Here is a 141885-nt window from a genome sequence, read left to right as displayed (position 1 = left end):
TGTTACATGTTTATCTAGAAGCTACATGAAACTAGCACAATACATAGCCAGGAATCAAGGTTTCAGCACTTGGTTCAGTATGGAACTGAAGGCATTGGCCAGCAAAACCAGTGAAAGGGAAGAGATAAAAGTTACTTTGAGCTTTGCGAGAGGATTTTTTATTCTGAGAACAGGGTTTTTATTCTGAAGACTGAGATTTGAGCCCTGACAGGCTGGAGATTGCTCTCCTTTCTCCCTTCTGATTACACCATTCAACACATCTCCCCTATTTCTGACAAGCTACAAATGCACCTAACAAGGAGAAAGGCAATTTAGGTTTCAAATACCTTTTCGTTTAGAGCAATTCCCCAATAACCCTGGAGCCAGACTGTGCTGCTTTCTTCTCCCTCTAGGGTTGCAAGAGATTTGTCTGCACTAAGGGGGCTTCTGCCTCTCCTCTCCCAAAATTTCTCCCTTTCACTCAGGGACCAACAGATGCAATAATCCACCAACTGCCTGCAGTGCTGGCTCAAATCTTCCACAACTCCTGTAATCCAGAGGTAGCAGCAAGATAGGAAGGTGAGGATTTTATTTATTATTTTTTTTTTTTATGTAGGCAGCTCCAAAGCAGGAGTTCTTAGACTTCTGCACATTAAGTCTGAACTTCAAACAGTAATATCTGCTACTAAAAAAATCTCTGCTACTGCAGACACTGGGATATTCAGACTCTGTATCAGATACAGGGGGGAGAGAGGGTAAGAGGGACCATACCTGCATCAGGAGGGCATGATTTCATGTTTGTCTTCAAAGCCCAAGTGGGATTTGAAGTCCCAAAGAATTAAAACTATTCAGACAACAGGTTCCACTTACGATAAGACTCCACGGAAACATTCACATCGCTGCTCTTGACCCTGTTAATACAGCTTGAAGCTATTTCTATCTGCAGCTAAGAGTCTAGCAAGGCAAACCACAATAATTTTGGGATGGAGTTTTTTCCTCCCAGAAGACTTGACTGTGGACTTGAAAAGACAGTTTTACAGAAAAAACACACTGAAATCCTTCTCAACTTTAAGTCTAGTTAATTTTTCTACTGGGAAAAAAATAAAGCAACCCCTCAAGAAAAAAAAACACTATTTTTTTTCCCCTGTCTGTATGACCTACTGTTGAGCAAGAAAACTAAGAAAAAACAAACCCTAATGTGCAGGACGAGACGATTTTCTGAGGCAAACAACTTTGTGAGAAGCCTTCCAAGACCAGATGCTCTTCCCACAGTGACGTGCATCTGCAGGAGTGCTGTTAGTCTGGTGGTTAAACCAAGAGACCTTCTGGGCAGCAGCAAGAATCTCCCTGGGAACCTCTCCATCTTCCAAGAGCCCTCAGTCACACAACAGTGCCAGCCAGGGTAAAAACAGTTTTGCCTTTTAGCAAAACCAAGTCGTGACCAGAATAAATACGAGGCAGATTAACACAAATCACGACGACCAACAGAACTGCTTTGAGAGTAGTAATTAAACCAATCTGTTTGCGTGAGAGTGATTTTTTTTCTTCCTGTACTCTTGAACGACAGAGAGATGACAGAGTAGTAAACTTTCAGCTTAAAAGAATGAACAGATTATAAAACACAGACAGCAATTCACAACCTGGCAAAGCAGAAGACATTTCCTAAAGTGGATTTCCTACAGCCCCTGTTTCCAGCATCACCAGAAAGAGCAACTGCAGCAGCTACCGAAGGCTCACGGGCTCGCTTATGAAACACAAGAGTTTCTCTGCAGTCCCAGCTGGGAGAGGGAACAGGCTGCCACTTTCCTCACCCCCTCACAGCAAGGAAAAAAGGGCAAGGAAAGGGATCACCAGGAGGGCTACCAGCCCCGTTTTCTGCGAGGCGGGGGGGGGGGGATCAAGGCATTTTTGCAGCTTCGTCGGCCGAGGTGACCCTGCAGCCACCCGGCAGACACAGCCTGGCTCCGTCCCACCTTCACGTTGGCTGCACAACAACCCTGGGGAGCCGGGGAGGGGGGTGTTTCAAATTCAGCCGTCGCTCCGGGGAGGGGGTTTCCCCCCCCCCCCCCCAGGACCTCCCTGGAAACGGCGGGGACCCCCGGGCAGAGCCGCCGGGTTGGGGGGGGGGGGTCCCCGCAGCCCGCCCCGCTCAGCGCACTGCGGTGCCGCCGTGACTCAGCCCCGGGAGCCCCGGGGCTCAGGACCGAGCATCCCCCCCCTGAAGGCAACAGAACCGTCGTTACCGCCCCAAACCCTTCTTCCCCCGTCGCTCGCCAAGAAGAAGAAGAAAAAAAAACACGAACGACACGATAACTGTTATTACACCACACACACACACACACACTCCTCCTCACGCGTCGCCCTGGAGCCCGCCCGCTCCCGCCGAACCCCTCACACAGCCCCGGCCACCGTTTCCCCCCCTCAGGTCGCGGTCCCTTCCCCGCGGGGACCCCCCCTCGGCACCCCGATGAGGAGGGGCTCACCCCGCGCCTTCCTTCGCCCTCCCCCTTGTGGAAAAAAGCCGGGGCTGGGGTCTCGGCCAGCAGCAGCCCACCCACCCGCCCCTTACCTCCCCTTCCAGCACCTGCTGCCGGCCGGCCCCGCAGCGTCTGCTCGGGGAAGGGGCTGCGGGGGGCGGTGCTGCCTCCTGCGGGCTGTGCCAGCCCCAGGGGCGGAGCAGCGGCCTCGGCACGGCCCGCAGAGCGGCTGGGCCGCCCGCGGGAGGAGGCACCGGGCCCGAGGGATGGGCTGGAGGCCGGTGGCACCGTGACCCACCCCCCCCCCCCCCAGCGCTTCGACAGGCTCCGGGAAAACCGGTACCTGCTCTGCCCGTTTTTGCTGGGGGATAAGAGGAACGATTCCTCTCACGCTTCGTTAAGTGTAGCCGTTGCTGCTCTTTTCATCTCCACCCCCAGCAGCTAAACCTGCGCTTCGTGCCCACCTCTCTTCTCAGAGGATGGTTGCGGTGAAGGGACTCAGTCTAAGGGGGGTTGGATCCAGGTGATCTTTGAGGTCCCTTCCAACCCTAGCGTTCCATGATTCTATCCTATGACCTCAAAGACCATCTAGATCCAACCCCTGCCATGGGCAGGGACACCTCCCACCAGCCCAGGCTGCTCCAAGCCCCATCCAACCTGCCCTTCAACACTGCCAGGGATGGGGCAGCCACAGCTTCCCTGGGCAGCCTGGGCCAGGGTCTCACCACCCTCACAGGGATTAATTTCTTCCTAACATCTAACCTAAATTTCCCCTCTTTTAGTTTGAAATCGTTACCCTTCATCGTGTTAGAAATGAAATGTAGTGGTGTTTTTGCATTCTAATGTTAGAAACAAACTGTTGGGTTTGTTATATATATATATAATATATATATATATAACCTAGTGTTAGGAATATAATTATTTGAGATAAGCAAGATACCTGCACATTCCAAGGACACCAGGAGTGGTTTACGGTCCAAGAAGCTGAGGGAGTGAATTGGGCTCCATCTGGGGAAGAAGGATTTATGGCCAAAAATATTGGAGAGCAACAGAAGTGTTGAGGACACCAAAAGAGATTTTTATTATATTAAGAGATTTAGATCAATGCTATTTAGAAAAAAAAAAGCCTTAACGCTGACTTAAATATGATGTGGAATACCTGTAACTACCACTTGTATTTTAAAAACTATTCTGGATTAATTTTTGTTAGCACAACAGCCAAGTCATCCATTAAACCTAAAGCAAACCCTAAACCACTTTGAATTTAACTCAGATTATTATGTTGGTGTGCTACAGTAGTTGATTATAAGTCAGCTCAGCATATAATCTTACCAATGTATAAGATTTTACCTCTATTTAAGCTATAAATAAAAGCAAAGAGATGTGAAAGTAAGATGCTTGTGTGTTATTATTTGCAACTTATTAGGACTTGATATAAAAGAAAATCCTCAGTTTATTAATTCACTTTCAAAATTTTGCAGTGAGGACCTGGGAACAAGGAATTTACCTGCAGCCATAGCTGAACATCTACCTGTGCTACCCTCCTAAAATCTATTCCCAGTTCCTCCTACAGAGGACCCATCTGTATTGTTACAGATAAACAGTATTTCCTACTGGGCCTGAATTTTCAACCTCAAGTTCTTCACACAGATGACGAGAAATTACTTTAAAACAATTACAGGGGAAAAAAAAAAAAATCACAACAGACCAGCACTGGAACAACTTGCTCGGCAGCTTTTGCGTTCCCCCCCCCCCCCCACTGACTGGCTCACAACTTGTTTTTCTCTTCTGTGATGCAGTCACAGCAAGGAAATAGTGGCCAAAGGTTCTCTCCACTAAGAGACTGTCCAGTCAGCAAGAGCCCACAAAAATGCTGAAGGAATCTTACAGTGCAACTAGAGACTGTTGGCATAGGCCTTGCCCAAAAAAAACCGACTAGCTTAGTTACAGATTTGCATTGGATGTGCTGGGTTTTTAACCCTGTGCTGAATTCATACATGTTCAACAAGGCTTATCTTACCTTGGACAGGAGAAGTCCTAGCCAAGTGTCAGTATCAGTCAGGATCTGAGAGCCAGAAGCTGATAGAAGTTGAGGCTGAACCTGATGGGTGGTGGCCAAAGAGGACTTACATATGTTATAGATCATCATCTGTGCATTCACAGATCCTAACAAGCATAGGGAGCATCCAGCAGTTGGATACAGTGTTGGCAGCTCCCAGTAGCCCTACCCAACACCTGCTGCTGCCCCAGTCACAGCACTGGTGAAGTGCTGTCTTCTGAAGCAGGATCTCAACAGTCAGCTCTCTCCTGCTTTCTCAGGCAAGATTTCTACAGTCCAGCAGTGCTGGCAAACACAATTGATTCCTTGTTTTCCTCAAGGTTACAGCCACTTCACTTTTTGTACCAATCTGGCATAAGCTTCTGGTTTGGGTGGGGCGAGAACCACCAGTGGCACAAGCCCCACTTCAAATGCACATAATGAACACTGCAGCTGGTGCACTCTAGGCAATATGCCATGTGCTAAAATAGCTGCCTGAAGCAATGGAACAACCTTCTTCCTGTTGCAGACACACGAGTTTGGTACAAGAACAGCAACATGTCACCCCCCCACAGGGTCACCTTCTGGCACTTTGCAGGAATCCCGTACCACCAGTTGTGCTTGGATCAGAGGCCTCAACCCATCATATCACAGCGCTCAGAAGTCGTCAGAAGAGCTTTGCCCTCTATCTTGGCTTCTACAGTAAGCAATAATTACAGTTCCTCTAACAACCCAAGAGAGAACCACTCCCTGAGAACAGAGTAAAACCTCCAAGAGTTAGGAATGTTTCTGTAGAGCCTTATGTCCTTCTGGTGCTATCACTTAACTAGAACACCCAGATAGATCCTGGTACAGTATCATGCAAGCCTCGAATCATGAGAGTTATCCATCTTTAAAAACACACAACAGATTTAGAGCATTGGAATAAGTCCTAGATCCACTAAATCTTTTTTCATTGATCCTTTTAACAGAAGATTAAATTTCTGTGAAGACAAAGCATTACGCCACAAACATCACATTTTCCCCTCACAGTTAATGCTGAGGAATCCTCAAAATGGAAAGGGTTTTAAACCACTCCAGCAATTCCCACTGCTGTTCAGACTTCTGTGAGGGACAAGACAAATGTGGCTTTTTTCACCTTGTGCCACTGTGCAAGATCCAGATGCTGTGTGGCACTAGAGAAAGATGAGCACACAGAGAAGCTGATACTGTGACTTGTAAAAAAAAAAGCAGACTTTCTCTATGAGCTGGAACTAGGCACTAATGGAAACATTCAGTTGGAATCACAATACACTGCTTTTCCTCATAGGAGCTACCAATTCTGGATGTCAAAAAGAGGAACTGAGCACAGCCATGCTAGTCACACAACTATTGCTCAGGTCTTGGCAGAAAGAGTCTCATGTAAGCACTTCAAAGCAAAGGAGGCAGTAAGGTTGTTTACTAATGACAATGGAAACAAAATAAAAGTGATAAAGTAAACATACGTCTTTAAATATAAAGTTTCTAGTCATCTGGTGTTCTGTCAGGCTCTTCTCTTTTTCTTCTTTCTCTTCAGGTGTTGTTACAAAACTCCATAGAGGATTTCAGGGGATGTGATACTTCAACATAAAATTTGTCACTTATGTCAAAATCTGAACAGCAAACATCTTACAAAGAAAACCTCAAAACATATTTACAAATTTGCATTTTGTAGTGATTTGAGAAATTTCTTGGTTACCAAGTGGCAGAGTATGCATGTACACTACATTCCAAAAGGCATTATGCAATCAAGAGTCACCTCGCCAAAATAAAATTAAGCTGAAAGACAGATTGTCTACAAACAAGGCCAGTTTCATTCCTAATTTATGCATCTGATGACCAGAATTTTCTGGTACTTCTATGTTAGTAAAAAACAGAGCATAAGAGCACCTGATCTCACCCAAATGGGATACAGAGGCCAAACTGCAAGTTTCATTCTTAGCAGGAGTTGTAGAAACTCATGAGAAAGGACAATAGTATACACTTTTTTTTGCCACCTTGTCTATTGCTAATTTTAAATGCTTGTATAAAAACAATTCCCCACACCGTATTTGCAATATGATCATAAATAGGCAAGAGTTAAAAAATGTAAGATATGATTACCTTGGCCTATCAAGCTGTTTTGCACTTCAGAAAAAAAGCCCAAACACCTTTCTCTTCTTCCCTCTGCTCCCTCCCTGACCCACCCCTTCACTTCCAAACCAGAAAAAAAAAGTTATACTCCGATGAATATTAGACCTGGCACCAACATCCATGCTAGTTGCCCTGATGTGCAACAGAAAATTCATTTACAACAGTCAGAAACAGTCTTATGCACTAGCCCCAAAGAGTTCAGCTTCTGCAAACAGTTTATTTTGTTTTGCAAAAAGAAATAAATCCCATCAGGTGTGACGTGGGCAGCGTCCAGAAGGCGCAGGAATGTCCAGCACTCGGCGTCGATCTTCATACTCATCAGTGTCTGTGGAATCTTCGTCTTCATCCACTGCGTATTCATTATGATTTGTTTCCTAATGCAAAACACATCCATATTGAGTTAACATCTTCTATTCCAGCTATAAGAAAGCACTAACAACTGCCTTGAAAAATCTGCAGTCTACCTCATGGCCTCCGTTAGCTGAAGCAGACGTTGTTTGTGTCCTAAGACCTGCTCCTTACAATTAAAGAGCTTCATTTGCAATAGAGATCATTTTGCCAAACTACTTCACCTTTAACTCAGTAAATATCCATTATTATAAGTGAGGACTTATTAAGAGTCCTCACTGCCTTTAAACAAAAGCAGAGGGGAAAAAAAAAGTGCAAATTATTTTTACAGTCAACTGAATGGAAGGAGGTTACAACTCCTATAACTGTGAACAAGAATTAGGAGGTGCCAGTTCCTGAGAGAAGCATGACATCTGCTGGCACTTGTTAGAGCTACTGGGAATGAGTGTCTCAAATCCCTGGAAATATGAGAGAAAGTGGAGGAGTAGATGTCTACCCCTAAGGGAAGATTCGCTGCTTGCACAAGAACTTTCAATTCCTATCTGAATTAGCCACCAAATAAGGGCTATGCTAGTGTTAAAATAATAGTGTTTTCTCATCAGTAAGTATTCCAGAAACTGCAAATAATTAATATAATGGAAAATTCCCAAAGTCTCAGACTAAGTGATACTTTCAGACCTTTTTTCTTTGATAAATGGTGTTGAAAAGAGAGCAATTTTCAAGAAAACAATCAAAACTGAAAAATTATGATATTGAAGTTTAAAGACACAGTTACCCTGTCCTATTAAAATTAATCCCAGTGTTTTCTGAAAACAGGAGGTCAGAAAAAAACCCCAAACATCTCTGCTTACCATTCGCGCTGTAGACACCTTAAATGTTGGACACACCATATGAAATCTGGGAATTGTGACATTAAAGAATCTATCCTTGTAGTAGAGGCAATGGAAGGTGTAGTACCCCTCCATATATCCAGATGTTGTGGAAAACGTAGTACAGCTGGTATACTCATAGACTCTCCCTGGACTGATAATTGGAAACTCCCCTGTAGGTAAAATATTAGATGGCAATAGTAAGGACTGAAGTAGAATTACAATTTAGCTGTTGGCTGAACCACTTGCACTCCACAACATATTCCGGCAGAGCATTTTCCATTCCAGTGCATGCAAACATGATTCTCAGCAACTGCTGATGTTAAAGAGCTGTCTCAAGAGGGGCTAACTATCAGGACATCCCTTGCAAAGCAGCTTTAAAGACAAAACAGATGGATATGTATCTCTTCCTTTCAAGAAACAGAACTATTTTGATACAAACCACACAACTACTGCCCTGTGTCGCCATGAGGAATGAATGGTTCATAATGTAACTTTCATAACGTGTAGGTTAAGTACAAAAACTCTCTGTTGGGTTCCCAAAACCAATCTTTTACTTACCAACTACTCCAGGACCTTGAACTTCTTCTACATCACCTTTGGCATTTGTTATCCTCCAGTATCGACTGTCCAGCTTACAAGCCTTCTCAGGAAGAGCATCTTTGGACATTTCAATCCTAGAAGCCAAACAGTGTACTTAATGGTTAGGTAACTATTTTAATACATTTTAAGAAATCCTTTCATGTCCTTGGGATCTCTCTCAAAGTTGCCTTGGGAAAAAAACCCTAAGGTAAAGTATACTGAATCAGTTGTTAGGATATACTGAATATATGTATACTGAATCAGGGTGGGATCCATCCCATGCTTCTGCTTCACTATTTGTTATTATTTACACCCTTCTAAATCACAAATTACTCACAACTTCTTCCCCTTCGAGCCCCTTCCCTCCCCCCTCCATTCACTTTACTAATTCCCAACTTGACTGGAGCTTTTCATACCTGACCAGGTAACACTTGAGTAATTTTTAAATTTAAAAGTACACCATGTTTAGTACATCCTATTAATTTGAGTATGCTTACTAAGGCTGTGCAGAAATGTGCAACAACTGATGCTTTCAACATTACACAGGTCTTTCCTGTGCTATAAGAATTAATTCAGTTGTTATTTTTACCTGATTCTGTAAGTGAAGAAATAATGTGGTGGATGTACAGAACTGAGTTCAGGTAGAAAAGAAGTGGACACAGACACAGTAATATCTCCTGTGGTAGCAACACATTCTTTATCGTGCACATACCTACAGAAAGGAAAACATTAACTCTGCAAATAGCTCTGTACAGAAATACAGAAAACTACACATGAAGTGATTAATTAATTACTATGAAGAGCATTTTGGTGCTAGGTTAAAACTACTTCTTAACTCGTAGTTTGGCATTTAAATAAAGGATGGATGCAGTGTCTTCATGATGTATACCTCCCCATCACCTAAACTCACACAGCTATGGACCTTTTTGTACCTCCATTAGTGTTTGTATCAAGCTGGGTGTATAATTTGATCTGAAGTCAATGCAGACACATTTGTTCAATGAGTCATTAAGCTGTTAACAAAACAAAAACTAGCAACTCCTACAGCAAATTAGTTTACAGATCAGGAACTTGGTTCCACAGCATCTCAGTTTGACAGAGCCAAGGGTCTTGATAATAACTAGAAGAAATAAGAAGTGCATGAAGATTCAAACACCAGAAGGTCCTCTTTATTTACATATTCCATAGAGTTATTTTAGAGACAGTTCCCTGAAACAATTGTTTTTTTAACAACTCAGGACAGTCCTGCAGCTGTAGCACACTCATGGCAAGCAGAATAAAAATGGCACTGTTAGCTAAGCTTCACATCAGCAATACTGCAAAACTCCAGTCCCTCTAATGCAAAGTTACAAACTCTGAAGTTGCTGGTTAAAAAAAGTTTTTCTAAGCATTCTGTTTTACAGTTTTATCTGCAGTAAGCTCCACATGCTTTCTCCTCTCATCACCATGAGCTTTTGTATCAGATACCCGTAACTACCTGGAAAGAGGTCAGCATTAAGCATTAAAACCCTGCAGCAAGGTTACAAATCCCAGTCACAATACCTGAAAATCTGGTCTCTGATGATGGGGTAACCACCAGTTACAACTTTGTTTACATAGGATGTAAACCACTCCAAGTAAGATGTGCCTAGATGCCAAAGAAGAAAAGCATTCATAAAGACAGGCAAATTTAGCACTGAATGCATTACAATAAATACTTAAAGGAAACAGTTTGAAGCTTTGAATGTTTTTATAATAAACTCTCAGACTTACTTAAATGAGTCAGTCAATATTCCAGTCCATTCTACCAACAAAGATCATTTGGAGAAACAAACCAAGAACTAAAAGTTAAGAATGCATACTCCAGAAATGACACAGCAAAGAAAGAATTATAACCATGGTCTTCAAATGCTGATGTCTCTCATCATCTGGTTTCCTGCTCCTGACTCTTCTTCTTTCCCAGTCATAGCAGAAAAGTGTAGTGGCCTCTACTACATGTATAGTTATTTCCAGCTATTCTACCTCCAAGAAGCATGCAAGACCACTGGTGGATTTCTGGACTTAGTTTTGATTTCCAGGTTTCCACATAAAACAGAATTTCTCATAAACATGCCAGCAAATTGCAGAATTTCCCTCTCTTTAAAAACTGGAGTAAGTCATAGACATACTCCACACTCCTGCTACAAACCCAGAAGACTAAGGCTCTATGTCAGCCAAAAGAACCTGTAACTTTCATACACCAAGAGACATTGTCTGAGAACAGCTTTTCATACACCTACAGACATCAATTAGGAATAGCTTGATTTCTAAGTAGGCAGTCAAGCTGTCACGTTTAACTCTCAAAGCAGAGAATTTCATACGAGAGACATTGATCTCTGTAAAATAATTTCTTAGTCATAAATCTTCTAAGCACTGCAATTTAAAGTTCAATGGAAAAGTAGAGAGTTCTTCAATTATTTGTCAATATTACTGATACAAAACTGGGTTTAAGCTGAAATACTAGGAAGTCATTATCCTCACCTTCACTGACGTTATCTAGTGCTACCACTCCTGTTAGATTAAGTGTACTTAACACTTCTTCCTTTGAGCAAGAGCTGTGTGCACTGTCCTTTGATCTTCTGAAAGTCTAAGGAACTCCAAGATTATTATCCTCCTTTTTACGACTAATCCACAAAATGCAAACCTTGTAGAAAGTAACTCTGAACGGAGAAACTGGACCCATTTACCCTGCCACGTTGAAAATGACAAGAAAAATGCTGTCTATGAAACTTCCCCTTCACTCCAGTAAGCCAAAATTAACCCTTTCAGCCAAGTGGAATATATTTCAGTATGTTGCCAGATCTCCTCACCACTGACTTAATTCCATGAAAGCAGCTACACTAATTCACCACAGCTCTGAAGTATTTCATCCTCCTCAGGTGGAGAGAAGCAAGTAACCAAACTCTTGAGCTTTTGCTGGATCTTTCCTGTGATTAAAGCACACGACACATTCTGCACTGACCTTTGTAAAATGGGTGACAGGCTGACTACTTCACACTGACATCAATTCATACCATCAACCAGTGCATAGAAAGGTTTCCTGAAATTAGCATGGCTAAGAGTTTGACCATCTACAACCCAAACCAGCAACCACCTACTTTGGTTTTGTACTGTAATATTAATACATATTTCATAAGACATGTGCAGGGCTAAATTTTGGTGCCAATATTGGTGCCAATTATTACACACCTGCCTTCCCACTGAGTGAAAGGAATTAATTTAGATATAGACACAATTACCAGGTTTCAGTGGATTAACAAAAAGAGATATTCAGAACACTATTCCAGTCAATGTACCTGCCAGACAGATGATCACAACAGATTACCACATAACCAAACTGACAGTTTGCCCCTTCCCTCCTCACTCGTTTGAACAAAGCAACCAGACAAATCAGAAATCCAGGTTTCCTTTTGCAGCTATGTTTACACTTTATTAGATTTAATTAATTAGGTTGCAAACACTACTGGGGAAAAAAAAATATTTCTGTCCACTTGTGTGTTGTATTTAATGTCTGCTTACATCATTAACATCATGGCTAACTTAAAGGATTTGCTCCTCTTGTTAGACAGGTTAGTGCACTGAATGATTTGTATACAAGACACACAGAAGGGCAAGCTTTGGTAGAGAAAAACTGCATCTCTTTTCAAGTAGCTGCTGATGTTTTCAAGTAGGTTAGAGCCTTACAAGTAGCATAGAAAATTCTCAACACTCATTTTGTTCAGGTCATACTGACAAGCATTTTCTAGACAGTGCAATTAGAACATTTTGCAGGATATGTAAAGTGTTACCTGTAATGAACATATCAATAGCAGATGGATTGCGAGCCATTTGGTCCTAGAAGGGAAAGCAGGTTATGGATGTATTAGATGGGGAGCATGGGACTTCCAAGGTTCAAATTCAACAGCTGAAATATAACATAGGGAATACTTTCCCTGTACTCACTAAACCTAAAAAATCTGGCTGCTTAGTAAATCATTATACCCCCAGTCTGATATTCAAATATATGAAACACGCATGCCTGTCACAATATAAGAGTGTTAGTAACTTTCCAAGTTCCCAAGCATTATCTGGAAGGCTTAAATACTTGGCATAATACAAAGAGGAATCTTAACATTCTTCAGGTGATTTATTATCAAAGCATTCCCTAGAAATCTCATTGCTACATGCTTTGAAAATAGCCAGGAACCCCATATCAGGATGAACATCCCCCCTTGTTTTACAAAAAACACCCTTTACTCACCCCACTTTCTTTTTAGGGTGGGGAGGTTGCCAGGGCATGGGTAAGGAGAAAGAGGGCTAAAATCTTCTTAGGTATAGTATCCTTAAGCTTCACTAGCAATAATACACCTACCTTAAAATACTGGAAGAATTATGAAAAGCAATTTTGTTCTACATAGGAGCTATTTGAGAGCCATTTGTTCTTTCACCGGAAAGTAAGTTTTGCTTACAAACCAGAGGGTATAATTTACTGTAGTATGTTTACATTTAGCACATCTTGGGGAGGAGACATATAGAGATGCTCATCTTCCATAACGGGGAAGCTTTTCTTCCTTACAGAAACACGGACAAGAGTATATACTTGGCACAATTTGAACAAATTAATATTTTCCAATAAGGATGAATGTTGTCCATTATCACCAACCTATAGAAATCACTACAGCCGTGTACATTTCTTTCACTTATTAACCATTTCACTTGTGGGTTCTGATGAAAACCAGATAGCAATTCAAGGGCAAGTAACAAACTAATATCATCTCTTAGTATTCACTTTCTGCTATATAAAGTATTTCAGGTATCTGAACACGCAGAGGGACCCCACCAACCATCAGAAAGTACATTCACAAATATAAACATATCTTCCTTACTGGACATTGGTAGAAGATCTCATATTTATTTCGTCCCTCCACACTCTCCAGGGCCATGTATTGACTCAGGCCAGTATGAATGCAAAAGGTGAGAGGAAGGCACTGTTTCAGACCCAGCCTCTGCTGAAAACCTCCCGCCGCCGTTTCGATATCCAGCAAGTCTTCCGAGCGGTAGTGGTTCGACAGTGCCATGCTTCCCATCAAACTTCACAGGCAACAGCAAAAAAAGGAAAGAAAAACAGGAGGTACCACTCACAGTGCAAAGCTAGCTTTTAATCTATCCTAAGCATTGATTCTATGAATGCTCTAGATACTTCTTAGACTAACATCCAGGTGCTGAACTAGGTTCTTAGTTCCCAACACCAACCTTCACAAAGGCAGGCTTGATGGTTCCAAGACAAACACTTCCTTGTATGCTTTGTGCATCCCAAAGCTCTTTTTTAAACTATCTCATCACATCTGCAACTACTTCAGAGAAGCTGACAGCTTCCTATAGCATCATACTAATTGCCAGTGCTCTGTATCTCAAGTTTTGTGCAAGCTCATTTCAATACTATCAAAGCATCCATGATTTCTCAGTTAGAATATCATGCTGCTGCAGTAACAGTCATTGATCAAGACAGCAGTGAGTAAAGTGCTCTGTGTTTTGGAGAAATAAACAAGCAAAACAACTATTGAGTCAGAGTGATTATAATATCAGTATAAAAACTAAGGCAGACAGACACGAGCAACCAGACACACATGGAAAGAATGAAACAATATTTATTAGTATGACATGGCAAGGCCATCAACTGTCTTTCTAATATTTTCCTCTAGCTTTTTGTAAGCATCCCAGTAAAGGAAGGGATTTGTTTGGTTTTGACAACAAGGACATTGAAGACAGTAAAAAGAGCCTCTCTACACATGAGAAACAAACATACACACTTGAAAAAAAGTAGGACTAATCTGAAGTAGTAACAGATTAGGAACGCAGGTGAACATCAGAAGCTAGAACAAAAACCCTACACTCAGTGTCATAGGGGACAGACAATGGAAGAATGACAGAAAGGGATCAGATGATCAAAGTAATCAACAACAAGGGCATGTACTACAGGAGTGCACCCAGCAACAGGAGGAGCACACAAAGCTGTGATGCAGACCTCCCCACCCATACACCTCTCTAATCTGCCTTTCACTGCTGCTCCCAGGTGTGAACTCTTGCAGATGCTAAGCTTTTACTGGTGTTAGGAAAGCAGTGACTCAGTTGCAAGCTGCCACACGTCAGCGTGATACAAATTGCTCCCAACCTGGGCAACAGGTTCCATTCCTCTTTTTCCTTACGCAGTCTTGCCTGGAATTAGCATGCTCTTCAGGTTAAAAAGTGATGCTAATATCCAAACACAGAAACCTGAAGCATCTAACAATGACTAGTCCTAACTCACCCCCATTCCTGACCTAACAATCCAACAACTTGCTGCATACGCTTCCATTACCTACACCTGATCTTTCCAGCATTCACCTCCCACAAGAAAGAAAGCCTGTTCCCAACCCCTTCCACTCACAGTGCAGCAGCTCCTCTTGCTCCAGAGTCACGTGTCAGACCTAACTAGCTCCCCAGCCAGTGCTCCACCAACAAGGTTTGTCAACCTGTGTGGTAGGCTCAGACCTTCTTCAAGGCACAGCCATGGACCACAGCCCACTGGGAGCTGTTCAATCTGAAAGATGTGCCCAAAGGCATATATCTGCTCCTGCAGCCCTGCCACAGGCGCATCATCACAGTAGAGGCTTTGTGGTAGTTAAAAAGGAGCAGGAAGAGTAGGAAGGACACAGGCTGCAGAGATCTGTTTAAAGTCTACAGAACTAGGGCACTTATCCCCTCTCTAAATACAAGTCTCTCCTAGAAAAGAAATAGAACTGGAAGTCATCCTTATGGTTGCATAAAACTTTCTTATATCTCTTCTGCCCAGACAACACTAGAATTGGAAGATGCTGCACCTCCTTTACTGGGGAAGTCTTTGGCAAAGCAACATGAATGCATTGCCCCCTACAGACACTGCAATGATTTGTCCTTGCTTTCCACCTTTTGCCAGTGTTTGTGGCACTTCATTAAGTGCTAATGTGCAAATTTTTTCTATAGCTGGAGGACATATGCCTTCTAACCTGGATGTAAAAGGAGTTTTTTAATTGCTGAAATCACACAAAACTTTAAAAACTTTGGATAAGACTTGATTTGCAGAACTGTCATTTTGATTCTACTTAAAGTTGCTCCCTGTTTTGAAAGTTATTCCCTAACCATTTTAAAGAAAGAAAGTGATTTAAATAATGAAACTAGAAGATAACCAGTTCTAGAAGGGTTGCTTAAAACAGTCAGTTACTACACATTTAATGCTTCATCTATCCTGTTCAGCAGACATTTTATCTTTTTAATAAATAAAGTATCCAAGAAATACAAAAGGAATTAATAACTTTCACTCCTTACCCAGGAACAACTAGCTTCTGTCCATTGTGAAGACGAAATGAACATCGATAGTCATCAGGGAGCTTGCAACCTATTTGTGCTTCCACAGCATCTAGATCTTCCTCCTGCACACCATCTGTGCACCAAGAGAAAGAGTATGAGGTAGCAGTTTTGGAGGGGGAATCATGCCCAGTTTGCTGTTCCTGACAAAAGTGAATCTTAAAATTTGTGTCAAGACCCCTCCTTTAACATTTAATTTCACATCGTTTCATCAGAGCTGTATGGCTAGAAATAAGGCAAAAACTACATTCTAGACATAATGGCGTGTCTTCCACTGCCAAAGAGAATTTTAAGTAGCTCCAGAAACCTTACCAATATGGATCTCTTATGTTATTACGAAAGGAATACACCTTTCAAAGTATTTTGTCACTTATAATTCAGAGAAAGTGAACTAACAGACACGCAAAAGCGAGATAAATTCAGTTCAACTTTGGGATGCAGCTGTCCACTAGAATGATCTCAGGAATCCTCCACTGATTGAATTCATATTAGTGGCCAGAATCACTAAATATCAAGTATTTCAGATACAAAGTGTGAAATTTCTAAGTGCCTTGATCAAACAGACATGGACTCAAGTCAGTATTTGGTGACTTTGTTGTGAGCTAGGTGGCACAGAAAGAATACTACATCCATTTGAAAGGAAGCTGATTACATGAACTGGTTACTTCATACAGCACCAATTCCCATCCAACAGAATCTCAATGTGATTGACTTAAGCAGAAAGTATTTATAAAGTGAAATGAGCTACAACCCTTGTAGTCATGGGATTATTAAACTAAATAATAATAATAATAATAATAATAATAATAATAATAATAATAATAATAATAATAATAAAAAATCAGTCACAGCAACCAAAGACAAAAGCAGCAAAAAGTGTATCCATTTCCTGATTATCCAGAGATAAAAGAGGACAGAATAGTGACTAGGAAAAAAAATAATCTTGATCTCTCTGATAAGAAATCTTCAGAGAATCTATGCATCACTAGGAACTGGGCACTAGTTACTTATTTACTGGAGGGGAAGGAAAGCACATCTACCTGTCAGGGCTCCACTACTTGAGGCACACACCTAGCATGACCAGGTCACCTCAGCCAACCCACTGGAGAAAGCAGGCTACCTCATACCTTTCAAAGAGTCAATCATCCGAGGACACTGCTGTCCCAGGTATTTCACCAGGTCACCCCAGGCTTTTTTCAGTGTAGCATAGTACCGGATGTATCTTCCAAAGTCAGAGTAGGTACTGATGAAGATGGCTTTCCAGCTCTGACTTCGCTGCCTTTTTTCCTCGCTAAGTGGGAATTTAGAAAATAAATTTAAATGTCAGCCTAAAAAGCTTGACTTCTTCTCATGCAGCCTAAGCACTAATAGGGCACCACTTCTCTAACCATCCATAAAGCTTTTCAACACTTGTACATTCATGAAGCTTTTTTAGGAAATCAACATTTTGATACCTCTGACCTTTCATCAATTTGAAGCTGGTAAATACCAATTCAAACTCTGAGTTACTAGAAGTAACGTGGACACAGACAGCACAGTAACAAGCCTTATTTTCAGAGAAAAACCCACTTGAAACAACCACACTTACTCTGAAATGAGCCAGTATTTCTTGCAGTGTCTTTTCCACAATGGATCATGGTTTGCTAGCTGATTTAATCTTCGACTTAAACAGCAGCAACTATAAATACAAAATCATCACATTTGATTGCGAAAGAGTAGCAAAATAAACAGGGATAAATACCAACCAGTGCATTGCATTCTCATGAAACAGATGCAGAGTTTTAAAGCCAGCTAGCTCTCCTTTTTAGACTTGAGCTTACAATGGTTAAATGCCATTATGACAGCTGTATGAACTGTGAACTACTTTTCTACAGAGTTTGAGAACTGTCAGCAATTAAGTAATTTTGTAAAGCAGGTCATCCTCTAGACCTGCCCCATGGTAAACACTGTCTTAAAGATTCCAGCATGACTCCACCAGCAGTAAGCATTCCAGTAGCACAGACTAGTTATTATGATTTAAACCACTTTATCTGGATTGTCAGCCTCTGCCTTTTCCACACTACTGAAAGCTGAATCAGTAAGCTACAGAAACTATACAGTTTGAGTATGACAAAGTTACTTTCCACTTTAAGTTGTTTTAAATAGCAATTTCATGACCAGAAACAGACAGAGGAAAAATACAAAGGATGAAAGGTCTGGAAATAAGTACTACAAGCTCGCTCTAATGAAGACCATATATATAAGCTCTTGCCACTGCACTGCAGGTAACATTGCTATTTTGGGAAGTTAAAAGAACCATATCCAGCACTGTGCAGCACTATTCTAAATGCTGTATTAAGACTTGTAGGCTATAGGTCCAAAACTGTCCTGAGAAATCATTTAAGTCAATCCTGGCTTGATGCAAGGAGACAGCAAAAGTTAACCTATATGCCTGCTAACTTGCCCTTTAAAAGCAGTGATGGAGGTGCCACCAAATACCAGCTTTTCCCATATTTACTTTTACAGTCGTAAAGCCTTCCAGGAATGTATAACTGGTATTGACAGCAAGATATTTCAGTATATTTATATGAAAAAGAATGGGTAGCAAAGCACAAGCAATGTGCAGAGCTGAAGAAGCATATAGGGAATGATTGTGTGATTCAAAGATACATAGAATTTAAAAGAAATTATTGCCTCATTTAATGTAACCTGACCACTAGACAATAATCCTTTTCTCTTCTGTGCTTGAGTTGAATTATCAGTTATGCTTTAAAGAAACTTCCCAAAGATGCCACGAATTTAGATGTGGCAACAACTCTTCCTCTGATAGATTGTTCTAAGAGTTAATGTGTGTTTTAATGGCTGAGATTAACATCTAAATACCACAAATGAGGTTACCCAACTTAAACTTCCAGTTACTGCTTTGTGGGGTTTTTTCAGTGTAGTTCAGAAATTGGTAAGTAAGAAAGACCAACAGTGTAAATGGATGTAGTTCCATCCTGAAATAAAGGTCCCAAAGTCAAAGCCCTTGCAGAAATCTATTATATTGGTGTTTTTCAACCAAGCCTGCAATTTCTTTCAGGAAAGAAGTCACCATGGCATCACAGAACATGAGACTTCAAACATGATAAAGATGCAATTAAAGCCTTTCTTATTAATTACATAAATAACTGGTCACCTGTCAGCTTTTTCATTATTTCACAGCCACGAGCAGACTAAGCAGCCTGTGGAATACTGGGGAAACTGCAGTGTTTGTACTGGTCAGGGTATATATATGTCACTAAAACAAATGCAAACAACCTAGAGATGTCAACAATTAACACTTTGAGTATTACAAACAGCCAGTTATGCAAAAACACCATTCCTGACCTTATAAAAAAGAAACGTGCACAGTATTTAACTGTCCTGGCACAGCAAAACCCACCTAATTTTCTTAAATACAGAACAAAAATAGGCAGTGCCTTTACCACACCATCAACTACTACTAAATTATCCAGACTGCACTTTTAACAATTGTTCTAAGTTCTGCTTATGCTTGATCTCTTTTTTTCTGTTATCCCAAAATAATTCCCCTTGATGTTTGTAGTTTTCTTGACTAGTATTTTTTAGGGAGAAAAACACCGAGCAAAAGCCATTTGAATACCTTATTTTATTCACACAGGTTCCTCCCTCTTTGCTTAAATACTGTGATTTCAACCACTGCCAGTGCTTGTACCTCCCTGGTATGGATTTAGCTAGAAACACACTCTGGTGTTTACTGTAGGAGTCTTAACTCTCCAACCATCCCATAAATCATATAAAAGGAGCCTGCAGCTTTCATTCATGCTTTTCTGCCTGAAAAGTCCTACTTCATTTCGCTTGGGTCTCTCTCACACAACAGCTGATCCAAATAACTGAATATATTTACTAGCTACGAGATGGCCCTTTGTTTACCCAAAGATAACGCAAGTTTCAGAGAACTGCTGATTTAATAAACTCAGTTATTGGTTCGTCTCTAAATTGCAATGTAGCTAAAAAAACCCCCAACATACCAAAACAAAAACCAGAACACCCCAACATATAATGGAACAGAGGGGGGGGGGAAAAGGAATATTCCCTTTTGCTTAAAAAGATGAAAACCCCCGCTGTTTCTGGAAGGGAAGGGTGTTTTAGGAGAGGTCCGCCACAGGGAAGGGTGTTTTAGGAGAGGTCCGCCACAGGGAAGGGTGTTTTAGGAGAGGTCCGCCACAGGGAAGGGTGTTTTAGGAGAGGTCCGCCACAGGGAAGGGTGTTTTAGGAGAGGTCCGCCACAGGGAAGGGTGTTTTAGGAGAGGTCCTCCACAGGGAAGGGTGTTTTAGGAGAGGTCCTCCACAGGGAAGGGTGTTTTAGGAGAGGTCCTCCACAGGGAAGGGTGTTTTAGGAGACGTCCTCCACAGGGAAGGGTGTTTTAGGAGACGTCCTCCACAGGGAAGGGTGTTTTAGGAGACGTCCTCCACAGGGAAGGGTGTTTTAGGAGACGTCCTCCACAGGGAAGGGTGTTTTAGGAGACGTCCTCCACAGGGAAGGGTGTTTTAGGAGAGGTCCTCCACAGGGAAGGGTGTTTTAGGAGAGGTCCTCCACAGGGAAGGGTGTTTTAGGAGAGGTCCTCCCCAGGGAAGGGTGTTTTAGGAGAGGTCCTCCCCAGGGAAGAGCGCTTTAGGAGACGTCCCCCACACAGCAGCTCCTCCAAAACAAACCAAACCCTCCTCCTACCCAAGTGGCGAGCGCTCTGGCAGTGCTTTACCCGCCTGTTGCAGCCCTCCCAGCGCGCTGCCCCGACCCTGCCACGGAAAAGTTGTGCAAGCCCGAGCTGCCGGCAGCTCCCTTCCCGGGCAGCCCGCCTCCTCACGGCGCTTCCCCCCCGGCTCCCACAGCCCCAACCGCCGCCTCCTCCCGCCCCTTCCCCGCCGCTCAGCCCGGCCGCGGCCCCGAACCGCCCGCCAGGCCTCCCGCCGGGCCCCTCCGCCCCGGGGGGAGCCGCTCTCCCCCGCCCCGCCTCCGCCACCCCCAACCGAGGCCGGGCTCGGCCCCTCTCCTCCTTCCCTTAGCAGCCGCGGCTCACGGCGGAACCCCGGGTGTGTGTGTGGAGGGGGGGTACCCCGGGCCCCCCGTACCTCATCAGATCCCGGCAGTCGAGGAAGCTGAGGATGAGCAGCAGCGGGTCGGTGGGCAGCAGCTCTAAGCGCAGGGCCGACGGCTCCATGTCCGGGGGAGCCGCCATCTTGCCCGGCCTCCCCGCGGCTCCGCTGCCGGCGACGCGCCCGCCCCTCGCGCCGCGCCGTTGTCAGCCGGGGCGGGGAAGGGAGGGAAGGGACGGGGCGGGAGAGCGGCCCGGAGCGCCCTCTGGTGCCCGCCGGTGCCCGGGAGGCCCGGCTGCTCCGCCCGCCGCGCTCCCCGCCGGGCCTCGGGGCCTGCCGCCGGGCCTCGGGGCCTGCCGCCGGGCCTCGGGGCCTCCCGCCGGGCCTCGGGGCCTGCCTCCGCGCCCCGCAGGCTGCGGAATCCCCCGGAGCAACCGGCGTCTGCGGCCGCCCCCCGGCGCCGTTAAACGGGTGGCGTCAGGGGTGGAGGCGCGGGTGGAGGCCCCGTCGCCTCAGGTCTCTCGCCGCCTCAGGTCTCCGGGCCCTGAGGCTTCGCCGCGGCGCACAGCGCAGGCCTCACCGCGCCGGTGTGTGTGTGTGTGACCCGCCTTCCAATCCCGGGCGGGTGTTCCCGTTATCCTGCAGCATCCCAGGTGGGGTCTCGTTCCTGTGGTGAGGGCACAGGCGGGAGCCCAGCTTGCCGACGTCTCAGGCAGTCTGAGGCACGGACGTGCACGTGGAACTCTGCTTTTAAAGAATATTAAGGCGTCAAGCATCTTGATTTGCTTTCCTGAAGCAGAGGAGTAAGTCATGTTCAGCTGGGGCACTTGAGCCACCAAATCTTCACGTGGCTATGGCCTGTTAGGCCACGGACACCCCTGGAGGATGAGGGTACCATTTCCAGCATCAGATTCCTTGCAGTTGCCTTGTAGTCTTCTGTTTCCCAAAGGAACAAGAGTTCGTGTTGGAGTAGCACTGACAGGACAAACACAAACCTGCTCGTATCATCAGCCCCTATGAGGTGATTCTAATGAATGGTTAGAATCCAGTAGGACTGAGGTCAGAAAGGTAGTGGTACATTGAGGTGGAAAGTAAACAGACTGAGATGAGTACCATTCAAACAAACAAAATGTTTGTTACATCTTATGTTACATCTTAAGGGCAACACCATCTCCTGAGCCACACACCACAGAACCACCAGCTTCCAACCCATCTGCTAGCCCACAGAAACCTTGAGTGAAAGTGTGTCGAGCTCCAGGTGTTGCAGGTGAAACATTTCAAGCTCAACAAAATCTCTTTGTTCAGCAAGAGTGACTGTCAGGTAATAGCTGGTGAAACACTGGCACAGGTTGCCGGTGGAAGCCTCATCCTTGGAAACATTCAAGGTCAGGTTGAGTCGGCCTCTGGCCAACCTGATCCAATTGAAGATGAAGCAGACAAGAAACCACTCCAAATTGCAGCATTTAAATGTTTTACCCGCAGCAGGCTTTGCATTCCCCATTAAATAACTTGACAGGTTGCCCAGAGAGGTGGGATTTCCACACAAGCTGTGGAAATAAGTATGTTATCATGGCATTTGTTCAGCTCAGCCTGGACATGGGAAGTCTTTTCCACTTGAACATTGGAGCCTAATTTTTCTTCAGTTATCACCAGTCTTAGAGCCCAAATGGCTAAATACATCAGAGATATTCCTCAGGCTGAAAATCTCTCAGATTGCTCCACAAACCCCCTGTTGAAGCATTGAAAGATGAAGAGGCTTCTATAATCATTCATTTCTTGTTGCTGAAAATCCGATGAAATGACACAGTAGGGAGCTTTACCAGTGGGTGCTGAGTGTCTCTTGGAATTTACCCAATGCACAGAGATTTTTTGCATCTGCATGGGCAGGGACACCTCCCACCAGCCCAGGTTGCTCCAAGCCCCATCCAACCTGCCCTTCAACACTGCCAGGGATGGGGCAGCCACAGCTTCCCTGGGCAACCTGGGCAAGGGTCTCACCACCCTCATGGTGAAGAATTTCTTCCTAATGTCCAACCTAAATCTACCCTTTTCCAGTGTAAAGCCATGACCCCTTGTCCTATCACTCCATGCCCTTATAAAAAGTCCATCCTCATTTTTCTTCTAGGCCCCCCTCAGGCACTGGCAGGTGCTCTAAGGTCTCCCTGGAGCCTTCTCCTGCCTGAAAAGCCCCAACTCTCTCAGCCTGTCTTCAGAGCAGAGCTGCTCCAGCCTTCAGATCATTTTTGTGGCCTCTGGACTCTCTCCAATATCTCCATGTCCTCATGTTGGGGGCTCCAGAACTGGACACAGTACTGCAGGTGAAGTCTCACAGGAACAGAATACAGGGGGAGAACCACCTCCCTTGACCTGCTGGCCACACTACACTTTCAGTCTTTGATTTCACACACAACATTTTTCATCGTGTGTGATTCATGATGCAGTGACATGATTCATGGCCTAAGGGATGCATGAAAGACCCCTCTGAGAGCAAGGATTGGAGGAATATTTAATGATCTCATGGAAAGTCCTGGTTGGTTTATGTGGGAACTCAAAAGCTCTTTCTTTACCCGAAGAACATGGAGAATCATGAGGCACTCCTAGAGAAAATTCTGCTGCCGTTGAGTCCTTCCTGACCTTAAAAAACCCATCTGTAGGAACCATCCAGCAGCTGGATTTCCAGTTCCACACACTTTCTTTAGGTTATTAGCTGAGGTTGTTAACAAGGCAGCCAGTTAGCCATGGCCACAGCAGTGGGGTTTCCTGGCTAGGGACACCTGTGCAGCAGGACCAGGGCCTGTGGTCATCAGACCATGGCAACAATAAGTGGCTGACATGTTGAGCTGGATTTGAGGAGGTAACACAAAGATAAAAGATTCCAGAAGCCCTTTCCAATTCCCTTAGTCATCCATTCCCACCAAAGGCTTCTCTTTTGAAGTTTCCAGGAGGCTTGGTGTGACTTTTGGTTGTCCTTTTGGTCAGAGCTCTTATCTCTCTACTGCAGCCCCAGCCTCTTTTTTCTTTTTTTTTTTTTTTGCTTGTACTACTCAAGACCAGTTATTACAGGATAAACAAACTGTGTTTGCTGATGCATGTTCTCAGTTTCCTTATCAGCTGGACAACACGCTTCTGGTGCATGTTGGGTCAAATTCACTGCTGGTCCAGCTCCAAGAATTCCAGGGCAACTGCACCATGGCTCGTTCATCCCTCTCTGACACCCACCAACTGCAAAAAAATAGAACCACGTTGTGATGAAGCCTTGTCTTATGGGCCAACCAAGAATTTCCTGGTGATGTAAAGCATCCTTAGGCTGATGATTGCAGGTCTTAGATCCTTTTAAGGAGACCTCAGCATGATGTCTAAGCACTCTTTTGGGTAGCTGTCAAAAGCCTTCAGGTTATTGTCAGGCTGAAAACTGTGTCTTGTTGTAGAATTTCAGTTCTGTTGTGATTGTCTCTTTAAAAAAAAGATGTAAATTGTATCTCAAAACCAGTTTGCAGGGGTTGTGAAATACCCTGGTAAAGTTGTCTGAGCTGAGATGCAAGACACATCCCCGAGGAGAGAAGAAAACCAAACCCCACATCCCAACTCAGAATCAGGGGTCTAAAAAAGCCAGGAGGCTGGAGACTGAAGTCAAGGGCTCAGCTGTCAAGGTTGAAAAGCTACTCCCAGTACGAACAAGGATCCAAATCTACTGCCATAGAGAGGGAAAACACATCTTGTCCCTGACATCTTCTGGTGTGACAGCTGCACACAGAGAGCAGGAGTCATAAGACAGTATTTCACTAATAGGAGGATCAGCAATCACTTGCAAATAAGCTCCTCTAAACTCTCAGCTGTTTTATCCAGCAGGTCGTGCCTCCTGGCTTGCACTTCAGATGCTGGTTTGCTGCTCTGCTGCACCCCTGCTTCCAGATCTTTTTTTGCCATCAGTAGCCTGGCAAACATTTCTGGTCGATTTTTATTGCAAGACAAGTGCTTTTACTTTTTGTCTTCTAGACAGAGGGCTGCAATGATTGATCAAAACAAGAAAACAATAAAAGATGTTTCCTCCTCAGGAAACATCTCAGCAATCATGTGAAAGGTACCTGGCACAGAGCTACTGGATTAAAAAGGAGTTATTTCTCTTCACTCTTGGCTTTAAAAGGTAATTCCTCTCTCAACACTGCAGAGCAACAGCTACTTTTCACTACCCCAGACACTAATGTCACAGCTGCCCTCTTTGCACCCCCAATTCCAGCACCTCCACAGAAATCAAACTTCTCACAGTTGGTTCCAGGCTTTGCTGTGTTACACTGGTATGTAAATATAACCAGAATATGCCAGAGAGAGAGCAGAGATGATCAGGAAGCATTCAGCAAAAAATGTATTCAACCTTTTCATGTAAAATAGCCAATCTATTCCCTGAAAGCCTCAAATGGGATTTTCATGCCTGCTCTGTTTTTCACTCCCCCAAAATTAAATATTTGAAAAATAATTATTTAATAGAGAAACAGTTTAATGGGAGGTTTTTGGTCATCCTTTTGCTGTTGGCAAAGAATGCAGGTAAGGGAGCTTAAAATTCATAGAAAATATCCATATAAAATGCTATTGGAGACTGCTCTCTGGTGTTCAAAGCGTTTGAGATCCCCAGTGTCAGAGAGGTCAGGCCATGAGGTGTCCATGCCTGCCTTGCCAGAGGTTGCCAAGTGGGCCATGGTTGAACAGGCACATGAGCCAAGAGATCCCATTTCTGCTCTCATAGAAGTTTGGCTGAGTTACTGGGTGATTTTTAAGCAGCTTGTGCTCCTTTTATGCCTCAGTTTCCCCACCTATGGACCTGGGCTTGTAGCTTAACAAAGGAAAGAATAATGCATTGATGCTTGCAAGGCACTTGAAAAGTGTTAAACGGAACATGGTTAAATGGAACCTCTGCAAAATATGTGGATTAATTAACCATCAGAGATCTGCTGGTTTATTAGGAACCTTTCAGAGATGTGCCTTCTCATTAGCCTGGTACAGAACAACCCACAGTGGGAGGGAACAAGTTGCTTCAAACAAGGTTCAACTTTCAGCCAATTTAATCTTCATCTCAGTGACAGGCTTCTGAATCTTCATTTAATTGTAGTTCCTTAAATGTTTTCTGATACCGTATCTCAATCTCTCTTTTCCGTGCCTTTTTACGGTTCCTTTTTTGTCATGGACCAGAGGAATAGATACTTTTTTTCCAGTGTCCATTAAAATTCCCTTTGCCTGCAGTGCAGTGTGCTCTATAAAAGAGATCAGCCTGCTGCAGGTGAAATAAGCTGATGCTGCACTGTCTTTTTTAGAGCAACAACAACATTATAGATTATTTTTCCAAGTGTCACCAATCTCCTTCAAAGCCACAAATTACTGTTATCAATTAATATACTTAATAATCTGATTTTCAGTCCATGTTCAGGCCATACAGGGTCTGTGCTTACCCCAGTAGAGGCTTAAAAGCTTTGCCTGTCAGAGAGAAAATGCTACTTTGGGTGTGATGGGGGTGATGAGGGAGGTGATTCAGGAGCAGAAAGATATGTTAAAGTGCAGCACCTGAGTCCTTCTTGTTTTCTGAATTTACAGTCTCAGGCTGGCAGTCGTATAAATGAGTGATGCTCTCTGATGTTCTCTTCCAAGCAGGCTATGGAATTGGCAGGGAGTCTTCAGTTTTGTGCTGATGTGTCCAGAATTCAAATAATTTGATTCTTGGGTATAATGACAATTGGAGGCACAGTATTACCTTGAGAAAAAGGGATGGGAGAGACAGCTTCTGTATCCTGTGTCGAATTAACAACCAATTCCCATTTACTCCCTCTGCTGAAAACTCTATTATGCAGGGTTCTTATTGTCCGTATTCAAGGGCATGGGATTAAAAAAACTGATACTGATGGTAATGCCCTGATCTGCCTGCCCTGACATTGAATAATGGGGACAAAGAAGGGAAATCTTGACTGGTGATAAGCCTTTTAAAATACTGCTGATATTGAAAACATATAAAGGACAAGGCACTGGAATATCAGCTGGTGAAGTCATATTCAGCATTACTGTGCTTTCTGCCTAGGCCTTTAAATGTCTTTGCTTTTATTTTTTCCATTGTTTTTGGAACGTTTTCTTTTCTTGTGATTTCAGGAGAGAGTCCTCACATACTTGAGAGGAGGACAGAGGTGAAGTGTTGGTCGCACAAGTTCCAAGAGGAATCTGTTCTTTCTCCTCCTGGATCCACAGAGCAAGAGTTAGGAATCTGGCAGGGAGAAGTCCACCAACAGACTGGTAGAAATACACAGAATAACACCACTGTTCAAGTGGATGCTCTTCTTCTGGCCCAAGTTGTCATTTTCCAGTTCATCTCATGTCTGAACCTCCCTGCTGGTCTTAAAACAGCAACGTCCACTGTGCACCCTGCACCATCCTGCCTTTACAAATGCATACATTTAGGTTTTAAAATGTGTTTTCCTGTAGAAGTGATACCTTACACTAAAACGTGAGTGCATTTCCACTAGGAAGTTCTAAATGATGCTTTACAGAAGAAGTGGCAGTATCTCCATTTTGCAGGCTGGCAACTTAGTAGATGTTCATGGAGCTGTAAGGGCTGCTCGGCCCTGCTCCTACAATGGTGCTGTTGAGGTGTATTTTTTCAGGCAAAGGAGAAAGGGTGAAAAAAGAGGGACTCTGAGAAAGACACGACAATGATATGGCAGGACAGAATGACCTGGAAAGCTTTAAAGGCATCTGCCATGAAGCTCCTGGTACTGATTCAGAGCTCATTGTGTGTTGTGCACCTCCACTCCGGGTTAGCATCCTGGTTACATCCTGTGGGAATTAACAGGGACAATGAGACTTCATTTCTAGCTGGACCAAATATTTGCGAGGAGCCACTGAGGGGTCAGAGAGATGATAGTGCAGTTTCCTTAGGTACAGAGCATGCTTGCCTGTGCTGGCAGGGATATATTTTATGCTAAGAATGATAATTAACCAGCTGCCTGTGGCCTGCAGAGGTCAGCAGATCACTTGAGAAGAGGTACCTCGCAGAGCCCTGCAGCTCTGCTTTTCAAGCGTGGTCTCATGTAGAAATTCCAACTTGACTGGTACTAAGATGTAAGGGATTTGTCCCCGGTGCTAGAAGTGAGAAAAGAAAAAAGACCTCTCAGAATATCCTTTGTAAAATGCAAACTTGTCACTGGTTGGTGCTGCCACTTGGGTGAGAGAACCCTGAGGTGAGAAGTTTATTGGAAATAATTAAATAGATGTCCATATGCTTAGGTTCTGTGCCTTACATGTGAGTACTGACAGGGTGAATGGACATGCCAAATGAACTCCCAGACTTGTTTATCTGTGGTATGAGCTTCATTTATTCAGTGTGTTTGAAAACAAGGTGCAGTTGTAGTGATACCAACATAGAAGTAGAAAACATACAGAGATGGGAAACAGCCCATCAGAGGTGCAAAACAGCTTTCATGCAAGCAGGAACTTAGACTGTTCATCTCAGAATAAACAAGTTGGAGGAAGAGAAGTCTCCAGGGGGACCTTATTCCCACCTGTCAATACTTAGAGGGGCTTTTAAGAAAGATGATATGACAAGGGGTGATGGTTTTAAACTAAAAGAGGGGAGATCAGACTAGATATAAAGAATAAATGTTTTATGATTAAGCTGGTGAAGCACAGGCTTAAGTTGCCCAGAGAGCTGGTAGATGCCCCATCCCTGAAAACATTCACAGTGAGGTTGGACAGGGCTCTGAGTAACTTGATCTAGTTGAAGATGTCCCTCCTCACTGCAGGGGGTTTGGACTAAATGACCTCTAAAGGTCCCTTCCAACCCGAACTATTTTGTAATTCTATGACATAGGTCTTTAAAGTCAAGAATAGTGGGGAAAAAAAAAGGTGATAGGAAATGACCAGTCGTTATCATAGAATCACAGAGTGGTTTGAGTTTGAAGGGACCTTAAAGATTATCTCTGTCTCACTATGGTGGTCAACCAATGAAGTTACCAGGCAACAGGTTATGAAATAAGCACAGTATAGAATTAACCCTTGAAAATCATTGCTTTGAGACTTTATGAAGCCCAAATAATCAAAAGGACTAGGCAAACTCACAGAGAATGGGTGTAGGGGTCAGTGGGAGGCAGTCACACAAGGTTGGCTGGACCTTTCTGCAAGCTGGAAAGGCCTCATGTGGAGGTCAGTACTTCTTGCCTGAAAAGCCAGTACTTGTCTCTGTGGGAGTATGATACCAAATGTCCACTGCTGGCTGACCAGAGTACTTCTCATGTTCTTAGTGTTACTACAGTGCTAAGAAACATCCTTTTCCTTAAGCAGCAGGTGACAACAGTCAATGCAAGAAAGGCTCAGACCTTAATTCTTTCTAAATACCATCAAGTATTGATTTGCTCTAGTGATATTATACTCCATTCAATAATCCAGAGCAAAATCAGGATGAGCTACTGTTCTAGCAGACCTTAATCTTACATGATCTGATCTCCTCTGAGATCAGATAGGCTCTATCTTTGTTGCCAAGTAGCACCCAGATGTATTTCTCTGTGGGTCACCAGCCTTAAAATTTCCTCATAAACACCAAAGAACCTCAGTGTCACACAACACTATCTAATTATTTGTCCTACGACAATATCTGATGTTTCCTTAGCATGAAGAACTCTAGAAGGCTTCTTGAGACCTCAGTGTTCTCAAACTACTGCTTTGAAACTCAACCTGAAGTGAACCCAGCAGGGAGCAGCTGTAGACCAAGTGCAGAAACAAAAAGATAAAATACAAAATACAAACAAAAAGTCAAAAAAAAAAAGTAACCACACTCAAATCTTCTGTTATTTTTATTAAAGCTGCAGAGTCTTACTACACACAACAAATATTTTATTGATATAATCTAAGTTAATAAAATAGTTGAACAACTCTTTAAATTTATATTTGTATAGAAATGATCTGTGGAACATCTCACCCTTAAACAGCAGTGCCTGAAAATGAGAATTCAGCAGGATTTTTTTAGAGAAGAGTTTGGGACTAGAGGATGCACTGTTCATTCTCAAAGAAAAAAAAAATCCATGCAAAAACAACTCCCACCCTCTTCCCACTTTTTTTCCTACCCAGAGTGTAAGGCCCTTCAGAATGACCACGTGATGGTCCTTTCCTTCCAGTATTCCTCCTCATGTCTACGTTAGGAGCTGTTGTCTAAACTCAGTAACTAAAACAAGACAAAAAGCAAATTCAATTGCACAATCCTAGTCTGCAGGTGACAAAGTCATCACATCTCTTTACAGAAGTCCCTATGTTGTTGTTGTTTTTTCCAGTTGGGAGAACTTGTCATCCCCTTGGGTTTGTTCCCCAGCTCTCGCCTACGTGGCGGACGTCAGTTATTGTCCATACACCTTTGATAAGAGAAGTCAGTCTACCTACTAGTGCTTCCATCTCCCTTCTTCACATAGGTGTAGTTTAGATTCTACATAGCACTGCCTGAAAAGGGCCAACTCCGTGGTGTTTTCCCCCCATTTAGCCAAAGCCCAAAGCTCCAGTGATGGTCTCCTCACTGCACCTATGCAGCGGTGTCACCTGTGAGATGTCTTTTGTAGACCACGGAGTCATGTCTTTGCTAGATCATTCCATTTAACTTAGTCCACTCGTAGATGTCCTGTTCACACACTATGTCCGAGTTGATGAGGAGGTATCTGTCCCCAACGCAGAAATGTTTCTGGCAAGCAGCACATTTGAAGCATTCGAGGTGATACACTTTGTCCTTCACCCTCATGGTCATCTCGTAAGCCCGGATTCGCTTGTCGCAGGAGGCACAGAGGCCATCTTGGCCAAAGAGCCTGAAACAACAACAGCAGAGACATAAGCAGAGTTCCTCTGCTGGGGAGATGGGAAAAAACAAATCAACACAAGAAAAAACATCAGGGCCTCGATCCATTAGTCACAGCATTGCCAGGTTACACCGAGCAGAACTCTAAACTTTGCAATACCAGAAATTGAAGTAGGAAGTCCAAGGTCCTCAACTATTTTCAATATAATCGACTTCTCCGATCAGCAACCTTATTGAGCAGCTTCAGGAGGAGTAAAGGTTCCCCAGACCACAGCATGAAGTGTGCTGTACTAATAATTCCACTGCTGTGACCACTGGAAAGAACCTTTCCACTGGTGAATTTTGCCTGTCCTCAGCTGTTACTCTTGTAGGTTACAGAAAGGAGTTGACACAAGCCATGGTCTCCCCTGTCTCTTGTTGTTGCCTCCACATTGGAGATTCCTTCCAACTCAAAGCATCCATGAGGTCACTCCTGGTGGGTTTCAGATGGATGCATGCTAAGAACTTCTAGATGCTTCTGCTAGTCCAAGCAATTTTATGATCTGGATTGCTCTGTAATATGACCTGGACTTCTCTTTAATCCACATTGACAAACCCTGCGGAGCTCACGATGGTGTTGTCTACAGACTAGACATCTATTTCTTGTACAAAGTAGACATCTATTGAGTTGACTTCTAAGTTTTCATATTAATTCTGGAAAGAGTTTTTCTACCTCCTACACATCTCTTAGCTGTGCTGTGCCTGCTTCATGGCATCTTCTGAACTGCAAAAAAATACCCACTAAATTCAGGTCTTTAAGGGGAAAACACATCGTTTCTTTCATCTACCAGGAGATGTCAGTGTTTACTTCCACCCAGCGAAAGTAATGCTAAGGTTACACAAAGGTTGCCAATTTTTTCATTAATAAGGGAAGATATTCTATTTTGCATTATTACACAAATAAAAACGTTGAAATCCACTGCAAGAAACTGCATTTTAAGATGAAAAGTATTTGGAAAGTATAACTAACACTGGATCACTGCTGGGTGTTACGTATGCAGAGTGGCCCCATTAGCAAAACTCAGTTCCTAGTTTCTGCTTAGCAAAATTCCCACCAGTAATTAGGAACTCCACTGATATTTTGATTTAGTTTTTATTAGCCTAGAAGAAAAAATATCAAATACCACCATTATGGCACCACAGACCTCCTGACATTAGGGATGCACTAGAAGAAATGGCACCCAGGCAGCACAGCACAGGTTAATGCACTTTAATTGTAATAAAAAATGTAAAACTCCTTTGTTATCAATTTTTGTGAAATATCTTCATCTCAGTTTAATCCTTCTGCTTACAAATTTTGACAAAACAGGCCAGCAGATGTTAATGAAAATACCTGTCATGGGGGTAATTGCAGGGGTACATTATTGTCTATTCAGAGCATTAAAAATCCACTGGGTCTCACTCAGTGCAGTCCAACCCCCCTGTGCTGGCTGAGGCTTTGCAGTCAGTGTACAGGACATTGCCTCTTTCTGCTTGAAGTGTCCCAGAGAACTTTACCAGGGATGCAGAAAAAGACAGGGATCAGTGGGTGGATATAGAAGGCAGGGAGTGCAGCCCCAGGCAGGTCCAGCAGCCCTGCTGGCTTCTGGGATGGAGCATCTCTGCCAGACCCCATGGATCTGCATCAGGAAAATGAATTGAGTGCAGTTACCTTGGATACCGTGTCCTGAAATGAGAGAACTAAATGATCCCTCATCAGTCACTGATCTTGGCACTTGGTTTCAGACACCTTCCAGCTCCAAGGCAATGCTTGGAGAAGCACAGAACTTCTTAAAACCATTCAGGGGAACTGGTTCATTGGCAGCTCAGGGGGATCTTGCTGAAATTCACCACCTTTTTTCCCATTTCCACTAGCCAGAATCCCACGCTGACACTGCTTAGCCCAGAGCTATCAGGTAATGTCTGTGCACACCAATGAACACCAACAACCCCAAAGTCCTGGGAGTTCTTACTATATCCTTCACAATCTCAAGTCATTCCTTTTTTGCACAAAAGCATGTAGCAACACTTTCATTTTCATTTAAAATGCCTTTTTTTTTCCCAAAAAGAATCTTCACGTTTTACCTATAAACAATTCTAAGTGACCTAAACAACACAAACAGCCTTTGGATTTACCTATAGCTCAGGAAGCCCAGCAGAACCGTGACACGTGAACCCCACAAAATATATGAGCCCATATTGTGGCTCATTTATTGTATGGGCCACCTTCTTATTTTTGGAGAACAAGTCTTACAAAGAGTGGCTGAGGGAACTGGGGTTGTTTAGTCTGGAAAAAAGGAAGCTGAGGGGAGACCTTCTTGCTGTCTACAACCACCTAAAAGGAGGTTGAAGGGAGGTGGTGGTTTGTCTCTTCTCCCTAGTCACAAGCAACAGTAGAAGAGGAAATGGCCTCAAGTTGCACCAGGGAAGGTCTAGATTGGATATCAGAAGAAACTTTTTCACTGAAAGTGTTGTCAGGCCCTGGCACAGGTTGCCCGGGGAGGTGGTTGAATCACCATCCCTGCAAGTGTTTAAAAGCCATGTAAATGTGGTGCTGAGGGACATGGGTTAAGCATTGGACTTGGTTGGTAGAGTTGGGTTAATGGTTGGACTCGATGGTCTTAGAGGTCTTTTCCAAGCAGAACGATTCTGTGACCGAGAGAGACTGATTCTCTCAGGGAATGAGGGAGAATGATTCCATAAACCTGAGCTAGCAAACAGTGCAGCCTTACAACTGCAGCTGCTGCCGGGCTTCAGGCTGCAGAGCAACCAGAAAGGAATGCTTGCTGGCTCTCTGCTCGCTGGCTCTGCTAATTAAAGGACTAAGCGAAGCTGAAGTGGCGGCAAGAAGGGGAGCGAGGGCAGAACGAGTGTGTCGCGTACCTGAGATAGTCCCTCCTGCAGAGCTTCCTGCCCAGCTTGTAGTACAAGCGCCTTCCCACCTCCCCGAGCCGGCAGCCGCAGAGGTCGCAGCTGAGACAGTCCTCATGCCAGTACTGGTCGATGGCCTTCAGGAAGTAGCGGTCCCCGATGTTCTGCTGGCACCCGCCGCATGTCAGCAGCGAGGGGGGGATCTGCAGCACCTCATCCACCGGCTCCCTGAGGGAATGAAAGAATCATTGGAGAAGGAGCGTGAGCTCTGAAAGCAGCCAAACGAGGAGGAGGAGGAAAAACGAAGCACGAGGCTGGGCAAGGTAGAACAGGGATGACATCCTCATCTATTTATTTTTTTTTCTCCCAGCAGATGGAAAGTGATTGATCCTTCTAAGGTCAGGAGCAGGACTTCACTCTTCCTTTGCTTTAAAAAAAGGAGTTAAGAGTATCTCAATAATTGGCAGCTTTTCGTTGTTACTATTTTTCTTCAAAGAACAGTGCATAAACATGCCAATCTCTGCATCACCCCTGTGTATTCACTACTGGAAAGGTATTACACCTTTGCTAGGATGTTGGTATCTACCTGTGGAGATAGATCATTTTTCTTCTACTGCTCAGCAAGTGAATTGCTCAGTCATGTGTCTCAGCCCATGCTGTTCTTTTATAAGAAAAAACCTTTCCCATAACATGATTCCTAGAATTAAAGACTGTGCTTTTTTTCAAAAGGACAATCAAAAAGCTGCCAGGATTCACCATTTCACAGAAAGGCTGTAGCAAAAAATCCCTCAGAGCTTTGTTATTGTCGTGGTTCTTAGGCTGGTGGGGGCAGAGGAGACCTGCGCTGCTAGAGAAGGATCAGGCTGCTCCTGTTTCTAGCAAGCAACAGGAAAAATTGTATTACTACTGCTTATGCACTACGTCAGCAGTTTTCTGGGAAAAAAAATCCTTTCTTCAGCAGGAAGAAATGACCACTGGTCAAGAACTGTGCTGAGAAACTGATCCTGCAGTTTTCATTTAGGCAAGCTGAGCCCTGGGATATTATCTGATTATATTCAGCTCTGGTTTTCACTCTTCTCAGTTTCAACTGCTGTGCCCTAAAAGTTGTGCTAAGATCCCTCACCTACCAGCTCCCTATCCTGTGGGTTTTCATTAAAATCACAGGGAACTCAGGGTGTGATTAGGCCTTAATTTCTCAAAGTTTATTCTTTTGGGCCCCACGCTGCCTTTCCTAACACGTGGGCTCCGCTCTGACAAGTTCTGAGACCCTTCCAATAGATGGAAATACACATTATTATCCTTTATTACCCTTTATCTGAAACTTCAGGTGTAGCCCAACATAGCCCATCTTATGGGTGTGCAGGAATCCCAAGCCAGGTTTCTCTGAAAGCCCTGAACTCCGGAACAGCCTGGCGGATGTTTATGCAGAACAGAACTGCTGGTTTATGCATTAGCTTTTTGATGTCCATAAATTTCTAAGACAGCAGTTAAGTCACTAGAACACAAGGTAGGTAAATAAAGATTACTAACATTTTGTACCTGAAACCTGGAGATCATATACCTAGGAGACTGGGTGATCGTTTCTAAAAGAACAGAATAAAATAAGAGGAAAGGTAACATATAAAACATGGGACGTGACATGGAATGAATTGATTTAATCCCCTAAAGAAACAGGTCCCATGTGTTCACTCTGGGCTCCAAGCAATGGCATTTTTGGTATCTCACAGGAAACAAGTCACGAATGACTCAAGTTTATTAAGAGTTTGAAGTGTTATCTGAAAATGGAATCTTTAGAATATTTTTTTATCTTCTCTTATCATGATTCCAGAGGAGTAGAACTGCAGTTGTTAGCATGTGCGGGGCTGAAATGACTCTGTTTTGATGCAGAGTGACCGTGGCTCTTGGCAGCAGGCTGCCAGCACGGAGGGCTGAGGAGCAGAGCCCGAAAGCCGGGATCAGGAACATGAGAGCTGGTCCCTTCCCCGAGTGAGAAACCCAGGGAGGGAAATTCTCACCTTCTACATCCCGTCCATCAAGTCTTTCTCCGTGCCCTTTGCAGGACACCCTGCCCCCACCAAAGCAGTTTTTACAAGCCCTTGAAAGTTGCATTATGAAAAAGTGGAAGCTGGGCACCCGCAGATAACAGCCCTGACCTTTCACTACGATGGGCAGCAGCGAGTCGGGCAGATCAAGGATGGGGCAGAGATGGTCCCTCGGAAGGAAAAACCCCTTCAGCTTTGGGAAGCGGAGTGCTCTCCCTCTCCCCGAACCCTTCCCAGCACCACCGGGTGGGACGAGCGGGCGGAAAATGCCCTGCCCGGGGAGCTGGGGAATGTTTTGCCTCCTCTCTGTCCCCGGAGGCTGCTCCCGGCTGGTCTTTCCCACAACTTGGGGAGCTCTCATCAACCTACAGCGCCCACCAACATCCCCCCCGGGGGGCCGGGGCCGCCGCCCGCAGCAGGGGAGGCAGAAGGGGCTGGGGCAGCCCGGCCGCCGGTGAGCGGTGCCCGCTGCCCCCGGTGCTCGGTGCCCCCGGTTTTCGCTGCCCCCGGTGCTCGGTGCCCACTGCCCCCGGTGCGGCTCGGCTCGGCTCGGCTCGGCGCGGCTGGCGGCTCCGGCGGCACGGGCCGGCGGGGCCGGGGTGGGGGGTATGAAGGAGCAGCGGGGGCTGCCACCGAACCCCCTCCCCACCGCCGGGCAGGGTCTGCCGGGCACACAATGCCGGTGGGGAGGGTGAGCGGGCACCGGGAAGGCGCACGGGGAGAGAAGCGAAGGAAGGGAAGAGGTGAGCCGGTGAGAAAAAAAAAGAAAAAGGCCACTCACTCGGAAGGATCGAGGCTTTTCCTCTCGATGGCCGATGACATTGGCAGGGATTGTTCCTTTGTAGCGTGCCTGTGGTGGGATCTGCCCCCGCTGCCCCCGCACAGGCTGTCTGCTCTCGAAGCCTTGTCAGCGGCTGAGTTCCCCCTCCGCCCCCCAATGACATTCACAGGATTTCCTCCTGCAACACCAAAGAGAGAGAGAAAGAGAAATATGGGCTGGGGCTGCTGCTGCTGCTGCTGCTGCTCCCCCGCCGCCGGGCCGGGGCTGCGGGGCTCCCCGCGGGCTCTCACCTCCCATCCCCGCCGCGCTCCTCCTCCTCCTCCTCCCCGGCCGGCCGAGCAGCTCCCGCGGCTCCGGCTGCTGTTCCGGCTGGGAAGCGGCTGCCTCGCCTTCCACCCCTGCCTCAGCCCGGAGCTCCCTGGGCTGGGCTCAGGCTCTCTGCCTGGGCAGCTCTGACCATGCTCTGGAGCCCGCTGGATGTGCTGCAGATGGGGAGAGAGGCAGCATTATTATTATGATTAGCCCGTGGCTCAGCCCCGGGTCTCTGGTTTCATTTCCTTTTTCCTGATCACGATTCAAATACAATAGAAGGAAATCACACTTAAAGAGACAGCTGCCCGTTTCTTAACTGGACTCCTGGGGATTTAGCAATACAAACAGCAGCATCACGACTCGCTGGGTCTCTTAAAGAGACAGAGCTGGGGCTGCCCGGAGCCAGGGCGGGAGCTGACGCTGCATTTTCACATTACAAGGACATTTCATAACGCTTTCTGGGTGGACAGGAGTGCTCGGGTGGGTAGGCAACCTGAAAGCGATCCCAAGGGCTGGAAAATGACAAGTGCCTGGTTCTGTGCTGCTGGCTTCCTCCCAGCTCCACACAGGACCAAAGCGGTCACCACCTCTCTCTCCCTCTCTTTCTCTTACATCCATAGAAGCACTTGCCCCCGCGCACACGCGTTCATGGGCAGTACTTTGAGCCCCACAGGTAAAGAAGCTAAGTATTATTTTTCTATCTAGGATTCCAATCGGTCAACTAAATTGTGTCTCCTGTCCATCCCCTAGTGAACATTTACTGGGGTCTGCTTCTGGACGTGCCCTGGTTCTTGACAAGCCGTATCGCTAATTTATATCTTGACACCTTTTGATGTTAATGAGCTGTAAAAACCGGAGAGTACCAAGTATCGATCTGTAATTAATCACAGAGAAGCTAAAGATGAGAATGTCTTGCCTGAATATCTCTTCTTTCTCCTCCCACCCTTCCTCCTCCTCTCCATCAGCACATCCCGGAAAGGACGGATTTACAGCGCCGGGGTGAAAACTCTTACAGCAATTCCAGCATCTCCCAGTCTCTGTGGCATTAGATACTGGAGGCAGAGTTCTGGTCCTGTTAATTCCTTTTAAAAACAGCAAGAAAATACCTGTAATAAAGCACTAGTGACTACTAGTAGAAATACTTCACTTCTATATTAATTCCCAGAAGAGAAATGTATTTGATGTCTATTTTTATGACTACATTCTCATTTTTATTCTTTTTTTTTAGCCTTTTGGCAGCTGGGGATATAATATCTGCAGTACATTAATGAGCCCGATTCACAGATTAGCAATGTCAGCAGAAGGACTGTTATTCATTTCAAGGGGCTTTGAACCAAGCTCTCTCAGTACTTTAGAGCCATCACTGGTCATTAGGACACATTCTTATTCTTTAAAAACATTATCTCCGGTGTATTTTAAGCTATTACAGAAGGACAGTCGCTCTTGTTAAAGACTCTTTTGTTAGGTTTTGTAGACAGGACTGAATTACATGATGACTAATTCAGTTCTTAGGTATTTACACTGTGATCAGAAAAGGAAAATGTAAACCTTTCTGGCAGACCGAATAATTAAACTACTGCAAGACACCCCATACACCCCCCAAACAACACAACAAATCTACTAGGAACTTGATTATCTTGGCTTGGAAAATTAAAAATTAAATGCAAAGGTGGCTCAAAACCATGTGTAAGAACTTCAAATATGCTAAAAGACATTTCTATGAGCTTGGTTTCTTCTGCCTCTGTGTCTCAAGGTTTAATAAAGTATAAACTGAGTCAAAATGGCCCTGGTGATTGGGGTATTCATGTTCTGAATAGCTCCTGATGGAATAATGTGAATAATTCCATAATGTCAGGTAAAATTTCTGGTTTCAGATGACACAATTGTGCATACACTACATATGTACTGGCATGCTGCCCCCTCCTATTTAAAAATAAATAGGAAAAATCCAAAATTTACAGAAAATCAATATCTTTAAGACCTCCGTCCTTTTGTCTATCTGAAAGAGATCAGCTGGTTCAAGAGTTTCAGTGAGGGACAAAAACATTGACACTGGCACCAAATTGCTTGGGAAAACAACAGGTAAATGAGCATTTATAATATACAGTGACCACTGATTACTGGAAAACATGGGTTTTTTTAAGCTTTTGCAACACTTGTATTCTTGCTTTGGTCAGACTACCTTAGGTCTAGCAGATAACCTCCCTGAAGCTGGAAAGATAGTTCTCATACTCATAGTTGAGTCCATGCATTGTTGTGCTGACCAAGATCCATCCCTTAACCTGCAGAAAGCTTTTCTGGCTTTCATTGGAAAGTTTGTTCTGGATCTGACTGAAGAGGATGACAATAAAGCTGATGCAAATTGTCCTCTTCAGCTTCTTTATTATCTGCTGTCCCACCATGCTGGTGTTTAGTGCCAGTTCCCTCTGGATACACAGCAAAAGGCCCAGCAAGAAGGTCCTCACCAGGCTAACCATGAGCTGCACCTTCTAATACCTTTGAGAAACAAAGAAATATACTTCTCTGGGGCAACTAAATTTACCTTTAATGTGTTTACATATAATAAACTTGCTCTGGACTGTGAAATTTGACATTTCCAGCTGAGAACTCTTGTGTCCCACCAGGACAGATGACCGATCATCACAAGAAACTCCTCTTTTTTTCTTTTTTTCACCTTGAGCAAGTTCCATTAATACCTCTTTGCCTCAGTTTTCCCATCTGCAAATGTTTACTTCTCTCAGCAGAACTGGCTGTTGATTTCCTTCTGCCTCCCGCTGAATCCCGCTCCCAAAGACAAAGAGTTATTCAGCGCTGGAATTGGTGGTGCCGACATTTCCTGCACAGGGACAAAAAGACCAGCACTATTTTTAGTGAGAGCTTTTCTTCCCATTGTCCCTTTCTCTCTGAAGCTGTATTTTCCAGCTCTTTTCATTGTGGCTTTTATTATTATTTTTATTCTTTTATTATTTTTCTTTTTTTGCATTCGTTGATTGAAAATCCCGAGGGATGAGTTTAGGTTTCAATTAACTTTTATTAATAAAGATCATGCTACAGACTCATTGTTGGAGCAGGGCTGAGATCAAACCCACTGTTATTAACTGCATTTACCATTCAGTGCTTGGAACAATGTGCCATGAATAAGTTGGCTGGACTTTTCTAGCTATTTCTCACTAAGAACACTGGATGTAAAACTGCATCATTTCTAGGAGTGGTGCCACCTAAAGAAATAGCTCAACACCCCTGTTTCCAAAGAAACATCCTCTCTTGGACTCATCTTTTCATCTTGGTTTTGGAAGCCACAGGATCATCATCATCATCCTAACCACTAAGTCTCAGGTTGCTCCTACCCTTATTTCTTTAGCATATCCTGGCTTTATTCCCCCTAGAGCTTATGGATACTATTGAACTATTTCAGGTCATCCTCATGTAGAGAAGTCTGTGTTCAGTAAGATCAACTTTGCTGCCCTTTAATAACCACTAATGCTGATTGCCTAAAATGCAGCTTATGAAGATGGAAGTCTCTGTATAGAGACAAGAATTCTGTCTCAGTGACAGTGGCCTAGATTTTCTGTTAACACTTTATGTGGGACAGAAAAGTCAAGACAGTGACTAAAGGTGGATGATTAACATCAGAGGTGGCAAAGAGGAATAAGAATTTCTGTAATTTGGGCTGTGTTCTGCCCCTGAGCAACTGTTTGGTGTTAGGATAATCACTGCTCCACTCCATCCCTCAGTTTTACCTATTTCAAAGTGGAAGAATCCTCCTTCTTCCCACTGCACACTGGACTGAAGGTTTGACATGGCATGAAGCTTTGGATGACACTGTAGTGACAGGGAAAGTTTGGGTTGGTTTGGGTTTCTTGGAACACAGCTTTGACCCAGGAGAACAAGTTGGGCCCTTGGTCTCTGTTAAGGAACACAGCATACTCAAGGAGGACTATCAACCAGCTCCTGCTGAGGACATTTGGTGATGCCACTGGAGAATCAACGCCATGTCAATAGTTACCTAGATCACCACTATGTGATATTATAGACATGAAAGGTAAATAACTGAAAGAAAAAGAAATGTACTTTTGCCTTTTAATGGATCTGGAAATGCCTTTTTTTTTTTTACCCAGTAATTTCTGTTCTGGTCTGTGCAGTCTCCACAAGTGCTGGTTTTGGGATTATTCGTATCACATCATTCTTCTAGCCAGCATATTTCCTAACTTCCCTGAGGATAAAAGAGGTGATATCAAGGACAAGGAGTTTTCCTTAAGTGATGACCACATGCACTAATTTGAGGGTATTTTGGAGGCTTTTGGTAAAGTGTGATTCAGAGGACACAGACTCCTGACCAAGGGCGCACTTCTCTTTCTGGGGGTTAACCTTTCCTTTCAACTTGGAAGAAAAGAAACCAGAACAATAAAAACCACACTCAGGGTGAGGTTTGCCCTGGGACTGGGAGGTCCAGACGTTAGATAAGAAGCCTGGTGCATAAAGAAGTTTCAGCAGTTACAAAATTTTGTTTTGCCTTGTTTTTGTCAACGAGCAACAAAGATGAAAGAAAACACCCAACCCAACTCTGTGTTTATAGCCAGAAGAAAACTCCAACTGCAGGTCGCACCACGGATGGTGAAGAGTAAGTTACAGGCAGATGAAGGGATATGGCACTGCAAAAACGTGAAAGGTTCCCCCTCCCCATTTCCTCTCTCTTTATTGATTTCCTTTTCTCCCATCAAGCCCTTGCTGTCTTGCACACAAGCCAGATCCAATTACCCTGTCATGATTTTCATAAGGCTACTGCTCTACACTAGAGTCCTTTCAAGTAATGTTGCCTTTTTCCATGGGAAGTACTCTCTCCTGTGCTTAGGCATGGGAATATCCCCAGCCAGGCACTGGGGATAGTTTTTATTTTGGTATTGAATATCTTCTCCCAACCCAGATACTCCAGAGAGACACAGAGGAACCTAAATGGGCTTTGAGTCAGAGCCACAAATACTCTTAGTTTAGAAAATAAGTGGTGACTGGGAAAGCAATTCCCTCAGGGACAAGTTCAGAGGGAGTCAGAGACCAACCAGAAACTGCAGCTCAGGCTCCCCTGTTTATATGTACATACACATACATGTGTAGATAGATGTATATGTTTAACTCTCTGTGTATATACACACACACACAATTGTAGGTGCATGTCTGTGCAATGTCTATATAATTATAAATTTGTGTGTGCATTTGTGAGCACACAGGGACACACAAAGACTTGTAAGTCATGTAGTTTCATATTTTGCTGCTTTCCAAGCTGTTTCCCAAACAAAAGTAGCTTTTCAAGATAACAACCAGCTCTAGCCAACACACTGTTTCATCTTATCATCTGAGAGAGACACCAGGCAGATGTTGTAACCTTGGCACTAGCTGGTAGTAGCCCAGAAAGTCCATCATCATTCCAGGAAAACATCAGCCCTCTGGTTCCTCTGTGCAAGGTTGTTATTTCTGCTTTTAATTCCTCTGGGGCTTTAGCACGCAATAAAGCATCTTCCCAAATTAAATGTAATAGGAGGTACTTCTAATGAGGAAGCCTGGCACCACCTCATTCACATTGACCATCCTGGTGCCACCAAGGAGGTGGAGTGGTCTAAAGGGCCGGCAGCAGATAGGAGAGATTAATTTTGCTTCCCACTCTTCCACCAAGAAGAGAACTGTCTTGAGCAAGGCTTTGTGCTTCAGTTTCTCTTTTCCTGGCTGCATCTTCCAGCCTGTGAACTTCAACCAGGTGAATCACCATGTTTTTCTGGCATTGCTGAATGTATTGGCTGTCCACGGAAACAGTGAGACCTCCTGCTGTCCCATCCCAATGCACATGTACACCCTCCAAAACCATACAGCCTGGGGACTGTGTTATGTGCTTACACTTCACGTGCCAGTACCATGGACCTTCAGAAAAAAACACCCAGAAGAAAAACAAACACCTCAATTCCCTATTGTTCCACCAGCTCAAATGAAAAGGGCAGTGCAGAGGAGCCACGCTCACTTCTTCATCTCAGAAGCTGGAGTTCAGCTTCAAATCCCCTCACTCACTTTCTCACGTTCCCTATAGAAATTCATCTAATGTGCTGTGCACTGTGAGTCTGTCCAAGCTTCACCCACAGACCAGCATGCTGGACCACTCCACGCTCCCTCAGAAGTCTCTCTGGCAGGCACACCAGCCACCCAATTATTATCCTTGACCTTAGGAACAAAAAGCAGCTGAGTGCATTTAAAAACAACCCCCGTGAGCTGAGGTGGCTTTACAATTACGTTGCATAATGTAGTCATGAGAAGAAGGTTACCAGGGTGATACTGGTAAACATCAGCCTTAATTCTGTCTGAAACATAATTGGACTGATCTCCCTTTGTGGCTGGGGGTGAGGAGAAAATTGGATGGGTATATTTCCAGTTACCAGAGATGTGAGGGAAACATGCTGCTCTCCACCACTGACAAAATTAGTCACTACCTCTAAATGCCCTGGGTCTGAACTGTCTGACTCCCTCTCCACACACACAAGGCAGTGGGTGAGCATCACTGAAACAAGACAACAACCTCGGCTGCAGCACAGCTGGGACCTTTCCACCCTGTTACTACAGCTCCTTTTTACAGTGGCCCTCAGACTCTTCTATTTGTCAGAGCAGTCATCAGTCCCAACCCATGTTTCCAAAAATATCATCCTTGCAGCCCTTGTGACCTTCTTGCAATTTTCCTGGTGCAATCCTTTTGCCTCCCTTGGGTTGCAGTGTGTGACCCATGGAGGAATCTGCTACTGGCAGCTGCCTATTGTCCTCCCTCCTGGCTCTCTGTCCCAACTAGAGCTCTTAAGTACCAGAGTCATCTCTGGAGTCCCTCCACTACTATTAGTAGTGCCAGCTCCTTGCTCTGGCAGGACATGGAGAAGCCACGTGCATGGCAAAGGAGGAGAACAGGAATGTTGAGAGGCTTGCTGGCAGAGAATTCAGTCCTAGAATCATAGAACCAGTAAGGTCAGAAAAGACCTCCAAGATCACCAAGTCCAACCATCAACCCAGCACCACCATGCCCACTAAAGCATGTCCTGAAGGCTTTTTTAACACATCCAGGGATGGTGAGTCCACCATTTCCCTGGGCACCCTGTTCCAATGCTTGACCACTCTTACAGTAAAGATTTTTTTTCTCAATATCCAATCTAAATCAAATCCTCTCCAGCTCCATCTGGTCACCATCATCTGTTGCTGATTTTCGCTTCTCTTGTTTTACCAACAGAAGCTTTCTATGGACTTGGTGCCACTAGAAGCACCATCAAGGCTGCTCCCAGTTTGGAAATACACCCAGAAGAAGAACAATAGACATTTTGCTGTGGAATGCACCTTTCCCTGGAGCTGTCCTTTCTTAGTTTCTTAGCCCCTTTTGGGACCTTTCTGACTCTGATGTCACCTGCTCAGATTCTCACCACGAAGCTGTGGCTTCTCTTCCTGGTCAGCAGAAGAACAGCAAAGCCTGACAAAGTCTGGGCATGGTTGCCTGCATTTTCTGCTCCAGCCAGAGCCTCCACCTGAGGCCAGGTCTCTCACCCTGCCTGTGCTACAGCTCTCTTCAGATATTTTAGGCAGTGAGTTACTTATCATATTTTAATACAATTTTACATTTTTATTTATGTTTTGAGCAGGCATTTAATGCCACAACCACAGGGGCCAAGTGCTGTCCAATTACACTGTGGTTTCAGTTCCTCACTGACTCAATTCTAGAGTTAGCTCAGCACAGTGTCATGTAGGTGCAGCAACTAAGTGTGTCTCACACACATATCAGTTGGCCTTGATCAACTTGCTCACTCTGATGACTTCTATCAAGGTCTCAAGGTAGAATTATTCAGCATCTCCTGTTAATATCAAAGTGAACACAGTAATACAAAGTTGCCTGTGTTTTCTGGTGTGGTTTCTGCCAGCTCTGCTGCTGCTTTGCAGAGTTTGTGCAGAAGAAGGGGCTGACACAGGGTGTCCTGGTGGATCTAGGTGGCTGGATCCCAGCAATGCAGCAGGTAGCACTAGGAGTGCTGGTGGTGAGGAGGTATGGAGAGAGAGAACTGAAGGATGAGTGGACAAGCCCATGGTGGGCATACACTTCCAGTGCTTGCAGCTCTCCCATCTCCCATCTTCCAGGCAATTTGTGAGCTTCAGTCCCACTGCCAGGAGACAGAAACCTCTTTTTGGCAGAGCAGCCAGCCCATCTGCTTCTGATTGCTTCTGCTTCCAGTCAAACAACGTTTTCTCTGCTGTAGCTTTCCACCAGCTCCAGGTAACCGCAGCAGGATCAAGCTGTGCTGGCTGTGAAGTCCAAGCCCTAGGAGGCTGGGCCAGCATCCAGCACTGCAGTGTGTCTGTGCTCTCCTTCTCTGTTCCTCAACAGATGTCTCTTGGTGTCAAGCCACACTTGTTGGCACAAACACCTCCTTCAGAGCTGCTTTCTGCTCCCCAGTTAGAAGGCTGTCAGCAAGAAGACCATCACTTCTCCTGCAGCTTCTGACAAGCCTGGACATGGCTCTGCTGCTGCAGGAGATGAAAGGAGCCTGGCCTTTGTCTCACCCAGCAGCTTGTGTGCCAGCCAGAAACTAACTCCTCTTCCCACTGCATGTGTGTGGGTAACAGCTCACAGGCTCTGGGAGCCTGTCTTCATTCCTTATTCAAAGGAACACACCCTCTACAGAACAGGGCTGTCTAATACACTTGTTTCCCCTCTCCCCAGGCCTCAAGAGAGCTGCAGTTCCTGAGTTAGAGATTTCAGGGAGTGGAGGTGCTTTCTAGTAGTTACTGCAGGGCTGAGCATCAGGAATCCTAGGTTCTTTTTGATGATTCATTTAGAAGGAATAGGAGGGGATGGGGGTGTGATGCTTTTCCCTCTTGAGCAGGAAGATGCTTTTACCTCTAGATCACCTGCTCTGATCTGCTCTAGGCTGGTAGCAACAGAACCTCCTCGTGCTCTGAGGGCTCCTTGGCAGCAGGTGTGAAATGAGTTGAGTGACAATCCTGTACATTAACTTTACCACTCAGCATAAAGATCATTTGGTAGGACGAAAGAAATGTTGCTTTAATCTCCTGCAGCTGTACAGAGGTGCTGGGTTTTGTCAGGCACTGGCAGGAGTGATGGTTTGGGGGGCGGAAACAAGATCTCAACACCACCCCAGGGTGCATCTGAGTCTGCACTTGGCCCATTAACTTCCAAATTTTGACTGCATTACATGGTACACCTGACTGATGGAAGATGTAGAGTTGAAACCCAGCTGCAATAACTGGTTACCCTATGCATTCCATCTAACTCCCCAAAAAGTGGAACAAACATACCTCTTAAAGCTTGTAAATTCACTTAATGTCAGATAAAATGTACCTGCTTCCAGTGGTGGTGTAAATCTGGAGTAATCCCACTGGAGTCTAGGAAATGTAAGGTCAGTGGGGCTGACTAGCATTAAACCAGCATCGTTAAGAATAATTTTTGAGCTATAAAGAGTGACAGATAAATGTCCTTTGAATTCCTGACCCCACTACAAGAATGAAATACAAGATGTGGAAACTCTTTGAAACAGACAGAAAGGTCCCCGCCTTAGATCTCTCTCCCTTAATCAGAACAAGGCACTGTAATCAGCTCCGATTCTAGGTCTATCTGTAAGGAACAAAGCAAACTTAGAAATTTAAATCATTTAACACATTATTTCCTTCCTCATTTCGGGGCCGACTGAGTTTATTGCACAATTTCTCCCCCCTCCCCCTGCCCTGGGCTGTTCTGCAGCCTGGCAGGGCTGTGGGTGCTGTTGCAGGAAGGCACCCAGTGTTCCTTGGGAATGGCAGCTTTGGAAGATTCCCTTTAGTCTCCTAGATTTCTTCACTGCTTTCCTTATGTCTGATCTCCTGTTTCCTTCACTACCTGCTGAGTAACAAACTTGGGACAGACCTAAATGGGGGAATGTTTGACTATCCTGTAATACCATGACAGCAAAATACTGGGTTTGTAGCCATAACTTAAACCTCAAGCGACTTCTTGGAGGAGTTTCTTCCAGCCTTAATCAGGTGAAATTTTACTAGGATGAAATATGCTGTGCAATTTTGCCAGGAGGAATTATTCTGTGCTAGGAGTTCTTGCCAACACTGCTCTGTTGGTCGGGCATCATCCCTCCCTCCACCCCTGCCTGTGCCAGCCAAGGGTTGTAACGTGGGCTGCAATTGATAAACATTCTTTTATAGAATTTCTTGTAGATTTTAGGTTTATTTTCTAGATTTACTGTTTCCATCCAGGAAGATTTTTATGAAAAGCAATTGCTCAGGGAATATTTTGGTTATTTTACATAATAGGAAATATAAAAATTATATAGCCAGTGGCCTGGGCAAAGGAAAAATATTCCCAGGGTGGGGTAACTCCCATAATATTTCAATGAGGGTTATGAATAGTTTTCAAGATCAGCATAATTTTCTGCATTTTTTCCCAGTGCCCTGTGGGTGTTGTAGAATTAATGGCCATTTCAGTCATTTAAATAATGGAAAAGAGACCATTTTAATTTGGAAGGTGGGATTGGCTTTGCTTTCCTTACAGGTACATTCTGCCCTCTTGCTTTTCCATGACTTGCTTGAAGTTTTTATCAGAGTTTTTTCCACCAATTGATTTATTTTTTTCCTATTCAGCCCTCTGTTTAAGTGAGAATTCCCTGAAACACTGAGCATGAACTTCTGGTGAGACCAAAGTTACTGTTCTCAGGAAAAGTTGGACGGTTGGACTCGATGATCTTAAAGGTCTTTTCCAGCCTCAATGATTCAATGATTTGAAAAGCACCCAGGGTAGGTTTTGAATTATAACCATTTCAAATAAATTTCCTGTGAACTACGCCTACAGGAAATAAATGCAAATCTGTTACCCATGGGTTTCTTAACTAAAGCTCTTTGCATTCCACAGCTAATAATAAGTGATGATTTTCAATTGACAACTTACTTCCTCTCCGGTGTCGTTTAGGGAAAGTGTCAAGGAGAAAAGTGTCAGGGAGAGAAATAATAATAATAAATGGCTGCTGGCCTGGCTGGGTTTCCTGCCAAGGCTGCCTTTGCACAGATGGCTTCCTGTGATAGCTCTGCCTGGGCACTGCAGCTCGCTGGGTACCAGCTCAGATATCTCAGCAGGGAAGGTTTGATGGCTGTAAAACATCTGTGGGATGGAGCTCAGGCCGCAGTTGGGTCATTCTGGGCTTCTTGGACCTGTAGCAGAAAAATGGATGAAATGTTTGCCCCTGTGTTTCTCTGATTTCTGGCAGCAAAGAAGGGTTCATGGGTTAAACCTCCCTGTGTTCTGTATTTGTACAGGAGGGATACAAAGAGTAAAGTGAGGTATGGAGCAACCAAGTGCTTTGTTTCAGGAGCCATAAGAGCAGGGGTGGGTTATGAACTGTGCAGCTTAACATGATGTGGTAGCCAAGAGCTTTTAATTCTTATTTCCACTATGCTTTCTTGGCAAGCCCCCTTTTAGGTGAAGGGAAGTAAGACATAGCACTGTTGTCACAAATTTTTATCTCTTTACTCCCGGAGTTTCTTCCCTCCTCGTGTTCCTCTTAGCCTCAGTCCCACTGGATACAGTTCCAGTGAGGTACGTTTCATTCCTTCTGAAAGCCTCGTTTTTCTTCCTTCTAAAGCTTTTGTTTTGCTTCAGTTTGAATAAGTTTATATGACTGATTGACAGACAAGCAACCAGAGGGATGTTATGAGGGACAACCTCTTCCAAGTTGCCTTGGCCAACATGTATCTGCAGCCTACCACCTCTTGCCTGTACTGGCTCACATCTAACCCAGCCTACCAAAAACTTGGGGGAAATTGAATTACAGGCAGAAATCACTAACTTTGTGTGCTCACATTTATAATAAAGCTTAAAACTCTTCTTTTTCACCTCCTTTCTCTGAAATTATAGTCTTCTAACAAGCTGCCTGTTTTCCTTTAATTACACAGCAACAAACCATTGCCTTCAATAGCCACACTGGACTCTTTCTATCACCTCAATATTTATTGCTAACTGGCCCATGGAACTTATTCAGCATCTAACCCTCTTTTTTTCTACCCTTTTTGACCACAATCCATCTCCCCCGTGTGCATTCCCCCTTGCTCCCTGTATCTCATCCCATCCCATTAGCTCTTGGTGCTGAATAGCCTGTTCCAGGACATCAAACTTTAATTTAAACAGAAGATGATCAATAAGCTTAGCAAATTGCCTATGGCAACATCAGCAGTTTGAATCAAAGGGTTTTATAGGTAATTTAAAGGGCATCCTCGTTCACCCCCATGATGTGGGATATACTCATTGCTTGCTTTGCCAATTACAGCTCAGTTGGCTGAACAAGAGGAATAAGAGGTTTTTTTCTCCACACATGAGCTGGGAAATGCTATACAGCCTCTACTCTGGTGGTTTGGAAACCACAAAAGGCAGGGCATCTCAGGGGGGGGAAAAAATCTAACTCAAAGGACTTGTTAAAAAACCCTCCACATCAGAGCTTAGACTCAGTATCAGTGCTAAAGAAACAGAGATATAAAAGGAATATACACGTGCTCCTCAGTCCAACCCCCTTCTGCTGGTGCTGGGGCCACCATATTTTCATGTAAGGGAGGAGAGACTATATTTTAATCCATTTCCAGAATCTCATCAGTTTGATTTGCAGACATCCTTGGTAAATCCACAATGTTTATGTCAGAGAGTTTACATCTGTCACCCCAGTTTCGAAGACACTTTGTTTGGACCAAGTTTCATGGCCATTGGTCTGGATGATGATCATTTAAAGTTGCAAATATATTTATATTGAACTTCCCTTGAGGACACAAAGAGCTGGTGTGAATACAATTGTGAGGAAAATGAACCAGTGAGTTGGAGCAATGGCTCAATAATGCCAACAGCTGCCTGACACATGGGTGAGGGCTCCCAGCTTCCCTCCATCTTTTATCTTCTTTACCAGCAGCAGATGCATACTGAAGACCTTGAGCTACCAGCTGTCTTTTTTTGGAAGAAGAAACTTGTTAAAGCATATGGGAGGGAGGAAAAGAAATGGCATGAAAACAGGTCAGCCTGAGAGTGAGGCAGGAGGTGGCTGCCCACCAGCCCACAGGAGAAAGCAGAAACTTCTTTAGAAGATGTTCTGCAGCATTTATGAAACCTTGTGTTACAGAAGGAGGTTCTTGGAGCAGGGAGTAGCAGCAGCAAACATCTCTGGCCCATGTTTCAGACTCATAAACATTGTGCCCTGTTATTTAGGAGCACAGGGCCTGATAAGGCCCTGGTAAGAGGGGATATGTGGCTCTAAAGGCACTTAGCTCCTAGCTGGCTCTAGGTCGGAAATTACACAATGGATGTTGAAATGTTGGCTTGCTGAAAAGTTGTCATTCGAGTAATGGATGCATTATTTCCTGTTTTTGCTGAAAGCTAAAGTGAAACATGATTAGCAAGAGAGAAAGCAACCTTGGCAGCCAAACACAAAAGCACATTTTGGGTGCTGGAGCCAGTTAAAATTGTTTATGTAGCCCATGAACAATATTTTTCTCTAAATCATTATAACAGAGAGAATTCATCATAATACAGCCAGGCTTGCTGCTCCCAGACCTGATCCTGTGCTGTGCTGTGTGCCACCAGCTCCCATGGATGAACCAAGGACATGCTGCAACATCCAAGACTCTTGAAGGGATGAAAAAGAGAAGGCCTGTGACTGGAAGGGCTCAACTCCCATTTCTTTTGATTCTGGGTAGATCCTGAGCACACAGGAATTCTTTACTGTGAGGGTGACACTGGAACAGGTTGCCCAGGGAAGCTGTGGCTGCCCCATCCCTGGCAGTGTTGAAGGGCAGGTTGGATGGGGCTTGGAGCAGCCTGGGCTGGTGGGAGGTGTCCCTGCCCATGCAGGGGGGTTGGAACTAGATGATATGTAAGGTCCCTTCCAACCCAAACCATTCTATCATTCTATGTTTCTGTGATACAAGAACTTTAATTTGTCTTCATGAAAGAAATGTATAAGAATTTTAGTTTACAAATTTTCTTTTTTCAGCCTTACCTTGCAGGCAATGAGGTCCTCTCCTTTCAATTCTGCAAACTCACAGTTTAAGAAATTTGCTCTGTCTTTCTTTTGATACTTGAGTCCATACCCTGATTGATTCTCCCATGGATGCTCAGAGATTGAGCTTCTGATGATGTAAGGTCTGGCTTCTTTTCCTGCTATCAGAAAACAGTCCTTTAGGAAAAAAAAAATGGGTGGACAAATATTGCTGCTATTTAGGATGATGCCCATCTGCTCCTCTCATAACAAATTATTGTGCTTTCCATTTGCCTCTGAATTATATGTTTTCATTACTGGATGTGCTGTCATATTTGCAATATTTTAATCTATTTTTATGAATTGGCCTGGTTTAATGTCGTGCTTGTTTCTGAAGCAAAGTTCAATCTGGTTGTGGAAATGTTTACCCCTCTGGTAAAAGTTAGACACCTCCTTACACTGACAAAAGTGAATGGATCAATACAGAAGAGAAACAATTTTTCTACCAAAGCAATAAACATGAAGAGCAAACACATGCAAAATGAATGCTGCCTGTGTCTGGACTTGCCCTACGTTGTGTTTTCTGTAAATGTGTTTTTCTTGCTGCCTATTTCTGTCCTGTTCAGTGTGTGTGTGTTTATGTTAGCAAGCAAAGCTTGTTTTGTTTCAAGACTTCCAGAAAGAAAAATGATTTGGGTGTGACTTACCCTGGGAATGTTCCCAAAACAAAGGTTTGGGTGGGTGTTCAGGCTGTTTTGACTTGCCCTTGGTACAGTCTAGAGCACAAATGGGGCGAGTGGACTGACAGATCACAGCTGCTGGAAGCAGAAATCCTGGGCTCAGGCTCCAATTCCCACTGAACTGAAGTTCTGGTTACATACAGTGCCAGTGAAGCTCTGGGAGAAGCTCGTGTAGGAGCAGTCCCTGCACTTAAGTACAGGCCTGGGAATTTCTATAGCACTGGCTGCTTATTTATTAGCATTCATAGATTAGTAGTTGCACCTTGGCTTGGGTTGGAAGGAACCTTTAGAGGTCATCTAGTTCAATCCCCCTGCAGTGAGCAGGGACATCTTCAACTAGACCAGGTTGCCCAGAGCCCTGTCCAACCTGACCGTGAATGGTTCCAGAGATGAGGCATCTACCACCTCTCTGGGCAACCTGAGCCTGTGCTTCACCATACTTATCATAAAATATATATAAATACACAAACTTGGCTGAAGAGAGGAATTAACCATAGTCTTCCAGGCTGGGCCAGTGTGAGGATTGAGTGACCAGACACAATAAAGGAAAGGTCATCGTGGTGGAAGTAACTGTAGAGGACAACAGGCACAAATGGAGCTGAGAGGATAGTTTTGCAGATACACCAATGTGGGATGATGAGTGAGGAACAGGCATTGCTGGCAGTCACACAGCAACAGGGATGATTGCTCAAGTGTGTGATGAGATGGGACAGTCATCAGGAGGCTCTCAGAAAAGGAGGAGCTTAATGTCATCATTAGAACTGACCTATGGTTCATATGGTTGTTAAGACCTCTGCTGCTGGGTGAGGGTCTCAGCTCAGCTCTGTTCCCACCTCTGTCAGCAAAACTGGAACCAGTCATCTCATCTGGAACAACCAGACCTGAAGTCCTGGCTGACAGATGCACCAACGTGGCCATAACCTCATGTGAATCTCCTTCCCAAAGAAGTCTCCTTGGCATGTTCCTCCAGTTCTCTTCCTTCACTCAGAAACGTGCTCCTGGGTCCTGAAAATGTCTTTACTTTGTTGCTGCTCTGCATAGAAAAAAACCAAAACAACAAACAACTTCTGTTAGCCACAATCTTACACACCAAGAAAAGTTTTGATCCAAAGACTAAGCAGAACTACTTAGTAACAGATGGTGAGTACAAAGTCAGTAATGAGACATGATGTGCATGTTCTTACCTGATCAAACAAGGCATTTTTTTCCATGAAGTGCATTAGCCCCAAGTGGGTCTAACAGTTTTCTTTGCTAAATGTATTTCCCTGAAATAGTCTATGATGGGGTAGAGAAAGGAGCAGCCTGGTAAGCCCACAATAGCCTACAGACCACTTTTAATGAAACAATTGCTTGTCTAAAAGCTAATGATTTGGTCAAATCATTGCTATTGTGAGGTTGTGGGTTTCATGTTGCTGTCATTGTGGCATTAATACACTGAGAAATTCAGATAGTTTATCAGCATCTGTTAGGGAGCGGAAGGAAATTAGGACAAAAGCCTGTTGTTTATTCAAGGTTGTGTTTTATTTATCCTCTGGCTTTTAAAAGCCTCTTGTTTTATGTGCCTTATGGGCACACAGGCTTCAATTTAAAAACATCACCACTAAAACAAACAACCAAACTGACAAAAGTCATCTCAGGGAAGAGCAGCTGAGATGTAAAAGCAACTCAGTACTCCCAATACCCCTTGAGGTAAAAGCCTTCTGCTGAGGTTTGAAGGACAATGACCCCTAGGTCAGACCAGATGGGGAAATCGTGACTCCCTGGCAAAGAGGATGTTCTTCCTTTGCCTCTCTAGGCTTTAGATGTGTGAGCTTTTAGCAATCCAGGCTCCTGAGAGGGAGGTGAAGAGGTTGTGTGGGGGATGCAGGACAGGGGGATGTGATCACATCCCTTTGCATACTGTCACCATGCTAGTACAGGGCTTAATTAAGCCATAAGCAGTTCCATGTATAATAGGTGGAAAAAAACAGACAGGAAAAGTAGAGATAGAAGGGCAAATCTTTCTATTTCTGTGGACAGATGATAAGCACAAAACGTTGTGAGCTTTCTCCCTGACACTATCTGATTTTCCAGCCTCTTCTCTGACAGCTCCAGGCTCACATATTTTCCTTTTTCTTACCCATAGTTAAACCCATCAAACAGCAAAATTTTGGAACAGTCTAAAATGGCCCATTGACAGATATTTTTTTTTGTCTGTTTGTTTTCTGTTTTATTACTTCCATTTCTGATCCATCAGGGATTGTCAGGAGGGCTGTGCTGCAGATAGCCTCAGCTGAGTAGAAACAGCTATTAAAATTCTCCTCCAGGAGACTCTCCTGCATTTGTTGTCACAAATTTCACAAATTCCACAGCTTCTCCGTCACCACCACCTCATGTTCCCAGACCCAACTGGCTGGGGTAAGATCTAGAAGTCCTCACCTGTGTTCCAGCAAGACGGGAAACCCTTTCTGACCTGCTTTCCCTTGACCCCATCCTATGCTCCCTGGCCATCTCTCCAGAACAAAGTGGTGCTTGGGGACCACCTTACCTGTGATGGACACCAACAGAGTCCTGCATGCACTGCTGAGAATCTGGGGACTCCTGCAAGAAGCATTTTGCAGGTCTCATGCAGTGTTCCAGTCCTGGAAAACTACTGTAGCAGGACAACGAACAATTTAAAGCTCACTAAAATAATGCTAATGATGGTAGAGAAAAAATGTAAAAGCATCTATGAACCTCTTCTTTGGAAATCTCAGGTGTCAGTTGCAGCAGATGTTGAGGCCCCTCAGTGAGTCTGAAGTTGTTACCTGCTGTCTTTTTTCAAACATTGTATTTGCGTGGCATTTTGTTGTGATAGGTTCTCTTCATTGCTTTGTCTGCTTCAATTAAAATCCTGACATATTCTCACACAACCAGCCCTGAGGACTGACTTTCTTTTAACCCTGCTGTAAAAATCTATCTATTCCAGCCAGTGAGGGGTTGAGGCTTTGGCGTGGTGTTAGGAAGACCTCCCTTTGTGACTGACCTCAGTGTCACTCTGAGATTGTAATGAATGCTGAACACCTGTCCCTCTTCATCTGTGTCAGGATGGGAACACATTCCACAATGGCCATCAAACCCAATGTCAACAGAGGCAGCAGTTTTTCTGGATTCCTGATCTCTCTGATTCCCACTGCTGGACTAATACATATCGTGGTGGGGTTTTTTTAAAAGAGATCTGATCTGAAAGCACAGTGAGAAAACTGGACAGTTCAACAGCAGATCTCATCTCTGCACATCCAAATTCCCAAACACACAGCCAGCAAAAGCAGAGTGAACCACTGCAGCTGGAGAATCAGCTTAAAAGATCAGGGGAGTTTTCCAGTCAGATTCTGTATCATTAACCAAATTCAGTGTTTCTGTTTCATTTTGTAGAGCATGCTGAGAGCAGGCTGGCTCTCACTACGTAATCCCAATGTAAGTACTCTGCACAGTTCTCCTAGTGTGTTCCTAAGGGTGGGTGGGTGTGTTTATGGATGGATGTGTAGGGTGTGGTCAGTCTAATAGATGATATTATCATAGAATCATTATCATAGAATAGTTTGGGTTGGAAGGGAACTTAAAGATCATCTATTCCCAACCCCCCTGCATGGGCAGGGACACCTCCCACCAGCCCAGGCTGCTCCCAGCCCCATCCAACTTGCCCTTCAACACTGCCAGGGATGGGGCAGCCACAGCTTCTCTGGGCAACCTGGGCCAGGGTCTCATCACTCTCATGGTGAAGAATTTCTTCCTAACATCTAACCTGAATCTACCCTCTTCCAGTTTATATTGATATATCTCAGGATGGAGAGTAGATGAAATTAAGCTAGCTTATGTCAACTGGTGTTAGAAGAGAGCCAGTTTTCCACCCACCACTGCTTCTGTGCTGTATTCACACACCTTGTGACATACCTATCTCTTGTAAAAAACTTTCAAGGGAGACATCCCTGAAAGGGATTGAAGTGTAGGGGCTGTGTCACCCAAGGATCTTCATCATCTTGCTACCCAAAGGCAGTTCTTCCCCTTGACAAATGTTTCCTGACAAGGGTGGCTTTCCCAGTGGAAACTGGTAGAGCATTAGGGAAGAGATGGCACCAGTTTGCAAAATAAGCCTCTGGGTGGAAGGGCCTCGCTCTGCACTATTGCACACACTGAGGTTTCTTTATGTTCTGTTGAGGAAACACAGCAATGTTTGGAGAAACCAAGGAGGGAGGCAAAGAGGAACCAGGGCTCTTTTAAAATACTCTGCCCACAAACAAAAGTCCTAAACCTCTTTTTTCTGCACTCTATCCCATCCGTGCACAGGGACCAGCAGCCAATTGCATTATAGCCCTGCTGATTACTTATGATTCCCTTCCTGTGAGGACAGGCCCTGATGTGTTGTTTTTTGATAACAGTGGCTCCTTTGGAGCAATAGTGCTGGTACAGTTTCCTGTCTAATCGGAGAGCAATTACTGTACCTCAAAAGGGAAAACATTCAGAAGAACCTAGTTTTAGCTCAGAAGTGATAACAGGAATATTTTCTTGCTAAGCTGTGGTTACACTTGAGCTCATTCAAGTATCTCCCATGGCAAAACATGACAAAAATCAAAGAGATGGGAGAGGCTGAGGGTTGTTCTTATCTACCACGTTCCTGTATGGTCAGGATCCCTTGCTGGTTGTGTGGCTGGGGAGCTGGCATTTTGTTGGTACCCATCGTTTACAAGAGAACATGGAATCTTTTCCCTCCAGGTCTCTAATCTGAATTTGCTCTAGTTTAGGAGTGAACAGTGTTTGCTATTACTGATTTCCAATCTCTGTTTACTGACCTAGTGGCCTTGGCCAGTTCTTCACTGATGGCAGGTGACCATGTTCAGAAGCAGAAGACTGTACTTCAGTGGTTTGCAGAGGTGCTGTTGCCTTTGCTTGGCTGGTAAGCTCACTGTCATTTTCAGATGAATTTACTAAACCTGTATGGGAACAAAAAGCAAAGATTAGTGGTGTATACAAACAGAGTATTAGGCTGAATTTTTGGAAGGGGGCTGGCAAACAGTATATCTGAGGGAAAAAATAGTATCTGCTTGGACTTCTGGCACATTTCTGGTGATTCAGTGCTTTCTTTAGGACTCACATACTCAGGCATTTCCACCTCAGCCTGAGGCATGTGTTTTTGACCTCCTTGCTGGAGAGCTCTCTGGCTACAAAGGGTGTGTGTCTGTGGTGAGAGAAGTGCTATCTTACTGAAGTCGAGCAGGGAAAGGAAATGACTCAGTCATCAAAAGGCCCTCCTTCCTCAGGGAACTGTCCTTAATCAGTATTATCCCGTTACAATAATACTATTTCAGAGGCACTGTGAACCAGAGCACGGCGTAGCCATGTAAACTGCTTCCTGTATTTGCCAAACAAAACAGCATTCAGCAATTAATAGAATTTAGCTATTAGCCCTGCTATGATAAAACAACAAACGGGGCTGCTCATCATGCAACCAGCCTTGGTGCAATCCTCCTCCCAGGAAAAGGCCTTTGCTTTGGGATCTGTGCTACCTGCTGCTCCAGGAAAGAATAAACAAGATTGCTTGCATTTTGCTTGGCTTAAAAGGTCAGAGCTATGAAAATTGTCCTCATTACCCTTGCAATTGCTACTGCAAAGCTTCCTCCTGGGATACCCTGATTAGTCATTGCTTTAGTATTAAGCTGGGACCCTTTGTGATGCTTGCCAGGGATCCTGTACAATCTCTACCTTTTGGTGCTTGATAGTAGGCAGCTCCAGAAGTTGGCAGTGGAAGCTACAGAATAAAGCAGTGGGTCCTTCAGAGCTCAGGGACCAGGAGTATTACAGAGCATCAGCTCACCATAATTAACTCTGATTAGACACAGCCACAGATGGGCAGCATTTCAGCAACAAATGGTCCATTTGTTCTTCTTTGATTTGATAGGAGAGAAGCTCATAATGTGACAAGAAAATGTCACTTGTAAGTTGCTCTTCCCTCCCCATTGCCCTTTTAGCACTGTCCCCCAGTCACCTCCCTGACTGAGCAGGGGGGAATTTCAGGTTGACTTTCCTATGAGTCTGCCTGTAAAATGATACTAGGGATGGAATTGAAATTCCTGGTGCTGTGATCAAGGCTCTTGCAGCTGCATTTGGAATTGTGGTAGCATCTGAGGCCTGAAGTAGGAAGAGAGGCTCCATGGTAGCAGCATGGAGCTTAACCACCCCTTCTGTGGACAGGCTCCGATTTGGAAAGCTTTGGAAAGGATGCAACAGGTGAATGCAGCAAATGAGGCTGAGTAAATGCTAAATATTAATAATAGTAATAATATTAATAATAGTGGATAGCTGGATCAGAGCAACTGGTGTATGAAACACACTGGACAAAAATCCTAAGCTAATTTTGACATGGACATTTTCAAATACACAAAGAAATCTTAAATGACATGAAAAACCTGACCAGTGAAACTTGAAAGCTTTATGTTTTGTCTTTGTAGATGCAAAAAAAAAAAAATTAATCCAGTGTTTGCCAGAAAAATCATTTGGGATGCCCTGTTACCCAGGATGACTTCACCAGTGTGGGTTTTACTCCTGAGAATAGATTAGGTGCTAACCAAACAGACTCAGCATGGGCATTTCAGTTTGCTTTGTAGACATCTGCTTGGAAGCCTCTGCAGGGTGTGCAGCAGCCTGGCTGCCAGGACAGAGCTTGGGTTGAGGGCTTCAGAACAAACCCACAGAGCTAAACTTTGAGTTTGGGTCTGGTTCTAGAGGTTGGGTTGTTTCTTTTGCTAAATGTAGGAATTAGGTGATGCAAATGCACAAGGAGTAGAAGAGAGGAAGAGAACACGGGTCTTTGCTTTTCTTGGAAAGAAGGGCTAGAAACTTCAGCTTCTGCCTCAGCCAGTTTCTGGTTTTTGGCTCAATGTTCTTGATAAAAATGCAAAATCAGTGCAGTGGATCTCCTCATTGCAAGAGATTAAACTAATGGCTTGCATTTATGGCTGATGTAACTTCACTCAAGTCAGCAGATCTGCACTGCAGAGTCTAACCATATGGCTGGGTCTTTTTATACACAATAAAGTTGAATGATGTTAATGCTGCTGTGACAGCTGTGATGTCTTGTTGCAACTCCAAAATGCCTCCAAAATTTCCACCATATAATAATATAATATAATAATATAATGATATATATAAAGTATCTCTATACAATAAGGGATAACTGTGGGAACAGTGGGGCTGCATATTTGATGCTCAAGTCTGTATTTTGGATCTTCAAGAACAGCATCATGGAATTTGCAAAAAAAAAAGAACCCAAAAAGACACTCCTTTAAGTACTCTATATCCAAGTAAGATGTGAGCTGAGAAAAAAAAAAAAAAAAAAGTCTGAATTCAAACAGCAAAGTTCAAAAAGAGATAATGGTGGTACCAGTGTAACCCACTGGAGACATGGCTGATAACAAGAAGCCTCAAAAATAAATCATTTTCTTAGTACACTGACTGTCAGCAAGGGTACAGAGCTCCTGCTGATCTCCTATCCTTTAACTGAACTTCTGGGCACAACTTGACAAAAGTAGAGAGTAAAATTCCTCTCTGCTTTGGATAAGGTCTTATCTTCACATTGCTTGGGAAAACACCAATGGATTTTTTGGGGGAATTTGGGATTCTGTTTGACCACCACTGAAATCAAAGGGTTCTTTCCACTGGCTTTGGATTAGAAAATAAACTGATGGGGTGAGGAAGGATCGTCTTTGAAGGACTCAAGAGATGTTAATTCAGTTCTTGGCTGTGCCAGAGGTTCCCAGGGTGATCTCAGGAAGACTGCCTTCTCTGCCTTTGGAAATTTTCCATTTGCATAATCAAATGATATTGCTTCCTTTCCACCACCTTTTGTATGGCTTGTCCTTGGAAATTTTTGGTGTAGGATCCATTTCATGCTCCTGTTTGTACAACATCTACCAAACTGGGATCCCAGCTGAGGTAAAAGTACAAAGAAGGACATTGCAGTGAATGGAATGAGTGATTTGGTGGGAAGAATGTTAATTATGAAATACTTTTAAAATTAGCAGTTCAACTAGTAAAATGTTAAAATATGCACTAAGTCTCTTAATTTTAAATCTTTGAGACAGATTGGTCTCACTTTCTGTGCTGGAGTTAAAAAACAAGAGACTTATTGACAAGAAAGTACCTTCAATGAATTCTTTCTTAACATTTCACCAAGTAAGAAATGTCCATTAGATGGTTAGCAAATGTCAACTTTTGTCTTAGTTGTTTTCACACAAATACTTTATAGTTCTTCACAAACAATTATCCATGCCTTATGTTGCAATCTTGGAGGGGTAGAAGGTGGCTGGGATTTCATATTTTGGTGTGAACCTGAAACATGCATCACATCTTGCAGTTTCTGAAGATACAAGACTAGATTTTTCTCCTGAATTCACTGCTATAAATACGAATGGCACTCCATGAAACAACCAAGAAACAAGAGCATCACTAACATTAGCAGGGCTTTCCAGAATTTATTTTAATGTTTATATGAGACTGTGGAAACACAACACCACAGAAAGTCCCAGATATGTTGTATTCCTTGACCACACTCCAGTCATGTCACTGAAAGCTATTCCAAAAAGTAGGTATATCTAAAGTCATAGATCCATCAGCTCTCCCATGTCAGCTCTCTCTGGCCTGGATTGTAGCCAGCATCTCTTGGAATTAGCTCAGGCTTTTGGGAACGTGAAAGGGGGTTTGATTTTCAGCCTAACCAGACTCAGATATCCCACATACTGTCCCTGTCTCAAAGTTGGCACAGCCATGGTAAAGCTCCTGTGAGCTACTTCATACCAGCACTGGAGTGGTGGCAAGTAGCACAGACCCCACCACAAAATAAGCCCTCCAGATCTGGAATAAAAAGGCAGCAGGTTGTGACTTCTCCTTTCCTCTGAGGTACCTGAAAGATGACCGTCTGGCATCTCCCTCCATCCTGCACATTTGACAGGAACAAGCCCTCACTCCACCTGGTTTGTAGTGTTGCATTTAGCATCTCCAGGGCTTGATTCAGTGGCAGGATTCATGAAGGCTTCCTGTTTGCTACTGCTGCCACATATCCAAAGAATCAAAACCCTTCACCTCCTTCCAACAGCTTTCTGTGAGGAGTCAGTAATTAACAGCAGCAGTACCAGCAAGCCCAGGAGGCTGTTTCTAACAAGCAGGCACATTTTAAACAAAGAGTGAAATTTTTAGGGAGCTCTTTGAATAGATTCTCCTTCTTCATTAGAATATCAGAAATAACATTCTTATTTCTGCATCTCTCACCATTTCTCTCTTCTTAGTTTCACCAGCCAAATTGGGATAGGAGAGCTTTTTCCCCTCCAAGTGTGCCAGCTTTGTGTCCCATAGTTACGCTATCATTCAGAATAAATCCTGAGCAATAGGAATCCAAATATGCTTAATGTCTATCATCACCCAAGGAAGATTTGCAAATGAAACCTTTGTTTCTGATGGCAATTGATCAGGAAAATCTTCTTTCAAGATAATAAGGTTAACAGAGGAAGAGCAGAGGCACAATAAATCAAAGTCTTTGACAATACAATAGGGGAAAAAAAGTTGGTATGCTGGGATAAAAGGTACAGAAGCTACAGGTGGGTAACTATTGCACCTACCAAGATACAAAGCCAGTGTTTCCTGGGAGTAAAATGATGTTTGGCAAGATAACAACAGAGTAGAAAGCTAACATTTTTCTAGCTTTAACAGCAAAGAATACAAAGGGACAGGTCCATCATGCCTTTGTTAAACCAAGTCCATAGAGACTTTGCCTGACACACCCAGATCTATCAAAAGAGCAAGAACACACAGCAGCCAGCAGTAAGAGAATCTTGTCAGGTTCCCCCAGATTACTTTGAAAACACCTTTTCTTCAAAACCTTACTCGTCCCTGGCTATTAAACATCTGCTTAACAGGAGCAATACCTGAAAGATTACTCAGTGATACAACTCAGAATCAAATAAAAGGCTTTCTAGTGCAGGCTGATAGGTGTACACGCATCTAGTAACATGGATCCCCTTCAAATGGTCATGTAAAGCAGCAGGAATGACACTCAGAGGAAAATGGTCTGTGCTTAGGTTAGGCAGCCAGTGTTAATCTAGGAAAGCTCCCTTTGAGACTACAAGAAAATGGTTGCTGGCAGAAAACATTCGCAGATGAAAGCCTAGTCCTCCAAAGCTTTTCATAACATGCAAATATTCTGGCAGAACTCAACAGGGCTGCATAAAACCTCTTGGTTAATTACGTGCCTAAGTGGTTGCAAGTCAGGAGCATACATGGTATTGATACCAAGAAGCAGAACATCACTTTTCTCGCATCAAAACCAGTATGGTTCCAGGGTGGAATGTCTGAGAAAGGTCGAATACATATAATTGAAATAAAATCTCCTACTTAATGGAAGTGCAGTGACAACTACATGGAGTGAGAAATATTCAGAAAAGAGGGTTACAAACCTGTGAGCCACCCTGCTAGCAGCAGAAAAAAAATGCTATGGGAAGAGAAGGGGCTTATGGTGATGTTCTGGTTTAGCACAAAGGGCCTAAGAGCCAAGTTGCTGGGAACATGGGATGGCCTGCCTGCCTATCGGGCATCCAAAGTCTCTCCCCAGACTTGCTGTGGGTATCTGTGGGGCTGAGTTCCCACAAGATGTTTGGTTGTTGTTCCCACCAGATCCCAGCTGTGGGAAGCTGAGAAGAAATCAGCTCTAAGTATGGTATTCCCTTGAGGTCCTTCTTTAGAGGGTAAAAGCTTTTGAAGAGGGATGGTGGGAGGATTAAAATATATTTTTGGCACATCCCTGACTGATGAAGGGAGCTGCTGGAAGGCAACCTGGTCTCCTAAAAATGCAGTGACAGCAATCACTAGAAATATGCAAATACGGCTGGTCCAAACCTGCCACTCCCACCTGAGGCCATCCTTTCCCAAAATTCTGCAGGTCCAGGCTTCCCAAATATGCAGCAAAACTGTCCCCTGCATGGACACCTCATGAGTTGCTGAAGAGCAGCTGAAGGAGCTGATAAAGTTACTTCACAACAGAGCTGGAAACACAAGGTACAAACCCAGCTCATGAAGCTCAGGCAGATGTTGCTGAGTGCTTTCTCTGCAGCACAATGATAATGAGGAGACAGCTCTCCCTCCTCCCAGATGTCCTGGCATCTCAAAAAGAGCAGCCAAGAAGGAGGAAAGGGAAAGGCTGTGTGGTCAGTGGGTGGGGTGAGACCACCACCTCTCACGCATCCTTATCGGCCTCCCCAGAGAGGCAAACACTCCTTTCTCAAGGGTGTGTAAAATGGTCTTCAAAGCGATAGCAACGGAACCAACTGAGAAATGGCCTGTAAAAAGAATTAAAAACCAGAAACTTGGGTTGTTGTTTTGGTTTGTTGTTTTTTTTTTTCTCAGCTCTCCTTTTTCTCCAAGCACATCCTGAAAGAAGAATCAGCCGCCCGTGGCCCTGCACGGTGAAACCTTCATGTTAAGCAGGTCACCTTTGAGGGTCCCTCACTCTTATTTTTTGGGAAGGAACACCCCTGCACACCCTTCTGTCAAATGTCACAGCATGTGTCACATCTATAGTTCACACTCGCAGCTAAAAAGGGAAGTGTACAAAATACATGAAGCTCTGAGAAACCCAAACGTTTGCCCTGCAAGTTGCTTGATCATCTTCCCCCCTGTTGCAGTGGGAGCTGCAGGGGCTCAGTCTGAAGGCAGACATGGATGTAATAAATTAGGGGTTCACAGAAGGAAAGGGGTTCTTGGAGTTCTGGAAGTGGAAATGTTATGGGTGGGGGAAGAGAAGGAGAAAGGAGGAGAAAATAGAAATGAAAGGAGCTTGTAGAGAGAACTGAGAGAAAAGTTAAGGCTACGAGATGCTATATATGATGAAGGTAAAAAAAATGTAGCTGGAACACAACGAAAAGAAACCACGTAGTTTTGTAGTTTACTGTCACAGAAGTAATTGAGTGCATCTGTTTTTACAATCAACCATGTTTATAGGAACAATACAGAGAAGGACTTTAAAACTCAAATCATAAATTCTTAGTGCTTTTTTTTTTTTTTGCCCATAATGGGGACGTGAATAATAATGCACAGAAGTCACAGTGAAGTCAAGGTCGCAGTCCAGTCTGCCCTCTCCATAGTACAAAAGTAAGGAGGCATTTCATGATATTGAAATAAAATACATTTTTTTAATGGCCAAATACTTAAAATTCTACTCAATGAACAATTAATCTAAGTAACTTGTCATCCTGATGTTTAAAATCTGGTACACACAAAGATTTCTGACTGGATCTGACAATACTTGTACAAACAATGACTGCGTTCCCATACACACCAGGCAAAAAAATATCTATTTTTTTTAACTGTTTGACTACAAACAGACAGACACTGAAAGAAAGTGTCCTGGTGGGTTGTTTTTTTTCATTTCATAGTTGCCCCCTCATTTGTTAAGTAGTCTTCCCACCCAGACTATCATTATTGCTAGACTTCAGGGAATGGGGCTATGAAATTGGAAAGGCTAGCAGAGTATGATCCATTTTTTTCAAAAAAAGTGCTTGTTATAGACATCACATCAAGAATTAAGCCATATTTTCTCATACATGGTCTTGTTATAGCTCAGGTGTTACAGATCTGGAGACTCCCAAGAAACACCTGTTAATGGCACTGATTTTTTACAGTGTGTTGGTAGAAACTGGTATATGAAGCATGAGGGATGAAACACAGTGTTGGCATGGAGAACATCTTCCTAGGAATGATTTCATGACACTGTGCAGACTTGTTAACTGGTAACTTGTAAGGCAGTGCTGAAGCTGTATTCAACCAGGATGATAAGAACAACTAGAGCAGTGAACGAGTTAAAAATGAGAAAGGTTGTGCAAAAAATCAAACAGTTGTGGGAGTAAGAGAGACTACCAGGTGATTAGCTGAAGGCAATAGTTGTCCCAATCCTGGCAAAAGGAGATCCTGCTGATCAAAATAATTATGGAGGTGAAAGTTTATTGCCAGTACTGTGCAAAATTCTGATGAAAGTAAGAGTCAACAGATCAAAGCTGGTTTTAGAGGGTGCAGAGAAAGAAAAAGAGTGTGGCTTCAGATCAGGATGAAGTTGCATTAATCAGATATGCAGATTTTTACAGTTGACGGGAAAAAAGGAAGAATAGGGTTTAAAAGTGCTTGTTCTTTTCCTTGATGCTATGAAGGCATTTTATTTGGAAGGAGCCATTACAGAACACAGCAAAAAAGGATACAGCATTCAGAGAAGCACATTGGTAGTATAAATGCTGGGAACTCCTGCAGTGCTATAGGAATTGGCAGAAAATTAAGCAACTGGTTCAAACCAAGTCTGTTATGAAACAAAGGGCTGTGAATGCACGAATTCACTTTCATCATGTACTTGAAATGGACATTAGGATGGCAAATGAGATGAAGCACGTGACAAGGGAAGCTCTAAATTTCACATTATGCAAATGACACTGCATAATTGTCAGATAAATGAGGTAGAGTTGATTGTCTTTGCTAATTGACAAAACTGCTGCAGTCATCCTGGGTTTTAAAATCTATCTATAAGAGAAATTGTGTCTGTGTTGGAAAGAATAGGCATGTTTTATATATGCCTTGGTGCTAAGGAAAAGGAGGAAAAAGTAAAATGATGTGCTTAGCCAGGAGCTGAAAATGTGAAAGCAGAGAAGTACTGAAAGACAGCACTAACAGTCTACAGGCCTGAAGTGGCAGCAGGAAATAAGAGGGATCTAACCACTGCTGATGTAGGAGCTCCTCCAAAGGCAGCAGGCATTCCACAGCATAAGAATGACAGAGAAATTAGGAGCAGGCAAGGATGTCAAATCAATGTTTGGGACTGGCTACGGTGGAAAAAATGTCCCAATGAGGAGGATCCTGGAGAAAGGACTCAGATGAGAGAATGCCAAAGACATTCACTCATGCACATGGATAGGGGCTAAACTGATCCCCAGCCCCATGGCCAGATCCTTCTGATGGGAATGGGACTGAAATGGATTTGACAAAGGCAGAAGCTGTAGACAAGGGTGTTATACAACTCCTGAGCCTAAAAAAAAAAAAGAAAAAAAAAAGCCAGGAAAGAAGACATATTCAAGTCTCTGCCTTGGCCAAATTCCAACTCAATTAATTACAATCTGCCTTTTAAAATTCCCCCTGAAGTTTCAGCTAGATAATATGTTTCTCCATGCACGTCCTGTGAGGCTAAGAAGTGCCCCAGCCCACCACTGAGCTGCTGTTTGCAGGCAGCACCATTTCTGGATACAATGCTTGTGGTAGGTCAAATTTGTGAAGGCTTTGGGACCCTTGAAAATGAGAAGGGCTTGGCAGAACGAAGGTGATGAAACCACAGAAAAACTGGCAGTCGCTTTGCTATAAACCTTCCTGATGTGCAATTCCTTGGTAAACATGCTCACAAAACCTCACTTCTGCCTTCTAGTGGATGAAAGATAGGAGTGCACTGCAACAGAAAGAGACCTACTGAAAAGAAAATTAGCTTTGGATTCCTCAACATCATTATTAACAAGCCCTGAAGATCGGACTTAAACAAAAATCTTGTCATTTTAATCATAGCAATGACTGTTGCATTCACTTTTCACCCTGAATCCCTCTGATTATAACAGTACAAAGCCCAATTCCTCTCTTGCAATATGAACCCAACCCTACGTGGAAGGCTAAAGATACTGAAATGTTCCATACTGGGCTGAGTCTGATTACAACAGGTGCTGCTGCTTCCACCTCTGGTTATACTGCCAAGAACTCTGCCACTGATGCAGAGGACAGAAAAACCCCCCTTCCTTTCTAGCCAGAAGACCTTGTAAAATGGTGTTTTTTAAAGTAGCAGGAGAAGCAATGCATAGAAAATGCAGATCACCACACACTTTTTCTGCAGACAAGCAGCCATTGCTCAGTTTGGTCTCCAAACAAGCTCAGTATCTACAACCAACACTGATTTTCTAGAAATCCAAAAATTAGGCTAATCATTAGGCTTAAATATTGGCATGGGATGCCAAATACTAACACATATTTGTGTTCCCCTAAGGTTGCTGGACTGAGTGGGCAGTGAGGACTGGAAAAATCTGGAAACTGATATTTGGGGCCAGGAAAGGTGAGGGAAGAAGGGTGGTTTTCTGACAGAGAGCACAACCACCTGGAAACCACACAGGGCATTCCTACAGGGAGGCAGAGATCCCTACTGAATGTGCAGGTAGGAGGCAGGTTCTGTGCTGCCTGTGCCAATGAGACATATTTGGCTTCTTTAATAAAACTGGCTTTGGAAACTGCACTTTGAAGAGGAAGGACAATGGGCAGCACCTGGCAGCAGTGATGTCACTGAAAGGCTTCATTGTTTATTCTCTGTTGAGGTATCAGCAGTGATCTCAAGTCACTTTCAGCCAAAACTCTAATGCAGTGACAAATGTGACAAACCAGGACAAAGTTTAAACTATCAGTACTGAGTTGATAAAACCAGCATTGCTTACTCAACCTCAGAAAATACAATCCTTATCTCTTCTTCATAAAACTAAACAAAAAAAAATACACCTGTCAGGACAACCACTTCCAAGATTATTTTTTCCTAACGATTGTCCCTGATGTGCTGTTTGCCACTAGGGATGTCTATTCTTGATGGCATGTCACCCTCTGAGGATAATAATGGTGACAGAACACCAAGAAGCTAAGGATTGTCTCAATTCTTTCATCATACTCTTCTTCACCGGCATGTGAAGGCCAGCAGAATCCAGAAAGGAGCTTTTATCTGAGACGTCTCCCTGTTCCTCCTTCAAACCTCAGTGCCTGTCCCACGCATCTCAGAGCGATCCTGCTCTGGAGTCCAAAGAATTATTAAAAAATGGATTTTTAAAGCAGCTCTCGAACGCTCTCTAGTGGTTAAAAGAGGAAACACTTTTAATGTCACCTACTACCTTCTCAACCCAGTTTTAATTAATAAATCCCAATGACTCATTTATCTCCCAGTTAAAAAATATTTTTAAATTATGGTTAAAGTCATTGTTATAATTAATAAAATATTTTATTCTAATGTATTATTTGGGCACTAGAGTAGTGTTTTTCACAATGCAAAGTACAAAGAGTGAATCTAATAATTTCCTTCCTGTGCATCAAGTCACATTTCTATTCTTATTTTTTGGCCAACTAACAATTTTCATCCTAGATTGTGTTTGCCAAGATCAGTGGTCACTGAAAATCCATGTTAACCACAAATATGAATTCATTCCTTCTTGCATATTTCCCCCAGATATTTCAGGATTCCTCACTTTCTAGAGTAGCCCTTCAAGCTCCTCACAGAAGCCCTGAATACATGTCACAGAAAATGCTAATTCTTCATTTCACAGAAGAAAGTAAAGCTGAGAAAGAACTAGGTGACCCAGTTATGGAAATCTGGCAGCTCCAAGGCCAAAGGACAGATGAAAGCAAAGAACATGCCACAGACAGTGATGACAAAATGCTTGCATTGGTTTTGAATAATTAATAGATCACAAGCCTGTGTCCACAGGAATATTTGCATGAAGCATTATTTACATATTTTTTCAAATGCTAATTGCAACCTGTCTTGTAAAAACAAACACACTGGCTCACAGACACACATTATTTGAATGTTTTCATTTTTTTGGTCTTCTCTCTGTTTATCCAAAGACTGTGTCTTCTGGTTTGTCTGCCTTCCTCGTCACACTTACTACCTCAAATCATCATCACCATCAGTTGAAACATCACTGCTTTTTAAGTAGTCTGAAGCAACGTGGAAAGTTGCTCCAGTAACAACTCTGCACAAAAACCCTGGGTCACATAAGGTCCTTTGTAAGTATTATGTCCCCAATACTTATTCCAAATCATTTATTTGGCAGATTTAGGTTTTGATGCAGTATTCCTTCATTGCAGGTGAAGCTACACACCTCTAACAGAGTGAGCCATCATCTGCCAAATAAAGGCACTTGTGCAGGCTCTGGAGTTCTGGACCAAACTAGCTCCTGCCACAGCACCAAGTACACCCAGGATTGTTCCAAATGAGATCAGCCTTTGCTGACTTCTGGCAGCAATCTGTAGTCCCAAAGTAACTGGAATTCACTGCTCCTCTTTCTCCAACCTCATCTTCCAGTTCCAGCTTCCTCCCACATGCTGCTGGATGGGGCTTTCTCCCTCTCCAGCACCCATCCTAGTCACTGCTGCCAACCGTAGGTCTCAGCTCTTGCTTCAGCTCTCCAGGTCCATCCCAGATCCTGTGAGGATCTATTGTAAACCTGCTTCCAACCTTCATGTTTGCAAGGAAAACTTTCTCTTAATCAGCAAATTGCACTCCCTGATAATGTTTCATGACATTTCCCAGCCTTCTTCTTGGTGATAATTTCTCAGTTATTAAATCATTAAAACATGGTGTAATTAATTTTACTTTCTAATCAGACAATGGCTCTGTCATTGCAATTCTCAGAGTGTAACATGTCATTATTGAATTATGTTAGTTACTAATGTCAGTGAGTAAAAAATGTTTGTTTTAAAACCTTAAACCTTGTGTTGGCCCTCAGATTAATCAGGAGTGCTACAACCTCCTTAGGGAAAGCTGTTCCCAAATTTCTTAATTCCTAAACTGCACTAACAGGGTCTTACCCTGTGTGTTTATGACCTGGATAGCTGCCTGGTGACTAGCTCTAGTGCTCTTCAAAGACATTTATAACCCATTCATTGCTGGGGTGCTGAAGGCTAGAAGTGCCCAGCAGATTTGAAGAGTTTGGACTTGAAGAGTCCTTGAGTTTAATTTCCTGACTGCAAAAGACATCATGCCACAAGTGACTGGCTATAGTCACATCAAGGCTCTCAGAGACTGTTCCACAAAGGAAGGAGAGCCCAGAGCCAATCACAAGGACAGTGACCCCATTGACCAGAGGGACAAGCCACTCATGTGGGGTTGGAATGGTGACAGTGATGGCTTCCATGAAGAGACCATCAGACAAGGTGAGGGGACAAGGTGAAGGGCTGGCCAGGAGGTCCAGCCATGATCAGCAGGGGACAGGGCTGAGCAAGGGCCTCCTACAATATAGTTGAGGCTCAGCGGATTGAAAAAAAATCCCACAAAACTATTGAAACACAAGCAAAAAGTAGGAATAAATCTGAATTTAGGCAGGTGATCTCTTTCCTGTTTTTACAGGAATTTTATGGCTTGTCTTTTTTGGGGAGGTTTGTTTAGTTGGGGCTTTTTTGAGCAGAAGCACTTGCAGTTCTTCAGTGGAAAAATTGTTCAGCTTCCCAGGGCTGTATGTGGCCTTGAGGAATATATTTATGTCTGCCTCCTAGAGTGTTGAGCAGTCAGGAAGAAAAGGGGCTACAGTGCCAGTGGGGCCTCCTAAAGCCAGTGTGCCTTTGAAGGGTACCTGTGACACCAGGGTATTTGGAAACACTTGTTTAAAGCAGCCATTAATTTTTCTCCAGACAGACAGACCTTTAGCATAAGGTCTGTGATTAGTCTTGCTCAAAACAGGCCAGCTGACCCTCAACCACTGACTGTAGTGTGGGAATTATCAACCCATCTTCACTCTCCCTTAGACTGGAGATATTTTATACTCACAGGGATAAATGCTTTTCATGGTAAAGTACTCATGGTGAGATGCAATTCTATCCACTATGAGGAAATGTCACCTATATTATTACTTTATCTTCTAAACAGACAGACAGGTAGACACTACAACAGTAGATAGATCCATAGATAGACAGAAAGTGTTTAAGTATAGTCAATATATTGTGAACCTTAAAATATGCCTGACTTGCATGAGGACTGCAATTCCTCAGAAACTTTGAAAGACAGGATGTTTGTGCAAATGATAGAAAAAGAACCACAAAACACCTTGTGATTTTCTTTTACTTCATGGTTAGATTCAAAGATTGTACAGTGGGAATTGTAATGTACAACCTGTACCTGTCCTCTGTTAAGTCCAGAGGTTTCAAATACTGTTTTAAGCAACTTCAGTTACTTTAGTTATGCTTTCTAAGCACACTTCTATTTTCCACATAATAATACTTTGTATAAGAGGTTCTAAGTGTGTCCTGTTCTGACTATTCTGTACTGGAAAACAGACATTAGGTGATAAACTATAAATGATATATAAAACCTGAGATAAGCAAGTCAGTACACAAAAGCCAGACTGCAAAGGAGCATCTTCTGATCTCAGTGCACTGGGATTTACATGTCAGACTATTTTCTGCTTGCACTTTGGGAGAAACGTTGCCATTTGAAGGCTTGTAACGAGGTTTTTTCAGCTGGGAAACAAAATTAAAGCAACAAGTTGATCTACCCACCTGCAGATTGAGCTGCATGCTAGGTCTGCCTAGGCTAAGTTAGAGATGCTCTACCTTTTTTCATGAAACACCATAAGTGACTGGGAAATAAAGGAGATGAGAGAGCAAACATAACTTTGCCAAAACCAAACTGTGTCAAACTATTTAATTTCCTTCCACAAAGAATATCACCTAGAGAAGAAGCAGATGACATATTCTGGCTTGAATAAGGCTTCAAATACTTTCTCACACAAGCCTTAAGCAACCTAAGAAAACATGACCAAAACATACTACTGTAGAGTGGGTGAAAGTCAACTTGAAGAAAGCAAATTATCACTGGAATCTGGTCATGTGTCCATGCTAGTTAATGCTTTCATTATTACCTAGATGGTGAAAACTGTGACAAAAAAAAAAAAAAAAAAAAGAAAAAGGTCAAATACTTTGGAATTAAAAGGTGAAATGGTCAAAAAAAGAGATAAAAATGTGGACAAGTCCACTTAGGCAGCAACAAGCAACTTCATAGACTCGGGCTGAGGGATAATGTGTAAGCCAGTGCTTCTGCAGGAAAAGATCTGGGGGTACTAATGAACTACAAGCTGAACCTCAGTGTACAGTGTGATTTTGTGGCAGAAAAAGCAAATGTCATATCAACATCATCATTAGCAAGGACTCAGTTGAATTAATGAATCCAGTTTTAAGCACCACATTTGAAGGTGCACACAGCAACTGGAGATAGCATTGAGATAAATATTAAGAATAGTCAGAGGGCTAACACACTTCACCTCTATGGAAAGGTTGAAAGAACTGGGGTTGCTTGACCTAGGAAAGAACCTGTGAAGGAATACAACTGTACTACTCTAGTGTCTTAGAAAGACAGCTTCACAGAGAAAAATCTAGTATTTGTGTCCAGGATGTTTAGGATGAGAAGCAGCAGCAGCAGCACTAGAGTTACAGAGATGCAGATTGCATGCAAGGACAACTTTCTATCAGCAAGAATCATGAAGCATTAAAATAATCTGCCTGGGAGGCTCACATTAGCATTCCATCCTGGGACTGAACTGCATCCTGAGTCCAGCCTGTCCTATAGCAGCATTGTGGAGTCCTTAAAATAACCAGTCATCCTTCCCCTTCAAGTCACTTTGAGATTTACTCCTTTGCCTTTCTTCTGTATGTGATGTGCAGAAAGATTCTGATGTGCCAGTTGAAGTGCATGAGGCTTGATTAAGAATCCTGACGTTCACTTGGAAACTGTGTTGTGACCATGAATAAATGATGAATAACATTAGAAAAAAAAAAGCCCACTTTTTCTAATGACTATGCATGACCAAATCAGCTGAAGAGATGAAGAGCTCAGGCACAAATTTACTGGGGATAAGTGGGCAGGCAGTAGCTGGAACAGGCTCTTTCATCGTGAAGAACTATTTGGACTCCTCCTTTCATAGATCCATAGAAATCAGGAGAAAAGGTTGATATTAGACATATCACAAGCCCCATGTTACTCATTCCAGCTGCAGTAAAATAATTTCTAGTTGCTAAAACATAAAGTTTAGAAAGATATTCTGTCCATCTTGAAAAAAAAGGATTGAAAATATTTTTTTTTTAGGTGATTACAAGGTTTGGATGCCAACCACTATAGATACTCTCCAGAAACAAGGGTCTAAGGTATGTAGACTGTGACAAGCCTAAGTGTGACTTAGGGCCTGGTGACAATCTCATTTAAAGTGGTGTGATACAGTAAAGTGATGGGTGCAAAAAAAACCCCAAAAACTGAATGGAAAATTGCTCTTTAGGTTTGGTTGGAGCTGCAGCATTTGTCACAACACTACTCATGATTTTCCTTAACAATAAGGAAATAAATACAAAATGACATATAATTTGTAAATACAAAAAAGATGACTGAAAAAGCAAATTAGAGGGAGGACAGACATAGAAGAGTCTGGATTGCATGGTAAATTGGGCCCATTCAAATTAGCTAATTCAGGCAAATATTTTAAAGAAAGCCCTAAGCAGCTTTGAGCTGCTTTTCAATGTTCAGACTTCTTTGGTATGTATAACCAACCCACTCCCTTCCTATGTCAGGACTTTGTACATTAAAATTAATGCTTGATCTACTTTGCATATAATTAATGTAACAAAGTCATGTCCCAGCCTGGTTATTTACTGCTGTAAGCTGAAAACTTTTGTAAACAGTTGTAATTTTGTAAACAATTTTGTAAACAAAGTCACTGTGTGACAGCAGTAGAAACACATTTTATAATTATTCCCCATCAATGGCTATGTGGGAAAATCTATAATTTAGTGGCATTTAATCAATTATTCCTGTATTGGATTGGAATTATGCTAGTTTTGACTGAACATGCCATTAGACATCATTTAATCTCCTTTGAACTCAAATACCTTTTGAATTTTTTATTGATCTTGCTGCTAACACTTCAATGTATAACATTTGTGATAAAAACCTTGTAATGGAATTTTCTTCAGACAAAAACATATGCTGAGCTTTCAATCCTTATTCAAGGAGAGGTTTGTTTTGTCTGGGTTTAATTTTATTATGGAAATTAGCCAGCCTGTGAGTTTAGATAGAATGGGAATTTCTCTCCTCTGAGCAATTCCTTTGGGAACCTACAGAAAAACAAAGTGATAACTTTCTAAAACTTCTTGATAAACAGGAGGAACCACAGCTTTTGAAATTTGCAGAGGGCCCCTCTAAAGACAGTAATACTGAGGGAAACTTCAGATTCTCCCAGGCTCCTGTTCCCAAACAGGACTCCTGCTCTGGATTGTATTACTGTAGATACAGTTCTGTTCTCCAAAGTGAGTTTGTAGCCTCAAAGGCAAATAAAGATATTGTTGATTCCTGTTCATTACTCTAGTTGGAATTTGCTATTTTTTAAGTTAAAGTTTTGGTGTGGTTCTTTTTCTAACAATAAACCTTGTATCCTCACAAAATATTTATACAACAGTTGAGCCCTGATTACACAAATCAGCTTAAAACTGTCTTTCCCTCCAACTTCTTTTTAATGCAACTGGCTGGTTATGTGTGTTTTAAATACACCTGTCTCTGGTTTTGCCTTTCTGAGGGCTGGAAGCTGAGAAACAAAAAGAAAAGGTGTATTCAGACTGTCCAGTTGCACCTGATGTGAAATAATGATGAATAAAACTCCAGAAAGATCTAGCACAGGAGATGTTTCCCTGGAAAACAAAGAGCAAAGCTAAGTGTCTCCTAAATCTGGATCTCCACACTGCCTGCAGGGAGGTGGAGACTTCTCTCATCTTGAACAATTTCATGTTCTCCAGGTTCACATTGGTGGAAGTGCTACATAAGCTCTTCCTGGGGGGGGGGGGTTTCCTCCTCTTTTGCCTTTCTATGGGAGCTAAACTGACTCCAAAACCAGCAGCTCCAGAGCTGACCTTCATTTACACAGCTCACAAACATGAATTACAAAGCCAGCTCCCTACAAATAAAAAGATTTGATCTGCATCATCTTTATGCAGAAGTGTGATTCCAACCAGATAGCTAACATCAAAGAATTGAGACCTGAATCCAGATTTACAGGGAGATCACAACACACAGGGTAAGGAAGGGGTACTTATCTCTAGGAAATGTAAAGCTTGAGACCCACATGCTAATGACAAGTTTGTCCTGCTAGAATTTGCCAGGGTAAAGCTTACTCATGTATCAGAAGTGGTTCACCACTTCCTTAAGGTAAAGAGGATGAGGTCACAACCCTTCTTTGATGGTGGGGAATTCCTGAGTAGTTTTGTCTGTCAGGCATTGATGGTCAATATTGTTGGCACAGAACTGTGATGAATTTGTGGTCATTGTTTTCTGAACAATGGTATGAGAGAGGCAGATGAACAGATGACAGTATGGCCTGCCTAAAATTATAAGCACCTTAAGTATTTTAAGATACTGTGATAAGAGCTGTGCAGTACAGCTTCTGGGAAAGTTCTTTTTGAGTGAATTATTAAATTTGGGAAGTTTTACTTTGGAAGTTGACTAAGGAACCATGGCTACCTCAGCTGCTCCCAGGCTGCTCCAAGGGTCTGCTGAAGGGTCTGGAGATGTGGTGTGGAGCCCACGCATAGTCCTGACAGGGAATTCTGCTGCAACAGAAGAGACACAGATACTTTTGGTTCACAGTTCCTGTGTTAGAGGAAGAATTTGTTAAATGACTTGAGTAAAGCTTAACTCATGCTAATTTAACAAGCCACCTTTTTTTAAAGATTAATATGAGGGCCTTCTTTTTGCAGTCCCTGTGACAGAGAAGTACCTGAAGCTTTGTTTATAGTTACTTATGCTTCTGCATGTAGACTTATCAGCAGTCTCAACTTCATCTTTAGCTAACCCAACAGGCTGCCAGTGTAATTATGAAGAGCTTTGATGCAGTAATACTCATGTAATTATTGCTCATGTAATCTCAAGTAATAACTGCTCTCAGGAGCAGTCTCTTTATCTTCTTTTTTCTTTTTGAGACCATGAACATGTATTATTTTGTTACACTTTCTCATGACAGATAAGTATCTCATGTTGGTGGTCAAAATCAGGGCTTTATCCTAATTTATTGTCACCATTCTCCCATCACCCCTGTTTTCTCCTTGACTGCAGATTTTTTTTAGCACTTCAACAATAACATTTTTTAGTACAAACTACATTAGGATCCTAAGACTTGGCTAAAAAACTTGCTTAAGCTGTTGAGTGCCCAGAGCTGCTGCAGGACTGCAATGGCAACATAAAAAGAAAAAAAAAAAAGATGAGACATGATGGGTGAAACAGTTTCATATTATTTTAAAGCATTATATTTTGTGGTCAAAAAACCTCCATGTGCTTTCACAGGTGCACAAAGAATCTGCATTTGACTTGGGAAAAAGGGGATTTCAACCCCTGTGTAAGGGCCTTGGAGAAGTAAATGCATAAAAATTAAGTTTTCTGAAGTTAATGGTATTAACAAAATCTTGGTGAACAGTGACAAGAAATGGAATTTCAATAGTTGAAGGCATTTATTTTTATACTCCCATTTATTCAGCTGAAATAAGTGGGCTGGGTGATTTATTACACTAGTCACACAACCTGTTATTCAAAAAGAAGTGATTTGGAAAGCAAATAATGCAATATAAAATGACAATGCATTGAGCTGCTATGTCAGTGTGGGAAAAGTAATGGCATAAGAAACAGTATTTAGAGATGGTATGAAGAAAAAAATAAATAAATCTGACCATTCAAAATTAACTGCTACAGTGTGAGACCAAAAAAAGCAGTTTCTTGCTGGATTATCAACTCGGATTAACTCCTGGGAAGCAAGAATCAAGAGTGGAAACAAGGACAAGAACTGTGAGATTGTGTATATGGGTTTGGTCAGGAAGGGCAACATCTCTCTCTTCAGGGTGAAGCATTTGCTTGGCCCAGCTGTTAAAGAAACAGCACTTTTTCTTGGGTCAGTGTATCAGATTGTGTGGACCCTTGATTAAAGAAAACAAAGACAGTATCAGCTTTAAAATGAAATGGTACAAAAACGGTATTGCAACCAAATATTTTCTTTCAAATTGGCAATTACCGGGAATTAGTTTCGGGGCCTTAAATTCCCAAAGTCTTTCATCCATTAATTCCAGAAAGAAAAGTGGGTAAAAACTAAAACCTTTCCAGTGTTACCTAGCTCCTCAGCCCGCTGGAGGAAGTGGCATTTCATTTTCACTTCATTTCCATGCTGTACCTCACTGAGGTGGCACACTGTTAGTTCAAAAATTCCCTTTACTCCACTGAAGACCTGATGTTACTTCAGTCCAGTGTCTTCGATATCGAAGTAATTATTTCTCAGCAGAGACGGTTCCAGTGCTCACTCGACACGGTGCAGCTTCGGGCCAGAGAAACGGGTTAAAATAAAAAACCCAAAGCGTAGCATGAGGGACTGTATTTGGAGAGAGGTACCTCTAATACAAACCCCAGTCTGAAAGGCCAATGAAGCAACGGTTTGCGGTGACCGAAACGCAGTTCGCGAGGCCCAATGACACCCGTGGCATGTCACCTCTCCGGAACCCTCCCAGAGTTTTAGGGACATGCCTCGGAGGCATGAATCGGCTGAAAACAGGGCGTCACGCTCGTGCCGGGAACGACCTGGCTCCCGGGAAGGCGGGAAGAGGGCGGGGTCACCCCCCGCCACCTCAGACCCACCGCCTCAGCAACACAGGCCGCGCTCCGCAGGGGCGGCCACAACCGGCCCCAAGCCGCCCACCGTTCGGCGGGCGGCACAGCTACGTGCCGCAGCAGCAGCAGGTATTGCGGGGAGAGCGGACCCCGAGGGCCTGACGGCGGGGCCCGGCCCCCCGCAGCCGCCACGTCCGGCGGGCAGGCAGCCCCGCCCGCCATTGTGTCTGGCGCTGGGGCGTCCGCCGGGCGCCTGCAGGACCCGCGGCAGGACGGCGCCGCTGTTAGGAAAAAGCGCCTCCCCGGCTCGGGCAGGGCAAGGCAGGGCAGGGCAGGGCTCAGGCGTTTCCGCCGGGCAGGCTCAAGCGCCCGAAGGACCCCGCTGCGCTCGCTCCCGCCCGGCCTTGTGGCGCTGCCGTGCGCGGCCCCGCGCTCAGGGCCGGAGCAGCCCCGGGCGGCCGTTGAGCCAAGGCCGGAGCGCCCGCCCCCCCCACCACCCCCCCCCTCCGGGCGCCAGACGGTGAGGAGGGTGGAGAGACCCTCCGGACACCGGGGCTGAGGGGAGAGGGGAAGGGCCGAGCTCTGGGAGCGCCCGTGGGCTGCGGAAACCGCCCCGCGCGTGGCTGGGCGGGAGGGAGGGGGCGCGCGCGCACGTGCCCTGGGCGTGGGGAAACGGCGGCGCGCGCGCGCGCGCTCCCGCCCGCCCTCTCTCCCTCCCTCCCTTCCCCTCTTATCCCTCCCTCCCGCGTGTCCCCTCCGGCGGCCCGTTCCCCCGTAACGCGCCCTCGCTCGCTCTCTCCGCTCTCCTCTCTCTCTCTCTCTGTCCTCTCTCCCGCACACAGAGATGCCCTCGGCTACCAACAGCACCATGGCGAGCAGCGGCAGCAGCGGGAAAGCGGGCCCGGTCGCTGAGGCTGCCCCGGCGGCAGCAGCAACCACCACCACCGCCGCCGCCGCCCCCCCCCCCGGCCACGGGCCCCGGCAGCATCACCTCGGTGCAAACCGAGGCCATGAAGCAGATCCTGGGAGTGATCGACAAAAAGCTGCGCAACTTGGAGAAGAAAAAGGTGCTCGCCTCACCCGCTTGCCCCCCCTCCTCCCCAACAGGGACCCCCCCCCCCCCCCTTTCCCCAGCCCAGGGTAGGCCCCGGGACCCTCGGTCGCCCCCCCCCCCCCTTTCCTCCTCCTCACCCCGGGAAGGGCCCCGCTTTCTGGCCAGCCTTGCCAGCCCCCCCCCCCCCCCAGCCCCGCGTTGGGCCGTCTCAAGGGACGTTAAACCGTCCCATCCTGTTTCCCTGGTGCCGGCGGCCGGTCCCCGCGGCCCTGCCCTCCTTGCTCCCCGGGGGCCGAGCCAGCCGCCGGCCCTGCGCGGGCTGTTCCCGGCGTCGCCCCCAGGGGCCGCCCGCTGGAAGGTTCCAGAAGGGCGAACGCCTCTCTCCCGGCCTTTCCCCTGCTCCTTTTGTTGTTGTGTTTTTTTTTTTTTTTGGGGGGGGGGGGGGTGTCTCCCAGCCCCTTGTGTCGGTCGCCCTCTCGCTGCGCCCTGGGAGCCAGTCGGCCTTACCCCCCCCCCCGAGCGGCAGCGGCCGGAGGGCAGAACCCGGAGGGTCGTGGCTGCCGCCCCCCCCTGCGGGCCGCGACCCCCTCCTCGCTGCCAGCGAGACCCCCTCGACGGCGCGTCTCCCTTCCCCCCCCCTCCTCTCCCTTCCGCCTTTTGTTTCCCTCGGCGGGGCCTTGCCCAACCCCCGCTCTCTCCGCCGCGGGGGGGGAACTGCTCTCTCCCCCTTTCTCTCGCTTTTCCCCGTCGGGTTCTCCCTCCCTACCCCGGCAGGGACGAGCTGAGGTGGGGGAAGAGGCTGCGGGTTCGGTGGGCTTCCCCCTCCGAGCCCCCATCGTGCACATGGAGGCGGGAGCTGCTAACATGGCGCCTGAGCCGCCCCGCCGGAGCTGCATTGTGCCAGCCCGCCCGCACAAAGCCGGGAGCCCCCGCCCAGGGCTCTTTGCATCTCTCTCGGTTTTCATCCCCTTCAGCCTCACCCCTTTTTGGGGGGGGGGTGTCTTAGGTCAGCTGGAAAGAGGCCTTTCGGGAGTTATTTTTAGAAACGGCCAGCTACTCAATCCGTGGGCCTTGAGCGTGGTTCGGAGTTGTGACAGAAGAAGGGAGGGGGAGAAAAAAGGGTGTCGTGGCTCCTTAGCGTTTAGACACCCGTTCAGTGTTGCTAGACTAAATGAGCCTCAGAGGGCTTTCCAACCTAGAGAGCACGAGGTGTCCATCAGAAAAACACTAGCATGTGTAGCCTGAAGACTTGCTTCAAAACGCTGTATAACTGAGCTGAAAGTAAGGAATACTAAAAAGTAATTTTATTTGTGTTGAAGCCTTAAATCTCTTTTTGCTCCTGAAAGTAAATAAGCACAATTACTGTTCTACTAATACTCTTATTAACCAGCACTGTAGATCCTAGTAGTCTGGACTAACATTCTGTAGTAAGTGGAAACATTAGCAGTAAATTGGTTTGTACAAGTGAGTTGCAAATGAAACAAGCTGTTCTTTGCCTGTAAATATGTGTGTAGTTTCCCACTTTAAAAATGGGTGTTGGATTTTCTTGGGTTTTAAAACCTAAACAACAAAAAACAGTGAGGCAGGACCCTGGAGATAAGTTGTAGAGTTGGAGGATCTTTTCTTGATCCTTGTCTGAACACTGTCATGGCTGGGTAGGACAAGATGTCTGTCTGAAACTTGTCAATACACACAAATGTCCCCACACACAAGAATGCTGGCCTTCAACTTGAGAAAGAATGCAGGTCTTTCAGTACATCTCTAGTTGTTTCAATAAAATAAAATTATTTGAAATCATAGTTGTACCCAACGTGAACAAAAATCCTCTCAAAGTATTCTTCTATGGTGTTCAAAATGGATATTTAAAAAAAACCAAAACAGCAGGTGAACATTCTTCTGTACTTTGAAGGAATAAAGAGGATAAGCACACTCTTACTGGTGTGGAGATCAGCTTTCCTTTCTGTTTTTATTTACCTTTTAAAATAAATAATTTACATCTAATTTGCACCTGGCTCAGCCATTCCATTCTATTTGAATGGACTTTTGGTCAACTTTTATAATAAGTTAGAAGGATGTGTGGGAGGTTATTATTCTGGCAGAAAATCATGAAAATGGGTGATGCTGGTGTGACAAAGACACTAGTTTTGGGATTTGGGTTTTTTTATTTATCTGTGCTGCTGTCACAACTTTTTGTAACTGGCATCATAATGAGTGAATACAGGGGACAAAGTGCCTTTTTTTCTGGAGGTGGCTTCTGTTGAAAGATCTTCTATTAAAATTACTTAGAGCATCTCTCTTTGGGGTGCTTGGTGTTAGGCAGTGTGGGCTTAAAAAGACTAGGCAAAGGTTAGGTGCTGAAAAACAAGAGTTAGGTGTGCTCTCACACTGGTGAATTAAAAGTTTGAAGATTTCTGTAGGTCTTAATGGGCTGAAGTTGTGAAACCTACTGAAGTAGGACTCTCATGCAAATACTGTAAAAGTAGTGAAGTGAGTTCTTGGTGTATTGAAGCAGAATTACTAACTTGCAGGCCTGAGCCTTTCCCTTGGTGGGGAAATCAACAGTTTTATAATATTCTATAATAAAGAGAACATCACTTGCTTAGGGTCCTGAAAATAAAGCTTGTACATGTGGGCATAAGGATTCTTGTTACTTGATAAGTTTACTGAAGTACACAAAATCATTCCTTTTCCTTTTTTTTTTTTTTTAATCTTTTGTTGAGAATATATATGTTTATTTATTAACAATACAGCACTTAAAATTGGATACTACACAGACAGGAGAGGGTGAAAAATCCAGTAAATCTCACTGAAAACTTGTGCTTAATTGAACATTGGATCCTTTCTTTGCTAGCAGCTGATCATGAAGAGATGATTTTGAGAGCTTTGTATTTAAGAACAAATACGAAAATATTCTTGAGTTAGACATCTGCTTTTGAAGAATGAAAAATACTGGTTCTGTAAGAGGTACCACCTTGGGTTTTAAATGGTATGTGCAGCTTTTAATTGAGGAAAAGTCACTCTATGAAGAAATTAGAAATACTGAAGTTATTTAGTGTCAAGTTTCCTTCTAAATGCTGAGGAAAAAATAATGTAACCATCAAAATAGTGTGCACAATTTCAAATTATATTTATAACTTAGTACTATTTTGAATTGTGTAACCTAGAAATACTAGGTTAGTTACACTTCCATTTTCTCTTTCTGAAAATGACTTCATTAATTGAAAGAATGAGTATTGCTTGTGCTAAAAGGGACTAGGATAAATTCAGTTGCTGTTCAGAGGTGTATGTGAAAATGAGGCCTGAAAATGTCTGTGTTGTCTTCATCTCTATTTGGAAATTACAGGAATGCTATCCAGTTTTCTTCTCTTCAAGGTGACTACATATTTGTGTGTGCATGAGAGGGAGTAATTGAAGGAGTACTTTCTCTGTAAGACCTTCAGACACTCAATTTGAGTCTATATTGGCAAGCTTAATTTAAGAGTTGCCTGAACTCCTCCAAGTTCTTGTTCTGCATCTGAGGTTAGAATCCTACTGGTTCTCCAGGTTCCCTAGGAGAAAATACTCTACTAAGACCTGCATTTCGTTTTCTCTGCTCCCTCCTGCTTGATTTTTTAGAGGGAAAGACCTTTCCTAGTTAAGCCAATTGAATGCAGATCAAACTTATGTCTTGATGTAGTGACAAATGTAGAATGCAGGTGTTTTTGCATTCAACTTCTGCAATATGAGCTATGCAGTTTTTAAAACCAAATGTTCTGATAAGGGGACAGAATCTCTCGTTTGCTAATACATGGTTTAAGTTGTGGGCAGGTGAACACCAAGATTATTCTTGGGCAGCTGTAAATAAGTTAGAATCTTAGCTTAAACTGCTTTTGCGGTTTGAGCTTGGTGTATAAAGTTAATAAGATGACATATTTTAGCTGTAGCTTGTAACTTAAGATGCCGTTCCTTTATCAGCCTCTGAATTGCCAAATAAGTGCAATCCTGACTGGGTTGAAAACTGAGTACTTAAAAAGTGCTGCTGTCATTCCCACACAAGAAAAGTAGATGGATATTTCAAGTAAATCTGACTTGGTTCAATAAAATGTTGAATTTCCTGCAAGAAACAGTTTCAAACCTCTAGTAAAAGCTGAGATCAGTTTTTTGTTCTTGTAGGTGCAGCTAATGGTAGCAAGGAAGAGCCATACTTCAAGTTGCCCATCAGTAACAGCACTCTGAAGTGCTTCTGCAACATTATTTGGGCCACTTGGATGTTCAAGGCTTGTGGGTGTCTCTCCAGAAGCTCTCCTTTTGATACTTGGTTTCAAATTTACGGATCAAATGTGATTTTGAAACCAAGAAATTGGAACACTGATTTGAAACTGCATTGAAAGCCAGATTCTTTCTTTGAAACCTCTTGATGCCAGTTTCAGATAACCAAGCTTCATCTCTTAAAAACCAAGCAGGTTTATCTGTGGTATTATTTGCTGTTTGATACTTTCTGGTTTCAGCTTGCTCTGTTTTAACTTATATGTAGCATAGGGATTATTTCTCATAGCAAGTTCTCTTAACTAGATACATGATGAGTCTTAAAAGCTGTGATAGATCTTGCTGGTTATTTAAATTTTTCAGATGATGCTTTGATGTTTTGTTGATGTTTTTCCTTTTTTTTTTTTTTCAGAGGAAAAAGATACACAGAATGTGTTGGGAGAATCCGGTTTACATTCTAGAGCTCAACTTGCTCTTGTAAAAGTAACTCACTTTGAACATGATGTGTAGAACAAAATTAAGGTCTTGCACTGTTGTCAACTTTACTGTAGTTTCAGAGTGTCTCTGTAGGAAATACTGTTTGGCAGCTTGGAAGGAGAGCATGTATGTGCAGCTGCCAAAATTTTTAGAAGTTTCACTCACTGTCTTAACTCAGGTTACCAAAGAAGCAGTTTTTTTTCCCTGTAGTCAACTCAGATCAGTTCAGAAGGTTCACATATTGAGGATTGCACATACCCATCAGTTCTGCATTTCCTTGGGAAGGAGTGAGTGGGTTTCTCCTCCTAGCTGTTCTGGTATATGTGTCATGTGTCTTTGGTTGAATGAGGCTCCTGATCCAGCCATCAGTCTGGCCATGTGGCTATCTTGGCATGTGGGAAGGGTCAAGGAGCTGGAGAATTCCCATTTTCTGATTAGCTGATGGTGACACTGCAGTCTTAGAATTGGTATGTTTTTGTCACTTCAAAACTAATATAGCATGGAGGTATTTTTTCTAAACTGTCAAACTGAGCAGACTTTTTGGGGAAAATATTTCCAAAAATAAATCCATTTTGAACAGAAAACCTGTAAGTGTTTTGTGTTCTGGAGTATTGATGTTAATGGTTCATTACATCTTGGTTATAACTCAGGTCTGAAACAACTTCTTGGGACATGTTTTGTGTGTATATATGATAGGAAGTGTGCACAGATGGTGAATCTGAGAACTGTGGTGTTTTTTGACAACATGTTTAATTTGGTTTGTGTTTTACCTTTTTGATATTTTTTCTGTGTATTTTTTTGAGGAAGAGGGAAGATTGATTTTTTTTTTTTCCTGATTTTTTTTTTTTTTTTTAGTCATTCCTGGGCTGTCTTTGCTGAGATGTTAAACTGATGAATGAGCATGGATATGTTAGTGGAGGGCAAATAAACTGCAATGTACAAATGTAAAGCAAGTTTATAAACTTCTGTTGCATAGCTTGGCTTTAATTTTGCCTCGGTGAGAAATGTATAATGCAGCCATTGTAAATTTTGGATTATCTTAATGCAATTAAGTGCTGTCAAAAAAATACAGAGATATTTCAGAAAACAAACTTGAAATTATTCACTCCATCTTTTCCATACTTGTCGTCAAGTGGGCATTCAAAATGTTTACTTCAGCTGGTTGAAGAGGTTACTTTCTCCCAGTCAGCCTTTCATATACACTTTGCATTTCTGTAACTGGTACAAACCACACTGTTGAAATTATCTGGTTAAATATAGTGCCTCCCTCCTGCTTCTGGCCCCCTTTTTTAAGGGTTATTTTTAATCAGATAATTCCAATGATCCAGTTTATAGCATAGCACTGTAAATGACTGTTAACAGCACAGCTGAGTGGTCAGGCATTTTTAAAACCAGCATTATTTTTGAAGCTAATGTCGTGTAACAGCATTTTTTTTTTCACTTTGGTATGACGTTTTTGAGGCAATTCAGAGGAGGTAATGAGAACTTGAGTGTGAGGGGAAAGTGTCAGTTACCGTAATAAAGTAACTCAATCTTGGATTCCTATGAAAATAAAATGTAGGACATACTTAAGCAATGAACACTGTCACCTTCTCCCCATGCCCCCCTCTAGCCTGTGTGTGGTGCTTTTCTTCTAGGGAACTCCATGATACTTAGGAATCTTGGTGGAAAAAGCGCTGAAGCATTGGTGGTTTGCTGCCTGCAGAACTGGGGTCTGCTGACTCATGAGCTGGTTCAGAGACAATTTATGGGCTCACTTTGCCACTTGATTATTAATATTTTTTCTGCTGGCCTAGCTTGTATGCTTCAAGGTTTATATCTGTGATGAGTGAGGATAAAGTAGTGCAAGGGGGGATAAAATTAAGGAAATCTTTACTTCTTGCAGACACTGCAGTAGGTTGCTAGGCAGGAATTTTACTGCAGTTATTTTACAGCTGCTCTGACAGTACGGATTAAAAAGAAAGCCTTTTGCCTCCTTAATATGTAATGAAGCAATTGTATTTTACAGTGTCTTCTGAGATGATAGAAAAATGCTTACTTGGCATTTGAAATCTTTGTGATAATGTGTAACTAAATGCACATTTGCTTGTCCTCTGCATTGCAGCTGAAAGGGCTTTATTTCTTCTGCTCTTACCTTTCTGATATAAATGTTTTTAAGGAAGAAAAAGTGAAGAGAAGTAACTTTTTTTTCCTATTCCTAACATTCAGAAATAGATGTGTAACCCTGTGGTTTTTAGTTGATAAATCACTGAACAAAAATGAACAAAGTGTTTATATTAGACCTAACAATATTTGACCATTTAAGAAAAATTTGGGCACTGTTTGATATGTTCTTACAATATGCTTAATCCAAAGACACCTAACTACAGAAGTGAGGCTGCATGGAAGAAGCACACAGAAATAATTGCAGGTATTTAGGGTATTTTTGTCTCTTCCCTCCCTTCTGCCCTTAGCCACCAAAGGGGATTATTGTGTTTCGCAGTATAATTTTGCAATATATGTTTTTGTCAACAAAGTTGATCTAAGTAGCGTTCTCCTAGAATATGGTGTTCTATCCTGTTTGTTATTATATTTTATGGATTTGTCTTGGAAATGGCATCACAGAAATTGTTTGGGTTTTTTAATGCGTTTTTGTAGGTACTGTTTAAACTGGCTGGCATTAGCAGTCTGTTTTCTGTGCAGCCTCGCAAACAATTGCATCAGTGTGACCAAGGGGAATTGTAATCTGTAGCATGGGAGTTAGTGGCTTGAGAAAGGTGGAACTTTAAAAAAATTACTTGTCTGCAAAGCCAGTTTGTTGTAGGATTTAAGCTACCTTAAGCAGCAGAGGTGTTGGTTAACCTGGGTGGCTTTGCACTGGGGTGTTGCAGAGTTCCAGCTCTTTACCCTCCCTTTTGACTTCACAGCTCAGCTACAATTTCTTAAATAATGAAAACTATTTTTGTGATTGTCTAACTGTCACCATCTATTCTAAAATCTGTATAAGAGTAAAATTACCTTACTTCTGGTTGGGGTACATTTCCAATATGCCCAATGCTCTTCATGGGTATTTATTGATGTATTGCCACCTGTGGCTGCTGCGTTTGACAGCTGCTACTCTGCTAATGTCTGTCCCAAGGATTAATTCCTGGTAATGTATTTTTGAAGCTCAGGAGGTTCTTTCTTTGGCTTTGCCTAGGCCACTGCTGGCTCTGATACTGAAAGGTGAAGCAGTTAAGTGTTGAATCTAACCTGTAGGATCTCCAAAAAATAAACTGATGCTTGGTCCAAAGGACCAAGTCTCATAAGGATGGTTATGTGTTTCACTAAGTGATGCTGAATATCAAAATACTTTGTAAGAGGAGCTTTCTTTTTAAAGAGTTTCACAGACTTTGATCTTTCTAAAAGGTCTGAGATTGAGAATAGAAATTGAATTAGCTAGAAAAATACCAGTAAAATATTTTAACAGAAATGTCCTGAAACAAAAACAGTGAAAAAACCGAAGACCACCATCACCAGCAAAAAGCCTGTCACTCTGGCAAGCCTAAAAGCATCAGGGGTTTAATTATTTTACATTTAAAATGAAGCATATGTGATGATACAAAATGGTGAAAACTTGAAGCTTAGTATGATAAGGTATTGGTTAAAGACTTAGCTTCCTTTCTGAGAGCCTTTCTACTTAACCTGTAGGTTCTTTGTCACTTCCAGCATCCATTAAGTTTTAACTGCTCGTGGCTAATGTCAGTGTTTTGAGTAGTTTTGTATTGAAGCAGATTAGAGAACTGCCCCTGCTGAAAATTAAACCAATTATTACTTTTTCAGTTGCTCCCCATGAAAAAGAAATCTTAATGCTCTTGAACAAAAGTATTTTAGAGATATTAATATGAATTGTGTTGGTGGGCATTCTTGCACAAGTCTTGACTGTTGAAAGGACAAAGAATTACAGTTTTGAATCTTATTAACATTGACAGGTTTTTTTCAGTCATGTTTTTGGTATTGTAGTGAGGCAGTGGTAATCAGCTCTGACTCAGAGCTTTGTTCAGCTCTCTTGGATGGACTGAAGGCAATGTGGATTGAGAGTGCTCTCCCCATTAAGAGGAGTGTGTATTTCCTCAGAAATTCAGATTAGTCATGCAGATGTATTGTGTTAGCCAAATAGTGTTTAAATATTTGCCTAGGGGAAATATTTATTTTTTTTTTAACCCAGAAGACAATTTTTCTTGAGTTGTATTTCTGCGTTAACAGTTGTGTAATGTATTGCACTCTACACTGACTGTAATATTACAGTACCTAATTTTGTTAGCACAAGTAGAAAAAAGCAGTAGCCTGATTTTTGGCTCCTTATAATAACATTTTTCTTTCTTTCAGAGCAAACTTGATGATTACCAGGAACGAATGAACAAGGGAGAACGTCTGAATCAAGATCAACTGGTAAAAAAACCCATTAAATACTAACCAGATCTCTGTTAAATTGTTTTGTGATCTTGGAGGGGAAGGAAGGGATGGATTTCACTTCCCTTTTCCCCTAGTTAAAAGCTAGGGTTTTGTGAGCTCTGACTTGGCCTCAGGTTTTTTTTGCCTAGAACGTCTCAGTAACCCCATGCAGCTCTACAGACTGGGAGAAGAGTGGCTGGAGAGCAGCCCAGCAGAGAGGGACATGGTAGTACTGGTTGACAGCCGGTTGAACATGAGCCAGCAGTGTTCCCAGGTGGCCTGGAAAGCCAGTGGCATCCTGGCTGGTATCAGGAGTAATGTGGCCAGCAGGAGTAGGGATGCAATTCTCCCCCTATACACAGCACTGGTGAGGCCTCACCTCGAGTACTGTGTGCAGTTCTGGGCCCCTCACTGCAAGAAGGATATTGAGGTGCTGGAGCAGGTCCAGAGGAGAGCAACAAGGCTGCTGAAAGGACTAGAGGGAAAGTCTTCTAGGGATAGCTATAGGAGCTGGGGTTGTTTAGCCTGGAGAAGAGGAGACTCAGGGGGGACCTTATCACTTTCTTCAGCTACCTGAAGGGAGGTTGTAATTGGGTGGGGGTCGGGCTCTTTTTCCAGGCAACTAGCAACAAGACAAGAGGGCATGGCCTCAAGCTGCTCCAGGGGAGTTTTAGGTTGGATATTAGGAAGTACTTCCTCACAGCGAGGGTGATTAGACATTGGAATGGACTTCCTAGGGAGGTGGTGGAGGCGCTGTCCCTGGATGTATTGAAGGAAAGTCTGGATGTGGCGCTTAGTGCCATGGTCTAGCTGATGCAGTGGTGTTAAGGCATAGGCTGGACTTGATGATCTTAAAGTTTTTTTCCAGCCTTGGTGATTCTGTAATTTTTCTGTTAAACGGGAGCTGGAAGAATAGGTAGAGCAAAGTGTTGTAATGCTTTATGTTTGTTGAGGTTAGGTTGTAAATAAGCTGTGGTGAAAATTGGCGTGCGTTACAACCTAGGACTGTTGAAAGGCTAAATTACACCTTCGAAGTTCTCTGGACATCATCCTTCTCTTTGCAGAAAATGTGCCCACAGAGAACTCAGGAGCTTAGTCACTTGGTGGTAGCTTGTAAATATTGTGCTACCTAGTTAGAGATGGTAGTTTAGACCAAGTTCTGAAAGGCTCTTAAGAGAAGCTACATCAATGTGTATATCACAGCTGTCAGTGCAGCAGATGAGACTCTAGAGGAGCTGGACTTGATGTGTGATGCTTCCCTCCTTGGTACAGCTGGTTCTCAAAGTAGGTTATTGGAGAGCTTGACTCAACACAAGTGTTCCAGTTGCAATAAATGTAAAACAAATATAAAATTAAATTCAGTTGTGTGATGCAAACATGCATATTGATACTTAAAGAGAATGCTCAGTAATCAACAATATTTTGTTGATGATGTTTAACATTGAAAAAAGGGAAGGAAAAAAACTGAACCCTGCAGCTATTGCAGCTGTTCACAATTAAAAGAATTAGCTGCTTCCCTTGGTCCATGTGATCTTTTTATCTGTCTAGGCCTCACTTTGCTGCTTCTCTGCCAACTGAAAACTGAAATATCATGGATCTGTGTATTTTTATTTTGAATGGCATATTGTGAAAATAAGCTGTGAAGAGCTTTCTCTTGATGAGCAGGGAAGATACAGAAATTTCATATTGAGGAGGGAAGCGCCTTAATTGAGTTTTATGAAGAACTCAGGCTGACTACCACACTAAATAAAGATAAACTTTTTTTGGTTGGAGAAATTCTGCAAGTATTTATTGTCACTTACCCCTTCAGCTTCTACAGATAGCTAAGAATGATTAATTTTGTAAATCACCTAGTGTGTCTGTGTAATATATGTGTAGGTTTCTGAGCTGTATTGCAAATGGAAATCCTTAAGGAAAAAAAAATAGCAAATACCATTCACATTCCTTGCTTTTCAAAGAAAGTAGGACCTTACATTTTCTTTGGCTCCATTGTTCTTACCAGGAATGTAGCCATTACCCAGTTTGTCACAGCAGGAATGTCAGTGTCTCAGCTGTTTGGTTTTTTTTCCCCTGATTTGATTCTCTGTAATTTCTTAACGCTGCAGAATGGGTTAAAGAGTTTGGATTGTTTTGGTGCAAATCAGAATATTAGATGTAAAAGAAGAGCAAATAATAGAGATTTCTGGAGGAGGGAACATACACTCTGTGCAGTGTTTGGTAGTAGCCCTGACTCAAGGTAACAATGCATTAATTCTCAAACCTTTATTTCCTGAGCAGTTGGAGTTGTGAGATCACTCTTCTCCCCCACTTTCCCAACCTGCCCTTTAATTTTGGTCAGAATCTGGCTACAGCTAAGCATTAAACTAGTAGTATATTATGCCTGTGAGCCTCTATATTCATATGCTTTAGCACATTTATCTGAACCTAGAGGCCTAAAGGCATACACAAGTATTTTCAGTATTTTGGCCAGTGAAAATAAAAATTAGACCTAACATTGTTGCAGTCTCATTCCTTGATGCTGTGTCTCACTTAAGAACTAAAAACGTGGGAAGTTTTTTGTTGGAAGTATGTATTTTATTCTATCCGTGATGGTTTACTTTTGTGTTTGTTCTGTTTTTTTTTTAAAGGATGCAGTGTCAAAATATCAGGAAGTGACAAATAATCTGGAATTTGCTAAAGAACTGCAGAGGAGTTTCATGGCTCTGAGCCAGGATGTAAGTAAAGAGCGAGTGGTGCAACTGGGCTGTCAGCTGCAGTACCAAACACCTCTGCTTTTAACTCACTAATACTGGATGCAGCAGTCACCTCTAGTCACAGAGACTAAATACTCATGATTACCTGTAGCTTTCACTGTTTTCTTCTACTCTGTGTACTAGTTTGTGTCAGAGTTTCTGAAGACTATTCCTAAAAGGTTTTTCTGATGGACTACACAAATGTATGGGAACAAAAGTAGTTTTCCAACAAGATGTGACTGTTGAAAACAGTGTGATTGCAAAAGAAGAATGTCATGCAATATTCTAGACAGGCACTTGATGCCAAAGGGAACATTTTCTTATGAGGAAACTGGAGATTTCACAGGCCTGCTTCTCTCTTTGCCAGGTGGCTGAGGGTTTTCATGTCTTTACATTACCACAGGATATCAAGTCTCAGCAACTAAAGCACTGCTGTTCCTTTTTCAGTGTTCTTACTATCTTACTAATTGGAAATACAGTCTGAACCTGCAGTATGAGACAAAATATTTTCACAAAGGGTAAGTTAGCTGAATAGCAGGGTAATCTTTTAGGCTAGTGTTTTATCAAGGATGTAAAAGACCAGTGTAACAAAGTGTAAGTTCTAAACCCCATAATAGTCAGTTCCATTTATATGAACAGCTTTGATTTATTTCCTGTGGCAAGAGCTGCAAACAAAGATGTGCTTCAGACTTCCACACAGTCATTGCAAGGAAGAGTTAATTGTGGGGCAAGCTGAAAGCATAATCCGTTCTGCAGGGCAGGAAGATGCTAAATGCAGTAATGCAGATAGAGTTACAGAAAGAGCAGCAACATTGTTTAAAGTCATCCTGTAGTGGATGTTCATGCAGCAGACTGGGCTAATGAGTGTTTTTAGTTTGTGAACAGACTGTGATAATATGAAGGGCATCAGCATCCTCACGTTATGAACTGCTTTTTACATTTGATGTGGTTGTAAATTTGTAGGCCTCTAAGCCAAGGTGTTTATTTTCTTGCTGTAGGGTTCTGTGTATGTTTATGGAATGATAGTAATGAAGAACTTGGTTCTGACAAGTTTGTCCTGAAATATTTCCCTGGTTGGCTGACTGCTAAAAGAAGCGAGTAAATCCAGGAGTAGTAAAGTGGTTCTCTGCTTTCAAACTTGGCTGCAATTTCTGCTGATTTGAGTTAGTTTGATTTTGACATAAGTCTTTGATTTTAAAAATGAGATTTAGATGCTTCAGTGGAAGGAAGATACTGTAATGAGTTTCGTTTTTCGTAAGAGAAGATTAAAGCTTTGTATAGTTAAAAGTGAGCAAGTTGAATTTTGCATGCTAGATGGTTAGATGAAGAAACATCCTGTAGGGTCAGACTAGTGATGCATTTAGGAGACTTAATGACAGCAGTTGCAGAAGGTGCTGTGTAGAGTACAAGGCTGATGATTCTGTTATCCAGTCCCCTAAGGCATCTGTGATCCTCACACTGAGAAAGTTAGAGGGTAGATGCATTCCTGTTCCCTTTAGTGTCTGTCTGGGGACCTCCTGTCCAAGAATTTGTTCAAATGCTTTTTGACCTTGCTAATACTGTCTTATCTTCCCAGCCTTTCATGGCCAAACATTCCATGAGTTACCTCCCATGGTGTGTAAGAAACAAGAGTACTTTTGTGTATCTGTTTCAGACTGATCTCCTAGTAGTTTCAATTAATGCCTCCTGCTATCATGGGATGTGGTGAATAACTTGCTCTGTTCATGTTATCTGCTGGCCTTTGTGGCCTTTCTGAAAAATCTGGATCACCATTATTCCTCCCAGTTGAAGAACCCAAAACTCAGGCTCAACTCATAAGGCAACTGCTCTGTCCCCTTAATCAGTTGAATTGCCTTTCTGTGTGCCTTTTCTGATTGCTGTAACTCCTCTTTGAGTTACGAAAGCTAGAAGTTGATTGTTTAAAAGGTACTTAATTTTGTACATTTCTTGCCACTTTCATCTAGATGAAAATCATGTAGTGTTTGCAGAAGAATTCATAAAGGAATGGGGTAGTAGCAGTCTGAGCGTCTTTCAAATAATACATGGGTATCTGAAGCTTTAAACATGGTAACTGCAGTTACTTGACTGAGCTGCTTGTAAATAAATCATGAAGAGGTACAAACTTCCAGTCAGAATATGATCAAGATCCAGTATGATCCAAGGTCTGTGGCATTGATTTGAAAGCTTGTCTTAATTTGCAGGGTTTTGATTCTGCTTAAGAGATATTCTTTCAATTTCACAAGTTATTCTGCTGTAATGTTAGGTGGATAAGTGGCAGTTCAAGACCAAAATCCATCTCTATTTATAAATAAAAGACCTCTCAAATCTATTTTTTCCCCTGAGCCCACTACAGAATCCAAGTTGAAGCAATGTAAAATTTCCTTTTAAACAGATCCAGAAAACAATAAAAAAAACAGCTCGCAGGGAGCAACTGATGCGAGAAGAAGCTGAGCAGAAGCGTTTAAAGACTGTCCTAGAGCTGCAGTTCATCTTGGACAAGTTGGGTGATGATGAAGTGCGCAGCGACTTGAAACAGGGATCAAATGGAGTGCCAGTACTGACAGAGGAGGAAATGACAATGCTGGATGAGTTTTACAAGCTAGTTTACCCTGAACGAGACATGAATGTGAGGTGGGTTTGCAGTAAAGTAGTTTTCTTCATAATTCTCAAGTTAGCTAACAATGTATTGGTACTGTGGTAATTGAAACACTTGGTAAGAAATTATTTATTACTTATTTTTTGAAGATTGAATGAGCAATATGAGCAAGCATCTGTTCACCTGTGGGACTTACTGGAAGGCAAGGAAAAACCGGTTTGTGGAACAACCTGTAAGTTACAGTCTCTGTATTAAGTGATAATGTGCTGAATTTGTGCTTGAACTAAAATACAGTGTCTGATACAAGAGAACTTTGGCAGGTAATTACCTTTCCAGGTTTTTAGAGTAGCTCCTTTTTTTCAGACCTTAGCTGAGCTGTAACAGAATAATTTACTGAAGTGTGAAGTGTGTGGTGTATTCTTACTTGTTTTAACTGATGCAGTGTTACTTGGTATTTAAGCTTAGTCCATTCCTGCTGTTTCAGCAGTATTCTGCTGCTGCTGGTGCTTAGTAGCAGTTGTTTGTTTTCTGGAAACATGTGTGTGACCTAGGAGCTTTGTCAATAATGACCTAATATATAAACTGGAATGGCCTTACTTAGTGTGGTGTTCTGCCTCCCCTTGTGTCCTGCAAAAAACCTCTGATTTTATCCTGGTTTGATTGATTAATTCTGTAAATCAGGGCGTGATCCTTCAGATGGACTTTGCTATAGAAATGTAAATTTTCAGAGCCAACATTAGGCCTTAAGAATATGGCTCTGCTAGGCGGTTGTCTGTTTCCTATATTGTGAGGAAGTTTTTAAGTCTCTTAATTGGAAATCAGTAGGAAAGTTTTAGGGAAGAATATCCTTTTTTGTAGGTAAAATTCTAGCTTTGGTGCCCCCAGCACAAGAAAGATGTGGACCTGTTAGAATGTGTCCAGAGAAGGGCCACGAAAATGATCCGAGGGCTGGAGCTCTCTTATGAGGACAGGCTGAGGGAGTTGGGGTTGTTCAGCCTGAAGAAGAGAAGGCTCTGGGGGGACCTCATAGTGGCCTTCCAGTACCTGAAGGGGGCCTACAGGAAAGCTGGAGAAGAACTTTTTACAGGGGCTTGCAGTGAGAGGACAAGGGATAATGGTTTTAAACTGAAAGAGGAGATTTAGGTTAGAGATCAGGCAGAAATTCTTCAGTGTAAGGGTGATGAGACACTGGAACGGGCTGCCCGGTGATGTTGGGGGGGCTCCTTCCCTGGAGGTGTTAACAGGCAGGTTGGATGGTGCTCTGAGCAGCCTGTTCCTAGTGGGAGGTGTCCCTGCAGGGGAGTTGGAACTCAGTGATCTTTAAGGTCCCTTCCAACTCCAAACATTCTGTGTTTCTGTAAAATGGCTAACAACTGTTGCTCTTACAAAAAGTAAATTAATTATCCTTATTATATTAGACTAATACAGAACTGTTACAAGAGTTTATTGTGTCCTGTTCATAGCAAGTGGAATGATAGTGTTGTAGGTGTATCCAGCCTGCTTTATTGAGGAGTGATACACAGGAGTCGAAGGTACTACAGCCTTACTTGTAAATAAGATTTTCTTTCTTTGTGGCAGAATATGGGGAGTTGTTTATTTTGTTGAAATAAAATGTTGTGAGGAGCTGGAAGTTTAGTACTTTTTAAATTCATACTTGTTCTGCTGGATCTCAAGTCTGAAATGTTTGGTGTTAGGTCTTTGTGAGAGCCTGAAGACATGCACCATGTTTTTTTGAAGAGGTGGAGGAAGGAGAAACTATGGGGATAGTTTTCAGGAGAGAGCTGATGAATGCTCCTTGCAGACCTAATCACTCTCTTACTGGATGCAGTTGGGCTGGGTATTTTGTCTGAATTTCAGGAGGAGCTTTTAGTGATGTCATTTGCAGCCATTGCTGGTTTACTTTGTCTTATAATAGGGATGAATGTTAATGTATTTCTGTGCTCTTCTCTGTGTTTGTATGGATTGATACAGTGATTATCACTTGTCAGACGTGCACTGTGAAGGTTCCATTTTGAGTCTGTTTTGTTTTTCTGTTGATCTGGACCAGCCAGTAATGCTGCCTTGCCAGAGGGCCTGGTTTAGTTTGGGTTAAGACATCACAGCACTGTCTGAGGCTCTAGGTGCAAGCTTGTGCTTGTCAAGCTTACACAGGCTGTTCTGAGCACTTCACCTCAGGGCAAGAACCTTCATGAAGGTGGTACCTGTGGAAATTTTTACTGACAGTTGTTTTGTAAGAGGTTGACTTAGAGTAAGGTTTTTTAATTGGGAAATTACAAATAAAATCGGTAACGGTGGAAACTTCACTGAGTTCCTGAAACTTTCCCCATGGAAAACTAAGCAACCAGAGATTTTTGAAATAACAGGAATAAAAGTATGGTAATGAAATTCATGAACTTTACTTCACTTTGAAGTGTTTCACAAATCTTTTGAAGATTATTATATGCTCTTAAGATTCTCTGTGCCTTTCAGATTGTTCTGAACAGAAGTTGATTATTAATTGATGTATTGAATATGACCTAGTAAGACAGAAGTGGCTTTGTAACAATAGTGTCTGTCTGTGGACTAACTTGGGGCAGCGACATCTTCCTAGCAAAAGGGTTATAAAATTTATCTGGGATCTTTGGGAAGGAGGAAATATTATTAGGATTGTTCCTGTTAATTTTTGATTTCTTCCATTTTCCTAGATAAAGCTCTAAAAGAGATTGTTGAACGTATTCTTCAAACTAGTTACTTTGATAGCACCCATAACCATCAGAACGGCTTGTGTGAGGAGGAAGAGGCAGCACCCGCACCTGCAGTAGAAGACACTGTAGCAGAAGCTGGTAAGAATACAAAGATCCCATATGACTGGCATGATTCTGTTGTGCTGTCTTGTCTGTTTGGATTTATCAGAAGGATTTAATTCCAAATGCAAAAAGTGTCTCTCTTTGAAGTCTTCATGTGTACTAGTGTTTTGAATAGAAATGCGATTCCTTGATGATCAGGTACACATCTAGCAAGGCAACATCTGTAGGGGCAGTCAGCTGTTCATTCAGCCCTTCTCTGAGCCATGGGGAAGAAAAATCAGAATTGTATTCCAGAAGGATTCTGTAAGGCTGACTCTTGTCAGCTACTTCTTTAGAGGGACCATCATCCTTTCTAATGACCGCACCGTAAATGTCTTCTGTGATGTGCAAGGAAAAGGGTTACTGTTCTAACTGTGGAGAGTTAGCTGAAGGAAGGAGCAAAGTATTACTTGGGTTGAACGCATCTTTCAGCACTTGTCTAATATGTCACTTCCTGAAATAAGAACCCAGGCTAACAACAAAATGGAGAAGCAGGTTTGTGCAAATGCAAATTATTGAAAACGTCTCTTTCCTATTTTCTTGGCCTGTAGACCTTCTCATTATGATTTATAAGCAAAACTCTGTTTGTATTAGTTCTGGTTGCCTGAGACTTATATAGTTGTTCTGCCAGTTTTATTGTTACAAGGGAAGAGTTTTTGAAGCTAAGAGTATGCTCATGTATTTTAAGAAATTCAAGAGTATGGTAATAAACTTGAAGAAAAGATTCTTGACCATTTTTCCTTTTTGAGTATGTTGAGGAGAAAAATTGAAGTTTGCAGTAACTGAACATAACTCTTCACAGCAAAAATTTAATGTGGGTTTTTTCTTCTTAATTCAAAATTCTGAGAATCTTTGCAGCTTAATTCTCTGTGATGTTCTTATGTTTTTGCTTTGTTCATTTTGAGACACAAGTATAACGTTTACCTATCTTGTAACCATTAGGTTTGTTTCTGAAGTCAACAGATATTTAGCTGTACAATAATCACAGTAATACTGAGTTTCTAATTTCAGATCTAGTCAAAATCTCATCCCCTTGGAGATGTGTGACAAGGCAACTCCTTCCTTAGTGTAAAGCAGGCCTCTGATACTGGCTGTTAATAAATGTGTGTCAGTTTTTTCTTACATTTAGCTGTAGTTCCTACATACTAATTGTCCAGTCGCAGTAGTTTATGATAAATAACTACTGCAAATATGCATTTGACTTCTTCAAAATTCCAAAATTTCAAAAATTAAAAAATTCTTCAAAATTCCACTTTTATTGGGGGAGATTTTTTAATCAATTTTTTTATCTGTAAAGGGTTTTTTTCTTTACATAAATGGTGTATTTTCCTTGCAGAACCTGATCCAGCAGAAGAATTTACTGAACCAACCGAAGTTGAATCAACTGAGGTACTATTCACTGGAAAGATTGTCACTTTATATAGCTTTAATGTCACTTACTTTTACTTTCATACACTTTCTTATTTTTATTTTAGTATGTAAACAGACAATTCATGGCAGAGACTCAGTTCAGCAGTAGTGAGAAGGAACAGGTAGATGAGTGGACAGTTGAAACGGTTGAGGTAAGATCTTGTGTACTGCAGGTAAAATTGCAATCCCTGTTTCTGCTGACTTGCAATTCATGATAGGTTATAGCACTGCATCCCTTCTCCCCCAGTGTATCTACAAATACATATATTTAAGTAGGCTTGGACTTGCTACTCTAATTACATATTTAGCTCAGGAGTACCTAAAATAAAAGCTAAGCTGTTTGCAGGCTAAGTTTGCAGAGAACTTGCTCTTGTTCATTAGTGGCTTGCCTGGGAAATCAGGATTTACAAGTCTTAGGACTTAGATTTATTTGAAGGCTTTTTTCTTTTTTTTAAGAGAGCTTTGCAGATTTTGAACTTGAGTTACACAGCTGCTGACAGGATGGCCTAGTTGTGTGTTTCGTTGAGCTGTTCCATGGAAAGGGAGCTGAAGATTAGTATCTCAACTAATACCTGTTTCAGATTGCATATGCACATAATTTTGAGTTAAAATATGCCTGTATTCATCTCTTCTTTCAATAACTGTAGTTCCGAGTGTTTAACTTGTTACTAGTTTGCTCTTGAGTGGGTGTTCAGTTGTTCTGTTTGTGGTACATTGCTAGTGGGTTCCAGTCTAGACTCTAGACTTCACTGCATGTACAAGTCCATTTTGTTATACTAGAATTTGTATTTTTCATGTACTGGGAAGGACAAGTTACATGGAGTCATTCAAGAGTTTGGTATGCTGGAACCTGTGTGGTATCCATCAGTTAAGAACAGCTATGAGAAACATCTTTCAGGTGCTGGAGACTTAATTTATGATTCATGTTAGCCTTCTGTATCAGCAAATAGCAGATGGTCAATTTCTGGGCTCTGTTCTTTGGTGTCTTGAGTCTCTTTTAAGTGTAGGAATGGAGTAAGTGTTCATCTCCAAGTGCTGAGAGGAGCCATTTTGATACGATTTTCTAATCTGTCCAATTTTACATTCAGTCTGGCTGAAATTCGTATCTTATGGTGCTAAAGAACAGAAAGAGATTTAATAATACTTAGGTTGGATGTAAGGCTTCTATAGCTAACTAGACAACTTTGTCATGTCATTGAATGGCTTTGGTAGTATCTTGTAATAGTAGTCCATTTCCTTACTTAAAAAAACCTAAAATATCACTGTTACTGAATGGGATTTAAGAAATCTCTTAGACCCTCCAAAACCATACATTAACTTTATGCTTGTTTGTAGTATTCTTACAAGAAACAGTATTTTAAAATTAATGCTTGATTTCTCTTGAATTATGACCGAATTACATCCAAGTTTCTACCAAGTGTTCAGAATAGCTTAGAGGTTCAGTTCTCTGTAGTTCTTAGTATAAGCAGTATGGATGAAGACTTTACAGAATGTGTTCTTACTATTTAAGCCTGTTGTGGTTCCTTCTGCTTTGGAACTACAAAGCTGTACGTAGCACAGTCTAAAACTCAGATTCTTCATTTTGGGACTAATAATAATGTGGAATAACTGTACTAGTATGGTAGCAGAATTCAGGTTGTGGTTTTGTATCAGACTGATTTCAAAAAACTAATTTTCCACATGTCTTTGGCTAGTCAGCTAAATCTGGATTATACCAGCTTTGGTTTTGTAGAACAATGCAAAGAACATACACTTCAGCTCTCATTTGTGTCCCAGTTTCTTGGACTATGTACAGATGAGCTGTTTTGAAAAATGTAAAGTTGAGGACTGCCCCTTTGTAATGGAAAACTTTATTTTCTCAGATTGCACATAAAAACAGGAAGTTGAGAATAACTGCTTTTGAAATGACTCTTGCTGTTCTTCCTGGCACCACAATCCCATATCTCTTGGGAATGCAACTGAATTGTCTTTAGGGTTGATGATATACATTGTATAGAGCCTTTGTGCTCCTCAGCTTAAGGTAGTTGTGGCATTAGTGTAGTCAGAGCTGTGAATGATAGCTTTTAATTTTGGAAGCTGATGGTTCTGAAAGAGAATACTTACACAGAAGATTCCATTGTTGTTTATGAAGAGGAAGGCCACCACAGACACATCTCTTTTTCAGTAACCCTCAAGTAGATGTGATACATTCAAGATTTCTGTGCTGTCATATGTCTGTAGTTTGAGAAGTAACAGTGTCTCACATTGACATTTCTGTATTTTCCAGAAGTTTTCAACCGAATAATTTACTTCTAAATTATCAAAGTGAATTTGCATTTGGATTGTGTTGTTTTAACTTTGGTGAATGTGTCCTTTATTGGTAATAGTGGTGGTTTTATTGGTGGACTTAGTTGTTTGGGATTTTTTGGGTTTGCTGCTGTTGTTGGGGGGCTTTCTTTGTTTTCTGTTTTTCAACTGCTTCCTTTGTAGTAAATACCTGAACATGAATCTGCTTGTAAAGGGAGTTCTCTGTGTCTTAGAATGGAACTTTGGTTGGATGGATGCCTGTGTATTTTTTGTAGAACTGGAGACTTGTTTTTTGACTGCCAGAATACAAGTTCATTCTGGTTGGTTTGTGACTTCATTAAGCTTTTGTTTTTACCTTTCCTCCTTTGCCCCTTGGCCTTCTGCACCCAGTTATTTTCTCTGATTGTGTCTGGGCAGCTCTGTCTACCAAGGAGGTCAAGGGGCAGGGTGTCAGGAGGCAGGCAGGGTGTCAGAAGGTGAGTGAACAATTTGATGAGTCAAACACTATTTTGCAGAGAGGTTCTTCTCTCCTACAATAATTTTTTTACTTTGCTGCTGTGCCCCCAAGATAAGTGGAGATACATGACTGGGGAGTAGTTTGCTTTTTGAATAATGGTCCTGATACCTGAGTAGTCTCTGTACCTTTTTCATGCAGCAGGCTGTTACAAACTGTTAAAAGTTTAGAATTACAGCCTGATCATTGGCAACTTAATACACAAAACTTGACATTTTTTTAGTAGGCTTATCCTACTGTGATTATAGTAGATAAAAAAATAGATCGAAGTACCTGATAGTGATGATAAGACTGAAGGAACAGGCCATAAACAGTTTATTTTGACATTAAAAAAAGAGTTTTGGAAAAGAGAATGTAAAATATTAAGCACCATCTACTTTGTACTATTTGTGGAAAAGGAAAATGTTCGATAAAATTTTGTCCATCAGCTTGATTTTTCTTGAAGACAGTGAATTGTTATGAATGACTTGGACTTCACAAGTTGAGTATTGCTACTCAAATAACATTTTTGTTGATAATTTTGTTTGAGATTAGTAGCTGCTGGTTTTACCTCTGAACTTTTATCTAGTCATCTGGTTTTTTTCCTTCATTTTAAAGCTTTGTAATGTGCAAAAGGTCTATATGTGTGCTCTGAATAACACTTCTGTTGTTTGTTGTTTTTTTTTTTTTCCACTCTTAATTTGGAAACAGTCTATAATTTGGAGTCTGGGGACTGTTAAGTACAGCAGAGCAGTTGTGCTTGTTTTCCATTGTGGGCAGCCTTAGGGTATATTCCATGGGAATTGTCAGATTGCTTCCCCTTAGATGGCTAATAGGGGAGATTCGGGTCTGAAGGGAACCTTGAAGAGGAATGTGTGTTGTGGTTCGTTTTTAGTTTTGTTCAGAGAATTTATTTTAATTGTCTTGTTACAGATGGCTAGGGGTTTTTCCAAGGAAAGTGTCACTGGAGATTGTGAGGCAGTGGCATGTGCAGAATGTCACGTGCAAGTTATGTTTGTAAATGTGAGCAAGGAATAGACATGCTGGAAGATGCTGTAGGTTTCTTTGAGAGTGGATAAGAGGAAGTTACGTTTAAAGTTCAGACCTGTGGTTATAGAACTGGTCTAAAATAGATCTGTTTTGTTACTTGTCATGACTCCTGTCCAAAAATCTGTCTTCTACAGTTCTGGTAAGAAGCCAGGTATTTTATGTAAATATTTTGAACTTTCAGGTGCGTGTGTGCTAATTTGCATTGGGTGCAACTGTAAGTTTAAGGCTTACCTGTTCATCTGGAAGATTATTAACAATTAAAAGCTTGTGGGAATAAAGCAATAGACAAGTTACTGACAATGATATTTTTAAAGGAAGGTTGTTGACGTGAATGTAAATTAAATTGAAAGTATCATTTCTGTATTGGGGAGTTGCCTAAAGAGCAGAACTGGTTAGGTGTGGGAAAGTGCTACTCTGAGCAGCTTAACTGTCCTTTTCAAGCTATTTTATGATGGATGTTCATAGATGCTTATGTTCAGCTTTTCTGGTTGCTCTGCTGTCTGTGATAAGGTGGCATTTGAAAGCATGTTGCTGTTTGTACCTTTGTTTATGTGCTCTGTATTGAAATATGTTGAGTTTCTGCTTTTGGGCTTCTGGTGTCCTCCCATGGTGCTGTCTTGCTGCCTTATCCTATCCAGCTAGGATAACACTTGAGAATTCAGGTCTAGATGTGGCTATGTAAACTGAAAGTTTTGGAAGTCCTCAGAAAATTCTGACTCTACTTAACATTTACTAAAAAGGCATGAGAAAAGAATTGTTCTCCATGTCTGCATATTTCTCAAACTTACTCTTCCCTGACTTCTTTTGAATTCCAAAATGTTGATAAATTGCTGTCTCAAATCCTGCTCTAAAAAAATTCCTTGGCACTGTTCTTATTGGGGAATAAGAATAGATGAGAAGCAAGTAGAGCACACTCTAAACTTTCTCATCCTGTGAAGTGCTTGTATGAGTAGCTGGCCACCAGCATTGACGTGACTTGCCTTACTTCAAGAACACTATAGTAATGATTTGCATAATGATTTAGGCAATAGCTATAAATTTCAAGAACTGGTGAGTCACTTCTGTGCAGTGTTACCTTAAGCTGAAGTTTCAGTCAGTTGTTTGTTTCTTGTTAGGTTGTAAATTCGCTGCAGCAACAGACACAAGCTACATCTCCTCCAGTTCCTGAACCTCACACGCTCACTACTGTGGCTCAAGCAGATCCTCTTGTTAGAAGGCAGCGGGTACAGGACCTCATGGCCCAGATGCAGGGTCCATATAACTTCATGCAGGTATGCTGAACCCACCCTAGCACTGCAAAGCTGCAACCAAGAAACAAAATAGCACTTCCTGGCTGTTAGCTGTGATTTAAAGACTCCGCTGTAGTTTGTTTTAAAAATACAGCACTGTCCGTTTTGCAAGACTGTTGTATGTCAAGAACTCAGCCAAAGCCTGCAAGCATGTATTGCTGTCTAAGTACAATTAGGATGTTGTTTAGCTTTTCTGCTCTTTGCACTAAGTCTACAGATAAGACAAACTTGTGCATCACTGGGTGCTGTAGTGTATTCTGCTTAAGTGAGACCAGCTGTAAAATATCCCTTATATAAGGTAGTTCTGAATTTTGTCTTACAAAAAAACCTCTACTACACATGAAGAGCTGGGTTGCCTCTTGAAGGCTGACTTCTAACATGCGAAGTTAAAACAACCAGAAATGCATGGGGGGATAATGGAATACATCAGAAAAAGCCTCTCGTCTTCCTCCACAAAGACACACCTTGGAAACAAATGAGGCATCTACCACTTATGCTCCTTTTTTGTTTCTTCCCACAAATTGCTAATTTAGGATGAAGAATAAAGCTTAATTTACTACCTATTCTGTCTGTGAAAGACTCCCTCCAGTTAATCTTTTTGTTATATAAGCTCTAATTTGGATACATGGGCTGAATTTTTCTTAGGATAAATGTATTTTGGAGTTTTTAAATCCATAATGGATTTAAAATGTGTTAAAACCAGCAGTTTTGTAACTCTGGACTAAGCTTCTTTTATTGTGCCTGGTCAACTCTGTACTCTGAATGTTAGTATTTTTTTTAAAACAGTAAATTGGATTTTACTTTTATTATTTTTTTTTCTCAGGATTCTATGCTGGAGTTTGAGAACCAAACACTTGATCCTGCCATTGTATCTGCACAGCCCATGAATCCAGCACAGAATTTGGACATGCCACAAATGGTTTGCCCTCCAGGTTTGTAATGGTAAATCCTAAACATAAGTATCTGGGAAGCCTGCAAGTCGTCTCATCAGAAATACTTCAGTTACTGCTACACAGTAACAGGCTCATGACATCACTACTGAAGTGTGTTTTTCTCAGAAGTGGGAGTGTGCTCTCTATGCATGTTATTTGTAGACCTGGGATTCCCACTTGCCTTCTGGGTTTTGCTTGGAAATTTGGAACGTTTTAAATGTTCTTTTAATGGGCAAAATATAGTTTTGCTTAGTCTATTGGAAATTGCTGGATTGTTTTGGACAACTGGGAAAAATGTACTTTGTGTGGAAATGGTACTTGATGTTTTGAGTATAGCTTTGTCATGCTCAAAGCATAATTGTCTTTTCAATGCTGAGCTCACAAATAACTGAATTGGATAAGATGATAATGCTATTCTGTAAAAGGTTTGATTGTACAATGTAATGAGTGAAATTCTTTTTCTTCAGTTCATGCTGAGTCAAGACTTGCCCAGCCTAATCAAGTTCCTGTGCAACCAGAAGCTACACAGGTAAAATGTTCAATACACTGTACATTGTATTTTCATCTTGATTTACGTTATAATAGGATTTAATTCCTAACTATATGAGAAACTCAAAAAGCTGAAGTTATGATTTTGGGAAATGGGTTATCTCCATTATCTCTTCAGCATTGTTACTTACGGGCATTGCTCTGCAGTTTTTATGCTGTCCAGACATTGCATATTTTCTGTAATGGAGCCTTATGAGGCATTACCCTGTTTGGAAAACTGTTGGGTTCAAGGTTGAAGTACAGGTTTATTGAGGAAACTGCATTTAGAATTAGAGGCATCTTAAACAGAGGGGCACAAGCACGGAAGCAGTTGCAGTTTGCACTGCTCAACCTCATGGTCCAGTGTGGACTTCTCAGCAGTTACCAGTTCTTTCAATCTGTGGAGCTCAACTCAATCTTCAGATTTGGTGTGTGGATGTGACTTTCATTTCCCAAATAGACTTCTATGTGCCTGTGTGTTAGGTTTCCATCATGGAAAACCTGTATCCCATGTGACAATGATGAATTTTAAATATTTTTTTTCACAATAGAGAGGAAGGACTTCAGAATGCTGCTCTGTGTATTCCTCTAATCTGTGCAGTTTCACTTGAGATTTCTGTGTGCATTCTGTTCAAGATGGATTAGTAATTTGTCAGAGAAAAGCAAGTTGTCCTTTATTTACTTATTTGTGACAGAAATGCCAAAACCAAATTTACTTTGTTAAAGAGGAGTCTGTATCTGTTCAAGTGGGCATCAGACCACAGATGGATTTAATGGATTAACTATAGAGTTTGTGTTGTTGTTTTTGACTTCTTTTGTTAAGGATTAGTCCCAGTTGCCTGCTTAGACAACATTTTAATACTGGAGTTGTAGAGCACTCAGAATTAGTGTGAATGCTGTTTTCAGTTGAGCTTTCCAGAAATTCCTATTGAATTAGGTTCACTTAATCATGCTTCTGCAGCATACACATGATGAATTTACCTTTTTGTTACTGTGTGTCAGCTTCTTAAGAAGTTGTCTGGTGAGCTGGATGATTTTATGTTAAGCATGTATGGCATCTCTGAAGGACTTTGCTGGTCTCAAGTAGTGAATCTGATCTCCCAAGTAGTGAGTCTAATCCCTGTAGGCATTTGAAAACTGGGAGAAAAATCTGGATAGATTGTGGATCTTGGAATAATGGTAGTATAAACTGCTTACATTATCTTGCCCAGATTAGATCTGCAATTTCAATTCACTGTTTTGTATGGAAACAAAACAGTTTTTTTTCCCTTTCTTCTGTATTTACTTGCTGAAGTTCTAATACTTTGAGAAGTTTTGGTTTGTAGGTGTAGAACAATTTTTTTGGCAGCTTTCTGTACACTAGCTTTTACTTTGCTGTTAAATTATGTCTGTGATGACTTCAGTGGATTTTTTTCTTGTTTTCCTTACGTGAAATAGTGCTGCCAGTGATTCCCTTGGGGATTTTGGAAGCAGTAGAAAAATTTGCCTCTTACCTTTGAATGTTGAGCAGGTGATGGGAACACACCCATCAGTTGTTATCAGTTGCCTCTTAAAGGCCCCAGTAGCCTTAAATACAAAGTCCTCTGCTTTGTTGGCTAGAGTTTTCACTGGGCTGTGTGTAGGGGAGCAGAGGTTGTATAATGAGCAAATTCAGTCCATTGGATACCAGCACTTCCCTACTTCTGTAGGGGCTTGGAGTTCTCTCATTTAAACTTCTTTATATTTCCCTCTGTTTCTGTTATTCCTTAGTTTTATGTAATGGTAGTTGGGGTTGCATAAGGAAATTAGGAGAAGGATGTTTCTTCAGTAAAAGCAACCACATGTCCAACCAATTCAGAAATACCCACAGAATAAAATCTAGCAGGGAGTGGATGCTGTGTCATTTAGAATATATATCAAGATGAGGTGGTTTTGTTTTAAAAGCAGTCAATTTGTAATGATCTGCTGGAATACGTCCTTTTACTGGAGAGTACCAATCATTCCAGAGTTCTCTTGATACTTTTTATAAACCTGTGTGTGAGCATCAGCTGACTTTTGGGGGCCTTGGGGTTTATTTTGTCAGGTTCCTTTGGTTTCTTCTACAAGTGAGGGATATACAGCCTCCCAACCCATGTATCAGCCTTCTCACACAACAGAGCAACGGCCACAGAAAGAATCAATTGACCAGATTCAGGCAAGTCAGATTTCACAAGGGTGGGAAGGACTCTGCTTGCAGGTGTAATCCAATGTTAGTCTGTGTTTCTCTGTAAATAAAGTTTTGGAGTTTTTAGTTACCTTTTGATAGGGCTGCTTCAGTTCTGCTTAACTTCAGAATTTTGAGCCTGTGACCAGTAAGTCCTTCATTGTAAGACTTTTAATTTACAAGATTGTTCAGTTAGAAGAAACATGCCAGCATCAGCTTAAGAGCATCACTGTTGTTGTCTTAGGAAATGTGATTTATTTTTTTACGTTGGCTAGAAGTTATCTCAGAAACCTTTTCAGTTCCCCTTGTAGTTTTTTGTAGTTGTGTTTCAAATTACTGAGGGAGAAGACTGGTAGGTTTTTCCTCTCCCATTATGCTGTTGTGAATGAGGCTGTTCAGCTGAAGTAGATAATACTCCCGTTGAGGTGAATCTGAGGAGTCATCACTTTCTTTTTTTCAAGTGAAATTTTCAAGTTAAATCTTCTGTGTTATTCAAAAGCTGCTAAAATGTTACCTGTTTTAATTACCAGGCTTCGATGTCGCTGAGTGCAGACCAGAGCCCATCATCATCATCCCTTCCCACTGCATCCCAGCCTCAAGTGTTCCAGACTGGATCTAGCAAACCTTTGCATAGCAGCGGTATCAATGTTAATGCAGCTCCATTCCAGTCCATGCAAACAGTAAGTAGTCAATTAATACTGAATCCCTTTATTTTAGTTGTCATTCCTTCTGTTGTTATACGAACACTGGAATCGATTGTGTAATTCCATAAAATAGTCTTTGGTATTCACATTTCTCAGGCTTACATACTTCTTTACATCATGCAATGAGGAATTGTAAAAAATGCATTGGACCAGAGAGCTATTTTTCTACCATTGTAGGTATTCAACATGAATGCACCTGTTCCTCCTGTTAATGAGCCAGAAACCCTTAAGCAGCAAAATCAGTACCAGGCCAGTTACAACCAGAGTTTCTCCAGTCAGCCTCACCAAGTAGAACAATCAGATCTTCAGCAAGAGCAACTCCAGACAGGTAAACTTACTTTAGCAAAAACTGAAATGACAGAAGCTTCAGTGGAGCAGATGATCAGGTTGTGAAGTCCTAGATGATGTATCAGAACATGTCACACAGTCTCAAATATTCCTAGTCTTGCAAATCTTAGCCCTGAACAGTACAATTTTTTGGATCATGTGTCATGGTTTGAATATCCAGCCGGGGGTGAAATTCAGTATCTGTATTTCCAGCTGTTAAAAACATTTTGCCACTTGATTCAGTTTTAGATGGCTTTAAAAAAACATTAACAGGATTAAGGATTACTCTACAGAGGAAAGCAGTATAGTGGAGTACTTGCTCTGCAAAGATCTGGATGATCCTTACATCTGCTTTAAAAAAATTGTACTATTTGAGATGACATTTTAAAAAGGAAATAGTAAGCTAGAATTGGGAGCAGATACGTACTACTTATCACAGGTGGTGCAGTGGTCACAAAGATGTAGAACCTTTTGCTAAAATCACTTACACAGGGTTTGAATACAGCAGACAAAATGCTTTCCAAGTCAGCAGGAGGAAGGACTGAACAATAAAATGTACATACAAAGCTGCTGTTCTACCAGCACTCTCCTCCCTTGCCACTGAAGTAAAATTGGCAGAGATAGGTTTTGAGGGAAGGACACAGGTCAGAGATGGTAAGAGTGAAATGCTAATAACTACTGAAGGTAGAGTAAGGGAAAAGAGTCACATCCTTTTTCTCTATAACTGATGATGATTTTGAAATTTGTCTTCTTTGCAAGCTGGGATACTGGGATGGGTGAATGAGAAGAGGGAGAACCAGATTTTCATTGTTCATCTGTATGTTTTTTGAGTCATATACATACAGCACAAGGCAGAAAGACAGTCTGGGGAATACTGGTGTTGAAAGTGGGCCATGCAATATTAAATTGGTAACTTACTTGAACAGTAGGTGGAACTGTCAGTACATGGAGAATGCAGTGGCCTTAGAACAAAACCTGCACACATTAAACACTTAAAAGGATGAGCACTTCTTGCATTCCATGAGAATGAGTGGGAAGCTGGGGAGAAGGGAGCTCTGGGCTGAGTGAATTAGGTGTAAACTTGTGCTCCCTATTGGGTGATTTCCTGCCTACAAGAGGGACTTAGTACTTGCAAATTTTCTTTGAGACCTTGCTTCAGCATTTTGGGTATCAGGCTAAATTTTACAGCTGTTTTGCTCTTTTATTACACTTGGGGAGCCTGTAGCCCTCAGATTACTTTTGTAATCCACTTCATTCCTGGTGATTCCTGTAAGTGAAGACGTTGTGGCATGCTTCCCTTCAAAGATGCAGATAGTCTCAAGCTGTCCATCCTGCTCTTGCCTTTTGGTTTGCATGTCCTGGATAGTGAGAGAATCCCCCAACCTGTACAGTCAAAGTGGTATCTCTGTTAAAATGTTCCCATCAATCCCAAGTTAGAGCTTCACCTAAAAGAATTGAGTCAGTGAGCACAGAGATTTCTTAGTGGCTCTCAGCCCCTTCAGAGAAGGTTACAAAACTGAGTTAACTTAGTCATACTGTTATTTCCAGAGTTACTGTTGCCTGTTTTTGAAGGGTTTGAACAGCACAGGAAAATTATACCTGCATTAGGAATAGTTTCTGAACTTACATAAGAGACTTCTTGATGCTGACTTAAATGAACTCTTCACAATTTCTGAGTTGTTTTAATATTGTGGGTTGTCTGACTCATCAACTTAATTCTTTATTCTGCAGCTTATATTTCTTGGAATGACTGAGCATTTATTGATGTGTTCTGTGGTATTTCAAAGGTTTCAGTGTTGAGCATGTATAGGTGGGAACATAAATCAACAAACACAGACTTTTGTACTTCTTTTTTTCTCTCTGCTTCCAAACTAGTGGTTGGTACTTACCACGGTTCCCCAGACCAGACTCACCAAGTGGCAGGTAACCACCAGCAACCTCCCCAGCAGAATACTGGATTTCCAAGGAACAGTCAGCCTTACTACAACAGTCGAGGAGTGTCTCGTGGGGGATCACGTGGGGCTCGTGGCTTAATGAACGGTTACAGGGGACCGGCAAACGGATTTAGAGGTGAACACCTTTATTAAACTCTCTCATTTAACTTTCCCTTCTTTCTGGAAGCATCATGTCCAGATACCAAGTGCTACTGGCCTACTCTTGTTGTTACATACTGTAGGAAGTCTCTCTAAAATTGCATTTGCTTTAACCAACTTAAGCAACCTGAATTGTAGGTGTTTGGTTAAGCTGCTTCTTAGGATGTAAACAAGCACTTTTTCTGTTCTGTGCTGCAGGATTAGTGTTTAATTGTGCATCTACTGCAAGTATAAGCAAACATGGAAGTACCCAACAGAATTTCACAACTGTCAAGTGAGGAATTTAGATACCAGTTGATGTTTCAAAAATGTTTATTTCCAGTTAAGGTAGAACCAGTGTATTTTAAGAGTTCCCTGTTTCATCATATTGAGAGCAGGCTTGATAATGTAGAAATACAAGAACAAAAAAGTCCAGAAGTCAGTATTCTGAGGCAATTAAGAGGACTAGAGGAATGATACTGTAGTTTTGGGTAAATTAAAATGTTCTTGATTCTTTGAGATTATTTTATGTCATTGTCAATGTTATGAAGATGTGTGTGTTAGAATGGGAGAAACATGGTTTCCTTCTCAAGTCTTCTGGGTTTAGACTAATGGATACAGCAGTGTGTGCTCTTGCCATGTTCTTTATGATATGGATGGAGAGCAGAGGAGAAACCCATATAACAAAAATAGAGCTGATGATAGTAGGGAATGCAGCAGCCACTACTTGTCTGTTTTAAATTGTTCTGGTTTCTAAATGTTAGACACTTGGGACTGAAGCAATCCTTGGACATGGTTCCCAGCACTCAGGAGAGTCTTGGCTTAGAAGCAGCTTCTTGCCTGAGTTGGTTGTTGTGGCCTTGCAGGGCACAGCTGTTATCTTTAGATCCTAGTTTTAGGGTTAGCTCTGGATTAAACATTATGTAACTCAAACTTCAAATTACTAGAGAAATGCATTGAATTGCCATTGCCTCCCAGTTACAAGGTCTTCATTCTCGCTTCTGGGAATAGTATTAGCACTGATGTTGCAAACATTGGCTTGACTTGCAGGTAAACAGTACTTACTGAAGGGGCAGTTTTCCTCAGATTCAGCTAAAATGCCATTACTGCTTTTTTTTTAATGTGGTCATGTAAAGCATGAGGCTGTCATTTCCAAGTGAGAGACCTGTGCTCTGTTCCCTAGGAGGATATGATGGCTACCGACCTTCCTTTTCCAGCACTCCAAACAGTGGGTACACGCAGCCCCAGTTTAATGCTCCTCGGGATTACTCCAACTACCAGCGGGTAAGATACCATCATGTTGTGCCAGTCTAGAAGTAGGAAAAAAAAAGTATCCATCAGCAAAAGCTCTCAAATCTATTAGTGGAAACTTTTCCAAGGCCTTTTTTTATTGCTCATGAAGACAGAAGTTTCAGGTACTAAACAGGTATTTTAAAAGAGCAGAATATGAAATGGCTGATTCTAACTGGGAAACGTGTTCTGTTTGGCTAATGGTTCTCTGCAGGAATTGGCCTAGAGCAGGGTGGAGTGAATTCAAAAAAACTTTTCTTAAATATAATTATTTTCCCAACTTTGTCAGAAAAAAGACCTTAAATCCATTTAGATAAACTTTTTCATTATTAATGTAATTTACATTTCTTATGTTGAACAACATACCTTGTTACTGGAGAGAGAATTTATTTTATGTTCTAATATAGCTGCTAGGTACTAGTATGTGTAAGGATTTATTTTCCTAAGATCACTTTAAACTAATGAAATGCTAGATGTTGCAGTCACAAACGTTTTGTCAATGCATATTGTTTTAAAAGCTTTTTATTTTATTGGCAGTTAACAGCCTCCTGAAACATAAGAATGCCCAGGTTTTATATCACAGCCCTTTTAATTTCTTTGCTTCAGGATGGGTATCAACAGAATTTCAAGCGTGGCTCTGGACAGAGTGGACCTCGGGGAGCTCCTAGAGGTAATTCCTGAGTAGTGAAGAATTTATTTGGGCTGAAGGGAAGTTTTTGATCCAACTTCTGAAGTTTTGCATTTAAAAAGAAACCTCACTCCCTATTCAGCAGGTCACAGTTGAAGAATAAGCTTACTTGCCTCTGACCTCATTGTTGACCCTGCTTTTGAACAGAGGTTGGACTTGGAGGAGGTCCCTGCTGACTTTAATTATACTGTGATTCTTTGAACTTGGTGGAGCTTTAGCTGGCTATTCAATGAGGAATGCTTTACCAAGAAGTTAAAATAACAATTGCTTTTGACATACTAAATGTAGCAGAACTCTACTTTGTTGCCTTGCATTCTTGAGAGCCTTAGGAAAGTTACTTTTTTTGTGTGAGGTTTATCATGACTTGAAATCTGCTTACTAGGTTTGTAAGACATGTTTATAGAGCAGACCACAGAGTTTAGCTGGCTGTCAGCCTTCAAAATTGTATGTTACTCTGCTGCATCTGTTGTGGAGGTCTCTTGATCTAAGGATACAGAACATCCCTCCATGCTCATCTGTTCTTTGATCCTGTAGAACTGTTGCTTTAGCTTATTGAGGTGTGTTGTCCTGTAGCTTCATATGAGTGTTTACCATGTGTTTGAGAAGACAAAACCAAAAATCCCACATATATAATGAGACTGTAGTTGAAATTCTGAATTTTATTTTCAAAACTGTTTCCAAAGTGCTTTTTTTTAGTAGATTGTTGGTGATGAGAAGGTCTTCTGTCTTAATGCAGATGTTTCCATGAGAATATTGAGCACTTTGTCAGTGAGGACAGCTTGAGGCTGTACCTTGCCCTGTCTGTGAAACCACAGTTCTTTTGTGGTAGTTGGAAGAGTTCTGTCCTTGACTGTCCTGGTACTGACAGCTTGACAATGTGGAACTGGGGCCTGAAGTTTAGTTTAGTTTCAGGTTGTGATGAAACACGGAGTGTGTTTTAGGAAACTCAGTTATAATAAAGGAGACTCTTGAGGTTTGTTGTCAAGGTTATGCAGGCAAACGAGATTCCCCAAGTAGCCTAAAATTCCTGTGTACTGAGAGTGTGAGCTAAAGGCAGTCTCTTTCTCAAGGAAGGAAGAAAAAAATGGAAGTTAAAATACCATTAGTTAGCTCACAGTACTTTAATTTAAAAGACAATAAACCAATTATTCTTCAAACTGCTGCAGAAAGTTGTCATTTTAGTCTTATGTTGAAATCTATGTGACTTGATATATTTTATTTATTTTTGTTTTTAATTGAAGTGATTATAACTGTAGTTTTGGGAAAAAAAAAAGCTGCAAACTGTAAAGACAGGTTACATGCTGTTGAGTTGTGATTTGAGGGAGCTTTTAGAACTATATATAGTCTAGATACACACCTGGGAATTCTTACCCAGTTTATACAAGAGCTTTTAAGAATCTTTTAAAAATAACCTGATTTTATGTGTAATTCAAGTGCCTTTTTATGTTTTCTAGGTCGTGGAGGGCCCCCAAGACCAAACAGAGGGATGCCTCAAATGAATGCTCAGCAAGTGAATTAAAGAAATTCACAGGATTATGTTTAAACGCCAAAAACACACTGGCCAGTGTACTATACATGTTACCAGAAGAGTTATTATCTATTTGTTCTCCCTTACAGGAAGTTTGTTGTAAAGGGACTATTTTCATTACCCATAATGACAGGACTACAGTTGCCAGCTTTATATTACCTGGATATGGAAAGGAACGAAACAACGTTTACTCTGCATGTTCTGTCCTAAGCATCATCTTGAGCCTTGCACATGAGATTCAGATTCCTCACCCTTGCTAAGAATAAAGCAACAAAGGCAATTTCCAGGGTGATCCAATCTCCATGGTTAACTGAAGTGGCAGGAAAAAGCAAAGACTCACTTCTGACATTTAAGTGATCTAAAAAAAAGAAATAAAATAAAATCTACAAATACGTAAAGATTTGCTGTGGTGGCAGTTGACAAAACTTAAAGTTCCCATGAAAGGATGGAAAAGGTGAAGTGTGGCTTGGTAGAGCAACTGCATTTCAGCTTTTTCTTAATTAAATTGAAGCACTGAACAGTGGAAGATGGATAGTAATGCATATTTCCCTAAATAAATAGGCTTTTAGCCAGTTTTTGACAAAGAAGCAGCACCCTTAGCTACAGCACTCCTCATCACCAGGGCCCTGTTTCTGTGGCTAAGGATTTAAGATCGCTTGCATAACTGCTAATGTAATTATGTAATTTTTTTTAAAAAAAGAAAAAGGAAAAAAAAAAAAAAGCTTTGATTTGGCACTTCAACAAAATTTTGCAACGAGTGTGAGATATAATCTGGATGGCCACTGTATATTTGATGTGAAGTATTTAGATATCTCTTTGAAACACTTTTAAGTTTCTTTGATAGCAATGACTTTTGTAAGGATTGGTGTTTCTCTGCCATTCCTTATGACTTGCACATTGTCTGTCACTAATACTTGACCTTGCTGTATTATCACCTAAATAACTGATGCCGGTACTGATGGAAATCTCTAATGGATAATCATAACACTTTTGGTTACATGTCCTTTTGTCTTTCCTGCAGCCTTGAAGGTTTTAAGAAATCTCAAATGCCCGCTGCTGCTGCCCTTTTAATTGCTATCTTTTGAAAAGCACCAATATGTGTTTGAATTGATTTCCCCTTTTAAGGGAAATGACAGCCAGCAGTTACAGTTCTAATGGTATAAGCAAGACAAATAAAACATGTTTATAAAAATTGTATCCTGGAACACTGGTTTTCAACGACTGAAACAAGTTTAATGTAGTGGGGTGACATTTCATAAGGTTGGTTGGTTGTTGGTTTGTTGGTTTTTTTTTTCCCCCTGATCCTCTTTTTCCTGAATAGATGTAATCCCTCCTCCTGTTTTCCTGATTTTATTCTAATAGCTGTAACTTCTTCTGGGAAGCTTTTTATGGACTTTCCTTTTCATCAAGGCAGCAATGTATAAAAGTAATGCCATAAGACTGGGAGCTGGAAAATACCGAGTCTTATTCAAGTTTTACTGCATACTTGTGGTATAACCTTTGGAAAAATCACTTGTGCCTACCTTTTGTGCACATGCACTCTCTCTGCAGTGGGGAGAATATTTTGATAGCTGCCTCCATAGAGGTGTTGGTAGTTCTGTTGCATTCTGTAGCACATGCAAGAAGAAAAGTGCTATATATGTTAAGTATTGCTTATCAAATAATTCCTGCCTGTGGAAAAGTGAAATTAAGGAACAGTTGTTAAACTGTTACATACAAAATTGAAGGTTGTTTTCACTCAGAGGGGCATTTCTACTTTGTATCACAACTGAACTGGCAGAATTTGTAGTTGGATTTTTTTGTCTTTGTGAAATAATCTGAAACTCCAAACAGGTAATAATACCACTTTTCCATGTTCTGTGTGAAGAGCACAAATGAGAAATGGTTTTACTGAGAGAAGTGATAAGCTTGTGAAGGCAATTATTACACACCAGACATCTTAAAATGATGCTGATGGCTGGAAGCAGCAGTTTTAGTCAAGGCTTAGAAACATTCCTTACCAGTGTAACAATATAAACTGCAGTCTGGGGAGAAGTTGCTGTTCTGTGTCTTTTTTAGGAAGCTGTTACTGAGATAATAGTCCCAACTGTTTTTTAACTGGAAAAAATAAAAAGACAAACCTTTTAATGTTAAACTGATGTAGGAAAACAGTGAACTCTCTTATTTTTTTTTTGTAAATCAGCTTACTTTTCAAATGGTTGGTAGAACACAAGGTATTCAGCTATTTCCATTGCATACCAAATGCTTCCTAAATAGATAATTGTAGTTGGACAGTAAACTTGCAGCATACTCAATTAAAGACCACTGAATGGATTAGAACATTCCACTTAAGTTTTGGGTTTTGTTTTGTCTTTTAACTTAAATTTATTAATAAATACTGGTTAGTTGAGAAGCCTCTTAAATTGAGATTAAAAATTGTAAGCCTTTTTGTGTGAAAATGGTCCTTTAGAGTAGCTGCTCTGCTGTGTGCTGATTGGAGGAGATGTATTATAGTAATAATCTTCAAACAGATACAAGATGTGTTTTTTTTCTGGGAGTTTGCACAGACTCCTTTAATCTCAGTACATCTAATAAACAGTATGCTGAAGAGCTGGCCCAGTGGCACATAGAGCCACTGTTCTTTTTCTGGCCTGTTTTAGAGGGGAGCTTTTATGTATCTTCACTTGTAACTTAGATCTAGATCTGAGTTACATCCAGATCACAAGCACTCCTAGATACATGTTTTGAACCAGATCACTTTTTGAACAAGGACCATGATAAGCGATCACATTGAGGCAAAATGGTGGCAGTCCTAGGCTGGTTCTGTTCAGAGCCCTTCAGAGTTGGGGGAGCTGTATTTGTTTTAGTTAGCTGCTGTTTTAGGGGAACTTGGGCCTGATGGACGTGGTTGGAAAGCGTGAGTGGCTGTAGCAAAGTGCTATTTCTGAGCCTATGTGTATACACATCAGTTGCACTCTTTGGTGGTTTTACTTGATTCTTCTGTGAATGGGTCTTCGGGGAACATAACAAACCAGGTGTGACTGCCTTCTTGCATGGGCAGCTGCTCCAAGGGGAATAGTCTTATTTTGGCAGGGGCCTCATTAATGTTGCTAGGCTGTGGTAACATAATGGTGTGTGTTTGAGAACAAGCTTCTAGCTTCACTGACTTCCTCTTGGCTGTAATACAGGGGTTCTTGAGGAAATAATTTACAAATCACTGGAGTTTCCAGATGCTTCTACCTACTGTTGCTGTGTCTGGGAAAGTTGGATCCTTCCTAGACATCCTACAGCTTAAATATTTAACTTCGAAATCGTGTGCTATTACCTGATATGTGAAGTCAGTGTTGTCCTACCTTTTACTTCTGTGTTCTTGTGTACAGGCTGCCTTTTTAAGAACATGGCACCAATACAACTTCTGGGTTTTGCTGCGGAGGGAGTTTCAGACTTCACTTAACTCTTGTTTTCTTTCCATGATACTGTCTTTTGTGTATAGCAATCTCCAAAGCATAACATCATCCAGAGTAGCTGGACGAGTAATGCTGACTTCTTGTTAATCACCAGTTAATGTATTCTGCTGGGACTCCCTAACTCTTACAGAACTTGAAAATATGTCTTCTCAAAATGTCCTGCTGATCTTGTTAGGCACATTCTTTTGAGTTACAGGTTACCTTCATCCCTGTCTTTGGAGAATGGATTGAGTTTCCTTCTTTCCCCCAAATAGCCATTGAGTAACTGTTCTGGAGACAGCAAAATTACTGGAAAGGCTTTCCTCCAGACAAATACTGAAAAGATGGTAAATTATACTGAAAAAGTGGTTAAACCTTGTATGATTTAAAAGAAAACAGATGAAAACTTTTGTGGTCCAGCAGAGTAAGATATAAATGAATTAATCAGAAAAAGCTTGGCTTTCCATCTCTTTTTAATCCTGGCATTGTCTAAGCTGAGTAGTTCATTTTCACCACCTCTTTGCAAGAACCATTCATTATAAATGCACATCTATGATCCAGGTGTTTGGGCTCAGTAAACAGAATTTGTGCTGTATTCAGTTTTCTTCCAAGTCTCCTGTGGATACAAAGGGACATGAGAATGTGGCTCATTAACCAGCCCCATTAAAGAGGCTGCAAGTCACATCTTGAAAAACAAGTATCATCCCTCTTGCTCATGAGAAACTGTTCTTGATTAAAGTGTATGTGAAGTGTTAGGAGAATTGAGGGTACGAATTTGAAGCTGAGTTGAGGTTTGCAACTGTATGAAATAGGCTGTGTATCTTAGTCTTTCAGATCTACTTGCCTGTTCCTACTTTGTTCCCTCTGCATTGAATGTGGATGGGAATAGAGGGGTTTTCAATTGCTTAAGCTGGCACCACTAAGCTCCACAACTGGAGTGAGTAGGTGTTCTTCACTGCTGATTGACTGAAAAACCAGTGCCTCATCTGAAGAGCACACAGGAAATAATCCTGAACAATAAATTACTGTTTGAAATTAGATTTATTTCTTACTTAAGCCTGGGCTGGTTGGAACTTGAGTGGAAACTCAAACATTGCAAGATTGTGTAGTTTCCTTCTGATTTTCTCTGAGTGACAAAATGTTAAAATTTCTTGGTCTGTTTCATCAGCATCTGAGTGTTGTCACATTGATCTTGGCTGTCTTGCAGTCAGTGGCAGGACCTGAACAGAAGGAGTTTTGACATTAGCTTTGGGGAAATGCTCCCTTATTTAACATCAGATTGTCGTACCTGATAGTCACAAAGAAGGATAATGGTTTCCATTCTAGTGTATTTCTCTTAGGCCAATTTGTTTTTCCAGAGGGGAGGAGATGGGGAAGGTCCTTCAGACTACCCAGTTTGCAAATACTGTTTGTAGATAAAATTTCCCAAGAGGAAAGGTTCCCTGCTTTTGAGAAGCCCACGACACCTGGCTGTCTAGGATTTGATGTTGCATTCAAGTCATCTAACATGAAAAGGAGAGAAGGCATGTGCTTCAGTAGTCTGTAAAGAAACTGAATGTCTCTTCCTCCATGTGAAAGACAGTCCCTGACCTCCAGAGATGAGAATTTTAAAGCAGCATCTCGGATTTCTGCCTCTATTTCTACAGGAACGAGATGTCACTGAATTTTTGGTGTGTTGTGGCAGTCTCTGGTGAGAAAGTAATTTTCTAAAGGGTGTAACTAAGGGAAGAGGTGCTAGTCTATGAACCTTCTATTAACTTTTCTTATTTTTTTTAATATAATGCAATTAAAATTCTTTGTGGCTGTGTAGGTCTATCTAGCCTTAATGGAGTGAAGGAAATTTCTTCCAAAATCCACATCCTAAAGCCAATTTGAGCAATGTTTTAGAGACCTGAATGAGGAAAACTTCAGCCTAACTTGACATTTTGTTCTGAATTAAATTGATCTGTGTCAGCTCTTGCTGCAATTATTAACCCATTAGTTTAAAAGCTAGGTTCTGTTCCACACACACACTTTTTAATGTTCATTAATCAGTCAGATGGGTGTAACTAGCTCAGTTCCAACTAAGGTGGCCAATTTCTCCTTTCCATGAAACGTGCTCAGATACCCCAATATTGGATCAAAGGTACATCTGAAATTTTCTTACCAAGGTTAATTTTAGTAGTTGTCCATTAGACTTCTTTTAAATGAAAATGTATTTCCTTTTTTGAAGCTACTCCATTTTAGAATAAATTCTAGTCATGCATCTACCGTAAAAAAATTAGTCTTCAGAATTACCTTTTAGTTAATTGTCAGATTTCAAGTTTCTGATGGCCTTAAACATACCTGTATATATATCTTTGCAGTTCTTTAACTCAACGTTTAAAACACATTGGTCCATGGCTTATGTAAACACTTGAAAAATAAATCTATTTAAATGTTCTATGTCCTTCCCTTTTAGCAAATATTTTACCTATACCTTAAGGAATTGTCTTGCTACACTTGTGTTTCTTTGGTGGTTTTGCTTCAGTAACTGGGTTTACCTGGGTTCACCTTCTCAAAAAAAACATTGTTCTAGAGCTTTTATGATTTCTAATCTAATAATTTTATCACATTTTTGCTATATTTTACAACTTACCCCAAAATACATCCAGTGGCAATAAACACATTTTCCCCATGATGTTGCCTGGTTTTAAATACTTCATTGTTCACATGTTTAAGTTCAGAACCTTTTTTTTTTTTTCCTTCTTTTTTGGCAGTATTAAAAGTTAAGAATAAATCTATCTATGCAAATGGCTTGGCTCCACTTTGCTATTGAAAGGTTATTAGGAATAGTTTTGCTTGCCAGTTTGAGAATAAGTGTTTCTGAAAACTATAAGTAAACCAATTCAGATTGATAAATTCTTCTACTGTTGCAGCTCCACGGTTGTGCAACTTAGGATTTTGTACAGAAGTCTTCCAAGCAGCTGTGGTTTTATTAAACTGCAGAGCTTGAATATGGAGAAGCAAGGTTCCTGATATTTCTTGGGATTTCATCATTTAGTATCAGATGATAATGTGTCCTAAAGGATGTTATTTTTCTGTCTGTGCTCTTTCATGTTTCCAGGAGAACATGTTATCCAAATGCCCATTTTCCCCCCCTCTCTCAACATATCCGGGGGCACAGAGCATGTCCCTGATGTTCATCCACAGACTAGCTTCATAAAATCATTAGGGACTCGGTTTCCTCCAACTGCAGGGCCGGATTTAGCAAGCAAGACTTCCTTAGAGCAAGGATTTAAAGCAGTAAAACTCGTGTGTTGCCTGAGAGCTTTGGTTTCTCCCTTTTTCAGTCGATTCCACAGAAGCCACTGAAGTTCCAGACCCTGTCGCTGCGTCTGGGTTTTTGGAGGGCGGCTGCTCACAGGGCAGTAATGTTAAAGGTAGCTTCCAAAACTCCTCTGCTTTTCCAGGAAGGAGAATCCTCATTCTTTAAGCCGTTCTCAGCACCACTCTCAGCCGAGGCCTCGGCGCTGCTGGGGCCAGGTCTCCCAGGCCTCAGACGTCTCTTCCCTCCACCTTCACCTCACAAGAAGGGGCAGGAGCTTCCTCACCCTTCCCTGCTGAGCACGAGAGCGTTTCTGCCCAGCGGCTGGAGGCTCCTCCGCCTCAGACAAACCCGCGCGGCGGAGCGGGAGGAGATTCCTCCGGGAACGCGGCCGCCGGGAAACCAGGGAAGGCTGAACCCCGCTGTAAACGGCGTCTCGAGCCTCTGATCGCTGCGTGGGGTTTGTGGGGTTGGGTTGGTTGGTTGGTTGGTTTCCTCAACTCCCCCTGAGACATGATTACGTGGAACGCCAGCTTTATTTAAAAAAAACAAAAAATAGATCAGTTTACTGGCCGCGCAGGCGAACGGCGCGGGCAGCCCGCCGGGGTCCTGCGGCGCCGCGCGCGCGCTCCCGGGCCCGCTCCCGCCCGCCCTCCCGCCCGCGTGGGGTTGTCGCGCGCCGGGGTCGCCGCCGCCTCCTGAGGGGAAGGGAGCGGGAACCCCGGGAACTGCGGGGGGATCCCCCCCCCAGCGCCCCGCAGCCATGCAGCGCCGGAAAGTGGACAACCGCCTGCGGGTGCTGATCGAGAACGGCGTGGCGGAGCGGCAGCGGGGCCTCTTCGTGGTGGTGGGCGACCGCGGCAAGGACCAGGTGACGCGCTTCCCCCCCCCCGCGGCCGGGGCGGGAGGGAGCGGGGAGGGGGGGGGGGGGGCTGGTGTTGAAGCCAGGCTTCGGTCTTGTCATCCCCACCCCGGGAGCGGGTTATTCCGGAGCGGAGGAAGCGTGAGAGGAGGCAGAGCGATGGCTCAGCCGGCCTGAGGGAACGGGGTCGGGGGGGGGGGGGGGGTCGGGAGGCCTGTGTCCTCCGGCATCTCCCGCGTGGAAAAGTCGTGAGTGTTGAGGGGGAGTGAGCACGGGCACACCGGACTGTGTGGGGTTTGTTTTTTTTTTTTTAAGCTGCAGCAAAACAAATTAAAAAAAAAAAAAACAAACAAAAAAACATCACTTTTCTGGCTAGCAGGGGCTTCTTTCCCCCTCCCCGCTGCGCTGTGAGCTGTTGCGGGCTTTGCCCTCGAGCGATGCTGCGGGCGCCGGGTCCCGTGTCACCGCAACCTGGGCTGGGTCTGTCTGGAAACCTCGTGTGAAAGAAGTTAACCCCGACACCGGTTTCTCAGACACTCTAGACTTGTGGTTTTTTAGTGAGAAGGGCAAGAGCAGCGCTACAAAGCCAGTATTTTAGGATAAGTCGATCCAGCTGGTCCCTGAGGAAAGTAAAACAAGCTAGTTACAAAAAAACCTTGGAAAACGAGTCGATCGTGTGGCAGTAGAAGAAAGCTGTCGTTAATTTACTGCTAAAGTGGAGGGGTGAGGGGTTTTTGGGGGGGACATATCCTGAGCCTGTCTGTGTTCAGTATTTTCAGTGATGAGGTGGGTTCCGAAGCAGCGTGTGGATGTGGTGACTGGAAGAGCAGGCTGTGTGGCAGGGAGGTGGGTTGCCAAGCCTGCTAGACAATTGAAATTCAAAACCAAGTATTGATGACTTGTAGAAGCGTGAAATGCGCTGTGTGAAACCTGTACTAAGGGACAAATACCAGCAGGCAGAGCAGGTTTGCCAGCGACACCAAAGTGTGTGGTGAGGTCAAGGTGCTGGAGAAGGAGGGTGTCATCCAGAGGGACCTTGACAGGCTTGAGAAGTGGGCTTGTGCAAACTGCATGAAGTTCAATCAAGTGCAAGGTCCTGCACCTGGGTCGGGGCAATCCCAAGCACAAATACAGGCTGGGTAGAGAACAGATTGAGTACACTCTGGAGGAGAAGGACTTGGGCGTGATGGTGGATGAGAAGCTCAACATGAGCCAGCACCATGCACTGGAGCCCAGAAACTACCTGTGTCCTGGGCTGCATCAAAATAAGCATAGCCAGCAGTGCCAGTGAGGTGATTCTTCCCCTTTACTCAGCTCTTGTGAGACCCCACCTAGAGTACTGTGTGCAATTCTGGAGCCCCTAACATAAGAAGGACATGGAGCTCTTGGAGAGAGTCCAGAGGAGGCCACAAAGATGATCCGAGGCCTGGAGCAGCTCTGCTCTGGAGACAGGCTGAGAGAGCTGGGGTGTTCAGCCTGGAGAAGAGAAGGCTCCACAGGGATCTCATAGCACCCTTCCAGTGCCTGAAGGGGCTCCAGGAAAGCTGGGGAAGGACTTTTCTCAAAGGCTTGTAGTCAGAGGGCAAGAGGTAATGGATCAAAACTGGAGGAGGGGAGATTTAGGTGAGACATTAGAAGGAAATTCTTCAGTGTAAGGGTGGTGAGACACTGGAACAGGTTGCCCAGGGAAGTTGTGGCTGCCCCATCCCCGGAAGTGTTGAAGGGCAGGTTGGATGGGGCTCTGAAAAACCTGCAACCTGGGCTGGTGGGAGGTGTCCTTTTCCATTCAGGGGGGTTGGAACTAGATAATCCTTAAGGTTGCTTCCAACCCAAACCATTCTATGATTCTATAATTAGCCTGCAATAATCACCCAGAGTTTGTGTAATTATTAGCAGTTCTGCCAAAGAAGAGTGCTAAGGGAATGATAGGTGTCATTGCATGTCTTCAATGTCATGCAGCCCTGGAAAAGGCACAGGCACACAGGTCTGTGTCAAAAGGAGTGTAACCTTGACAACATGTCAGTTTCACACAAGGATGTTTGGTAGGAAACACAGCTGTAAAATCAAGTATAGAAAAATATTTTGCTCTTCGGTGTTAACTTGTGAGTATGGTTGTTCATGAACGTTTCTGTGTCTTGGCAGGTGGTTATACTTCATCACATGTTGTCTAAGGCAACTGTAAGGGCCAGACCCTCTGTCCTGTGGTGTTACAAAAAGGAGCTGGGCTTTAGCAGGTAAGATACCTCTTGTGTCTTATGCTATGGTGGCTGCTTTGTGTGAAGCAAACACTCTGGCCTGCTGTGCATAGGTTGTGTCATTCAGTTGTAAAGAGACACGAGGTTAGTTCTTGGAGGAGCTACAGGAAGCTTGGTCTTCCAGAACTAAAATTTGACTTCTGTAATATAGCTGACACCAGCAGTAGGTTCTTCTGCTTTCTTTCTGTAGCTCTACTGCTAAATCTGCTGTTCTGGACCAATTACTCTCCTTTTTAACCTCAGAAGGCCCCAACTTTTAATTCCTCAGCTTTTTAGCCTCAGAAATATTGAGGACTGGATGGAGATCAAGCATTAGAATGGTTTCATTTTGGAAACGTGTTTAAAATGTTGATTCTTAGGCTGTACTGACAGTCTGCACACCTGAAGCTGTGTGACTCCAACCAAGCAGTTTCTTTGAGAAACAGCTGGTTCTGTGTGATACCCACCACTTTGGGCTGAAGGCACCTGGGGACATATTGTGAAAGCAACAATTGTGGTCCAAGATTTTTTTCCTGGGAGGCTGAGCTCTGGCTTCCAGTTAGACTTGAACCTAGCTCTGAATGCACTTTTCTCAAACCTTTTCCTGAGAAAACTTAGGTGTAATTTTGTTCTCCAGCCACCGGAAGAAGAGGATGAGGCAACTACAGAAGAAGATTAAAAGTGGAACTTTAAACATAAAGGAGGATGATCCTTTTGAGTTATTCATTGCAGCCACAAACATTCGCTACTGCTACTACAATGAAACTCACAAGATTCTTGGGAACACTTTTGGCATGTGTGTTCTTCAGGTAAGGAGTTACACTTTTGACTTAAAGAGGACATTGCTTTCAGGTTAAATGCTGCAGCAACAGTATTTATTGCTTCTGTTATTTCAGTTACAATGGCCTTAGGTGTCTTTTACAAATGTTATGAAGGTGGGATAGCCTTGTTGGTAGTATTGATCATGGCATTGGTTAAGGCAAATGTTAAGTGTGAATTAAGCTTTCAGAAAGAATGTTTTTAGATTTTCTGCTCCTTTTAGTAGGTGCTGTTTACACTGATGAGTTCCAGGCAACTTTGAAGTTTTATTTATTTATTAGGATTTTGAAGCCTTGACTCCAAACCTGCTAGCTAGAACTGTTGAAACAGTAGAAGGGGGTGGACTTGTGGTGATTCTCCTGAGAACCATGAACTCACTGAAACAGCTCTACACAATGACCATGGTATGTTCAATATAACGTGTCTGTTTTATATAAGTGGGTATATCCTGGTGATGCTAAGTCTTGCTTTTGTTATGGGCTGTTGTCTTTCTTTCATCATCTTTCCTGCTACTTCATTCATCTGTGATGGAATGTGTCTTATCTTTGAGCAGCCAGCCTTTGTGTCTTGAAATGCTGTGAGGTTACAAGGAAGAAACACCTGTTCACAAGTGTAACTGTGTTGTTTTGTTTCACAAGTCATGAAACACATTCTGCCCATATAACAGAATATTTAAGTAAAAAATAGGCCATTTGAGTGGTTTGTCCCTAGGTGAAATCAGCTTGACAGCTACTGTATATTTCTATATATGACCTATATATATGACCTATTATATATGACCTATTCACACTGAGTGTACTTACCCCTAGAGCAAGAACTGTTTCCATTAGTAAAAATGCCAGTTCACAAGTTAAAGGGATAGATTATTTTTTCTTAGCACCTCTTAGGAGGTGTCTGAAATGTTCTGTACCTGGCAGGGTTGACCTTTAAGTCAGGCAAGAGTAAGTAAGACCATTGTGAGAAGTATTAGTGGGAAAAGTACATTTTTAACCATGAACTGGAAAAATGTGTGGTGTTTCACAACAAACAGAAAATCAGAATCCTGTCTGGGTGTTGATGGAAGGGGAGACTGTGATCCACAAGAGTGGAAAAGAAGTTGGATTGTCCCATGAGTAACAACCTTGTAGATGTCACTTGGACTGAAGATTGACTTTGTGTTTCAGGATGTGCACTCTCGATACAGAACAGAGGCACACCAGGACGTGGTAGGACGGTTTAATGAGAGGTAAGGTGTTAAGAGTGTGAAGGATCTAGGCTGCTTATCCAAGAAAAGCATCTGGAACAACGTTGTCTATTCATATTTGGAAAGCATCCTATAGATTTTTATTGGAATAGGGCTTCTTGGCTGCTTCGGTGCAGTTTTCATGCATTATTCTGGAAATGAATACTGCTTTTTGTTGAAGCAGTTGGATACAACATTTTGACATGTGTTACAAGGGATATATGCAAATAGGCAGGTAAACTGTTCTGAATCCCTTTCTTGAAAGCTCTGTAGAAACACACGTTCCAGATGCACATAGGTTGCATACTTACTGCACTACTGCAAAACATAAGACTTCTTTGTGTGTAGTATTCTCTCTGATTTTACAAGTGTCTTGTAAATGTGTTTTTTTCTGCTTTTGTTGAGTTTAATAAGCAGCTCTTAGTGAGTGAGCCCAGCTCTGGCCATAGGGAAACTGCACAACTTGTTCAGCATGCAGGTGTGATGTCAGAAATCAGAAGGCTGAGTAAGCCAGCACGGCTTGCAGTCTCTGGGGGTCAATGCATGTCACAGTTGCTGTGGATTCACATCTTACACTTTTATGCTGCTGCCTCCTGCTTAAATGCTCTCTTGGAGGATTGTCTTTCGTGTCTTTCTTTGGAGAAATCCTGGTAAGCTGAGACCTGCTTTGTATAGATGTTCCTGATTTTATGCCAAGAGTCACACTGCCAGTTGCGTAAACACGTCATAGCTCAGTTATAAGTAGCTGTAAATCCTGTGTCTGGGTTTAGAAAAGAGTTTAAATTAAGTACCAAAATGCAATTGTGTGGCAAGTGTTTTTAGAGTTGCCTTTGCTTGACTGCTCAGGTTCATTCTGTCTCTGGCCTCATGCAAGAATTGCATCGTGATTGATGACCAGCTGAATATCTTGCCCATCTCCAGTCACGTTGCAAACATCACACCTGTCGCACCACAGTCACAGGTCAGTGAGCAACATCAGCCTCTTTTCCTTGGGAGAGGCTGGGCTGAGTTGACCATGTTATGTTAAAGGCTTTAAAAGAGGAAGCTTTCCTTTCACCTTGATTTATATCAAATATTGGTCTTGCAGATGGGAAGTAGACTGCTCTGCAAAAATTTTACCTAGTCTGGGTGAAGCATGTGAAACTGTCTTTTCTTTCCTCCTTAGGTATTTTCTGTCATAGTTGTTTGGTTTTTTTTCCCTATATTTATTAATTTTGCTGCCTTGCTGTTTAGCTGAGCAAGGTGGATCTTAATTGCTGTGGTAACTGTTTCAGAAGTGCATAGAGAGGTATCAAGCTAGTGGGCACTTGGGATGAAACAAATAAAAAGACCTTCGAAGGGCTGGAGGGTGGGAAAATGCTTTGGAAATTAGGGTATTACAAGCTCAGGAGACACCTCATACCTAGAAGCTGTGGTGGTTGTTTAACTTTTGGAGTAGACATGCCACATCTCTGGAAACTTGCTGAAGACAAGTCAGATATAAAGCTCACATTGTTAGAAATGTATCTTATTATCACTTTCAGTTGTAGACTGAAGAAGAATTGAAGCAGTTTTAGGCAAAAATCTTTAAGCTTTTGCACTGTTTTGCATGGCCTAAGAAAAACCAACAGAGGTTCTTTCAGAGATGGCAAAAACATTTTAAGAGAGCCCTGATTTTAAAAACCAAAACCAAACCAACCCCCCTTAGCATTATAACAGTATTTACAGTAGCACAAATGCTTATCTATTGGATGGACAGACTGATGCCTTTGGAATTTTAAGGAACAATTGGGAAAATCAGAATGAATTGCTATTTAAAACAGATTGCCTTTGTGTCCAGGGTTTTTGTTTGGCTTTGAAAATTGTGGTGTTAGTTTGAAAACTGATCTATTGCTGCTGCAGTAGGTTTTTCCCCTACATGGCACTATGTACACCTCATATTACAGGTATAACAAAGATCACAAAATTTTGGAATAGTCTGAAAAGTAATTCTTCAGAAAATGTGTCCATGGTTTCTTCTTCCTAGCAATGCCATTCTCCAGGTTTTATGTCCTGAAAAATCCTTTCCTTTTTTTCTCGAAGCTTGGGGAAGTCAGGATACCCATCTCTGGTCTAACCATTCTCCTGAAGATGCATTCAAATTTAAGTGTTAAATGTCTGTCCATTTAAATTTTTCTGTTTCTAGGGAATATATTCAACCTGTGGTAACAGTTCCTTTTAGATGCCTTTCTCTGCCTGATAAAAGATCTCAGAAGACATCAGAAACGTATAATTGTGCCAAAGTGTCCTTTACTAATCCTGTTGTGGTAAATCCTGTTTTTACAGGAAGACAGCCTCCGGCCACAGGACTTGGAGCTGAAAGAACTGAAGGAGAGCTTGCAGGATACACAGCCTGTAGGCGTTTTGGTGGATGGCTGTAAAACCCTGGATCAGGTTGGTGTGGGGTTCAAGTGTGACAGGTCACCTTAGGTTATGATGTCTGTGTCTCATCTCGCATGTGATCAAATCTGAGTGAACATTGGTGGGTGTGGTCTTGGAACATTTCCTTAAAAACTGATTGGACAGGGTAGCTCAACAACAGTATCAGTGATTTTCTGCATGAAGTTAACAGAAAGTGGAAGGACTAGAATGGAGACAAGCAGATCTGGACAAGTCCACATTATCAAGTTGATGAACTCCAAGGGCTTGAAATAAGCAGGAAATTTACCTGAGGCTTCTGTTCAGTTTAGATCTGAATAGGAGTAGAAAATCTGTATGAAGTTTTATTATGCCCCTATTCCTGCTTCCCTTACACTTTTTTTAACTCCAATTTGAGAATCTCTGGCTAGTGCAGATGTTTTGGAGTGTTTGCTGAGAAGCTGCATTCAGTCTGGTGGCTCTCAGAGCTGTGCACTGCTGGATCCCTTCTCACTGCCCAGATATGTTTGTCTTCCTCCTCTTCCCACCTTGCTGAACATACTCTGTGGTCTGTGGCCAGGAGGCAGTCATTAAGGATTGCTGTACTGATCGTTGATCTGTGTCAGGAGCTCAATGGGTCAAGATTACCACTTCTTGCGTGTTATTTGTCATATTATTCAGCTTCAGCTCTCCCATCTGGTCTTTCTTCTTCCCATTCTAGGAAAGAAGCCATGTACTGTTGTTAAGTCTTGAATAATGCTAGGAGCAATTTAAACACAACTGATTTTTGTTTTCTGTTCTTTTCTGACCGTCAGGCAAAAGCAGTCCTGAAATTCATTGAAGCCATTTCTGAGAAGACTCTCCGGAGCACTGTGGCATTGACAGCAGCCAGGGGACGTGGAAAATCTGCTGCTTTGGGATTGGCAATTGCTGGAGCAGTAGCTTTTGGGTGAGCTAAACCCCACCCCCCACCTCCTAGCCTTTATTTGCACCCAGGAGTTTAAAAACAAAAAACAAAAAAGATGATCAGGATCTGAATATAATTTCCTGTCCTGCATCCCTCCTTTTTTTACTCTTCTTAGATCTTTTGATTGCTACATACACTGATACTAGAGGTATTTTATAATACTCATAATAATGAGGTACTCATAATAATAAGAGTATCTTTAAAAATCAAAATAATCATGCATAAAAAATTGAGATAACTGTCTAAAGGAATCTGCTGTATTTTGGTTAGTTGGTAAAATCAACCCCTCATGTAAATACAACATTCTTCTTAGTATGCATATGTAAAATTTGTTAGAAAAAGAGTTAAACTCTTGTTTGGTTTTTCTTTTGCAGTTACTCCAATATCTTTGTCACATCTCCAAGTCCTGATAACCTTCACACTCTCTTTGAGTTCATATTTAAAGGCTTTGATGCCCTGCAGTACCAGGTAAGGAGAGCAGAGTGTTTCACAATTCTTTCACAGCATCTTTGTTTAGGAAGGGGTTTGCATCTCATCTGTGAATTTAGTTTACATATATTAGCTACCAGCCTTTTTAGTAATGTTCTGCAAAAAGGAATCCTAGTACAGTTATGTTTCCTTCTCTGTTTTTAAGTTGAGAAAATCAGTTTCTTTGTGAAATAGTTTTTAACATAAATAAACCAAGTTCTCAGTTCTTGGGCCTTTAAAGCCTTTGTTACGAGTTTTTAACTGGAACCTGAAATAACAATGTACATATAGTGAACTTATTTCCATGATGTTAAACAATGTTTTCCTTAGATCTTGGCTTGTTTATCTTGTTGAACAATGTTTTCTTTCAGGAACACCTGGACTATGAAATTGTTCAGTCGTTAAATCCAGAGTTTAACAAGGCTGTTGTCAGAGTGAATGTGTTCAAGGAGCACAGACAGACCATTCAGGTAATGGACCTCTTTTCCATTCTTCCCATTCTACTCTATGTTCTTAACTGTTGGATTTACCAGATCTGTAGTTGTTCTGATTTTAAGCATGTTCATTTTATGGAATTTGTAACTGTCCTGATAGATTTTGCTGTAAGGCAGACCTTTTTTTCTGGTGAGTGACTTTCGTAAAATACCTTATTTTGAGTCACCTGTAGGTTACAAAGCTCCCTTGGTAACTGCTTGTGGGTTTATTCTTGAAGCAAAAGCAAAGAAAAGTGAAAGAAACAGTGAAGGAAGAGCACACGTTTCTAGTGATTAGATTTCCTTTATTTTCATGATCTCTGCAGAGAAATTTGTGTGGAAATGTGCAAAACAAGGTGTGTGATCCAGTCCTTGTTAGGGTAGCATGAACCATCTCCCAGCTGTTTGTTTTCATGTCTCAGTCTCTGGCTTGATGGTCTTGGAGAAGGTGGACAACAAACACTTTTCAGGCTTCCAGCTTTGCCATTTCCTCAATTCCCAGACAAGCTGCTGTTTACAGTGACAGTGTCCTCTCTGGTTCCTTGCAGTACATACACCCTGCTGATTCTGTGAAACTGGGTCAAGCTGAACTTGTTGTGATTGATGAAGCTGCTGCCATTCCTCTACCTCTGGTGAAAAACCTGCTGGGCCCTTATCTTGTCTTCATGGCTTCTACAATCAATGGGTAAGGCTAGAGCAGCAGCTGTCTACCTGGGAAAGCAGTTGTGCAAGTGCCTGTGGATTATTTCTTATCTGCAGTACGATTTTTTTAATACACACTGTTACATCAGGTCATGCTAATTCTTGATCTGTCATGGAACTGCTCCTTAAAACAACCAAGAGTCAGTACTGGAAGTTGCTGCCTTTGGTTCCATGGTGGATTCATTAGGTGTTTGACTTGCACCTCTTCTGCTGTACTACAAGGAGCAAATAGATAAGCAGGGTTCTGCAGTCTGTGAGGAGAGAGGGAATGACATCTTCCTTCCAGTATGGTGGGACTAAGCAAGGGTACAGGGTAGGCTGCCCTGTCCCCTGTGCTCAAAAACATCATAAGGCAGCAGTACTCAGATGGTTGGGGCCTTCACAAGCCTGAGAATGGCAAATAGCTCTGGGTGGCAACCTAGTTCTGTGCTGGAGCTTCCCCATGGCTCAGGACTGATGTTTGGTTATTTGCTTCAGGCTTTTCTCTCCTGCTTTTTCAGGTATGAGGGCACTGGTCGATCACTGTCTCTGAAGCTCATCCAGCAGCTCCGTCAGCAGAGCGCTCAAACCCAAGTCACCATGACAGCAGAGAACAAATCCACAGCTACAGCTAAACTTGCCTCAGGTACTCCATTGTATCCTGGACTAGATCCTACTGGATTCTTTGCTAGCTGCAACTTCCAACACTCAGTGTTCTTCTCTGAAATCTGTTTGCAGCTCGTACGTTGCATGAAGTCTCCCTCCACGAGTCGATCAGATACGCCCCTGGTGACCCAGTTGAGAAGTGGCTGAATGATCTGCTGTGTTTGGACTGTCTCAACATCACCAGGATTATCTCTGGCTGCCCTCTACCTGAGACTTGTGACCTGTATCCTTACTCAGTTGTTGTGCTCTGATCACAATATGTTGCTTTCAGGTGAAGGAGGCTTTTTGAAACTAATGGAACAGTTCTACTTCTAAACCAACAAGGAACTCTTGTTTTTCTTGTTTCCACAGAGGCTGTTTCCTTAACTCCTCTGTTTAGATACTACGTAAATAGAGACACACTTTTTTGTTACCACAGAGCATCTGAAGTTTTCCTGCAGAGACTGATGGCCCTCTATGTGGCTTCACACTACAAGGTAAAGCTTCTACTACTTCTATCAACATTTCTGCTAGGAATTTTGTGGAGGGAGCAGTGCTTGTCTGGTAGTGTAACAGCCGTTAACTGGCCTGCAAGCTTCTTCATCCATCACTATTTCACTAGTTCCAAGTTTCTTAATAACCCTAGATTGAGAAAATGGAGTGTTGTTTTGAAGTCAGCTACTAATTTGACACTGAGCTTTGAAGTTCTTCTCATGTGATAATTCATCAACTTTCTGATATGTCTTTACCCTCCAGAACTCACCCAATGACCTCCAGATGCTGTCTGATGCACCTGCCCATCATCTTTTTTGCCTTTTGCCACCTGTTCCACCCACCCAGAATTCATTACCAGAAGTACTTGCTGTCGTGCAGGTGAGGGAGCAGCATGGGGCTGTGCACTGGGTTGTTCAGGGATCAGTGCACTGCTGGCAGACCGTGTACTAGCAGTGTGCTGTGGCTGCAGTGAACTGCCCAGGAGCAGATGGTAGCTTAGGGCTGTGCTTCTGTGCCCTTTACAACAGGATATTAAGGCCGTTTTTGGCCCCCTCTCTCTTCTGTTAACACTAATTGTTGTATGAGTACGTTGTGATGCTTCCACGTAGACCTCCCAGTCTGCACAAGGTGTTTGTGCCAAGGAACTGTGCTGCTCCTTCAAGAAATGACTTTGTCCTCCTTTCTTGACTTTGAACTTCCTGCAAGGAGAGCTGGCTCACTGGTTCACTCAGCTTATCCCATGTTTCTAGCACTCCTTTCATTTGCAGTAGGACTGCAAAAATACAAACTCCTCAGATGCACATGCTTAGAGACAGAGAAATATTTCAGCCCTTGGCTGTTGGGTATCTGACTGTAGTCTTCCTTCCTTGAGAACACAGACTCTTAATTACCTGTGTTGGTGCATCTAGTTTGAATGTCATATGACATTAAAGAGAAACATTAGTGGGAGATGGTTTTATACTGCTTCTGATGAGCTACAGAAAAGGCACAGAGCACTTTCTGTGCTTGAATTTCTTCAGGCTTCTCTTCTGTTGCTCCACACTTAGTTCCTCCTACCATGCCTGGTGTTCCTGGTGGCCTAGGGCCTGTGTGTTGGCACAGACATGTTTCTCCTCATGTGGCAGAGCAGGGTTGACGTGAAATGTCAGTACTGTGCAACTGAGTGTAGATTTTGATTCTGCTGTAGTGGAGGGTCTGCAGGAGAAAACCCTTTTTCTCCATTAATGGCCTTTTCCCTTTTCTGGCAGGTGTGCCTGGAGGGAGAGATCTCTCGCCAGTCTATCATGAACAGCCTTTCTAGGGGAAAGAAAGCTTCTGGTGATCTTATTCCTTGGACCATTTCAGAGCAGGTGAGCAATTTAGCTGTGTACTCACAGCCAAGATATATTTCAGCACTGTTTCTTCTTTTCAGAGTACTCACCTGTGTTCTTTCAATTGACTTTTGTCTCTTGTGCAGTTCCAAGATCCGGACTTCGGGGGTCTCTCTGGTGGGCGTGTTGTTCGCATTGCAGTTCATCCAGACTACCAGGGGGTAAAGTATTTTGGAACTCAGTTACTGTGAATAGTTAGAGTAGTACTATGAGAATGGCTGTACAGGCAGAATTCAAGAACAGGGAGAATGCTTCAATTGCTCCAGTTTTCGGCATTTTAAGCTTGGGGTCTGAACCAGCAGTTAATGGGTTTGTAAGGGGAGAACATTGTTGCCCTGTCTTAAAAACTAGATAAACCTTTTTTACTTATTGTTCCTACTTCACAGATGGGCTATGGCAGCAGAGCTCTGACTTTACTGCAGATGTACTACGAAGGCAAATTCCCATGTTTGGAAGAAAAACCAATTCAAAAGCCCAAAGAAATTACAACTGTGAGCAGTGAGGTAGGGAGCTCAGTACATCTTTTGCCTTTTCTGTTGTGCCAAGCTGTTCTTCACTGTAAGTCTCAATAACAATTTCTCTCTGTAAGGAAGAAACACTCATCTTTAGTTTTAATACAGAATAAAGGGTTGAATTTGCAGATTCCTGTGAGAATTGCTACTAACCCATTTCCACTTTCTTTTTCAGACTGTTAGTTTATTAGAAGAGGTGGTGAAACCTCGGAAGGATTTGCCTCCTTTACTGCTCAAACTGAGCGAGAGACGAGCTGAACACCTAGACTATCTGGGGGTGTCTTACGGCCTAACACCAAGGTTACTCAAGTAAGACATTATCCTATATGCTAATTACATCCAGTGAAAAAATATAATTATATGTATTATATTAAATATATAAAAATAATACATAGATATAAATGCAGATATTGTAGCCGTTGGATATTCTCTCTATCTCTGTGTGTTTCACTTGGTGTCTAAAACTGAGACAGCTCCAAGCTCCCTTCTCCTCTAAGACCTTTTCTTGTTATACACTAGGGCTGATCCTGAGGGCATCCTTCAGGGTAGCTTTTCCTCCAGCTCCTGAGGGCAAACCCATTCCTTTCTTGGTTCTCTCTGTGACCCTTCTAAAAAGTTAACTAGCTTTAATTGCGTAGTTTTCCAGGCTAGAGAAGTAAGAACAGCCTGTAACAAGAAGTTAAATACTTCTTCAGAACTGAATTATTATTGTGAAATAGTCTTAATCTTTGCAAATTATAGAACACATTATACCAGTGACATCACTGGGGCCTGGCTTCTTTCTTTTGGCCAGGATGCCATATGTTTGGTCTCAGCAGGTCTTTTTATACCAGTCCTGCTTTTACTGGGAAAAACAAATTATAGGAACTGTTCACAACTAAGATGCAAGAAGGAACAGGAAGATGGAAAGGGATGCCAGCAGGATTTTGCTAATCAGTCTGGGATTCTCTCTGGTCCACCAGTGACTGTCTAAAACCTGGAAGTTGTCAGGGAAAATCCTCATTCACTGAAGAGGAGCAGAGTCTCTGAAGTCAGCTGTAAATCCTCAGCCCTAACCGAGGGTTACCCCTTAGGAGTCTGTGGTCAAAACCCATTTGCCTGTTTTTCAAGGAGGTCCTGGAAGCACATCACGTACAATAACTCTTGTATCATGTCTCTGAGTCTTTTTATCCATTTTTGATATCAAAATAACAGTTTTTCACCCCCAAAGGTCAGAAGCTCTGTCAGTTTGACTGCTGTTACTTCCTTCTGTCAGGAAGCTGGTGGGGAGTCTTGTCTTACAGACTTTTTTTCTACTTTCCAGCAGTTGCTCTTGTAGTGTAGATAGGTTGCATTTAACCACAAGAATTACTGTAGAATCAACAGCTCCATAATTCTCAGTGAATTTCCTCTTTTCCCTTTTCCCCAGGTTTTGGAAACGTGCTGGATTTGTGCCAGTTTATCTGAGGCAGACACCAGTAAGTAGCTTACTGTTTCTGAATGAAATCCAGCCCTATTGAAATCACTGGGTATCCTTCCATTACCTTCAGTGAGATGTGATTCGGGCAGGAAGGTTTTCTGAGGCTAAATTTGGGGTTTGTTTTACGTTCCTTTTTGTTCTTTGGGCCTGTAGTTAGCTGAGGGAGTATTTTTAGGGTTGTGAATGTGGTCTTCTAAGTAGTTTGCACTTAAAAATTAGGGCAAAGGTGCAGTTGTTGAGGGTTATTTAATGTGGTTGTTGGTAAAATATGCAAGTGGCCCTTGAACTGGCTGCTGTTGGTTTTCAAGGTGTTTACAGAAAAGAGCACTACCACTTATAGCACTTTTGGAGAGAATAATTGGTTTGTTTTTCTTTTGTGTTTCTTTCTGGCTCTTAAGCTGTACTCAGAATTTGCAGTACTGGTGACTACTGCTTACCTTGAGAAGCCAAAATTCCTCAGCACTGGGATTTGCCGGATTCTATAAGTTCATAGGTTTTACGTTAGGCAGTGGTGATCAGCAGCAGTTGATACACGAGTTGTTGATTTAGAAGAGACCTTTGCCTTCTTCAGCTGAGCACAAAGTGCCAGAGCTTCATGGGGCTGATGGGAAATACATCTTATTTAATAGAATGACCTGACTGGTGAGCATTCCTGCATCATGCTGAAGATGCTGAATGAAGAGGAGACAGAACAGGAGCCTTGGCTTACTGCCTTCTGGAAAGGTAACTTTGGTTTTGCCAACACTACAAGAATCTTCAGGGATATTTCTTCTAGAGGACCACAGGAGTAATTTATTTTATCCTCTTGTCCTGTAGATTTTAGGAGGCGGTTCCTTTCTCTGCTTTCCTACCAGTTCAGCACATTCTCTCCCTCGTTGGCACTGAATATTCTACAGAACAAAAATATCAAACAGCCACCACAGCCACGTGAGTACTCAGGCTCACAGTGTTCAGTTAGGTTGCAGTTTAAGTCTGTGTTTTTATTAATCAGAGTTCTCAAATAGATACATTATATGATCTTCCTTGTGAAGTGCCGTGAATTACTCCTGGTCAGTTGCTGTGTTTTGTTCCTATTATCCAGAAGAATGCTTATATTTCAAAGTAAAAATTAAGAGGATGTTTTCTGCCACTGAAAACAGGCAATGATGGTTTTTTGGTGTGTTTTGTTTTGGTTTCCCCCTTCTTTTTTGATCAAAGTTTTAAGTAACCGGAAGTTAAAGAGCTCCTGATTATAACAGCTAAATGCACAACAAAACATGGATGGCTTCTGACACATGGCAAATCCACTATGGAATTAAAAGGGAAGCCTTGAAACAGCAAGGGTCAGTAGGCAGAGCAGCTTGCTTAGGATCTTAGGAAGAATGTTGTCATCAGAAATTTGGAAATTGGGATGCGTTGTCTTTCTAAGAGAGAGGTTTTAGTTCAGCTACATGGTATTGGGCTCAGTTCAGCACTTGCTGGGGCAAACACACAGGCAGTATGAAAAGGGGGCCAGACAAGACAGCTCTAACAGTCACTTCTGGCTTAAAAGTAAATTGCTGTTTTCTCAGTATGCCTGACAAAGGAGAGTCTTCTGGAGGAGAGCCTGGTAATCTGCCTTGTGCGTATGCAGTATCTGTCTTGGTGAAAGAGTTTTGGTTGCTGCTACAAGGGAACAAAACTCTTTAGCAGCCAAACCAGTAAGACAGTTAAAGGCAAACTGTGTTTCCCAACTCTCACTGTTTTCAGTCCTGGCATCTCTGAGGTGACATCCTGGCCTGTTTTGGCAGCTGCAGGGTTTTCCATATGGATGTATGTCTGCCTGGAAAGACTTTGAATAACCAAGCCAGTCTGAACAGCAGTGTTGTACCTACTGGGCTGAATTCTGAAGTGTGTTGGGAAGAGAACCTAGGGGATAGCAGTTGGCCTCAACTCAAGGATGTGAAAAGGAGCTGCTTAAATACTGAGATCCTGGAGAGCTATGAAGAACAGCCTTGACATTGTTGTCTTTGTAGCCATCAGCCGTGCTGAGCTGGAGTCAGTGTTCATCCCCTATGACCTGAAGAGATTAGAGATGTACTCTCGCAACATGGTGGACTATCATCTCATCATGGACATGGTTCCCACCATTGCCAGGATGTTTTTTCTTAACCAGATGGGGGACATCTCTCTCTCTGCTGCACAGTCGGTATGTTGTCACTGTGGGAACCTCTCCTTCCTTTGTCTGTATATTTGGAATAACTTCCTGTTTCATGTCATCTTTAAAAAAAGGTCTTTGCTTGGTAGTCCTCTTCATGATTTCTCCTGCTTGTAGTGTTCTTCTACCTGTAGTGTTTGCTGTGAATAAAATTTGTAGGGAACATATTCTGCTGTTTGTTCAGTGGAGCACTCCATGTGTTTATAATACAGTGTGAGCTATGGCTGAAAACCCCCTCAATATCTTCTGGCTCTTGAACTGTACTTCAGGAGAAAATTCCTCTACCAAGTATGGAATGGCACCTGCTATCTACAGAACCATCTAGAGATGTTCCCCTGTACCTGAGCAAAGCTTCAGCTCATACCAGAGGAGCCTTGCCTAGGGAGTGTAGAGGGTTTTGTGTATTTGTATGTGCTCTAAAAGCCTCCAAAACTGAAATACTTGTCATTTCTTCAGGCCCTTTTTCTAGGCATTGGCCTACAGCATAAATCTCTGGACCAACTGGAAAAGGAGGTGGAACTGCCCAGCAGTCAGTTGATGGGCCTCTTCAACAGGATCATCCGCAAAGTCGTCCAGGTAATGGCATCATGATGAGCTTTGTCTTGGCTGTATGGGACCAAAGGGTAGTTCCAGCACTGAGCCTGGCACTAGAAACTGTTTATCTTTAACATGTCCCCAGTAATTGACTGTAAGCATCCTTGTAAGATGGGAAAGTCCCAGTGGAAAAAACAGGTACTTATGGCACGGATTTATATAGTGTTTTCCCAAACAATAGGGCTTGTGTGATTGTTTTAAAGTTTGAATGTCCTGACCAAAATGCTGAGCACACCAGCCATGTTGCCAGCTGAGCCTGAGCCACTGCATTGGTGACATCTCAACTGTTCTTAAAAAAAAAAACTTGACCAGGTAATGTCATTTAGAGGTAGACTTGAAGTCCAGTGAAATAATTGGAAAGTTTGGAATCTGGTTTTCTTTCTCATCTTTGTGATGAAGTGAGCTCTGGAGCCCTTAACACAGGAAAGACATGGAGCTGTTGGAGAGGGTCCAGAGAAGGGCCACAAAGATGATCAGAGGGCTGGAGCAGCTCTACTCTGGAGACAGGCTGAGAGAGTTGGGGTGTTCAGCCTGGAGAAGAGAAGGCTCCTTAGAGCACCTTCCAGTGCCTGAAGGGGCTCCAGGAAACCTGGGGAGGGGGTTTTCACCAGAGAGGGCAGTGATAGGACAAGGGGTAATGGTTTTAAACTGGAAGAGGGGAGATTTAGGTTGGACATCAGGAAGAAATTCTTCACCATGAGGGTAGGAAGGCACTGGAACAGGTTGCCCAGGGAGGCTGTGGAAGCCCCATCCCTGGAGGTGTTGAAGGCCATGTTGGATGAGGCTTGTGCGGCCTGGTCTGGTGGGAGTTGTCCCTGCTCATAGCAGGTAGGTTGGAACCTGATGATCTCTAAGGTGCCTTTCAACCTTCACCATTCTATGATGAGTTCTCAAATGGTGAAACAGAGAGAATATTTTCCAGCTTCTGGCAATTACTTGCCAATTCTGGGGCCTCTAGTTCTCAAGGGTTGGGATATGGGAGCAAAGCTGCTGCAGTCTGGCAGAGGTTGTTCACTGGAAAGGTGATTTGCTCAGCATAAGGCCCTTCTCATTGTATTGAAGGAAATAAAAATACTAATGTTAATCAAATGATGCAGTATTAATAAAGCATGTTGTAAACTACAAGTTCTCCACATTTACGTGAGTGACACTGAGTGCTGACTGGTGTTAGTTTTATCATTTTTATAAAAGCTGGATGGCTTTTTATTTATATACTGGGCTTTTTATTTCAGTATGATGGAATGCAGGCATCAGGAATGATGCATGCCTGGTAATCCTTGCAAGGTTAGAAGAACTTCACAGGGACAGAGAGTATTTCTTACTTATTTTAAAGCAACAACCTAGAAGAAACCTTAGCAAGTCTTACACGTGTTGGCTTATTTCATTTACAGTTGTTCAACACAGTCCAGGAAAAAGCTGTGGAGGAGCAGATGGTGGCAACAAAGGATATAGTCATGGAGCCAACACTGAAATCTTTAAGTGATGATTTGGTAATTATGAACTTTCTTCTTTGTACATATGTAAACACTTCATGGAGTTCCCTTGGGTTTAGGAGCCTTGTCATCTGAATTTTCTTGGCTGGAAAGAATTCCACATCAGGTCTGTCACTTGATGGTAGTTAGAACCTGACAGCTTTGTGTTGCATTCTGGCAGTCATGCCTTGTTAAGCTGCAATATAGATTTTTCACAGAGACTACTAAGATGTTCTTGGAGTTATATATTCCAAGTATATGTATACAAATAGCATAAAAATGCAGTTCTGTAGAACAGATGAGCTGTTTGGGATCATCTGGTATATGTTTTAGGGGATGTGCTTCTCTTTCAGTGGGAAAAGTGTTTTCCTTGCACTACATAGTAACTGTTGCACTTAGAACTGTTGTGCTTTCCTGTTATAGGAAGAAGCTGCAAAGGAATTTGAAGAAAAACACAAGCAAGAAGTGGGGAAACTGAAGGAAATGGACCTTACACAGTAAGGATCTATCTCTATGAGTCTTGATTCCAGTTTTTTCCCTGATATCTCTTTGATATCAGGATAAATTTTCAGCTCTGTCCCAATGTCTCCTGAGCACTTTCTTCTTTTACCTCTGTTCTCTTTTGTCACTTAAATGGTAAATTATTCATGGCAGTAGCTCTTATATGTATTTGTGTCAGTCTTGATCCTGGCTCTGTATATTTACATGGATAAGTTCTATAATACATAGTAATAAAGCAAGCTGCTTGGCTGTGGACTGTTTCTAATTGTGCAATTTCCCATGCTTCTAGGAACAGTCATTAGTTTCCTTAAACCAGGATACCTGGGTCCTCTGGCTGCTGTTGAGCTTAGCTGTGGTGGAACTCAAGTGAAAATAGTACCTGGCTCATTTTCATATTCTCTTTAATAAAAAAACCAACATCAAAACCCCAAACCAACAGAAAAAGGACAACCAACTAGAGCTTCTCTTACTAACTACAGGGTGTACAGATGCCTTTTACCTGCTGTAGAGATGGAAAATTTCTAGGATACTGAATTGCTGAACCAGCAATTTCCTTAAGTGTCAGCAGATGTCCCTTTTCTTGGACCAACAGGAGTTACACAGGCCACTGATTCTCTCCTTGCCCTCTCTCCTCCTCCCACTTTTTGTCTCATAAATCCTGTTTACTACACTGATATTCTAGAGTCATCTCAAATCTGAGAAAAGGAATAAAAGCTGCTGTGAATCTTTGCTTGTCTTTTTTGAAGGAAGGACAAAAATGGGTGTGATTTGAAGTGACTTGCAAGTCAGTCACATTAGGAAAACAATATAACTAGAATTCTTTAAAAGTTTTAATTCCATTTCTTAGCACTGATAGTGTTACATGCCTGTTTGTCATCTCAGACCATATTCTCTGTTTTTTTTTCACTCAGAAATAGATTTCTATTCTCTCCCCCGTGAGGAGAGAGAGAAAAATCTCATTTGGACACTTTTCAATACACGTTATAGAAAACTAATAGAGGAGCCAGAGCTCTTTGATTTGAAAAGGCTTTGTCCAGTATTTTTCAGACTGGTATGAACAAAGTCCAGTCTATTCTACATCCTGAAGAGCTTGAGATGGAGAGAGCAACCACTCCATGGTGCTCCATGACTGCTTTGCCTAGTTGAATTTGTATGTAATTTCCAGGGCACTTGAACACCCAGACAAGGGCAAAGAACATGAGCTTATTTGAATAGCAATTGTTGTCTTCATTTCTCTTTTCAAAAGCAAGCTGCAGTTCTTCAGTTTTTTTTCCCAGACTGATGCAGGAAAAACTGTCTCATTCAAGCTTTTGTAAAGAAATAGATACAGTGAATATAGATCTGATTGTGGTTGTCAGGGTGGAAGCTGTAGTGGTTGAAGGTCTATCTTTAGAAATCTGGTGGGCAAAGGAGAAGTAAACACCACTGATAGGGAAAGTATAACCTTTGTGGCCTTATATTTTGCTTTCATAACATATCCTGCACTCAGCCCTCTGCTTGTCTTCTGGGAGGCTTTCACAGAACAGTTTTGTGGCATCTACAATAGGGGCTCCTGAGAGAACTTCTTTCCGTGCTGACCAGCTTTGGATGGGGACAATTGTTGGCTGCTTCTGACCTAGTTTGGACTGAGTCTGCTGACAGAGTCGTGACAACCTCTTGTAACCCTTGGCCACCCTAGTTCTGTGTGTGTTTCCAAATTCTGCTCTGTTTGGGTGCCGACACAGCTTTGTTTGTAGCGTGTGCCTTAAAATATAATCACCTCATGTTTGTTGTTTTTTGGGTTTTTTTTTTACTTTGTGCTAGCAACTTTACTGACATTTTCCTTTACCTTTTTCACTTAGATACATTATCCGGGGGGATGACGAGGAGTGGAATGAGGTGCTGAGCAAAGCAGGACAGAACGCGTCCGTCGTCAGTTTGAAAAGGTTAAGGAGGTTTTAGTGCTCCACAGAGGGGCTTCTGGCCTTTCTTGCTGGCTTTCTTAAAAGGGAAGCTGAAGGGTTAAATGCAGATAAACTGAACTTGATAGAGTCTCAGTTTTTCCTGGAGGAATCAGGTGTGGGCACCTGAGAGCTCTGCTGGGTGGTTCCTCCAGCGGTGAGACTGCTGCTGGGAATTCTGTGTTGCTGCCCAGTCCTGTCTGCATGGAACCCACTGGCTTCCTGGGACTGGTTCCTGTTGACTTGGTAAAGTCTTGATCCTGATCGTGCACAGAACTTGGTGCTATTTTTCCCTTGGGTCACTTTCAAAGAAAGAACTCATTCCATAACTGTCCCATTTCCTTTGAGAGCCAACACAGGGTGGGAGCCTATGATAAGCCCACTGGAGAAAATCCAGACTTAGGGAAGAAGAATTCTTTCAAATGTGAGCTGTATTTCTGCAGTTCCTTCCTTTTCATCCATCTTTTTCATTTACCTTGCCCAGCATGGAGTCTTTCCTCATCTTTTCCTTGGGGATTTATAGTTGAGACTTGCCCACATGCTTATTTCCCCTTCCCAGGGTGCCTGCAGTAATGCTGTGATCTCTATTTTCACCTTTTGTATATTCATGCTCTTTTTCATGAATGCTGGAAGCTGTGGGTTTCCAGGAGCCTGACAGGAATGAGAGAGCCTTGTCAGTGCTTTATAACAATCAGAGCTCTGTCGTGTTTGCTCTGGTCAGAATCTAGTGCAGGAACAAAATTATTTACTTAAAACTGTCAGCAGTAACAATTTTTCTAGGTACTTAAATTCCAGATGCTCTGTATGAATTAATTGCCTTCAGAACACAGAACTTAAAAGTCTTGAAAAGCAATGACAAGAGCTAAAAATCAAGACCTTCTGGGATTCAATTTGGGTTAGAGAACCTGAAGACTAGAAAATCTACATCATGCTCTGGGTCATGCTTTCTCTAGCACCAGTTTAAATGACCCAAGAAGTTGGAAGTGTTTCCTCCCAACCACATTTCTTTGTGGACCCTCTCCTTCCCCTTTTACAACAACCACCTCCCAGCTGGATGGGAATCTCCTGTATTTTTAACAGAGATTTTCTTCCTGTTTCCAGTGAGAAGAAGAGAAAATTAGAAACATCAAGAGGACCCAAGCAACAGAAGAAATTTAAGAAGACTAAAGATACAAGGCAGAAGTGGAAGAAATGACTTCAAAACCAATCAGGGAACTTGAGTGAACAAGTGACCGGTCTGTACTTAAGAAGTACTATTCTTTAAATCCAAAGACTTTCTTTTGGGGGGTGAGAGCTGGAGGGAAGGAAAAGCCTGAGAGGCATTTTTAAAGTGTTTGTATTAGGGGAAGTTCAGTGACACTGCCTGGGTACAGTCCATGAAGACTTTTTATGAAGTGTGACTGCAGAGCTTGAGTCAGGCACTCTGCAGCACACTGGGACATGGGGAGGGGGGCTTTAGCAGCTGCAGAGTTTCCATGCAAAGGGGGCAGATCAATCTGTAAACTTTCCCACATCTTCATGGTTGGTGTCTTTATTAAAACAAAAAAAAAAAAGTTTGGACAACAAAGGATAGAAATGTGTTAGGCTTTCACACGAGACTGCCTTTGAGCATTGCACCACATCTTGAGACAGGCAAGTAGTTGGTTGAGTAGTTCTGCCACTCCTTTGTAGCTGGAGGGAGTTTGTGGTGTGAATGACAACTGAGTTGTTATGTGGGGCTGGCTGTTCAGTGAGGACTAACCCTGCTGTCCATTCAGTCCCATAATGTGGTCCTGGCTCACAGGGAGTTCAGGGTAGACAATGAACACTTCTATTTTGGAAAGCAGCCTGTAGTTCCTGCTTACTGTGCCCCACTAGCAGCTGGA

The 141885-nt window shown here is 42.4% G+C and overlaps 5 protein-coding genes and 1 long non-coding RNA gene across 12 annotated transcripts in view; 2 read left to right on the top strand and 4 right to left on the bottom strand.

The window, feature by feature from the left end:
* CD59 (CD59 molecule (CD59 blood group)) overlaps positions 1–2643 on the bottom strand; it is a 6589-nt gene extending 3946 nt beyond the window's left edge. The window contains exon 1 of one of the 3 annotated variants that reach the window (XM_051620569.1): positions 2549–2643. Coding sequence is in view for 1 of the 3 variants with exons in the window: in XM_051620568.1 (XP_051476528.1) it covers positions 1172–1342 (171 nt within the window). In the remaining 2 variants the exon portion in view is untranslated. Of the gene's footprint in view, positions 1–1171; positions 1998–2548 lie in introns of those variants that run through there. The other 2 variants (XM_051620570.1, XM_051620568.1) reach the window with 2 other exon arrangements.
* Positions 2644–5917: 3274 nt separating this feature from the next.
* On the bottom strand, positions 5918–21116 carry FBXO3 (F-box protein 3). The gene is made up of 11 exons (XM_051620567.1): positions 20937–21116; positions 17413–17502; positions 16952–17115; positions 15786–15900; positions 13328–13532; positions 12251–12296; positions 9987–10071; positions 9034–9156; positions 8424–8539; positions 7845–8035; positions 5918–7019 (listed from the first exon to the last, which is right to left on the bottom strand). Exons 1-11 carry the CDS (start codon positions 21041–21043, stop codon positions 6894–6896), a joined length of 1368 nt encoding a protein of 455 aa, XP_051476527.1. The 5' UTR covers positions 21044–21116; the 3' UTR covers positions 5918–6893.
* Positions 21117–29709: 8593 nt separating this feature from the next.
* LMO2 (LIM domain only 2) lies at positions 29710–37111 on the bottom strand. Its single transcript, XM_051621389.1, has 4 exons — positions 36708–37111; positions 36418–36595; positions 33607–33822; positions 29710–30715 (listed from the first exon to the last, which is right to left on the bottom strand). Exons 1-4 carry the CDS (start codon positions 36712–36714, stop codon positions 30496–30498), a joined length of 621 nt encoding a protein of 206 aa, XP_051477349.1. The 5' UTR covers positions 36715–37111; the 3' UTR covers positions 29710–30495.
* Positions 37112–37651: 540 nt separating this feature from the next.
* Positions 37652–77143, bottom strand: LOC127385538 (uncharacterized). 4 transcript variants are annotated; one of them, XR_007889692.1, is made up of 8 exons: positions 76431–77143; positions 74799–74887; positions 56293–56433; positions 52251–52517; positions 50766–50923; positions 47684–47943; positions 39272–39565; positions 37652–37811 (listed from the first exon to the last, which is right to left on the bottom strand). It is a non-coding gene; the product is annotated as an uncharacterized LOC127385538 (long non-coding RNA). The 4 variants fall into 4 exon arrangements; XR_007889694.1 differs by having other exon boundaries at positions 39426–39565; XR_007889693.1 differs by having other exon boundaries at positions 74799–74884.
* Positions 77144–77668: 525 nt separating this feature from the next.
* Positions 77669–113238, top strand: CAPRIN1 (cell cycle associated protein 1). Its single transcript, XM_051620219.1, is given in 19 exon segments — positions 77669–77883; positions 77885–77989; positions 87046–87108; positions 89739–89825; positions 92236–92474; positions 92589–92671; positions 95124–95261; positions 96601–96653; positions 96740–96826; positions 101619–101774; positions 102616–102724; positions 103192–103253; positions 105315–105425; positions 105965–106114; positions 106316–106466; positions 108341–108535; positions 109721–109821; positions 110434–110497; positions 111970–113238. Coding segments are annotated over 19 exon segments (2136 nt in total). The 5' UTR covers positions 77669–77766; the 3' UTR covers positions 112035–113238.
* Positions 113239–119409: 6171 nt separating this feature from the next.
* On the top strand, positions 119410–141588 carry NAT10 (N-acetyltransferase 10). Of its 2 annotated transcripts, XM_051620788.1 has the most exons (28): positions 119410–119625; positions 121759–121850; positions 122488–122659; positions 122951–123073; positions 123833–123894; positions 124738–124852; positions 126196–126303; positions 127083–127216; positions 127609–127702; positions 128074–128172; positions 128724–128860; positions 129378–129502; positions 129595–129745; positions 129902–129998; positions 130258–130374; positions 131244–131345; positions 131453–131527; positions 131753–131869; positions 132054–132187; positions 133287–133335; positions 133967–134060; positions 134154–134264; positions 135332–135504; positions 135970–136089; positions 137499–137597; positions 138003–138076; positions 139922–140005; positions 141122–141588. In XM_051620788.1, exons 1-28 carry the CDS (start codon positions 119518–119520, stop codon positions 141213–141215), a joined length of 3060 nt encoding a protein of 1019 aa, XP_051476748.1. In that variant the 5' UTR covers positions 119410–119517; the 3' UTR covers positions 141216–141588. The 2 variants fall into 2 exon arrangements, with proteins under 2 accessions (XP_051476748.1, XP_051476749.1); XM_051620789.1 differs by lacking the exons at positions 123833–123894; positions 124738–124852.
* The last annotated feature ends 297 nt before the right edge of the window (positions 141589–141885 follow it).

Source organism: Apus apus, chromosome 5 (assembly GCF_020740795.1).
Source record: "Apus apus isolate bApuApu2 chromosome 5, bApuApu2.pri.cur, whole genome shotgun sequence".
Classification (NCBI taxonomy): domain Eukaryota; kingdom Metazoa; phylum Chordata; class Aves; order Apodiformes; family Apodidae; genus Apus; species Apus apus.
The sequence above is the reverse complement of the archived record's forward strand: the minus strand, read 5'-3'. Positions and strand labels throughout refer to the sequence as shown.

Excerpts from the sequence above, each read along its gene's own strand:
- FBXO3 (XM_051620567.1), bottom strand. The coding sequence starts at position 21,043 with ATGGCGGCTCCCCCGGACATGGAGCCGTCGGCCCTGCGCTTAGAGCTG. Across the intron at positions 12,297-13,327 it reads AGATCTTCTACCAATGTCCA|GACCAAATGGCTCGCAATCC; the intron begins GTAAGGAAGATA and ends TTTCCCTTCTAG. Across the intron at positions 9,157-9,986 it reads ATCAGAGACCAGATTTTCAG|GTATGTGCACGATAAAGAAT; the intron begins GTATTGTGACTG and ends TCCTTTCTGTAG.
- LMO2 (XM_051621389.1), bottom strand. Across the intron at positions 33,823-36,417 it reads AAAAGCCTCGATCCTTCCGA|GGAGCCGGTGGATGAGGTGC; the intron begins GTGAGTGGCCTT and ends TCATTCCCTCAG. Across the intron at positions 30,716-33,606 it reads TGCAGGAGGGACTATCTCAG|GCTCTTTGGCCAAGATGGCC; the intron begins GTACGCGACACA and ends TTGTTGTTTCAG.
- NAT10 (XM_051620788.1), top strand. The coding sequence starts at position 119,518 with ATGCAGCGCCGGAAAGTGGACAACCGCCTGCGGGTGCTGATCGAGAAC. Across the intron at positions 126,304-127,082 it reads GCTGTAAAACCCTGGATCAG|GCAAAAGCAGTCCTGAAATT; the intron begins GTTGGTGTGGGG and ends TCTGACCGTCAG. Across the intron at positions 132,188-133,286 it reads CTAACACCAAGGTTACTCAA|GTTTTGGAAACGTGCTGGAT; the intron begins GTAAGACATTAT and ends CCTTTTCCCCAG.